We start from the raw sequence: 127,214 nt of genomic DNA, 5'->3' as shown, positions 1-127,214 counted from the left end.
CAGTCAGCTTGTTTGGAATTTAGAATACAGAGAGGAAACACTTACTGTGCAGTGACCTAGGAGGTCCAAGGGGAAAGGAACAGAACAGCATGTACTGTACACTCTGTCTCTTGTCTCGGACAACAAAAGAGGAGCATAGGCTCTCGCCTTCTCTAACTGCTCTTTGTTCTCTTCCTCCACTGCCTATTTGTCTTTGCCCTGCTGCACGTGGATAAGATGCAATAGCAGCTCCAGACAAAGGCACTGATAATCCCATCCTCATTCTCCATTGCTTGGCTGCTGTCGCTCCCATACCTTGCAACCTTGGCAATCAGCACCACAAGTCTCATTCCATACAGACTAGACATGGGCCAGAACAGAAACCTTGAATTTGATCATCTTCTAGGTGTTCAGAATCCAAACCCAGATCTAGATCTGTATTTTGCAAATGGTCACTATCTTTATAATAGGTCAAACCAAACCCCTGAACCCAAAAGCCCAGGAACTTTGGGATGTTTGAAATCCAGGTCTGGGTCCATAGTTTAACAGCTTAAGCCCATCTCTAATCCCAGTATTGCAGTGCTGGCCAATGCCTGACTGTCCGTCCTGTCACTTTTCTAGCTGCATATTTCATTTTCAGGTATTATAAACAACTTTGCATTCCATTGTACTTCAAATGCACCAGGGCCTTGCTTCCTCCCTCTCAGATTATCACACAAAGAACACATTTACCAGCAAGAACACGCAAAGAAGGTGGAAAATCCCTATCTTTAGAACTGAATCTTATTCAGTGGAAGTCTAAACACTTTTTTAGTATTACAAAATTTGAAACAACTCTGGTTGTTTTGCAGAACAACAACAAAATACTCCAAACTTTCATTACATAGCCGCTAAAGTCAAGCGGCTATGGGCAATTGCCTTTATTTGATCACTGCTTGAGCAAGCGGTTGTTTGTTTCAGTGGCATAAAGATTTGGACCCAAGCAAAGGCAGGGCCCCAATTTACGGACATCAGAGCAGCAGAAAGATCAGAGGCTGTGATTTACCTCCCATTTTATCCCACCAACAGAAAAGGACACTGGGTATGGAGTTTGCTTCACTTCCTATCCAAACACAAATGATTAGGTGGTGAGTATGCTCACCCTTTGGTCTTACTGCCACAGGACAACACACAAAACAAAGACACCCCAAGCCGTTAATTTGCCATCACTTCCAATGCTGGAGGGTATTTAGGCTGCTACGTGTCTCATGGGAAAGACACTTAAATGAGCAAAACAATGAGTTAAAGCTTTTAAAAGGTCACCTAGTCACACTTGTTAAATTGCTCATGAGAGATCATTGGCAAGAATTGCAAGTTTTAATGGTGAGACAAAATTAACAATTTAATATAGTCTATACAACATATGGCTTCATGGCTTGAAAGGAGGTGGGTTTTTTTGTTAGTTTTTGTTTGTTTGTTTTTGAGAGCACTGGGAGAGCTCTCTCCCAGCGCTCTGCCGCGACTACATAAGCCACATTAAAGTGTTGCCGCGGCAGCGCTTTAACGTTGCCAGTGTAGACTAGCCCTGAGTTACTCCTGATTTGCACCTGTATAATTTAGAGGGGACTCAAGTTTGTCCAAAAGAAATAGCTGCAACAATTACATAACATTTACCAAAGAATATAAAAACGGTTGGTTTTACAGCTTCTGTTGTTGATTACACACAATGAAAAAGGCCCTTAATAAAATAAAAGCACACCTGCGATTTCAATAGGCTAGTTTCCTTTCTTTTAGAGAATACATACCGTACAACATCTGAGAAATGTTGACCTTTCATCCACTTACATAACCAGACAGTCCTTACCATATTTCAGTGATTTGTTTATAGGAGGGGGAAGTCAAGGAAATTCCCCTCTTGAAACTATCCAGTCTTTGGCTGTAAATGTTCAATAACTTTCCAGCCAAGGAATCTACTTTTCCCCTACCTTCCTTATATATTTAGCGATGGGTTGTGTTATCATTTGCTAAGTATATTTAGACATGCAATTTAACTCCATCCATGGCTTGGAGACATTTACATAACTTAGTCCCCACCTCTAGGAAATTTACAAATAAATCACTGGTCTAGTTATGCTGTTTCAGCCAAGAATATAGGGCCTGATCCAAAGTCAACTGAAGTCACTGGGAGTTGCTTCATTTGGATCTGACCCATAGTTGTGGTCTACAGTTTTCTCTTTACTTTTTTGGGGAGGTTTAGTTTTAATTTATCACACATAACAGACAACTTCAGCCCTCAGCAAATGGGTGCAATTCTCACAGACTTCAGTAGCAATTGCATCCACTTATGCCAGGGCTGAATTTTGTCCACCTCGATTTATATTATATCACTTCTACTGTCACAGAGAAGAGTGGAGGAGACACAGAAATGGAGCTGCAGACTCCATGACACACTTTGTGAGGGACCAGGACTGGGATCCTAAGGTATTGATTGACACTACTAATAATTAAAACAATCATAACAACTGTGACATATTGAAACCATTCTTCACATAGCATATATGGCAGGAGTACTGAAGTACCCTTATTAGTTGGTTGAATAATCTACCAGATAGTGTGCCGTTTGAACTGACTCCAAAGTATGTACAGTAAGTAGCAGAGAGGCTGGTGACATAAGAAAGGAAGTGGCTGAAAATGACCATAAATGTATGATCAGTGGTAATTTATAGCAGTGGGTCAAGATCACAGTATACAGGATTAAAATAGAACTGGCTCAAGCCTACCTACTCTAAGCGTGCTCCAAAGATTAATTGTAACCTGGAATATCCTCCTACCACATGAGGACAAGAATTGCATAACATCAGAGCGGAATCCATAAATGTTCAAGATTTTCAGATTGTAAGGCTAGCAGGGACTCTTCTGTAGTGTGACCTGTATAATACAGGTGATAGACTTTTACCCAGCAATTCCTGTGCCAAGCCTGGGACTTCTGGTTAAGCTAGATATATTTGATAGTTTAGGTTCATAGACAGAGCTGGGTACATATTGCCAGAAGGATTTGGGGACAGTTTTTCAGATGGGAACTGGGAATTTGAACCGAGTATTTGCAATCCTTTTTATTCGTTTTCCACAAACATTCATACCATGATTTTTAAACTGCAAGGATGTTTCTGGAAAGTGAAAGTCTTGCTGATGCTCAGGCAACTACATATTTGGGCAAAACCTGGTGTCAGAGGTGTTTGTCAAGTGCCACTTTGAAATCTCTTTGATTTCCCTTCGTCTGTTAGTAAGAATTTTAATTATCCAATTAAGAACCACCACCAATGACTTAAATAACCAATAACATGCCACGAACAGCAATAGTTGAAAACTCACTTCAGGCAAATAGTTTCCAAATAACCTGTGAGATGTATGTTCACACAGAGCATCCATTTAACTATTTGAAATCCCCCGCCTTTTGTTTTGATGGGGTCCACTTGTTTCTTCTTTTGATAGAACTGATAACTACTTTCAGAGGAGGCTGAAAGTCTTTATTTGCTTTAATTAGAGCCCTGTGGAACACACTAGGCATGCTACAGCTTAAATTTCTTAGTTTTGTCAATAACCCATACACACTTACTAAACAGATCCATAACTTTTAACAATGTCTTCCATCTTTAACCTTTACTACTGTTTTCCCCCCCAATTACTACATGTGGCATTCAGAATGGGCATAGATGTTTTAAATGAGTGCTTCTGCAATGAACCACCAAAAAAACCCATGAACCGAACATCTCAGGAACCATAAGGGAAAAGGTCAGCATGCATTTTTTCTTCCTGATTGTTCATACACTAGTATATATTTTCCATCTATTATGTATTATTAACAAAAATTGAGAAACACCATGGAGACCACATCTTCACAGCTTGCCCTCCTGGCCCCCTCTCCTCCCACCCAAGATCACACATGTGATTGCAAAATATCCCTGCTTACAAAGAAAAGTTGAGTGAAATCCTGGCCTCACTGAAGTCAACAGGAATTTTGCCAGTGACTTCAGTGAGACCAGGTTTCCACCCAAGGTGTTTAGATATTTTAACTTTAACATAATAACCACTGTGTCCTTCTTGAAAGTAATTGATGACTCATACGATCTCCTTTGGTTCTTCATTTAATCTCTCCCTCCCATCTTCTTTGTTCCTCTGTCCTCCCTTATTCCTCTATACAGGCTTCCTGTGCCCCTTCTTTCCCACTCCTCTGTACCTGCTGTCTGGTGCATGTTTTACCTGGCATGTATTACCTTGCCACCTACTCCTCCTCCATATGCAAACTGACTATCTGGCTCCTTTTTCTCATGCTCCCCTTGCACATGCTGTCGGAAGCCTGGTCCCAATTCACCATTGGACACTGCCTCTCCTACAAGAAGTTTGCTCACTAGTAGTTGCTGGCTCCCCTTCCTTTACCACTAGCACTGGTGGTGCTTCTGCTCCCTGAGGCCATGTCTACACTGAAAATACCTGGATACTAACACCAGCCTAGGGGCCAAGAGGGGCTCCTTGCTGTGTCTTCTGCTTTGTACACTACAATAATATGAAGGAACCACACACACAAGTGGGGTCCAAATTGGTATGTTTACTGAATATACACAAGATGTAAGGTTCAGCTACATATGCATACCGCTATTCTGACAGGGCTCTGGAGACTCCTAAAATATAGAACACTGAGTGTCACTAGGGCTCAAACACTATTTCAAGGGATACTACCCTATTCCTATTCACCAACTCCTCTTTTTGACCATAGCAACAGGCTCTAAAACAGGCAGTAGGCTGGCTCCTTCTGGTTTTTCCTCGGATTGATTGCTTACTCACAGTGAAGAGCTTAGAGGAGGGGTTCTCAAACTGGGGATTGGAACCCCTCAGGGGGTCATGAGGTTATTACATGGGGGGTCACGAGCTGTCAGCCTCCACCCCAAACCCTGCTTTGCCTCCAGCATTTATATTGGTTTTAAATATATAAAAACATGTTTTTAATTTATGGGGGGAGGGCACACTCCGAGACTTGCTATGTGAAAGGGGTCACCAGTACAAAAGTTTGAGACCCACTAGCTTAGAGCCTTTAAGAAGAACCTGGAAACAAGAAGCAGGTGCTACCACCGTGTGAGCTGCCTGCTCTCTGCAGATTCCCTGGCAAGTGCTCCTCAGTTTGAGAATCACTGCAAGAGAGCATTTAGCTATTGAAATGCGTGTGTAGAACTTTATCTTTGATCTGAAATAGTTCACTCTACCTTATCTAATGTGGGGTACATGAAGTGGAATGCAGAACAAGATCTGAGAGTACTGCATTGTGGTGAAATGACAGAACATTTCCATTCATCTGTTCCTATTTATAACAATAATGTGCTTTTCACCTGGGTCTATTGTACCAAATTTCTTAAAGAAACTCACACTGCAGGAAATAAGTTTCTTATGGAGGGAGTGTTGCCTAGTGATCAGAAAGTGATCAGAACTGGGAGCCAAGTATTATGTGGCTCTGGGCAAATTGTAGCATTTGTATGCCTCAATTTAATCCTCTGGAATATGGGAACAATAACACTGACCAGCCTCACAGGAGCTGAGGGGGAAGAGCGGGGGCACATAATCCCACATGCCCCTCCACCCCACCCCATTTTTCCACCCCATGGCTTTACACTCTGAGTGGCTGCCCCACTCACCCGCCCTGGTTACAGCCCTGACACCCACGTTACACAGGTGTAGTTGACTATACAAGGTAGCACAGAATCAGGCCTCATGTTTCCAGTTAGTTTCTCTGCTGTTTTGCATTAAGTTAATTGCTGTCTCATATTTCACACATTTACAATTCTCTGAGCTCTGCAGTGCTCATCATCCTACACATACAGAAGAGTCTGAAACTGCTTTGCCAGTTACAGTAGTAAGTCAAGAAAGCTGAATAACATTTTTCTATCTCTTTTTACACTTATTTCACACCATATTCTTGACAGGGAAAAATCACTGCTATAATTTCACTGGTTTAGCAGAACAGACATCTATCAGCCAAGCTTAGTAGAAAAAATACGTTAGCTTCATGGACAGCGTGTACCACAATACTTCTGAATGTGAGAATCACAGAGCTATGACATTTCCATTATAAACACATAAAGAGGGCAGTTTTCTAAGGCAACTGGACAGTGAACTATCCCTGCCAAAAACAGCTTTTACTCAGTTTTCTAGACATATGTTTCTCCTCTTACCCTCTTGATGGCTCTCATGAGAAGGATTCTGAGGAAGGAATATTGTTGATCTCTATAAATGTTTCATCCAGATCATGCACATTTTCTGTGCTGTGGACATTTTCTCTCAGGGCCTAATCCTGTGAGAGGCCAAGTGCACTCAGGGATTCAAAGGTTCCCAGCACCTTGCATGATCAAACCTTTCTCTGATAGCGAGGAAGACCAAAATGAATTTCTTTTCGAAATACTGACTTGAGAAGAAATATTACATTACATGCTCTCAATTACTTGTTTCTTCTCCTGGCTTTGTAACATCAAGGGAGGATCAGCAAGTCATTCTTTTGTGCAATTTTATGAGAGACAGGCAAAGGAAGACCATGGAACATGTTCTCCTCTTGAGCACTTCCTCCTAGGACTGTTCTAAGAGGATAGTCTACCTGTGATTTCATTGTTCACAACTTTGGATTGTGCCAGCACATTTATTTCTACTGAGGTGCAAAATTCCAAATATGAGCAATTTCTACTGATGCACAAATCTGCTTAGATGACATTTATATAGTACACCCCACATACATTGCACATGCCTCCATCTAGCCAAATCAATGGGTGATACATTCATGGTTCTAAATAAAAATCTAACAATGTGATTATTTTGATTGTCATGATTTTTCATACTCCATGCTGAAAGTGTTTAGAATTTAGTTTAATGTATCTAGACTGGGGGAAGGAATCTACAATCCTAAACTGCTGAGTAATATACTCGTAATAGCAGATGTTCTCTATACTCTGCCTCAGGCAGACACAGCAGCCAGTTAAACTATTGCATTTTTTCTTGGAAAGGTACTGAAACTGTCTGTGCAAACAACTATGCTGCTGCTCTCGTGCAAACGATACTTGTACCCAGTAGCATGATACCAGCCTCCATGCCCACACATCAGCAAGCTGATACGCATGGACTGTACTCCAGGTGTACAATGAGGTCTTGGTATCAAAAGACCCAATTATTTTGTTTTTGCACAATCCATTTATAAATATGTCACTGCTGGCAGCCTCATACCGAGATCCAGGTGGGCTAGAGTCCAAACAGCCCTATCACAGCAACTGGACCTATCAAACTGGCTCAGGATTCCAGAGTGAGGAAGTGTTAAACCAATCAGTGCATTCTCTCCTAGGCAGTCAACAGTGAATCATTTTAGCCTTGGCAGGAACCTGGCATGCAACCAGGGACTATTTGCTCTTGGCTATGTTTGGTCTCCATCGCCAAATAACTCTTACCATCTAGGACCACTGCTAAAAGGCAATCAGTAGACGGAAGAATCAGACAACAGCCACAATGGTCAAAGATCATCATCTTTTGGGATTACTGTAGGTTTTCAGCCACTAGCTGAGGTAAAGTTTTGCAGAGGCTAGAAGGGCTGATGCAAGATAGTTACCATAATGTCCACAGGGAAAAAGAGATACAGAGAATAGTTCAGTGCAATATTAAAAGCTGAGTATTATGATCATTGTGTTGCCCCTTTTCGACTAACAGCTACTCAACGTTCAGGGCCTGAGAATGTTCCAGTTGGAAGTGTAAATTGATGGAGTCTGGTATTGGCTTTGATGCAATCTTGTTTATTTACAAGAAATGCACAAAGTTCTGCTTCAGCCAACAAACCCAGAAGCTTTCTCTAACTTTTTTCAGGGTCATTGTGCCCACAGGCTACTGCTTGGCCTTATTCTCTCTCTTCTCAGTTTTTGAGAGTGCTGCCCTTTCTCTCTCCCAACCCCCCTACCCCAATAACCCTTCTATCCACTCAGTCCAAAGCCCCTGCTTTTTGGAGGGGGGGGGTTCTTGACTCATCCTGAAAGTTATGTTACAGAGTCTGTCCTCACCCAGTCTCAAAAATGTTTGTGATCAATGTAGTCACCCATCTCTCTCAGCATGACAATACTATTATTATAATTATTATTTTTATTGCACTAGGACTCCAAATAGTCATTTAAATCTTACATATCACTTTTCAACCATAAATCTCAAAGCACTTTACAAAGGTCAGTAGCGCTATCCCAATATTACAGACAGGGAAATTGAGGCACAGAGTGGTGCTGTGAATTGTCCAAGGTCACCCAGCAAGTCAATGGCAAAACAAGGAACAGAATCCAAGGTCAGCTCTCAGTCAAGCACCTTATCTACTGAGCCACATCACTAGGTGTTTTCCAAACACAGACGTAGACACTCCCACCACCAACAGAGCACACCGTCTAAGGGCATGGCTACACATGCAGATGTAGAGCGCTCTGAGTTAAACCAGCCTTTGGAGAGCGCAGTTGGGAAAGCTCTGCGGTCTGTCCACACTGAGAGCTGCAAGCACACTGGCGTGGCCACGTTTGCAGCACTTGCAGCGGCATTGGGAGTGGTGCACTATGAGCAACTATCCCACAGAGCCCCTCTTCCCATTCTGGTGCTGTGGCTTGTGGAAAGGAGGCGGCAGGGGCCGGGGCATTCTGGGTCCTGTCCCAACACTCCGTAGTACATCGGTTCTCATCCCAGCAATCCCTGTGCTTCCGTCCACATTTGGTGCCATCTTTCAACGGGTTTTGTACTGTGCGCTCTGTCTTCCCTTTTGTTCTGTGGGAATGGAGCCCGAACTGCTGAGGAATATGCTGACGACTCTCACCAGCACATCACGTTTGGCAGTCGAGTTACTCCTTAACATCCAAACTGACAGTGAGGACTCAGACGATGATATTGACGTGAGTAACGCATATGACACGAGACTGCTTGTGCCATTCACGCAGATGCTCACCCCAGTGGAACGCCACTTATGGGCTTGAGCAACAAGCACTGAGTGGTGGGATCTCATAGTCATGCAAGTCTGGGATATCGAGCAGTGGTTGCAGAACTTTTGGATGAGAAAAGCCACTTTCATGGGACTGTGTGAGGAGCTCGCCCCCACTCTGCAGCGCAAGGACATGAGACTGAGAGCTACCCTGACAGTGGAGAAGCAGGTGGCTATTGCAATCTGGAACCTGGCAACTCCAGACAGCTATTTCAATCAGCCGCTAACCAGTTTGGAGTGTGTGACAAAGTTCCTGCTCTACCTTGGTGGGTCTTGCACTTATTGGCGGATTTGCTCGCCTTGGAGCTTCACAGCAGCCCTCAGCTTGGCCGTTTTTCTGAATTCACAGTCCAGGTCTACTCCTCCTGTATCTGACCAGGAGTTCGGAGGATTTGGGGGGAACCCGGGCCCGCCCTCTACTCAGAGTTCCAGCCCAGGGCCCTGTGTAATGCAGCTGTCTAGAGTGCCTCCTGGAACAGCTGTGTGACAGCTACAACTCCCTGGGCTACTTCCCCATGGCTTCCTCTCAACACCTTCTTTATCCTCACCATAGGACCTTCCTCCTAGTGTCTGATAATGCTTGTACACCTCAGTCCTCCAACAGTCCACATTCTCACTCTCAGTTCCTAGTGCCTCTTGCTCCCAGCTCCTCACACGCACAGCACAAACTGAAGTGAGCTCCTTTTTAAAACCCAGGTGCCCTGATGAGCCTGCCTTAATTGATTCTAGCAGCTTCTTGATTGGCTGCAGGTGTTCTAATCATCCTGTCAATTGTCTCCAGAAGGTTCCTGATTGTTCTGGAACCTTCCCTGTTACCTTACCCAGGGAAAAGGGACCTACTTAGTCTGGGGCTAATATATCTGCCTTCTATTACTCTCCTATAGCCATCTGGCCCGACCCTGTCACAAGTGGGAAACTTGACTGTTGGAATCGTGTTGATGCAAGTGTGCAGGGCCATTAACTGCATTCTGCTCAGAAGAACCGTGACTCTGGGTAACATGCATGACATTGTGGCTGACTTTGCACAAATGGGTTTCCCTAACTGCGGAGGGCCGATAGATGGGATGCATATTCCAATTCTGGCACCAGCCCACCTCGCCTCCGAGGACATTAATCGGCAGGGATATTTCTCTATGGTTCTCCAGGCACTTGTGGATCACCGTGGGCGTTTAATTGACATTAACAGAGGCTGGCCTAGAAAAGTGCATGACGCATATATCTTTCAGAACACTGGCCTGTTCAGGAAGCTGCAAGCCGAAACTTTTTTTCCCAGACCAGAAGATCACTGTAGGGCAAATTGAAATGCCCATTGTGATCCTTGGAGACCCCTCTTACCCTTTAATGCCGTGGCTCGTGAAACCCTACTCAGGGAGCCTTGACAGCAGCAAGGAGCAGTTCAAAGGGCCGCTGGCGCTCTCTGTATGGGAAGCTGGACCTGGCCGATGACAGCATCCCCACAGTTATATCTGCATGCTGTACCCTCCATAACATTTGTGAAGGGAAGGGTGAAAGATTCACTCAGGCATGGAACTCGGAGGTTCAACACCTGGAGGCTGAATTTGAACAGCACAGTGGGGCAGACATGTTAGCCTCACTGGGACAAGGACCACAGTGGCTCTCCCAAACAATCTGCGCAAGCACATTGCCCAAGTTCTGGATGAGATCTTTCAGGAGATCACTGAGGCTGATTACCACGATGTGAGAGAGCATATCAATGCCCTATTTCGCATCTAGGCATGCATGCAACCCTAACCCTCCTTGCCCCAAGAGCCCACATCGAGTAACTTCCTTCCCAAAACAAAACCTGCTTACAGGGAACCTCCTCCGGTGTTTGTCCTCCCCCAAGCACCTGCCGCCGTGACTGGCTACCTTCCTCCTGGCTTGAGATCAGCTCCTGGATGCATGCATCTAGGGATTCTGGGGTATCTTCCTCCTCCTCAGTACCCTCGCTCCCGCTTTCCTCCTCTTCCTCCTGTCTTGTTGAACTGGCCTCTGAAGTGTCCATGGTGGTCCTCGGAGTGGAGGTGGGGTCATGCCCAAGTATCATGTCCAGCTCTTTGTAGAAACAGCAGGTCGCTGGGGCAGCACTGGAGCGGCCATTTGCCTGGCAGGTTTTGTGGTAGGTATTCCCCAGCTCCTTCACTTTAACCCTGCACTGCACCCCAGTCGTGGCCCCTTTCCATCATGTCCCTTGATATCTGCCCGAAGGTATCAGAATTCCTACAGCTGGGACTGGACAACTTCCTCCCCACAAACACTGATGAAGTCCAGGACCTCGTCATTGCTCCATATTGGGGATTGCCTGGCGTGTGGAGGCGTGGTCACCTGGAAAGATGCACTGAGAGCACTCCATGCCTGGCTGAGCAAACAAGAAGGGGATTTTCAAAATTCCCAGAGAATTTAAAGGGCAGGTCTGACAGTTGGTCACCTGAGGGCAGGGCAGTAGAGTTCAAAAAATGATGACCAGAGTGCTAGAATACGCATTGTGGGACACTTCTGGAGGCTGATCAGAGCACATTAACAGACCAGGGCATCCACACTAGCGCTGCATCAAGCATTATTCCACTTGCCGAGGTGGATTACCAGGAGCGCTCTAGCCACGGAGTCTGGGCACTCTCCATGCCTTGCTAGTGTGGATGTGTCGTGAGTTAGGGCGCCCAGGGCTGCTTTAATGCGCTCTAACTCACAAGTGTAGCCAAGCCCTAAGAAACAAACAGGAGAAGACTAAGACACACAGGCAGGAGGAGCAGGGTGAAGGTGCAGACAGTATTTGTTAGCTCCAGATTTGTTTTTTTTTAAATAAAAAATTGATGCTGGAAGTGATGGTGTCAGTATTTCTCTGGTTTGTTTATGGGTGGGGGAGGGGGGAGGGAAAGAGGCAGCACGGGGACAGGAGGGACGGACAGGCATTGAGACTGGACCAAAGTTTATAGTAAAATAGAATGCATCGATGTTCAAATATCTAGAGTGATACTCCTACACTAGATGTCACTGCTACTAAATGGGGGCTATTAAGGGCTGGAACCTTTCAATGACTGCCATGTTGCACGCAGGGGAAGGTGGAAGCCTGTTGGAGGAATGGTGCAATTTCTGGTGCCAGGAGAATGGGAATGGCAGAGGCTGTGATGGTGGCTGCTGCCTGTCTAGATGCCCATGGAACTTGGAAGGGGTGGGTGTCCAGGAGGAGGAGACTGGAAAGGCCCTGTACTCACGCCTACACACTGCTCCTGTAGCTGCCATGATTTCTCTGGCCACCAAGGAAGACAGGAGTAATAACTTATCTTGCAGCCACCTCATTGTTTCTAAGTGCATGTAACAGGGTAAAAGTATTCAGACCCTTGACACAGCACAGCACTATTAGTACCAGTTTTAGAGTAAACTGCATAACTGTGACATTACAACAGACCCTCCCCTCACACTCACAATAACTGGCCTTCCTGGCTACTGAAAACGTGGTGCAGGATTTGGAGATCATTAGAGGGTACAAACTCCAAAGCAGAGAGGCCCTCCCATAGCAATGCCTTGCTGTCCCTCCCTGTCCCCTGGGAACAGTCAACCAGTGCAGTCCAATGGATTGCAGCTGCCACCAGCGGGGATAGCGAGAGGTGGTTTCAAAGGTAACTAGACCCTAAATCAGGGATCAGCAACCTTTGGCACACAAGGCCGGTTTGTTTACCTGCCGCGTCCGCAGGTCCAGCCAATCGTGGCTCCCACTGGCTGCGGTTTGCCACTCCAGGCCACTGGGGGCTTCAGGAAGCGGCGCGGGCCAAGGGATGTACTGGCTGCCGCTTCCCGCTGCCCCGTTGGCCTGGAGTGGTGAATTGCAGCCAGTGGGCGCCGCGATTGGCTAAACCTGCGGACGCAGCAAGTAAACAATCCAGCCCGGCCCGCTAGGAGGCTTACCCTGGCAGGCAACATGCCAAAGGTTGCCGATCCCTGCCCTAAATCATTTAGGTCAGTGGTTCTCAAACTTTTTTTCGCAGACCACTTGAAAATTGCTGAGGGTCTTGGCAAACCACTTAATGATCTTTCCAAACGTTGTTTGTACAGTTAGCTATCGCAAAGTGCTTTGGATAAAAGTGCTGTATAAAAAAAACTTTTTTTTGTTCTACAAATAAAGCCACACAACTCATATTTCTAATGCAATGGATGTGCCCTCTTCCCCCGCTGCGGCAGCTCCCGAGCCGGGGCTGGGAAGGAAAGGGGGCCTCTCCCCCGCCACAGCAGACAGAGCGGAGGCTGGGAAGGAGGGCCATCTCTCCCTGGCAGCCCCTATCCTGGAGCTGGGGAAAGTCACCTGACCGCTGCAGCCCTGCACATCCCAAATTCCCCCTACCCCATCTTCTCACCCCACTGCCCCCTCCCACTTGCCTCCTATTCCACCCAAGGGCACCACCTCACCTTACATGTTCATCTTCTCCAGGGTCCAGCACCTTTGCAGCTCCACTAATTAGGTGGGTGGCCCTTCATTCTCTCATGTGCAGCCACCCTGGTACGCACCTTAGAGGGAACTATCTGCGGACCACCTGAATGGAGCTCACAGACCACAGTTTGAGAACCTCTGGTTTTAGGTCTTTATAGATAATTATCAGCATCCTGAATTGCATCTGGAAGTGAACTGGAAACAAATGAAAGGCAGCAGGGCATGGAGCATCAATGTGATGTGCTCATGCCACCCTGCACCACTTAGAGGCGGGCAGCTATGATCTTCACTCAGACTTCTGACTGGTGTCCAACGGTTGTGGCAAGCAGAATGCCTTGTGATAGTCTAGCATGAAAGTGACAAAGCCATGCAGAACTGTGGCAAAATCTTCATCAGGAGAGAAAGGGTTACACATTCCAGGCCAGCTGAAGATGATTAAATCCTTTCAGACACTCCCCCCCACCCCAACCCAAAAATTACGAATCCAGGAGCACCGAGGGCTCTCATAAGAGCTCAAGACTGTACCTCCCCAAGAAAAAACACCCGACCACAGATCCTCGTGCTCTCCCCCTAACACAAGCCGAGCAGAGCTGCCTGCTGCTACTAGGGGCACAGTGTAGCTGTGACTATGGCGCCATGCTGCAGAATTGCCTCCTACTAGCCCAGGCACAGCCAAGCAGTTTGCAGCTGCAAATGCTGAGTCATGGCAGTCTGGAAATTAAGGGTATTACGATCTGGGAGTTGGGGTGTGTCACAACCTGAACATGAATCAACAATGCAATGCTGTTGCAAAAAAAAAAAAAGCAAATGAAATTTTGGGTTGCATTAACAGAGGCATGCAAATCACTGGTGGGAGAGGGGATAGTGCCACTCTCCTTGGTGCTGGTTAGGCCTCAGCTGGTGTACTGTGTCCAGGTTTGGTCACCAATGTATAGAAAGGATGTAGAGAAACTGGAAAGGATCCAGAGGTGAGCGACAAAGATGATCAAAAGGGATGAAATGCAAGCCATATGAGCAAAGGCTGAAGGAACTGGGTATGGTTAGTTTTGAAAAGAGGAGATTGAGGGGGAACACGATAGCGGTCTTCAAATACTTGAAAAGCTGCCATAAAAAAAGATGGAGAAACATTGTTCTCTCAACACAGAGGGCAGGACAAGAGGCAGTGGGTTCAAAACTACAGCATAGCAGATTTAGAGTAGATCTCAGGAAAACATTCTTAACTGTCCATTGTCCTGCTATTCTTACAGAATGCCTGTGCAAGTCACGGAATTTCCTTCAATGGAGGTTTCCAAAAGGAGGCTGGATAACCATCTATCTTGGATGGTTTAGACACAACAAACCCTGCCTCTTGGCAGGGGTTAGAGTAGATGACCCTTGCAGTCCCTTCTAAGCCTTTGGTTCTATGATCTAATCGGGACAAGAGCAAAATTCACGTCCAGGTCGTGAGTGAGCATTATTATATTTATGCAAGTTACTCTCTTGACCTACATCATCATTGATATTCTGTTCCTAGGCAGTTACAGAGCAAAAAATGGCCTACCATAGAATCCTAGAATATCAGGGTTGGAAGGGACCTCAGGAGGTCATCTAGTCCAACCCCCTGCTCAAAGCAGGACCAATCCCCAAATAAATCATCCCAGCCAGGACTTTGTCAAGCCTGATCTTAAAAACCTCAAAGGAAGGAGATTCCACCACCTCCCTAGGTAACTCATTCCAGTGCTTCACCAACCTCCTAGTGAAAAAGTTTTTCCTAATATCCAACCTAAACCTCCCCCACTGCAACTTGAGACCATTACTCCTCATTTTGTCATCTGCTACCACTGAGAACAGTCTAGATCCATCCTCTTTGGAACCCCCTTTCAGGTAGCTGAAAGCAGCTATCAAATCCCCCCTCATTCTTCTCTCCTGCACACTAAATAATTCCAGTTCCCTCAGCCTCTCCTTAAAATCATGTGCTCCAGCCCCTAATCATTTTTGTTGCCATCCGCTGGACACTCTCCAATTTTTCCACATCCTTCTTGTGGTGTGGGGCCCAAAACTGGACACAGTACTCCAGACGAGGCCTCACCAATGCCGAACAGAGGGGAATGATCACATTCCTCAATCTGTTGGCAATGCTCCTACTAATACAGCCCAAACTGCCGTTAGCCTTCTTGGCAACAAGGGCACACTGTTGACTCATATCCAGCTTCTCGTCCACTGTAACCCCTAGATCCTTTTCTGCAGAACTGCTGCCAAGCCACTCGGTCCCTAGTCTGTAGCAGTGCATGGGATTCTTCCTTCTTAAGTGCAGGACTCTGCACTTGTCCTTGTTGAACCTCATCAGATTTCTTTTGACCCAGTCCTCTAATTTGTCTAGGTCCCTCTGTATCCTATTTGTCACGGAGTGTGGGGGAGTCCAGGCCCTGCACCCCTCTTCCTGGGATTCACTGAGACTCTCAGCCAGCCAGTAAAACAGAAGGTTTATTGGACAACAGGAACACAGTCCAAAACAGAGCTTGTGGATACACCCAGGACCCCTCAGTCAAGTCCTTCTGGGGGAGCAGGGAGCTTAGACCCCAGCCCTGGGGTTCCCTGTGTTTCTCCACCCAGCACCAAACTGAAAACTAAACCCACCCAGCTGGTTCCCTGCTGCATCCTCCGTCCACATTCCTGGGCAGAGGTGTTACCTCCCCTTCCTGGCTCAGGTGACAGGCTCTCAGGTCTCCCATCCCCAGGGTACATTCCCAGGTCAACACTCCCCTCTCCCTGCTGAGTCACATCATCACATCTCTCCCCCCTTCGAGACTGAACCGAGCGGGGTCACTGTGACCAGTGACCTGGGGAAGTTCGGGGCCCCCTCTCCGGGACAGCGCATCCCCTATCAGGTTGGCACTTCCCTTCACGTGGACCACGTCCATGTCATAATCCTGTAGGAGCAGGCTCCACCTCAGGAGTTTGGTGTTGGCTCCTTTCATCTGGTGCAGCCAGGTCAGGGGAGAGCGGTCAGTGTACACGGTGAAGTGTCGCCCGAAGAGATAGGGCTCTAGTTTCTTGAGGGCCCACACCATGACCAGGCACTCCTTCTCGATGGCCGCGTAGTGTTGCTCCCGGGGTAGCAACTTCTTGCTCAGGTACACGATGGGGTGTCTCTCCCCCTTTTCATCCTCCTGCGTTAACACCACCCCCAGTCCCGTGTCCGAGGCATTGGTGAACACCACAAAAGGCTTGTCAAAGTCTGGGTTTGCCAGAACTGGGCCACTGACCAGAGCCTCCTTCAGTGCCCGGAAAGCCTCCTGGCACTGCTCGGTCCAGACCACCTTGCCTGGCTTCCCCTTCTTGCATAGCTCTGTGATGGGGGTGGCTATGGCGCTAAAGTGGGGCACAAATCTTCGGTAGTATCCTGCCATCCCAATAAAGGCTTGGACCTGCTTTTTGGTGTGGGGAGCGGGCCAGTCTCTGATCACCTCCACCTTGGCTGGTTCCGGCTTTAGGCGGCTGCTCCCCACCCGATGGCCCAGGTAAGATACTTCAGCCATCCCCACCTTGCACTTCTCTGCTTTTACAGTCAGCCCAGCCCCCTGGAGTCAGTCCAGCACTTATCTGACCTGGGACACGTGGTCCTCCCAGGTCTGGCTAAAGACACAGATGTCATCAATATACGCCACGGCAAAACTCTCCATCCCCCTCAGGAGCTGGTCCACTAGGCTCTGGAAGGTGGCCGGCGCTCTCTTGAAGCCAAAAGGCAGGGTCAGGAACTCATAGAGCCCCAGAGGGGTGATAAAGGCCGATTTCAGCCGGGCATCTGCATCCAGCGGCACTTGCCAGTAGCCCTTTGTAAGGTCCATGGTGGTAAGGTACCGAGCTCCTCCCAGCTTGTCTAGGAGCTCGTCAGGCCTGGGCATGGGGTAGGCATCAGATACAGTGATGGCATTGAGCTTCCAATAGTCCACACAGAACCGGACCGACCCATCCTTTTTGGGGACCAGCACCACCGGCGAGGCCCAAGGGCTGGCCGATGGTCAGATCGCCCCCAAAGCCAGCATGTCCCGGACCTCTCTTTCCAGGTCCTGAGCAGTTTTCCCTGTGACTCGGAAGGGGGAGCATCTTATCGGCGGGTGTGACCCTGTCTGCACCCGGTGGACAGTCAGATTAGTGCGTCCAGGCTGGCTGGAAAACAGCTGTCGGTACGGATGCAGCATCCCCCTGACCTCAGCTTGCTGGGCAGGGGTTAGCTGATCCGAGAGGGGAATTGTTTCCAGGGGAGAACCAGCTTTGGTCCCAGGGAATAGATCTACTAAAGGGTCATCTCCCTGCTCCTCCCACTGTCTACACACGGCCAACACCACATTCCCCCGGCATAATATGGCTTCATCATATTCACATGGTACACCCGGCGGTGGTGCGCCCGGTTCGACAGCTCCACCACATAGTTTACCTCATTGAGCTGCTTGACAACCTTGAAAGGGCCCTCCCAGGCAGCCTGTAGTTTGTTCTTTCTCACGAGGATTAGAACCATCACCTGATCCCCGGTGGCGTAGGCACGGGCCCGCGCCGTGCGGTCATACCAGACCTTCTGCTTCCTCTGGGCTCTGGCCAGATTCTCCCTGGCCAGGCCCATGAGTTCAGCTAGTCTCTCTCGGAAGATCAGGACATACTCCACCACTGACTCTCCATCGGGAGTGGCCTTCCCTTCCCACTCGTCTCTCATCAGGTCCAGGAGGCCCCTCACCCTCCTGCCATATAACAGTTCGAAAGGCAAAAATCCGGTAGACTCCTGGGGCACCTCCCTGTACGCGAACAGCAGGTGACGTAAGTACTTGTCCCAATCCTGCAGGTGCTGGTTCATAAAGGTTTTCAGCACCATCTTTAGCGTCCCGTTAAAGTTCTCCACCAGCCCATTGGACTGAGGGTGATAAGCTGAGGCCCAGTCGTGCCGGACCCCACATTTCTCCCACAAGCACCGGAGCAGGGCCGACATGAAGTTGGAGCCTTGGTCTGTCAAGACTTCCTTGGGGAACCCCACTCGGCTGAAAATGGTCAGGAGCGCATTGGCCACGGTGTCTGCTTCAATGGAAGCTGAGGGCACTGCCTCGGGGTAGCGGGTGGCAAAATCTACCACCACCAGAATGTATTTCTTCCCCGACCGGGTCGTCTTGCTGAGAGGCCCCACGATGTCCATGGCCACCTTCTGGAAAGGCTCCTCTATGATGGGCAAAGGTCTCAAAGCCGCTTTCCCCTTGTCCCGGGCCTTCCCCAACCTCCGACAAAGGTCACAGGATCGGCAATACTGCCGGACCGTGGTAAAGACCCCGAGCCAGTAAAAGTTCTGTAGCAACTTCTGCCGGGTGCGCTGGATTCCCTGGTGCCCTGCGAGGGGGATGTCATGGGCCAGGTACAATAGCTTGCGGCGATACTTCTGGGGGACCACCAGCTGCCTCCTGATCCCACAGGACTCTACTTCCCTTGTGGGAGTCCATTCTCCGTACAGGAACCCCTTCTCCCACAGGAACCTCTCCTGGCAGCCTCTCCTCATGTCCGTACCACACCGAGGTCAGCCAGGTCCCTGAGCTTCCGCAAGGAGGGATCTTTCCTCAACTCAGCCTGGAACTCAGCGGCTGGGGAAGGGATGGGGCCCGGTTCCCCCTCAGTGGCCAGGTCTGAGGCCTCCGCCTCTCTGAGCCGTGCCCCTCGGCCCTCCCTCCCCACCAGGGAAGGGTCCTGCGCCTCCGGTGTGGTACCCTGCCCGAGGTCAGGGTGCAGTGCCCCTCGCCGGCTCTGGCTATGGGTCACAACCAGGGCGGTGTGGGGCTTGCTTGGCCAGTCCTCTAGGTCTCCCCCCATCAAAACTTCCGTGGGCAAATGGTGGTGTACCCCCACATCCTTGCAGCCCTCCTTGGCCCCCCATTTCAGGTATACCCTTGCCACGGGCACCTTAAATGGGGTCCCGCCCACCCCTGTCAGGGTCAGGTAGGTGTTGGGCACCACCCGATCTGGGGCCATCACCTCAGGCCGAGCCAGCGTCACCTCCGCGCCCGTATCCCAGTATCCACTGACCTTCCTCCCATCCACCTCCAGAGGAACAAGGCACTCTCTCCGGAGGGACAGCCCTGCGCCCACCCTGTAAACCGAGCACCCTGAGTCCAGAGCCTCCAGCCCTCTGGCGGAGCTGGCCTGGGGTACTCTTCCCTCCTGAGCAGGTGGTAAACTGGTAGCCCCCCTTGCCTGGGTCGTCTGCCCCTCGTCCAGCTGAGTCCCTACCCAGTTAACCCTGGGTAGGTTGGGTCTGCTCAGTTTGTCCCTGAGCCCGGGGCACTGGGACCATACGTGGCCTCTCTGGCCACAGTGATAGCAGCTCAGGTCACGTTGGTCCCCTCAAGTGGGTCGGAGGGGCCCGACGCCAGGCGTTCCCCTTTGGAGGGGATTCTCCCTATTTCCCCGCTGGGAGGCCCCATGGTGACTCTCTCTGCATCGGGGGGGGCCTGTTCTTTTGGGACTCCTCCCGGCTACCCCCTGACCGACGGTTCACAAACTCGTCGGCCAGCTGCCCTGCGTGCTGGGGGTTCTCTAGCTTTTTGTCCACCAACCACAGCCTCAGGTCGGAAGGGCACTGTTCATACAGTTGCTCCAGTACGATTAGGTCAAGCAGGTCCTCTTTAGCTTGGGCCCCAGCTGTCCACTTGCGGGCATATCCCTGCATCCGGTTGACCAGTTGTAGGTAGGTGACCTCAGGCGTTTTACACTGACTCTGGAACCTTCTCTGGTACATCTCGGGGGTCAGCCCAAACTCACGGAGCAGGGCCTGTTTGAACAGTTCATAGTCCCCTGCCTCCAGCCCTGTCATCTGGCTGTACACCTCCACGGCTTTGGGGTCCAGTAAGGGGGTGAGGAACTGGAGCCTGTCTGCAGGGTCAACCCTGTGCATCTTGCAGGCATTCTCAAAGGTCGTCAGGAAGCTATCTATGTCCTCCCCTTCCTTACGCTGTGCCAGGAAGCACTTATCAAAGTTCCTTGCAGTCTTGGGTCCCCGCTCACTCACCACAGCCGGGGCCCCACTGCTCCTCAGCCTGGCCAGCTCCAGTTCATGCCGTCTTTGTTTCTCCTTCTCCTGACACTCCCTCTCCTTCTCCTCCTCCTCCTCATGTTGACGTTTTTCATGATCCTCCAGCTCCCTCATTTTCATCTCCCTCTCCCATTCCTGCCGCCTCCACTTCAGGGATGGGGAGCTCCGCCAGGAGGATCCCCTGCTGGCTGCTGGGGTCAGGGTGCCCTCGGTATTCGCTGGGCTTCCCCCAACCCCTCCCCCAGGCATAGGTAGGAAGGGTCTCGGGATGTCCTCGGCAGCAGTCTGACCCCTCCCAGCCCGGTCAGGCCCCAGGGCCCACGCTGTGTCTGCCGGGCGGCTTCCCTCAGGGACAGGGATCGGGTCATCCAAGCGATCCCTCTCCTCCAACTGGGCAATCAGCTGTTCCTTGGTGGACCTCCCAATGCGCATCCCCCTCTGCCTGCACAGCTCCACCAGGTCGCTCTTCAGACGTTTAGCATACATCTCCCTGCTGGCCACTCGCAGGCCAGGCAGCTTTCCACGGTTTACAGGAAAAGCCCTTAGTGTGCCAGTCCTTCTTGAGGTCACCACCTCTTTGCCAGGGTCGAGCTGCAGACTCCTCCGCCCCTGGGACCGCTCGCTGCAATCCCCCGGGGGACCCTGTTACTGCAAAAGTCCTTCTCTCTGGTCACACACTCCCAGGGGTTAACCGCCCCCTGAAACCGTCTCTCTCTGAATCTTCAGCACGCCTGGTCCCCGTCAATTCTCCTTCGTTTTACTGTTCCCCAGTCACTTACTGCAGGAAGCACCGTTCACGGGGTGCAGTACATCCCACCGCTGCCACCAGTTGTCACGGAGTGTGGGAGAGTCCAGGCCCTGCACCCCTCTTCCTGGGATTCACTGAGACTCTCAGCCAGCCAGTAAAACAGAAGGTTTATTGGACAACAGGAACACAGTCCAAAACAGAGCTTGTGGATACACCCAGGACCCCTCAGTCAAGTCCTTCTGGGGGAGCAGGGAGCTTAGACCCCAGCCCTGGGGTTCCCTGTGTTCCTCCACCCAGCACCAAACTGAAAACTAAACCCACCCAGCCAGTTCCCTGCTGCAGCCTCCGTCCACATTCCTGGGCAGAGGTGTTACCTCCCCCTCCCCCTCCCGGCTCAGGTGATAGGCTCTCAGGTCTCCCATCCCCAGGTCAACACTCCCCTCTCCCTGCTGAGTCACATCATCACACTATTCCTACCCTCCAGTGTATCTACCACTCCTCCCAGTTTAGTGTCATTTGCAAACCACGCCACCCTCCAGATCATTAATGAAGATATTGAACAAAACCAGCCCTAGAACCAACCCTTGGGGCACTCCGCTTGATACCAGCTGCCAACTAAACATGTAGCCATTGATCACTACCCATTGAGCCCGATGATCTAGCCAGCTTTCCACCCACCTTCTAGTCCATTCATCCAGCCCATACTACTTTAATTAGCTGGCAAGAATACTGTGGGAGACCATATCAAAAGCTTTACTAAAGTCAAGGAATTAACACATCCACTGCTTTCCCCTCATCCACAGAGCCAGTTATCTCATCATAGAAGGCAATTAGATTAGTCAGGCATGTCTTGCCCTTGGTGAATCTATGCTGACTGTTCCTGATCACTTTCCTCTCCTTGAAGTGCTTCAAAATTGATTCCTTGAGGACCTGCTCCATGATTTTTCCAGGGACTGAGGTGAGGCTGACTGGCCTGTAGTTTCCCAGATCCTCCTCCTTCCCTTTTTAAAAGATGGGCACTACATTAGTCTTTTTCCAGTCATCCGGGACCTCGCCCTATCATCATGAGTTTTCAAAGATAATGGCTAATGGCTCTGCAATCACATCCACCAACTCCTTTAGCACCCTCGGATGCAGCGCATCCGGCCCCATGGACTTGGGCTTATCTAGCTTTTCTAAACAGTCCTGAACCACTTCTTTCTCCACAGAGGGCTTGTCACCTTCTCCCCATACTGTGCTGCCCAGTGCAGTAGTCAGGGAGCTGACCTTGTTCGTGAAGACAAAGGTGAAAAAAGTATTTAGAACATCAGCTTTTTCCACATCCTCTGTTACTAGATTTCCTCCCCCATTCAGTAAGGGGCCCACACTTTCCTTGACCTTCTTCTTGTTGCTAACATACCTGTAGAAACGCTTCTTGTTAATCTTAACATCCCTTGCTAGCTGCAACTCCAGGTGTGATTTGGCGTTCCTGATTTCACTCCTGCATGCCTGAGCAATATCTTTATACTCCTCCCTGGTCATTTGTCCAATCTTCCACTTCTTGTAAGCTTCTTTTTTGTGTTTAAGATCAGCAAGGATTTCCACTGTTAAGCCAAGCTGGTCGCCTGCCATTTTTACTATTCTTTCTACACATCGGGATGGTTTGTTCCTGCAACCTCAATAAGGATTCTTTAAAATACAGCCAGCTCTCCTGGACTCCTTTCCCCCTCATGTTATTCTCCCAGGGGATCTTGCCCATCAGTTCCCTGAGGGAGTCAAAGTCTGCTTTTCTGAAGTCCAGAGTCCGTATTGTGCTGCTCTCCTTTCTTCCCTGTGTCAGGATCCTGAATTCTACCATCTCATGGTCACTGCCTCCCAGGTTCCCATCCACTTTTGCTTCCCCTACTAATTCTTCCCTGTTTGTGAGCAGCAGGTCGAGAAGAGCTCTGCCCCTAGCTGGTTCCTCCAGCACTTGCACCATGCCAAATTGTAACTGGGATGAGATCTTCAGACTCCAATCCAGTTGTGACTCATGCTTGAACAGGAATCTCCATCTCCAATTGTGAAAGAAAATTGCATTGTTTCAGCTGCCACCAAGACCCTACTGGCAAACTACATGCCCACTCCTGCATTACTTGTGCACCTACACACCCACTAACTTCAGTGGGCATTTTTGATACTCATGGAATAGAGAATCAGACTCTGTATGGGCATGTGACCCAATGGGAATTGTGGGTTCTCCCTACTTCAAAAGGGAGTGGTTGAACAATATCATAAACTCCAAATTCACTTCCAACTATGCTGAGGTATATCTGAGTACACAATTTAGCCTGACATAGTTATTCATCCAGCTGCCCTGTTAATATAATCAGACTTAGTAATTTTCCATTACATCGGTGTTAGGTGGTAACTAAAGTGTCTTCATCCTTCTACATGTTTGCTCTGTTTTAAGTTCTGCCATGAGATGGCAGTGCAATACCACGGTGATCGATGAAGATGTCAGATATAGATCACAGACTGCCAAAGACGGGGAGGTGAACTAGTTAAAATAAATGTTTGCAGCACAATGCTCCTCTCCCTGCCAAATCGACTGCAGATCACTCTCCAGTCAACCCCTGTACTCTACACCCCTCCCCGCCCATATTTAATAAGTTCTTTAAAATAGCCCCTGAACTTCCTTACTCTACTGCCTTTGATTAGGGTAGCTGGGAGATACCATTCAAACCAAACGAGATATCTGAAATCATTGCAGGCAGAGTATGAAAATCTAGTTCATAACCCTCTTAATAGATTTTTCAGATTACTCCTTTTTTCACAGTCTCATGTCCTATTAAAGGACTATTGCCTTCAAAATTTCCCTGCTCATTTTTTTGCCCACTGTGTGGATACAAAGTTTTTAATAGATTTTTAGGAGAAATTTTAAACTGTTTTCATAACTGCAGAGAGGACCATGGGAGAGACCAGACGATTTGTGATGATATAATGTAACCATAAAGCACGTTAACATTTCATAATGAATAACAGTAGCAACAGTTTATTGTACATTTCTTACTGTATGAACCCATGTGAATTTATAGACGAATTGATTCAGATCCCCAGGCAGAAGGGAATGCAATTTGCAAACTCTTTCACTCACATATGGAAACTGAGCGGGAGGAGGGAACTGAACTGGGTTTTCCCACAGCTTGAAGTTCTACAGTGTTCCATACACCCGGGGAGGCTACCATGGAAATGTACTCTGCCCATTGCCTGACTTTGCCAGCCAGCTCTCAATCTCCTGGAGAAAAGGGGTTTGTAGTCTGCTTGCACAAATGCAATGCACTCCAGGAGCACATTGCTTAAGTTCTGCTGGCAGCCAATGAATCAAGCTCTGTACAGTTTCCCCCATCAGTGAAATGCAGGCCTTATGCTTCAGTATATACTACATGACAGGTTTCAAGACAGGAAGGGAAGAACAGCTTCCTAATTGAAACTGAGAGGTATTTAAGAACAGGTGGAATATAATTACTGGGGCTGGTCAGAAAACGAAAATTCAGTTTTGCAAAAAATTTTGAGGTTTCACAATTTATTTTTCATTTCTGTTTTTCTTTTGTTCTAATGACTTTTGAATTTTTTTTGGGGGGGGGAAGGGCGGGGAGGGGAAAACACAGAGAGAGACAGTCGTAGACACACTCCACAACAGCCAATAGCCCAATGGTTAGAGCATTTGCCTGGGATGTGGGAGACCCAGGTTGAAGTCTTGGCAGACCCAACCACCAGACTACTGGCTATACTAGGATTTTCTGGATCCAAAAAAAGATTAAGTCAAACCCATATATTTCTGCAAAAAGATTCATTTTTGACAAATCGGAATTTTCCATTTAAAAAAATTCCCAACCAGCTCTAGTAGTTATTCAGACTGGAACTCAGACAGACTCCCACATTAACTTGCAAGTAGACCTTCCCATAGGATCTTTCATGAGTGCAAATGGCCAGGACTGTGGTTTTATGGCTCCTCCAGCAGCCTAATAGCTCCCTGGCACTGAGGTCAGCATTGGTTTAGTACTGAATCAGAGGAATGATTAGCATCAAATGAATTGCCAGCACCGCCTCTTGTAATAACTGGATTTTACTGGGAGGTCCCCCATTCAAGTTCTGAATAGGTCTGTGCCTGCTTAGCACATATTTTATTCATGTTTGTATGGATCCAGGTTTGAAACAAAATGCCAAGACATCTAAAAGAAATCTGTATAGGTGAAAGATCTTGCAGTAAGAGGGACATAGGATAATTTGTGAATATTAATCTATGGGACTTTGTTGGCACATGAAACAGACATTTTTACTGAGCACAGCATTATGCTGATAGCACAATATCTGCTGCCAGTTCTACAAGAAAGTAACCAACAGATATCAACTTCCTTCAGAGAAACTAGCTAGAACTGCCAAACAACAGTATCTCTTACATTGAGGTCACACAATGCACCCCTTTTCCTTTAGGAAAGTGCAATAGCAATCCTCCAGAACACTGCAGCTCACAATTACTGCAGAATATCCTAGAGTTGTTTGCCACTCCGTACCAGATCATAGCTCCAGAATATCACTAGCTACACGGGTCCTTGCCCTAATGGAATATGCATCAGGTGCATCACTAATTGAAAGGATTGCACAGCTTGCTTGCTTTTTCCTCCCCTCTGTTCTAGAGGGAAGCCATCAAAGGCAAAGCACTTAGTTTTCCCTCAGTAATATTGTCACAACTGCTTACACAAATATAAATGATCTGGCAAACTTCTACATTGCTCAAACTACTTCTCTTGGAAGGATGACAAGGAGGAAAAAAAGACTGCTATAGTTATTTCTCTTTTTAAATACTTGGGAAGTGCTGAAATATTACAGTGATGCAATAGGCTAGACAAACAGGAGAGTGCCTTTGCATCCCCTGAATAGTAACTTTCAGTGAGGCCCATATTAGCCCAATACCGCTCCCCAGTACCCAGCCCAAGTAATTTCTAGACACCGAGGAAGTCCATGTGCTGTGGGGGACAGAAGGGACAGGAGCCATCTCCCCGGGCTGTGGAGTAGGAGCTTGATCCTGCACCACTGAAGTTGACGACTTCAGTGGAAGCAGAGCACATCTTAGAAGCAAAGCTGTTCTTTTGTCCTCTGTAGCTTTTGTACCCTCTGCATTCCCTACTCTCGCCCCCTCCCCTGTGCCACCCCAAAAAGATGCTGCATGCCCCATGGTCCAGAGCCCTACCCTGGCCTTTGGGATCCTGCCCTGCTCCCAAGCAGCAGAACCATCTGTGGTGTCAGACCCTCCTAATCTAAAAGTCCAAATCCTGTCCCTCCTCCACAGTAGGAAATAGTTCAAGTAATCTCTAGTATTTTAAATAGCATGATTATGACCAGGAAAGCAACCGTGCAAAAAACTGCACGATCTTCCTCAACAAATTTGTTGCTTGTGTGTTTAAGTTATAGATGATTAAACTGACTAATCTATTTTCATTATTCAAATGGGATGAAATGTAAAAAAGCACAGAATAAATAATTTTATTAAGATGTTAAAATAAAAAGAAAACAGTACCGAGTTTAAACACAGAAGTTTCTGGTTATCAGGGAATAAGGTACAGATTATCAAGGGGTGCGAAGTTCAGTTTAGGATCGGGTGGCATAAGGAATACATAATCTGCAATATCCCCGACTGGGGGTAAAAGGTTAATGGGTCAAAGTACAGACATTGAGATATGGGGGTATGTTGTTCATATAATGGCTATGTTCAGGTGTGGAGTATAATGAGTGGATACGATGATGAGGATGGATTTACCCTCATTTGGAGTAAGTAGTAAATTAGATTCTTCAAATTACTCCATTTTTCACAATCTCATGTCCTGTTAAAGGGCTATTACCCTCAAATTTCCCCCTCTCATTTAAATTGCCCACTGTGTGGGTACAATGTTTTTACACTTTTTGAGTCCCTGGCTGACCTCTCCCATAAAGAATAAGACTTACACTGTTTGGGGGCCACCAGAAAGGGAGCACCTTGGAATTCATGGGAACAATAGGGGAGAGGGAGTGAACTGGCAGCTGCAAGGGGCTGCTAAGAGTAAAGGGCCAGTTTCTGATACTATAGGTAGCACAAAGGAAAAAAGAAGAGGGGAAGGATGCTCCAGTGATGAGGGCACAAACCTGGGACTTAATAGGCCTGGTTTCCATTTGCTGTTCTGCCACAGACATCCTACTGACACAGTCTCTTTCTACTTCGGTTCCTCATGTGTCCAGTGAGGATAATAGAACCTCCTAACCTCACAGGGGTCTTGTGAAGATAACATTAAAGACTGTGAGACTCTCAATAGCTAGGAAAAACAGCACCAAGGCTCCATGTAGTCAGCAGGGCTGGGGGACTGAATCAAGCAACCCCTCCTGCATTAGAACAGCACAGACCTTTGGGGTTTGATAACCTTTCTACAAGTTTGAGCTTTTGAAACCTGCCGTAGTGAACCCTACATCATTAACTGTCCAGCCCACTATCCCACAGAATTTCAGAGAAAAATCATCTCTGCTATAAATCCTATAGGATAGCACAACAAACATAGAAAGGATTTCACTCATTTGCTCTTAAATTGTGTTTTTAAGAACAGTTTTTATGGAACCCTATTCAATTTCTACAGAAGCCTCTTGGTTTTGTTGTTTTTTGTTTCTGTAATATCATTTCATAAGTCTAGAAACCAACAAATCCCATTAGTCCCACCAATACTTAGGGAGGAAAGGCATAAGCAGATAATCTACAGAGGGAGGGAGGCAGGGGATCCCTCCCTCACCCCCAAGAATCTGGGATAAAATGCTGCTCTCACCTCTGATAAGTTGTCAAAATGACAAACCCCCTACAGACATGGCTACTCCAACTTCTTTGCTCCCTGCAGCAGGGGGGCCTCTGAAGTATCACAGAGGGAGAGAAGCCAAGGCTGTGTGCATCTGGAGCGACAGAATGACTCCCCCATGCTGAAGCAGGCTGGGAGAGGGGCAAAGGGGCTTAGGCATACTCTATGGAAACAGCATATATGCTCCTGGATCAAGAAGTTGAGTGAAGGGTAGTGGGAGAAGTAAGGGAGAAACCTGGAAACCTATGACTGACTTAACAGGCAAAAGTCTTGACAATAGCATACTTCTTTATTGGCAATGTTCAGCCTTGCCGACAGCTGTCTTTCTCCCTATTTTGCCAGTTGTTTAGCCCAGTGGCGCCTGAACCGGGGGTGAGAAGGGTCATAGCCCTCCCACTTTTTGAAAGTGGATGGGCCAGGCATGCCACTTGCCGCTGAGGCGGACCCTGCCCTCTTCCCCTCCACTTCCCCCTAAGGCCCCACCCCACAGCCAGGCCAGTGTGGAACCCGGGCAGTTGTGGGAGCTGCGCAGACCCTCCACCTGCCCTCAGTGTGTGTGGGTGGGTGGGGGCTGAGAGCGGCCCCCGGCCCATGTCCCCACCCGCCCCAGGGCAAGTGGAGGTGGAGGATCTGCAACAGCTCAACACAGCTGCCCATGCGGCTCTTCACGAACCAGCTCTGGCTGGGGAGGGGTGGGCCCCGGAGCCACAGCCTGGCCATTGTAAGAGCCACGCGGGCAACTTCGGAGAGTCGCGGACCCAGCAGTTTCTCTCTCTGACCAACAGAAGTTGGTCCAATAAAAGATACTACCTCACCCACCTTGTCTTACTGACAGCTACGGCAGTTTCCAAGTGCACTGAAATAGTAAGTAGTCCTATAGCATCCATACTCCTAATACCAGGCCAACCCCGACACTACTATGAAAAAAAGTGTCAGATCTTCCGTGTCCATGAACAGACAGGACCTTCATTTGTAAGGGTTTCATCTGTAATAAATTACAGGCAATTCAGCTTGTCTAACTCAGATGGTTGACAGGCCGATTAAATCCAGATAAATTTAAATCTGTGGCTGTACAGAGGCTAAGCATTTCAGACCTGTTGCTGAGAAGGCCAATGCCACCCCCACTATAAACTGAATGGCTCAAGACTTCTCTTTTCTCACTACATTATTTTTAGGATAACAACATTAAATACCTTGAAATACAACATTTAAACGCATGACAGTGTTACTCAAGGTTGTAATTCCTTCTGAGGGTGTTATTTGCCATGCAATGACCTAACAAGCCTTGAGTGGCTCAGCCCTGGCACCATGCTAGGGATGAGCTGCATACTCTTTCACTCCTAGGCCAGTGCACTGGGGACCATTGGGGCTGGGATCACATGATCCCCAACTGTGACCCAGTAGCACTAAACGCCACACAGATGGTGTGAAGAGGCTCCAGCCCTCAAGGCTGACGTAGCAGTCACAGCAGGGAGTAGAGAAGCAGGCACAGTCAAAGGGGAGCATATCTTCTCCTCACCCCACCCCCGTAGCTTCACCTACAGATTACTACTTATTTGTATTTCAGTAGTGTCTTGAGGCCATATCCAAGCTAGGCACTGTACAGCTGCATATTGAGAGCCAGCCCCTTCTTTAAAGAACTACAGTCTAAAGAGACAAGACAGACAACAGGTCGGAGGGAAAAGAGGTAAAGTGACTGGCCCAAAAAATCACACAGCAAGTTAGTGGAAAAGCAGGGAATAGAATCCAGGTCTCCTGACTCCAAAGCTAGTGCCCTGTCCACTACCAGACCACACAGCTCTTCCTGAACAATTATATCAAGCCCAGCATTGCCAACGCTCATGATTTTAAAATCACCAGTCTCATGATATTCAGTGTTTAAGTCCCAGCTGCTAGAGTCAAGAGATTAAATTAAAGCTGATGTTCACGTGCAAAAAGAAAACCACACAGTTACAGAGAAAAGCTTGAAAACATGAATCAAGTGCTCTGAAACCAGAAAACAAAGAATCCAAAATCCATATTTTTTTAAAAATTAATAATTTTGGGGAGAGGGGAGGCCAGGAAAGCTGACTCAACTTTGTAACTCTTGTGGTTGGCAATACTGGTGAAGTGAATTTCACCTTAATGAATGGGGGAAAAAAAAAGTGTTCAGAAGAATTTTTAAACTTCAATAAAATTTTTTAAACATTCTATTGGCTCAACTTGTGACCTTGGGCAACTCACTAAGGCCCTACCTAGCAAAAGTACTTAAGCATAAGTAGCAGCATTTGAGTCAATAACGGTACTCATATACTTAAAGATAGCCACATTCTTAAATCTTTTATTGTACTGGGGCTCCAAGGCCTAATCCAATGCCTAATCCAATGCCTGCTGATGACAATGAAGATACTTTGACTCCAGTGGGCATTTGGACTGGTTCCTTCCCCTGTCTGGTTGTTTTCCAATCTATAAAATGGCTGTAATTATATTTCCTCACCCCGAAGGGGGGTTGTGAAGCTTTAGTTAAGTAACATTTTGTAAAGCACTTTGAGATCCTTGGATGAAATGAGCTACAGCAATGCAAAATATCACTGGCATAATATTAGTTCCCCAAAACTCGCTTCCCAGTGTAGGCCCAGATTCTGTACCATTAGCCTCAACAGGAGCAGGGTCACGTCCAGAGTGTTTGCTAACTTCCATCCTAAAATGAACTCTGGCCACAGACTCCAAAGTTTGCCATGAAAATACTGACAGTTTCTTAACCACAAGGGTTGCAAGTGATGTTGCAGGTATATAAGTCACTTGGTACTAAGCATCAGAATTGCTCTGCCTAGGGCAGGAGAAAAAGCAGGACCAGTGCCAAGAGTTGGGTGTGCACAGTATTACTTTACAGTACGTAAAGGAGATAAGTAGGTGTGTAGAACATGACTACACACAGAAGCTGTCACAAATGAAATTAACAGTCCTGAAAGAACTGCCCAGCAGTGACGGATCAGTGTCTGGAATTGTAATTTGCCAGAACATAGTAACAACAGTATTTTCTTTTCAAAAAGCAAAGTGTACAATAACTATCAGGCCTCACCATCCAAACTGTTAGATAGGAACAGCAAAGTTCTAAGAGCAAGTCATTTGCACAATTCCTGTTTTTTAACCTTTCCCTTTGGTCCCCTATTCTCTTTCTGTTCAGAACATGAATTCATCAGCCCACAAGTTCAATTAAGCAGCAGCAGCAGCATCTCTAATGTTGTAATTAAAGCTGTATCAGCACTTTCACTCTGAATCACCACTTTGCTGTGCTTTCAACTCTGCTATAAAAATTAACTCCAGAACAAAGCTCAATACAAACAAATCTCAGTTGGGCAGACAAATAAAAAATAAAATAGCTTTCCCACCAACATGCACAATTTGTCAGCTCTCATGTCTGTGTTCAGCTGAGTAATGAGATCAAAGTCCCATATATGGGATGTAAGTGACCCTATTGTTTTCCTCATCACTACCACCTCCCTCCTCCTTAATCTCTTCTTGTTCATCTCTCATTCACAGTCACCCCTTCAGCACATGGTATATAAAGTTTTCTGTCTCTGTTAAAGCTTTCCAGCTGAAAGTCCATTTACCATCTGTCAGCCATTCAAAACACTGGTGATACAAATGATGGTCCTGATCCTCCAATGTGCTCTGTGTTGTCAACTCCCACTTGTTGCTGAGGAGCAGAGGCTTCAAACCCGAATCATAGAATATCAGGGTTGGAAGGGACCTCAGGAGATCATCTAGTCCAACCCCCTGCTCAAAGCAGGGCCAATCCCCAAATAAATCATCCCAGCCAGGACTTTGTCAAGCCTGACCTTAAAAACCTCAAAGGAAGGAGATTTCATAGGTAACCCATTCCAGTGCTTCACCAGCCTCCTAGTGAAAAAGTTTTTCCTAATATCCAACCTAAACCTCCCCCACTGCAACTTGAGACCATTACTCCTCGTTTTGTCATCTGCTACCACTGAGAACAGTCTAGATCCATCCTCTTCGGAACCCCCTTTTAGGTAGCTGAAAGCAGCTATCAAATCCCCCCTCATTCTTCTCTCCTGCACACTAAATAATCCCAGTTCCTCAGCCTCTCCTTAAAATCATGTGCTCCAGCCCCCTAATCATTTTTCTTGCCCTCCGCTGGACACTCTCCAATTTTTCCACATCCTTCTTGTAGCGTGGGGCCCAAAACTGGACACAGTACTCCAGACAAGACCTCACCAATGCCGAACAGAGGGGAATGATCACATTCCTCAATCTGTTGGCAATGCTCCTACTAATACAGCCCAAAATGCCGTTAGCCTTCTTGGCAACAAGGGCACACGGTTGACTCATATCCAGCTTCTCGTCCACTGTAACCCCTAGGTCCTTTTCTGCAGAACTGCTGCCGAGCCACTTGATCCCTAGTCTGTAGCAGTGCATGGGATTCTTCCTTCTTAAGTGCAGGACTCTGCACTTGTCCTTGTTGAACCTCATCAGATTTCTTTTGACCCAGTCCTCTAAATTGTCTAGGTCCCTCTGTATCCTATTCCTACCCTCCAGTGTATCTACCACTCCTCCCAGTTTAGTGTCATCTGCAAACCACGCCATCCTCCAGATCATTAATGAAGATATTGAACAAAACCAGCCCTAGAACCGACTCTTGGGGCACTCCGCTTGATACCAGCTCCCAACTAAACATGGAGCCATTGATCACTACCCATTGAGCCTGATGATCTAGCCAGCTTTCTACCCACCTTACAGTCCATAATATGATTGCTCATGTGCATAAGTAAGTCAATTGGGCTGCTCTCAGAACTATTTGTATGAGTAACCATTTGACAGATTAGGCCCTCAAGGCATATTCCTTTCTCAAGAAAGCTTAGTAGTGGCTTGGACAAAACGTACGTCTGCTAAAATACTCTAATTTATCAGAACCAGAGAATTTTTATGCAGGTGCAGTAATTAACTCAGTGGTGGCAAACCTGAGCTTGAGAAGGAGCCAGAATTTACCAATGAACATTGCCAAAGAGCCACAGTAATACATCAGCAGCCCCACCCCCCTGCTCCCAGTGCCTCCCGCCCACCAGCAGCCCCGCCAGTCAGTGTCTCCTCCTCCCTTACCACACCTCCCAATCAGCTGTTTCGTGGCATACAGGAGGCTCTGGGGGATAGGGGGACAAGCCAGGGCATGGCAGACTCAGGTGTGGGAAGGGGTGGAGTGGGGGCAGGACCTATGGCAGAGCCAGGGGTTGAGCAGTGAACACCCCCCGGCACACTGGAAAGTTGGCACCTGTAGCTCCAGCCCCAGAGTCGCTGCCTATACAAGGAGCCGCATATTAACTTCTGAAGAGCCGCATGCGCCACAGGTTGGCCACCCCTGAATTAACATAACCCTTAAGTAAAAGGGAATCACTATCTTGGAGACCATAAATCAGCGTACAGTCCTGTGTATTTCATTTCTAGCATATCTGTAATGCTAAGGTATTAGTTCTTTAGTTCTCCAAAAAGGTATAGGAAACATACTTTCCCATTGCATATTTTTCATCTGCTCACCTTTGGCTGTTTACTTTTTTCTCCATAGTGAAGTTCTAATTGTTGTGAACCTGAAAAACTACACATGTATTTTGAAAGTCTGCAGGCAAACTACAGGAAATCCCAAAGATTAATTGCAATTAGAGATGCTAATTTTTACATTGCAATGCTTGTCTATATCACTGATAGCCATAATGTAGTGTTCACTGTTGACAAAGAAATGCAGCTTTAAATCAGCCATACTTTGCCCTCAAAGACCTACATGGCTACATCACACTACAAAAAATGCCATCAATTGTGTGGTAATTAATGTGAAAGAAATGGGTGGTTACATACAGCAGCTATTTGTTTGTTTGTTTTAATTGTTTGCCTTCGAACTCCACAGTAGTGGATTATATATGAGTGGTATGTGTCTCCTGGGGCCACAGGACTGCAAGTCTCTGTTACTATAGAACATGCTAATTGCCAAGTAGTACAGATCTGGGCTTTGTGTTTATTATGATTTCCAATAAACAGCTTCAACCTTTACAGACATTTTCTTTTAGTCATTCATATAGTAAAGACAAGACAGGGAAGCCTTACAGTTTGATTGGCTAAGGCATGAATAATTATGCATCATTCCTTCAAAATACTGCACATTTTTTCGCTAGTAATTTTACTATTTTTTTAGCCCCTATTGCTATGGTAGCCCCTTATAGGTTAACATTAAATATAGGCATGGCTACCTAGTATCTTAATATTTGTATTGTTGTAGCGCCCTGGGGTCCCAGTCCTGGAACAGGAACCCACTGTGGTAGGTGCTGTACAAACAGAGAATAAAAGATGGACCCAGCCCCAAAATGTTTCTAATCTAATATTACAGCATGTGAGGTAGTCAAGGATGAAAAGCAGTTCCAATTATAACTGTCCGCACATGTCCACCCCTTTCAGCTGAAACCTTGCAAGCTGTTCAGTGTTGACAAATCCCTGCACAGAACCCCACTGGCTTCACTGGGGCTCTACATAAGTGCAGCTGTCCACCCAAGCAGAACAGATTACCTGGTCAGGGCCTAAATGCACACCTACGAGAGTTACGTACATGGCTCACATCATCAGCCACCAAAGCGCAAAACACCAGTCTCATACCTTTCACTCCTTTGTCACACTCTTAAATGGCAAGTTTTCATTTGTCACTTCTGGGCAGGTTTGAAGGTAGAGATTTGCAGACATGAATTCAAGAAAAGTAATTTGAAGTGGTTATGGTGAGAATTTCAGAAATGAGGTTGGTTTTTTAATTATCTGAGTGTTCAGTTGCCTCTCACATTCAGCTCAGAGGACATTGTTTTTACTGTCTGTGGACAGGCCCATTTTAGTCAACCTATCCTATCATGCCACTGCATATCTAGCTCATCCTCAGGGGTGCCTGACATGAAAAGATTACTCATTAAACCTGGATGCCAAGCACCTGTGACGCTACTCTGAGTGAAGGGAGCATCTGTGTTCAGATTCCCCCATTCTGAGTTATATGCCAACTGTACAGATCATTGCTGGCACTATGGGGACTAATTTCTTGCATTTCAACAGAAGTCCAACAAGCAAGAAATGGGATTTTTCCTACTTCCAAAATAAGTTAAAGAAATCAAGTGCAATCTTGCCATTTTAAACAAAAACTAAATGTGGATATTTGTCAGTATTGCCTTAGTGCTCTGACATTGACTGGTTTTAATAATACTTGTCCTGTAGTCCCAATACTTTTATGGTAAAGGTTAAAGGAAGGATATAATTAGAAGCAGGGTTATTTGACAAGAGTTTCCACTACCTAAAAATAAACAAACAGAATAAATAAATAAATAAATAAATAGTGGAAGATGCCTTTATATGCTACAGCTCTGTGTTTCAGTATTTCTGCTCTGTGTATAAAGTCTGGCATCTGCCCACTTAAAACGTATTTTTAGTTTACAAATTTATAGAATTTCATTTAAATCACAATACTTCTTTCACATTCGCTCCAGACTAATACTGGAGATCAGTTTCTAAAAATGATAGCTTAACTACGCTTTTTTAAAAAAAGAATAATTCCTTTTCAGTATATATCTAACCCAAATTCGGATCATTACCAGAGTAGCTTTTAGAGAACTCGATTGCACAAAATACATTCCGTCACAAATACTCTCAGCGACCTGATTCTCTTTATAATTCCAAGTCACAGTCTCTGCTACTTAAGCCCATTGTACTCCCAGGCACAGGCTGCTTAGCATCCAGTATTTGCTCTGGAGCCTAGAAGCCAGCATGAAAGCGTAACTAACGCATCCGGAAACTGACTTATTAAGCTAAGTGCAGCACATTCCTATTAAAAATGAATGGGCTTGGTTTTAAATGAGAGTCACAAACAGTAAAAGTTACCTTACAGGCTTCTTTTTCCAAATGAAATATTTAACAGAGGAAAACCACAGGTGTCAGTGTCACAGAGAGATTCATTGTAGTTTAAAAACTGCAACTGTGTATCAAGAACAAGCTAGATTCATTCTGCTTGCTACTAAATCTGTGCACTTTAGGTAAGTACATACTTGAGAACGATATTTGTTGTAGCCACGTAGGAAGGAGGAATCCTTCATTTGTTTCCAAGAACATTATTAGTCATATTCCTGCTCAACAAGAAAGCCTAAATCATGTTTTATTTAGTTACCAATGTATCTCAGTCACTAAAATATTTACAACGAAAAATGTACTACCTTTTCAGCACAAAATGCCCAATGCTTGGCTCCCCATCCCAGCACAAAAGCCCCAATCCTTAACGTTAACTGAGACAACAAGATTTCAAAAGCTGGCTGAAACAAAGTGCTCCAAAAGAATGCCAAACAGATTCTGGTGGAGCAAGAGAGAGTAGCTCCAGAAATCTGGACCATCCACTGAGAAAGGGTCTTATTGCTGAGAAATGATTAAACCAGAAACAGTGTAGAAGCATCCTGCAGAATGATGTGGGGGAGAACGGTGATCTCTCAGGTATCTGGGTCACAGATTATATAAAGGCTTAAAGTTGAGCGAAGAGCAGAGGCTGCCTTGGCATAAAGACAGAAGATTACAGTCTGAAATCTCTCCATGGGTCCTCTACTACTGGATTATTTAGAGGCACTGGTATTCAAGTTTCCAGCTCAGAAGAGGTTACCTATAAAGCTTGAGACCCTGCGCAAGGGGGAATTTTTGACATAGTGTGCCCACTTTTTATCAATTACACTGGTGAAACTCATGGACTTCAGTGGGGTTGCACGGTTTTAACCAACAGCAGAATGTGCATCACTGTACCGTAGTTATTTATTAGCTAGAAAGCACTACAGGTGCATATTGGTGCTTTACACAACACAAAAAGAGCAACTCCCTTAGCTAAATTGCTTAATGCCTATGCTAAATAAACAGGAGACAAAATAGGGGGTGTTGGGGCAAGAGAGGTTTGAAAGACAAAGTCATACAAAATGATGGGATTATTTGGAAGGTTCACACACACCCACACGATCCCAGGAAAGTTACACAGCATTGTTGTTTTTAATATACTTAAAACTATAGTCTAAGCACGTCCTTAAATAACTGGGTTTGTGAAGGGACTTGAAAAAGGTGGAGGCATAGCAAATGGGTCAGAAAGTGTCACACCCCTCCATCTAATCACAATAGGTGTTAAGTCCCCATGTACTAATATAGCTAAAAACTTTATGGGAATCAGGAAATAGCCCCTTACTGTACACGTACAAGAAAAGAAATTATTTGTGATTGCTTTAAATCATCTATCTGACCTAGTCCCTCCCATACAAGAGTTGGCTCTGCTGTGTATATTTCCCACCCCATTCTTGTATCACCCTCAAATACCATAGCCAGCCAGCCAAGCAGCCTCCCTTCAGGAAGCCCTCCAACTGGCAAGTTTCAAAGAGAATCTCCTAGAGGGGTAGGGGAACAGCAGCTGGAGTTGCCAGCAAGGACTGCAGTGCCCTATCATTAACACTTTAATACAGGCAAGGCACCATCTGTTTGACTGCTCCTCTTCCTCCCCCCAGTCCTGAAGCTGAAAGTATTTCTGTGGGATGGGCAAAGTGGAAGAAGGGCCCATTGGGTTAGCAATGTTGGAGCACCTTTGCTGATGCACCCGGACAGGGTAGGTGAGGGAACAGTTTTGAGGAAAATTAAAAATATACAAGAAATATACCTATCACATTTTTCTTATGGTGTCATTACTATTTCCTCTATTTAGATAAACTATATAGGGCAGGAACAACATCTTCCTGTGTATTTGTATAGCTCTCAGCACAATGAAGCTTTTAGGTGCTTCTATAAAATACATGCAATAATAAAAGGAACACTGTCAAGACGGATAAGCTTACCCTCATAACTTATCCAGTATCCACCTCACATGCCCAAGATCTAACTCACCATTTGTCCCACCTAGAATGCGATCACCACACAATCCAGTCTTTGGGTTTTCATTTTTTTCTTTAACTTTCAAACTCAGAATGGGATTTAGAATCTTTCATTGGTTTGAATCTGGATCACGGCTGAAGATATGTAAATTGTTACATGCCGCTGTTTTACTCATGTGAAATTAACTGTAGTCTCAGTGTAAGTCCTATGCACAAATGTAAACACAAGCCACCACTGACAGGATCAGCAGAGAAGCTAAGGCACAAGTGAGCATGAAGACTGAAATACTGCACCCTCTTGTTTCTTGGTCGGAGAGGAGACATACTGGCAAGGCGGTGAAGGGAAGTTTGTGCAGTTGTCTATGATGTACTTGTTCTGTGCAAAAATATTTATCTCTAGTTCTAGTACATTTCACGGAAGCTAAATTTACTTGAGAACCTGGAGAGCAATTCCGCTACATTCCTGTCTGAAACTGAGTTGTCTAGCTGTAGCCAGTCAAGATGATGTTCAATTCCCCTTCTACTGGCTAGACATACCTGGGTCCTGTCTTCACTGAAGACTTTTCAAGTATCCACATGTGATTGTATATTAATGATCTTAAACATAAAAACGGCCATACTGGGTCAGACCAAAGACCAATGCCAGGTGCCCCAGAGGGAATGAACAGAACAGGTAATCAAGTGATCCATTCCCTGTCACGCATTCCCAGCTTCTGGCAAACAGAGGCTAGGGACACCATCCCTGCCCATCCTGGCTAATAGCCACTGATGGACCTATCCTCCATGAACTTATCTAGTTCTTTTTTTAATCCTATTATAGTCCTGGCTTTGACAACAACATCTTCTGACAAGGCGTTCCACAGGTTGGCTGTGCATTGTATGAAAAAATACGTCTTTTTGTTTGTTTTAAACCTGCTGCCTATGAATATCATTTGGAGACTCTTTGTTCTTGTGTTATGAGTAAACAACACTTATTTACTTTCTCCACACCAGTCATGATTTTATAGACCTCTATCATAACCCCCCCACCCTTAGCAGTCTTCTCCAAGCTGAAAAGTCCCAGTCTTATTAATCTTTCCTGATATGGAAGCCATTCCATACCACCTAATCATTTTTGTTGCCCTTTTCTGAATGTTTTGCAATTCTAATATTCTTTTTTGAGATAGGGCGATCACATCTGCACACAGTATTCAAGATGTGTACATATTATGGATTTATATAGAGGCAATATGGATATTTTATGTCTTATTATCTATCCCTTAATGAGTCCCAAAAGTGTTTGCTTTTTTGACTGCTGCTGCACATTGAATGGGTGTTTTCAGAGAACTACCCCCAGGCTCCAAGATTTCTTTCTTGAGTGGCAACAGCTAATTTAGACTCCATCATTTTATATGTATAGTTGGGATGTTGTTTTCCAATGTGCGTTACTTTGCATTTATCAACATTAAATTTCATCTGCCATTTTCTTGCCCAGTCACCCAGTTTTGTGAGATCCTTTTGTAGCTTTTCGCAGTCTGCTTGGGACTTAACTATCTTGAGCAGTTTTATATTATCTGCAAATTTTGCCACCTCACTGTTTACCCCTTTTTCCAGACCATTTATGTATATGTTCAATAGGACTGGTCCCAGTACAGACCCCTGGGGGATACCACTCCATTCTGAAAACTGACCATTTGTTTCCTATCTTTTAACCAGTTACCAATCCAAAGGAGGACTGTCTTATCCTCTTATCCCAGGACAGCTTACTTTGCTTAAGAGCCTTTGCTGAGGGACCTTGTCAAAGGATTTCTGAAAGACCAAGTATACTATATCCACTGGATTTCCCCTTGTCCACATCCTTGTTTACCCCTTCAAAAGTTCTAGTATATTGGTGAGGCATAATTTCCCGTTACAATAACCATGCTGACTCTTCCCCAAATTATGTATATCTATTTGTCTGAGAATTTTGTTCTTTACTATAGTTTTAATCAGTTTGCCTGGTACTGAAGTCTGGCTTACTGGCATGCAATTGTCAGGATCACATCTGGAGCCCTTTTTAAAAACTGGCATCACATTAGCTATCCTCCAGTCATTTGGTACAGAAGCTGATTGAAATAATAGGTTAAAAACTACAGTAAGTAGTTCTGCAATTTCACATTTGAGTTCCTTCAGAACTCTTGGGTGAATACAATCTGGTCCTGGTGACTTATTAGTGTTTAGTTTATCAATTTGTTCCAAAGCCTCCTCTAATGACACCACAATCTTGGTGGTTCCTCAGATTTGTCATCTAAACAGAATGGCTCAGGTTTGGGAATCTCACTCACATCTTCAGCTGTGAAGACCAATGCAAAGAATCCATTTAATTTCCCTGCAATGGCCTTATTGTCCTTGAGTGCTCCTTTAGCATCTTGAACGTCCAGTGGCCCCATTGGTTGATTAGCAGGCTTCCTGCTTCAGATGTACTTACATTTTTTGCTATTATTTTTTGAGTCTTTGCTGGCTATTCTTCAAAATTCTTTTTGGCCTTCCTAATTATATTTTTACACTTTATTTGCCAGAGAGTTTATGCTCCTCCCTATTTTCCTCATTAGAATTTAACTTGCACTTTTTAAAGGATGTCCTTTTTGTGTCTCACTGCTTCTTTTACTTTATTGTTTAGCCATGGCGGCAGTTTTTTCGTTCTGTTTTTTAATTTGAGGTGTACATTTAAGTTGAGCCTCTATTACGGTGTCTTTAAAAAGTTTCCATGCAGCTTTCAGGGATTTCATTTTTGGCACTGTACCTTTTAATTTCAGTTTAACTTACTTCCTCATTTTTGTGTAGTCCCCCTTTCTGAAATTAAATGCTACAGTGCTAGGCTGCTGTGGTGTTTTCCCTACCACAGGGATGTTAAATTTAACTATTTTATGGTCACTATTACCAAGCGGTGCTGCTATAGTCACCTCTTGGACCAGATCCTGCACTCCATTTAGGACTAAATCAAAAATTGCCTTTCCTCTTGTGGGTTCCACGACTAGCTGCTCCAAGAAGGTGTCATTTAAGGGGTCAAGAAACTTAATCTCTGTATCCCATCCTGAGGTGACATGTTCCCAGTCAATACGGCAATAGTTGAAATCCTCCATTATTAATTATTATTATTTATAGCCTTTCTAATCTCCCTAAAAAAACAAGGAGTACTTGTGGCACCTTAGAGACTAACGTTTATTTGGGCATAAGCTTTCGTGGACCAGCTTTCCATTTCATTGGATGCATGCAGTGAAAAATACAGTAGAAAGATATATATACACAGAGAACATGAAAAAATGGGTGTTGCCTTACCAACTTAATGAGACCAATCAATTAAGGTGGGCTATTATCAAGCGGAGGGGGGGAGGGGGGAACAAACTTTTGAAGTGATAATCAGGATGGCGCATTTCAAACAGTTGACAAGAAGGTGTGAGTAATGGTAGGGGAAAAAAATTAGCATGGGGAAATAGTTTCTACTTTGCGTAATGACCCATCTACTCCCAGTCTTTATTCAAGCCTAATTTAATGGTGTCCAGTTTGCAAATTAATTCCAATTCTGCAGTTTCTTGTTGGAGTCTGTTTTTGAAGGTTTTTTGCTGGAGAATTGCGACTTTTAGGTCTGTAATTGAGTGTGCAGGGAAGTTGAAGTGTTCTCTGAATGTTATAATTCTTGATATCTGATTTGTGTCCATTTATTCTTTTCCAGACTGTCTGGTTTGGCCAATATACATGGCAGAGGGCCATTGTTGGCACATAATGGCATATATCACATTGGTAGATGTGCAAGTGAATGAGCCTCTTATAGCGTGGCTGATGTGATTAGGTCCTATGATGAAACTTACTAACCACTACACTTACCTACATGCCCCCAGCTTTCATCCAGACCACATCACATGATCCATTATCTACATTATATACAACCGCATTTGCTCCAATCCCTCAGACAGAGCCAAACATCTACAAGATCTCTATCAAGCATTCTTAAAACTACAGTACCCACCTGCTGAAGTGAAGAAACAGATTGACAGAGCCAGAAGAGTACCCAGAAGTCACCTACTACAGGACAGGCCCAACAAAGAAAGTTACAGAACGCCACTAGCCATCATCTTCAGCCCCCAACTAAAACCTCTCCAACACATCATCAAGGATCTACAATATATCCTGAAGGACGATCCCTCACAGATCTTGGGAGACAGGCCAGTCCTCGCTTACAGACAGCCCCCCCAACCTGAAGCAAATACGCACCAGCAACCACACAACAAAAACAAGAACCTATTCTTGCAACAAAGCCCGTTGCCAACTCTGTCCACATATCTATTCAAGGGACACCATCATAGGACCTAATCATATCAGCAACACCGTAAGAGGCTCGTTCACTTGCACATCTACCAATGTGATATATGCCATCATGTGCCAGCAATGCCCCTCTGCCATGTACATTGGCCAAACCAGACAGACAATCTCTACGCAAAAGAATAAATGGACACAAATCAGATATCAAGAACAACAACATTCAAAAACCAGTTGGAGAACACTTCAACCGCCCTGCTCACTCAATTTCAGACCTAGAAGTGGCAATTCTCCAATAAAAAAAACTTCAGAAACAGACTCCAACAAGAAACTGCAGAATTGGAATTAATTTGCAAACTGGACACCATTAAATTAGGCCTGAATAAAGACTGGGAGTGGATGGGTCATTACACAAAGTAAAAACTATTTCCCCATGCTAATTTTTCCCCCGCTGCTGTTACTCACACCTTCTTGTCAACTGCTTAAAATGGGCCATCCTGATTATCACTATAAAAGTTTTTTTTTCCTCTTGCTGCTAATAGTCCACCTTAGTTGATTGGTCTCGTTACAGTTGGTTTGGCAACAACCATTTTTCATGTTCTCTGTGTGTGTATATATATATATACACACACACACACACACACACACACACACCTCCCTACTGTATTTTCCACTGCATGCATCCGATGAAGTGGGGTTTAGCCCACGAAAGCTTATGCCCAAATAAATGTTAGTCTCTAAGGTGCCACAGGTACTCCTCGTTTTTTTTGCGGATACAGACTAACATGACTACCACTCTGAAATCTAATCTCCCTGAGCATTTCAGAGTCACTATCACTATCCTGGTCAGGTGATCGGTAATATCTCTCATCTGTTATAGTCTTCTTATTAGAGCATGAAATTACTATCCATAGAGATTCTGTGGTATAGTTTGGTTCATTTAAGATTTTTACTTCATTTGATTCTTTCACACATAGGACCATCCCCCACCAGCACGCCTTGTTCTGTCCTTCAGATATATTTTTGCCCTGGTATTACTGTGTCCCACTGATTATCCTCATTCCACCAAGTTTCTGATGCTTGTTATATCAATAGCCCCATTTAATACGAGGCACTCTAGTTCACCCATCTTATTATTTAGACTTCTAGCATTTGTATATAAGCATTTTAAGAACTTGTCACTTTTTGGCTGTCTGCCATTACATGATGTAATTGAATGGGACTCTTTCATTTGACTCTCTCATCAGATCCTATCCATATTTTTATCATCTTCCATTCTCTCCTCTTTACTAGGACATAGAGAATCTCAGTTAATAGATTGTCCCCTAAGGGATGCCTCTGTTCGAATTACATGCTCCTCCGCACCTCTCAGTTTTCCCGCAGTCCTTAGTTTAAAAACTGCTCTATGGCCTTTTAAATTTTAAGTGCCAGCAATCTGGTTCTATTTTGGTTTAGTTTAGTTTAGCATTTCAGAGAATGCTACCTTGGAGGTCCTGGACTTCAAGTTATCTGGTCCACCCCTCTACCAATACAGTATGGTTCCTTCTATGCATTCTCTTTTGCTTCAAACAGTTATTTAATAGTTCCCAAGCAATAAAGCTTTCACTACTTTCCACAAGAGGCTTTACATGTAATATTCTGCCTACCAGTAAGATGTTCCTAATATTTACCTGAATTGATCCATTTTATAATATCATCCATTACTGCCCTTATACCAATCTAAATATTTCCATCTTTCATATGCTTGTAGAGGACTGTTATACTCTGCCCCCTTCTCATCATTGCTTAGCTGGATGTTTAGCTTTTAATCTTTCCTTATAAAATCAGCCCTGCCCCACACTCCAACTTTTGTTGCATATTGGAAAACTGAATGCAAGAGAGAGCATTCAGTAAACTGTGAGCCCAGAACTAAACATTATATTCCAGGTGTAATCTCACTAGAGGCATACAGAAAGGGATTGTCTTAACCAATTACAAATTCATATAAGTTGCTGTCCAAAGATCTCTTGACATTGCTACTTTCCAGGTTTATCACTCCAATTGATTACCTGGGTGTAGAGGAAGTTTTGACTACATTTATTAGCTTGTATTTTAGCAAAATGAATCATTATTTCTTACTTGCATTCTTTCTCCTTTCACTAATGCTCCGAACTAGGATCAAGGGGTCCCCTAGAGATTAAACAAGGATACTGGAGGGTTTTTTGTTTAATGCCTTACTTGCATCGTAACATCAACAAGTTTTGTATATTACCGCAACCTTTTAGCTATTTCACATATTTTGCATATGAAGTCCAGTGTACAGTGCCACTGAAGTACTATTAGAAAGATTTATACAGGTCAAGTCCAAACAAGTCAACAATGCATGTGGATGGGAAGAAGCAGAGTAGATAGTTTATATGTCTGTCATCCTTTCCCAGGGAGACCAAGCACTCACCTAGCAAGTCTAGAATATTACAATTCTAGATTTTGTCATCTTCTGTTTCACCTTCCTAAAGGGAGAGAGAGACTAGATTACCCTCAACAATGTTGGGGTTTTAGTTTTTGCTCACTAGACTGCTATAGAACATTGGTTATGATGGTCACAGAAATGCCACATACTGCACTTTTTTTTAAAATGTAGGTTTTTACTATCTGTATCTATACAATGCCTACCATAATGAAACCCAGCTACTACAATACAAATAAAAATGTATTCATTTTGGGGAAAATCAGAGTGTCCTAATTATTTCCCTGAGAGGAACAACCATTCAATTAGTAAGTGAAATTAAAGGCCACTGTTAGCAGCCACCATACTAGAAGTTGATAGGATGCAACAGAATTGAGAAAAATCCCACACTTTGCATTCAAATCACCATTCTTAATGCTTTAAATTTTACTTCAGTACATTTCTAAACTAATCAGAACTTTTAAACTCACCAATTAGTCATTATTTTAATCTCCCACAATAATGCACAGAGTTAAAATAGCTCAAAGCTGTCATTGTTTCAGTCCCTCCATATCGTGAAAAGACAAGATGGTAGTATAATTACTAATTATCTATCAATATGAGTCACAGATCTGTTGAAGGGTAGAGAAAGCCAAAGAGACTGCGGGCCACATACCACAAAAAGTAACAAGATAGTGTTGGAGGAAAAATGGGTTTGAACTTATAAATAAATCCTGAAAGTGGAAGCACAGTTAAAATTTACATTCATGGGACAGCAAAATAGGACTGGTGGTCAAGTTAACTAACCTTTTATTTATCCAGTCATCTGAAACAGACAAAAGAAAAAGCCAGCTTCTTCAAACAGACAAAGCCAAAGCAGATGCATTGCAAGAGGCACTACAATAAATTTAAGAAAAGCTTGAAGTTAAAAAGGAAAAAATGAGGCCCTATGAACTCATTTCACCCTCTTCCCATACAGACCACTACACTGCAGATTTGAAGCAGGAGTGGGTGATTCACACTTACACTGTTCACTGAGCTACTGTATAGCTTCTAGCAAGTCACAAGTATTGTGAACACTTACTTGAATCTTTTCCATATTGAGCAAGCGTTTTTTTTTTAAAAGGACAGCATAAATAGAATATAGTTTAAGCACTTGCTGACATTTTTCTACAGCAGCGTCCTAGCTTCATTTCTGTATTAAATAAATCAATTTGTCCCCCAGTATCATATGAAGTATGCAAATTTAGTGCCAGGTCATATTTTATCTACACCTCTCATCTCTCCTATATAAAAAGATACGTGTTTCCTTAGATCCGACATTTACTTCTGTCCCACACAACCACCCCTGTACATTACTGTTAATACCAGATCAGGAATTTATGAAAAAAGGTCATCAAATTTGGTATATTTTTTATAGTTTCCTGCAGTACCAATATTTCCTTTTGCATCTTTGTTCCAATATCTGAGTCTTAGACATTAGAAGTGTGTGTGTGTCAAAAATTAATTAACAAATCCAACCTATCATGCTTATCAGCGTAGTCTTTCAAAGGGCAAGTGAAAACAGGCATGAATGTTGTGCCTTAGCCCTGGTGAGTTATGAATACTGTTTTTGTACAAAGCTAACGGCACTTCCTCCTGCATTCTCCTCAAAAGTTCCAGGCTTTCTGACTCTGTGGTACAGTGATTGCAATTCACTCATGCAAACTTAAAGCCTGCAGCTTACTGCAAAGCCACAATGTACTGCACATTTGGTTGGGATAAACTGGTGGTGTTAACTAGTATTTCCTTAGGTTTCATCTTTAAGTACATTTTCCTCCTAACCTTCACCCCTTTTACCTGAAAAAGGAAATATTCATGCACTCAGATATACAGAAATTGACATTACCAACAAAGAGATGGTTATAATGAGTAACAAACTTCAATATAACCAAATATTCCTAGCTATGCACTTTAGCAATACCTCATAAAAATCTTAGTCTGTGCTTGGTCCTCTTAAATAAGAAGAACAGTACGAGAGATACAGAAAGTCTAGCTGGTAAGGGTAAGAAAACACAAAAATGCACATGTAACTACAAAGAGCTTATCAAGATAGTATAACCTTGAATTCTGTAAATACTATTTTCAATTAAGTATTCCACACAATTTAACTCAAAACTTGAGAAATTCAGTATATATAAAGATGCAATAAATATTATAAACAGCATATTCAAGGGATTTGTTTATTTTTGGTTTACAAACAAAGGCACCCAATGTTTCTATTTACGTCTTATAAAAGCTTACAGATTTAACATTTCTTTTAGAGTATCTGTTCCTATGGCAGAAAATCCCATTATAGGAAAAAGCACTTTTCCCTTGGTCCCATATTTTAAATACCGGTATACCTGTTTAATGACCATCGGTTTTCAGACTGCTCTTCCTCCTACTTAACATGTCAGATTTCACTGTTATTTAGTGAGTTACAGAACACATTAACCTTACAGTATCAAAATATAGATTCAGTATGTTCTCATTAATATTTATAGTTCTGGAAACAGAAAACTGCAAACATTAATATGAAAAAAAAACAAAAAAAACCCAAGTGTCCTGTATGGAAAAAAAGGGCCTTCAGATACAATTTTAATGGCTGAGTCATGTGGAATGACAAAATAAATGTACTTAATGTGATAAGTCACTATCATGAATTAAACAGGGTGACTGATGAGTTTGTGTATGAAACAAAAATAGTAATCCACAACTAACATTAGTCTCAATTGTAAAGAAAAGCTTGGGGTTTTTAAATGGTTAAGTTTACATGGGAAAGATTAGAGATCCTTATGCTCAAAATGATGCAGTTACTTCAGTAATTTATTCATTCAATAGCAGAGATTCCTTTAAAGAGTGTTATGGACAAGAAAATCAGCTCAGTGGCTTCACAGTTCTCAGTTGCTCAGTTTAAAGGAATCATCATTAAAGGAACTATGTAAAAAACAAGTTATGGTTACAGAGAGAAAAAGCTGTTTAACTATTAATTTCATAATCTTGATACATTTGGGCCTCTTTCCAAGTTCACCCACATACCAAGAATGGAAAAAGTGGGTCATCGGATTCCAGACACCTTCTGCAGAAAATCTACATTTCATTAACAGTATATTTTCAAGTCCAATAACAGAAGATGTACAGGGAGGCAGCTATGACAAATACATCAGGGATATTACAGTTAAGTGTAACACTTCGAATCACAAAAGCCACAATTTATTGTACTTTCAACCACTGTCGGAGGTCTCTCACACGTCATGGTGTGGTCCGAAACCATTATAGTTTTGTATCACTGTAAAGAATATTCACACAATATTCTTTAAGAGGAAGCAAGGTTTTCAGTACTTATTACAGAGTATTTAGCTTCAACAAAGGAAGCTGTTCTTTCCAAAACTGGATATACACTCACATGAAATAAAGTGTTTTCCTTTAAAGTTAGCTTTTCACAAGAACAGCAAAATAAGCTCATTGCACACTTACTTCAAATGGGACAAGAAAACAAATATGTATACATGTTTTATGTAATTTTTGTATGATTAATTTAAAATTTACCTTTCCAGGCATATTCAAAAACACATACTGGATTTAAGTACAGCACAAACTGATCATTTTAATGAGAACATACCATGTAGGTGTGTAGGTGTGTCAAATAAAAGCAATGTTAAAAATGTTTCAAAATAGAATTGTAGGCAATTGAGATATAAAGGGAAATTCATTAAGTGTTACATTAAAATAGAATTCAGCTGTTTCTTGCAGTTATTCAATATGTATTTATCCTGCTAAATCAAAATAGACATGCAGAAAAATAGATATCTTCAATTTTAGCCAAGAGTTTGCTACAAAATATTGTAAACTTAAAAAATTCTTAATTTATTTAAGACGTGCAGGATTCCTCTTCTCCCTACCTCCCCAGTGAAATGCAAGTTTGTGTTGGATCATTTTTGATGTGTTTTTTGCAAGTACATTAACTTCAATCCTTCACATAGTAAGAGAATTTTGTTGAGATCATGATTCTTGAAGATAGATAAAAATGGTTTAGCAAGGTATGTGACAGAGAATATACAATTTGTCTTAGCCAACCAGAGCTTAAAAAATATTCTACGAATGATATAAATAGTAGCAAAGGATATGGAAATTCCTCTGAAGAGGTTAATCTTGAACTAGGTGTGTAATTATTAATGCATTGCCTGTGTGTTCCTGATCTAGCCATCATCTAGTGCAAAGAAATTCAACAACTTGCATCTGTTCTTTTTACTGTCATATTTCCTTTCCTTTTATTTCTTTGTTCAATAAAAGGATTGATTCTGCTTTCCGACATGCAAATGGTTCTCACTGACTTTAATGGGAGTTTCATGCCAGCATCTAAGGGCAGAATTAATGTGTGTACACATTTTGAAGACTAGATCAGACAACTAGTCTTTCAATTAAGAGTGATGCAATTCTTTTACTGAAGGAGTCTTCATCATAGCCTTACAATCTTTGAGGAAGGAAGTGAGGGAAAGGTGCTAAAAGTCAAGAACAGAACAACATAAGAAGCTATCAGTAATTTACAAAGATCCACAGTCACTCATATGGGCTTGTAACGGGACAAAACTCACTAATCTAGGAGTCTCAAATAAATAGGTCTACAAACTGAGTCAATATTTTGTTCTTCTTACTGAATGTGCCTATTTACAGTAAAAATTAAAATCAGAAGTTACTTGTTAAGGCAGATTTCAATCAAATGCATTCCAGAATTGCACAGTTATATTGGTCAATGATCCAAACGTTTCTCCCCAGGCCAAAGAGTTAAACTTGCTGTGGATAGATTTTTGTTTGTAATGCTAACACATTTGTCTAATGCCAATTTGATCCAGTATTCAACTGTTTTATTCTCTAAGTTTTCATGGAATACACAATTAAACATTACATATACTGTACTGTATATTTCACACTCCAGGTCTAAGATGATTTCATGTTTTTACAAAAGATGAGATGACTAAGTACATTTTACAGGCTTTGTGCAGTTAGACCACCATATGCATAGATGTCCTAATGCTAAAAATTCTTCTCTTCAGTATCTCATAGTACTGGATGCTCTAAAGTAGGAGAGGAACTTGTAACACAGACTAACCACGAAGTACCAGATGTTTCTCGCCATTTGTGATCTTGCAATAAAGATACGCCAGATCAGGATCACAAGGACTGTATTGAAGCCATAACGTATGTTCCTTAACCTAGGAAAGAATTAAAGAAATGTAAAGGTTTTAAGTGTTGAGAAAACACTGAGCTCTGCAGATGAAAGATGCTATAGAAGTGCAACCTCTAATTTATTATGGAATTTAAGGCATTCCACATTTCTCACACCCCAAGTTGCACTGTGGGCCAAATTAACTGAACGAAGGGGCAGCAGCTCATCTGCAGTCACCCCAGGGGACTGGGACCAGATTAATCATTGAGAAAGGGGCTTGGCAGGAATGGAAAGGAAAGCTATATAACTGGGTTAGAAACTGTACTACAGAATAAACAGAAATGTAATATGCCAACAGTGAAGGGTATTTATCAAGCAAATTCAAGGCTAACACATGGTCATTTTCCAATATATTTTTAGAAAGGACACTAATTCTTAGTTTCCAGAACATGCAGCATTCGTTTCTTTAACAGGTTTAAGATACACAGTACTGACTGACTGGCTGGGGGGGCGGGGGGGGGGAGTGCGTTTTTCAGCTATGGGAACCCTAGAACTCACCTACAACTTTAGACTTACTCTTTTTGAAGACAGGATCTCAGACTATTTTAAAACTTAAAAACATTTAATTTACTTTGTAATGCATCTCTGAAGATAGGTAGTCTTCAGAGGTGTGAATCCAAGATCGTGTCCCTGAACCATGTAACAGGACTTTGTAGCTTCTCTAATCTGCCGTCATTCAGTTTTTTTCTTTTTTATTTAAAATAAGCACAATTAGTATGACTATTGCAGACATAGCTCAAAAACAAAATGCAGCCAAATAGACACAATAGTACTTCACTCTCTAGATCAGCTGAATCGTTTGCCTGTTTGCAGCCTCTATAAAAAAAAAGTTATAACACTATTTGTATCACACAAAAAGTATTCTCTTGCTCCCTGACTGGAGCGAGATCTGTTCTTACAGTAGACACAAGTAATTAAATTGATTCTCCTCTTTACAAAGCTAGATAAACTGCTTGGTGAATTTTAAAACTACTCTGTTGGCCAAACAGATCCTTCTTCACACCAAACATAATAATAAAAGAAGACATTGTGATTATTACAACTTCTAAGCACTGTAAACATTGCACTGAAATCTATATATCAAGAAGACTAAGTTTATGAATTTCCAGAGCTCATATCACTGTCGCATCAGGTCAAAAATATTTAAATGTTCTCATAATCAGCTGTGTAGGATTTACATATAAAAAGCAGTGGGGATTATAACACAACTTTATACATGTAGATACTATGGGACCTCTATAATAACACAGAAGAAAAGTTACTGACAAAGGAAGCCATTCACAGTTTGTGATAAACAAGTGTTGCTCAGTATCTGAATATGAGAGATTCTGAAGACAGTCAAAGCTGCCTTAATGCAAGTTATTTAGTGGCTTTTTGTTTATTTTCATGTAGTGTCCAATTCATCTAAGCACCATAACTGTAGCTACTATATTACTGTGCTTCCAGGCACTAGATGACACCAAGTTCTCTTCTCACTCTTCCTTCGTAACTGGCAGCAGAACTCCCCAATAGACAAAACTCTGGTGATCTTTAACTGGCTCTTCTTGCTGTGCAGCTCAGTCTTTTCTTTATCTTACTGGAGATAAGACAAAGCAGCACATTGCTCCTCCCCTTCTCTGCCTGAATGGCCACAAATGCTTCCAGAAAAGGTAAAAATGTTTTTACTGATTACAACCTGTGTAGAACTGGTATGTTCTGCATGCAGATTGGTCAGACCACTCAGAAAGAAAGTAAGCCAACCTCTCTCATTCACGAAGTCCTAACAAATTTACATATTGAAAGGGGTAGAATTCACGGACTACCGAATTTGGACAGTAACCCAGTTGGCATTGTGAAAGCAGATGGAAGAAAGGATCCCAGCCAAGGTTCAGGTACTCAGGAAACAGAAACGAAATTGCTTTGCATGCCATTTTTTCCAAAGCTGGTATTTGCCCACCTTCCGCAGTGCAGTTACTGTTTCATGTCATAGCCAAATGTCTCTCTCCCCATTGATACTAAATCCAGGCCATTCTCTTACTCCCACACTGTGAAAGCCTATCCGTCTTCCATCCGGGGAAACAGTTCTATGCAGTAGTAGTTTATCTGAAGGGCCAATCCTCTGCTAAGCCCCCCCACATCAGTCCTAGATTCAAGAAGTAGATTCCTTCAAACTCTAGGCAGCTGGTGGCTGTATATGGCTAAACAGGCTCCCAGTCCAGACTGAACACCAGACCTGAACTCCAGAGCCCAAAACTCTTTCAGCTCAGAAAGAAAGTTTAATTTAGAAAAGTCTACCTCAGACTGAAGCATTCCTAATACTGAACTGGACAGAACAGTTTCATGGCAACAATGCATTGCCCATTGTATAGGGCGGTTGGGGGCGATGTCAGGAGAGTTAGGAGGGAGAGAAGAGGAGCTACACCAGAAGGACTCAGCAGACAGCAGAACCAACTGAGAGAGTGGCTCCTCTATTCCAAAGCGAGGGAACACAAGACAGACCCTTTCATTTCCACACAGAACCAGTCTTTCAAAGCGTTACAACGAACTCTGATAAGAATGGATTGATCACTTTGTCAGTCAGAGGAGAAATAGTTTACTCCATTAACATTATATTAATAAAGCATGATTAAGCCATAGGGCAAGAAGGGACTGAGGTAGACAAGGAAAGGAAAAACAATACGCAGAAAGGGAAATATATTAAGAAACAACTGAAATGCAAACCTACTTCTTCAAATGTTTCCTAGCTGCAGGGAGACCTGACATTTCCTCATTCAATACATATTTCTTAGTTCCCATACAGTAGTTCTCCATGTATTCTGCCCAGTGTAACTGTCGAACATCAAAATTAAACACCTACATAAAAAGAGAACCTAATGGTTAGAACTTTTAAGAAAAAAAATCATTACATTAACTTTACCCATCAGTCTCATAACGCAAGAACAAAAATGGACATGTCACGGTCAGATACCTCCATCACAGAATAATTACAAGGAAATAAGTGTCCTATGCTTTCACAAAAAAAAAGAAAAAAAAAGAAAAGAAACACACACCCCAAAGTCCAAAGATCTAGATTTTCTTTTCTGGCCTCACCACAGGCTTAACGTGTGACCTTCAGTGAGATAGCTAATGACTGACTCATTTTCCCCATCTGGAAAATTTCTTAGAAGTATGTTGCTTTGCCTTACAGAGTTGGTGGGTATGTCTGTATTGCAAATAAAAACCCATGGCTGGCCCATGCCAGCTGACTTGGGCTCAGGCTAAAGGGTTGTTTAATTGTGATGCAGGCGTTCAGGCTGCAGCCTGGGCTCTAGGACCCTGCACATCTACACCACTGTAAGCCCGAGTGTAGACAAACCATCTAAAGAGGCCTAGGCATTTATACTATGGTTTTCCATGTATTCAATGTATGTATTCAAATTGATGGCATTTACGTTATTCTTTAGTATTATTTAATGCCGCAATAGACTGAATGGTCTAAGATTTTGTTATTTTAGTCCTTCAGCCATTTTCTATGTCACCTGTGCAGTTCTTTTAAAACATACTTGACTTGTAGGACTTTACATTCTGTATGTATTCTATGTGGTTACCACCTAAGAGAGTTTCTTCATCACTGTGGTAGCTTTAGGAACTTAATTTTTCAGTGTGGATTTCTGGATTCCCTAATATCAGAACAGTCTGTGATGGCAGTCATGGCAAGTCTTATAACACACTACAATTTTCTAGAGGTTTTTACTTACAAATACTACAGATTTCCGATAACAGAACTAGTGAGGTCATGACAAGGGCAAAAATCAAGTAAACAGTTCTGTAAGCTGGAAAAAAAAAAGTGTCCTTGATAATTTATCCAGATTCATAAAGTTGATATTACTTATGCTAACTCAGAGGTGGGCAAACTATGGCCTGCGGGCAACATCCAGCCCACAGAACTGTCCTGCCTGGCCTCTGAGCTCCCTGCCGGGGAGACTAACCCCCGGCCCCTCCCCTGTTTTCCCCCCTCTCCCACAGCCACGCCGGCAGCGCTCTGGGCAGCGGGCCTGTGCGCTCCTGCAGGGCAGCGTGGCAGTGTGTCTGGCTCAGCCAGGCGGCGCAGCTCCCAGACATGCTGCTCTGAGTGGGATCCAGGGAGTTGTATAAGGGGCAGGGGGTCCCGGGGGGGGGGGCAGTCAGGGAGCGGGGGAGGGTTAGATAGCGGGTGGCATCCTGGGGGGCAGTTAGGGGCAGGGGTTCGGATGGGTCAGAGGTTCTGAGGGGGGCAGTCAGGGGGCAGGAAGTGGGAAGGAACGGATAGGGCGCAGGGGCCAGGCTGTTTGGGGATGCACAGCCTTCCCTACCTGGCCCTCCATACAGTTTCACACCCTGATGTGGCCCTCGGGCCAACAATTTGCCCACCCCTGTGCTAACTCCTGAGCATCCATGCTGCCAATTCACAAAATAAGCAGCTTCACAGTTCACTTGGATCACTGGGAAATATCAGGAAAAATAAACTCACTACAACTGAGGAGACAGTCTCCTCTTTCCTCCTCCTTCCTCCAGCAATTTATCTTAACTCAAATATTCAAAATATAGAGAAGATTAACATACATTTCAAGACATGCATATAAAATGCAAATATACTGTCAAACAATCTAGAAATAAAACTTTCTAGTGCCAATATGAATTATGCTCGAAAGCACTCAAAATTCAAGTTTAATATCTTAAAACATTTTAAATCCTATTTTCATTTCACATCAAGAAAGAAATTCCATTATTTAACTTTCAAATTGTTCAACAATTACTTTGTGCACATTCTTCAATTTTAGGACACCTCTCTGTAGGGCAAAGGCTATTTGGTGGCTTTGCACAGTCCAAAGTATATTCTTATTCCCCTGAAGGTCAGAACAAGAGACCAGCAACCCAGAATTGCTTATTTAAGGAAGATGATCTGGGATTAAGTTTGAAAACACAGATACCAACTGGCTGTTCTGTTTTATCAAAAAGTATAAAGTGCAGTGTGTCCACTCTCCCATTAAAATCTGCACAGCCTTCAAACTTAAAATCAGAACACCACAACATCTCTAGTTTAATGGAAGAGAAGTAGCTGCACTAGGTTTTGCTCGTTATTTCAGACAGACACTTTACCCCGACTTTTGGGATGATTTTAACTTTTAAAATAGGTTTTGGGAACATTAGTCTTTATCATTTGCTTTTTCTAGGTTACTTTCATTTAGTGTCACTCAATTATTCACAGGATATTTTATATAACATCAATGTTAATTTAATACTGTTTTTATTTTACATTGCTTTACCCACTGCATGTTTATCTTGCTCTTTACTAATTGTTTTCATTAACTTTCAGGTTTTGCACCTCACCATTCATTTATGATTGCATGCACACGCTCTAGGGCACCTTCATCCAGAATGAGCATGGGTGGGAGGAGGGAATAGAAGAACAGAGAGCTCGATTTTTAGTTGAAAAAAGAAATGGGGGAGGAAATCATCAGTTCAAAGCCTCCAAACCAAAATAAAACATTTTTGACCAATGAAAGTGCTTCCACCTAGGTACATATATTAGTTGTGCTGATGCCTAGGTACTATGGATATGAACCTATAAGATTCTTGTTCAGATGTGATGGTCTTCTAGTGAAGAACTGTATTAGCATCCACAATGCTGGCCACAACTGACCAGGATAAATAGTTTTCAGCGTCCTGTCTGCAAACTCAACTCTTTATAATACCATTCAAACATTATGAAATCATCTAGTGAAGACCAGCCCAAGGTGAGTTGTAGGTGCTCAGCACCAACCAGTATAAAATAATTCTACTTCTGTTGATGGTAAATGAGGTTTAGATACCATTTAATAAAAATGTTTGGAGTTCCTCAGATAAACTCAATATAAAAAGTGCAAATTATTATAATTACTTTTATCGCCTCTCCGGCTTAGAGGTGCTTTTTCAGAGTGAATCTTACCAAGTTTACAAAGTGCTACATCACGTACTTAAGATACATGTACTCCACAAATGTATCCTTGCTGTAGAAGACATTCTACGGGTAAAAACCATATATTTCTGCTTTAGCAACATCTTTCACACTATCTGAAAACCACTTGGTAGCTCTGGAAGAAGACAAGAAACTTTGCATAACTTTTTCCATCAGTGCTGAAGACTGAGTTAGGTTATGACATAACTTAGAGAAAAAACATGGAAACTGGTTGTTTCTTCTGCTGCAGTCTGAGTGTATGTAATCACATTAGTGAGAACAAAAAGGCCCAGACACGTACTAAACAAAGACAACCGTGTCAGAAGAGACACGGGGCAATTAAAGTTATTTAGTTTTAACTGCACTTTCCAAATTTTGGTTCAAGAGCCTTATTACTGCTATATAATACAGCCCTTGAAAGAGACCAACCAAGGACTGATAAACATGGAGCTTGTTCTCTTTGTTCCTGGATTTATGTACTTTGTACGAAATGAGTAAACAAGCATATGTCTGCTGTCTCAAATATTGCTCTGAGCTGCTTCTCAGACATTTTCTTGTTTTGGAAAAAGACTGGGATTGTAATAGAAGAGTGACGCCTGATCTTTTTCCAGGCTCCTTCCCTAGAAGCAAGACTGTACTTTAAATATTATTGTTGCTAGCAGATTTCAGGATGGTTTTCCCTAAATAATGTGGTTGTGGATTTATTTTTGTCTGAAAACTATATTAAAGCTCACCTGAGGCATTCACCCACATCACTTATTTAATCCATGTTAGAAAACAGTTTTTAGACTCAGATTTAATTTTTTTATTTGTTTGGACTAGACTGAACAGGCATGTATTGAGCCAAGTCATTTATACAGGCCAATGATAGTGGCACTCACAGTGGGGGTTGTGGGTGTGGATTGTAGGGTGACCTTACGTTTTGGGCTATTTGATTTTACATGTCTGGGAGCCCCAAAATGATAGACTACCGACCTTCCCTTAGGGTAAGGGGATTTAAAACTTGGGCTCCCTTTGGTCTTTTTTTAAAATCAAAATTGGGGTTAAGTTTATTCCCACACCCCTTCTCCCTCTTAACATGGGGGACAGGAGAATTTCCCTTCCCCTGGTATTTTCACCCCCCATGAGCCCTTGATTGAACATATTCATCAGCAATTTCTGCAGCCTCCAAAACCGTGCAAGGCTTTTTGTCACAGATGGCTGCCTTCACCTCACGTATAACCGCCCATAACAATTGCTTCTGGGCCATCAGTTCAAAGAGTTTTTCATAATCGCCTTCAGTCTCTGCCCCCATTATCCATTTTCTTGTAAAATTTACACATTTTATGCAGATATTCAACAAGTGATATTGTCAAACATCTTAATATTTCTATATTTCAACTGACAGGAATCAGATGTAATCAAACCTTTTCAAAAGATTTTCTTATACATCTTAGCATCACCCTCCTCCATATCATTAAAAACTTCTCTGGCTTTCCTGATTAATCTGGTCAAGAGAACAGGCATTCACTTATCCTCTGTGATCTTGTGGATACCATAACATCTCTCAAAAGGTAGACAGGAACTCTTCCACACAGTCCATCTCTTTGTAAGTCAGGCAGATTCTCTCCTACTCCCTGGTGCCGGAGGGGAGGAGGGGGAAGCTATTCATTGGCTGAGAATGCACCAGTATTTTCAGTTGCAATGTGTGAGCTCTCTTGTTGTTCCATGAGTCTCCGGTAGGCTCTCTTCAATCTGTTCGTTGGCTTTGACTGCTGCCATGTTCCATGTGTCTTCAGTGTGATCTCTCCTCAGCCTCCTCGGCTTCTCTGGTATCCCTGATCAGCAGCTCTGCCATCATTCTCTCTTGCTCGTGTTACTTCCTGGGCTGCCAGGTACTGCAATTGGGCCTGTTCCCCTGCAGCGTCTGGGGAAGCAGGGCCCTCGGACCCCGGTCAAAGCTTATGAGCCAAGCTCTCAGTTCCTAATCTGAGGCTTTAATGGGCTATTCCCCTATTTTTACATAACTTTCCAAGGCCTTTTGTGTCAAGGCTATGATATGACTGAGATTCACTTATTGTGACTAATCTTTAACTCTTAAAAACTCTCAATATTAAATTTAAACTTTTAACAGCGCTGGCGTTATGATCTAAAAGCCCAGATGACCTGAGGCATGTGAATCCTGCAAACACTACACCAATTGTCACACTGTCTGGAGTGATTCATGATTATGCGTGCCAACCTCAGGGTGGTGTATTAAAAAGCAGGGCAGACACCCCAAATTGGTGGTATGTTCTATAATGAGAATTCACTAACCCAGTAACAAATGTGACCTCCTAAAGCACTTATCATGGAGTCACAGACAGTCGCCTTGGGCATTCCAGTCTATCTTGCCACCCAGACATACTGGACTTAGTGACAGTTGGTTGCAATACACCACAGATCACAAAAGATTCAGGGGTCTTCCAGTCCCAACAGACCAGTCATTTACCCCGGGTTAATTTGTATCTCAGACCCCACACCAAAGACAATGCTTGTAGCCAATCCTACAGTAAAACTAACTATGGATTTGTTAACTTGGAAAAAAAATGAGAGCGTTATTTACAAGTTAAAGCAGACAAACATATATACACAAATGAGTTACAGTCTATGGTTCCAAAAGCTTGAGAGTTGTAGCAATCTGTCAGCACTGAATGTCTTTTAGGGCTAACCGATGCCAAGAAGCAGGGGATCTCTTGCTTATGTTTAGGAATCTTTGCCACTCCCAGAGTCCAGAGAGCATAAAAATCCAGTTGCTCCTTATCAGGAATTTTTATGTGCCCTCACCCGCAAATAAAAGCTTATGGACAAGTTCATGTGCAGACCTCTCCTTCCTGGAGGGAGTTAGGAATGCAGTCAGTCAAAGTCTCTGTTCTTTAATGCTCCACAATGTATCATTTGCCTTCAAAGGGCCATCCTGTCTACAGGACGAGCATTTTACCTTAATCAATGCTGCTTCTACTGTTTGGTGAGCTACACAATTACATAGGTTTACAATGCAAACATGCAATATAACTTTATACCATGGACTAGAGATAAGTGAGATTAATACATGCAGCTTCCTACAAGCATTTCATGAAGTCTAAATACAAAACACAGTTATAAATCCCGTACTCATCTTAACTATGCTAACACATAGGGGAACTACGTTGTTTTTCATCGTGAATTTGTCAGTCTTCAGCTGAGGCCTCAAGCTTGGGCAAAGACTGGTACCTGGTCTGCCAGCATCACAATAATCACGCATTGTCCTACTCTCACAGATCACAGTATGGAGCCATTTTTTACTATCAAAATGGGGGAAAGCCATTTTCATACATTGTTTCAGCAAGCATAGCTTCTCCCCCCTCATATGAAAAGGACATCGTTATTTTTAAAAAAAATTATGAAGTTATGCTGCTGCCTAATATTTTAAAAACTGCTTTATCCATATTACACCTTACCACACCAGGGGCAAAAAATCTGATAGGTGAAGTGGTCTTTAAAAACACACACACCTACCTTATTCATGGTGTACACAAAAATCTTAGACAGTTATAGTGAAGCTACCAGTTCGATTTTTTTTTTTAAATAGGTGGTCCAACTGGATCACAAAGAAACATTACTTATTTTAATTAAACTTCCATTACCCAGTCTTAAGTAAATAGATTCAGTTCTTTTAAATCCTTAAATGACTGATAGGAGGCAAGTTACACAAAGACTACTTGCCTTTTTGTCTTCAGGGCTTAGTTGGTTCATTAGCATATTGACATTCTCAGTGTTCCAAATCCAAGAATTACTTGTAAAGTATTCTATTAACATCATGGCCTTGTGAAGACGGGTTATAGTTTTCATCATCCTATTGCCCAAGGAAAGGGATTTACAGGTTACAATAGCAAAAAAACATGTCCAAAACCAACATACCCATGCCATCCAAACCACCAATCTCAATTTCCCCATAACACAATGCATTAATACCAACACAGCAACTCCCGAATCACCCAGCACACCAAGCATGACTACCTTTAACAGATAAATAGAATATTCCTGCACATTTTATATTTTTATTTTAAAACGTACCGGAGAGCCAATCTTTGCCAGCTGTTGCAATCCGAAATTTTGCTTCAGCAACCTAAAATAGTGTTCTAATGGTTCTACCTTTCAAAGTATTTAGAAAAGAAATATAACAAAAGACGACAGATATTAGAAGAGCATCTTCCTACTAGCTTTTCTTGAAATTCTAAAACACTAACAGGTTGAAAAGACTTATTATTCATAATAAAAATATCTATTCTTATGCATAATAATTTAACTCGATGGAAAGTATTTACAGCCAAATTCTATGGTGTGGCTGATGGGGGGCTAGAAGGGAAAGAGAAGAGAGAAGAGAAGGAATGTGTATGCAAAGAAGGTATAAAAGATCATATTTGCACTTCCCTAAGTCTACTGGTAGTTCGAGTTCAGGGGAACTGGCTCAAGTTAGAGCAGCCCTACTACGGCTAGAAATAGCCTCAAGTAGCAGAGGATTGACATAGCAAATGGATGGCCTGGCCCTGCTGCCATTCTTTGTCTCCACTTTGTTGGCCACAGGATAGGGAGTGGTTCAAGGTCTCTATGGCATGGAGCATCCCCCTTGCAGAGGGGCGATCCCTTCCTAGGTGGCAATGCCTACAGAGCAGTGCAAAGCAGCCACTCCGGAGAATATCGCCCCAAATATGCAGAAATATTCCATCATCCTTTATTGCCCAACTTAAGCCACTCTGTAAAATATAACATTAGGAGTACAGTGGGATTCAATTATAAGAATCAATCTGGGCAAATTCCTTGTTGACCAGAACATCTGAACATGGATCCATGAAACAGTGAGTTTTCCCCAGAATGGAAGTGTGCATAATAAGCAAGTTCTCCATCTTGCCAGGACGGCGAATTCTGCTTGGTATTGTAATGCCAAGGCTAGTCAGTCAAGTTATATAAGGTTCCAAATGACACTTGTACAACCCAACATCCTTTACCTTACTAGCCCACAAAAGGACCCATTTCTTTCCTGCTTTTGCAGACTCCAAATAAATCATTTCCAGTCCGGTCCTTATAACTGAATACACTGATCAGTGTAAACAAGGGGATGGAGAGGAACAAGAAACAAAACCCACCACCAATATGAAACTGCTTTTGGACCGTAACATTTGCTTCAGAAAGTTGAATGATCATTCACAGTGAGCAACAAAGGTCACTTACAGATAACTCTTCTTTGAGAGTTGCCTCTGAGCATTCATACTTGTAGGTGGGATATGGCGCTCCTTGATGTTGAGTCAGGGAATCTCAACCAAAGCAAACTCCATTGAACTATGTGAATGCACCCTTTAGTGAGGTCAATGGCCAACATCAATGTATAAGGGAGTTCAGCCATTACCCCCCTACCCCTACCCCCACCCTCAGTTCTTTCTCCTGGACCATGGAGCCCCAAAATGTGAAGAGAATTCTGAGACAGGAGGGAATGTGGGCAAGAAGCATGAATGCACAGAAGAGATTTAAAGAACAGTTACTCGTCAGTAACTTTCCTCAAGGACCTCTGTGCATTCCCACTTGTGGGAAAATCATGAACTTCCTTGTCTACAGGAGCTAAGATCTTTGTGCTCCGATTTTTTTTTCATGCCCTCGGAATGAAGTGCTAGGAGAAAAAGGAAAAATCCTCCATTGGAACTGGATACATCTGTAGTCTCTGCAGGAGACTACTGGCAACGAGAAGTGTGTCAGCAAGCTATCTACCTGAACTGAGTAGGCACTTTCAGATAGCGAGAAAAAAAATCCACCCTTAGGTTTTGGCTGAAAGATATCAAACAGGTAATCCAGGTTTTGCACAGGAACCTCAGCACGTCCTGCTCAGTGGCTTGTGGAACTGGTGGGGAAACCATTGAAGGGCAAGTGTTTGCATCTGCTGATGTCCCATTAATAGGGAAGTCATTGTCATCATCCTGTCTGAAGCTGAAGTGGCAATTCCAGGAAGGATAACTAAGCAGGTACTGGAACTGGTGGATTTATCAGCGAGGCTGGAGTTCAAGGTGAAGCTACTGGTTGCACAGGTGCCACTGCCAGTAGAAGTGAAAGTTGTGGTGGTGGAAGCATAGTCATTGGGACCAGGTACAGAGACCATGCTGATGCCATGTTTGTACGGTGAGACAGTCTGACAAGCCATATCAAACTAAACTCTTAGGGCTCCCTAAGGCACCCCACAGGGAATTCCCCCAGCTGGAGGAACTCACAGTTATTCAGACGAGGTGGTGTGGTGTGGAGATCCTGATAAAGTTCCTCTTCTGGCTCATTGTCAAAGGGAGTGGCCTCGCCCAGACCAATCAAATAGTGTACCATGTCCGATTCTCAGTGAATGAATGAGCAAGCAGAACTTGGCTTAATGCCTTAGGCTGCTCTGAGCATTCCACAACTGCAAATGGGAAAGGGCTCTTCTTTCTTCTGACAAGAGACCATCTAATTTTAGTTTAAGATAAACTAAACAGGGAGTTAATATCTGCCAAGCAGAGGTAGCAAGGTTCCTAATGCTCCTTGTTGCAGAAGAGAAGGAACTGAGGTAGATAGGGAATACCCTTCCTTATGTACAATAAGATGTCAGCAGATGACATCACCAGGAGACACTAGTGCAGCTCCAATGGACAAGGCTTTGGTAGAGAATGTAATTCAACTTCAGGGGGTACCATCCCCCACCCCCAAGTGGGAATTCTGAGGAGACTCAAAGAGCATCAGTTCCACTGTGAAGACATTAACCTGAAGTTTTCTTTAAAATACATATTTTAGATTGTTGCAAAGACAATTGTTAGACATATGTAAATAAACACATACAAATAACAAGGCAATAGAACAATACGATCAGATAATACTGCATCACACTTTCTCCCAGCAACCATAAAATGATCAGAGGTTTTCAATATATTTCTTTATCTTAAAGAACTAAATGCCAGCCATGGTTAATGAGGCGCACAGAGAATGTGCCAATAATTTGTAGTGGTTAGCCAGTGCTACTCATCCCACACTTTCATGAGCATAAAATTAAGTAAAAGAAAAAAGAGAGAATATATTAAATATGAACAAGGATTTTAAAACAGTTAACTAAGCAATTCAAATATGTACGTCATCAAAAGTACAACTTTAATTCAAAGCTCCCTTGCTTTATTAAAGTTTTGCAAAAAAAAATTTCTAGGAAACGTCTCCACATTACAAATAGTTCTATTGAAAAATAAGAGCTGGTGCCTTCATTAACTCACAGCTCTGCTGATGTATAAGCCTTTCGATAATCTTTTATTGCTATTGCTCTTAACTCTGTGGGTGTTTGCACATGTATTCTACGTACAGAATGAGTTACTGAGAAAAATCTGCCACCTTAAATAGGACATAATTTTTGCAGTTTCTTCATATAAGGCATGGAATGAAAGTGCAGGAGAGAATTTGTAATAAAATAAACATTTATATCCCCCAAACAGAATAATCTCAAGCAATTTTTTAAAGCCATTATCTGGCTGCTTTTCTTCTAGATACTTAATTCACTGCTTCTATGGGTTTCATTAAGCAGAATGCTGGTAGGTCCTTGGCCACAAACACCGCTATGTAGTTCATCAAACACCTGGAATGTTATGATCATGACCGGAGAACATATCTGTAAGGTTTTAGTGTGCTGTGGAAGGTAGTCATATAGAGGGGCATATATTCATGCCTAAGTACACAAAGAGTTGCATCAAAGGAACCCATAGAAACCTCATACAAAGGAAAGGCAGATACATGGCACATTCCAGCACCACATATATCTGTCTCTTCTTTCCTTCATGGGTGCTCAGTATCTGAGTAGTAGGGAATGGTGCAGCTGGGCAATATGCTATGTTTTATGCTATTTAAGAAATTGGGATTGTGTACAAGCTAAATATGCTATACTTCACTGGAACTCCAGTGAAGATAAGATAAGTTGTGGATGCTAGAAGTGGCAATAATTCCCTCTTAGTGGCTTTTATACAATACAGAATGTGTATGCATGCACAGATGGGATGGATGTCAAAAGGTAGACAGCTAAGACATCACTTTAGGTCAAAAGCATGCAGATGGAGATTGGGATTCAATACTCTGGTCACACGAAGGCTTGAGCATCACAAAATGCCTTTTAAAAAACAAACACAGACACAAACACACAAAAACCAAAGGAGACAAGTACCAGGGACATGCAATAACAGAGTTTTAAATGCAAAGCAGTAAGGCCAGCTACAGTGGAGGAGCTGGAATACATCTTACAACCTTCCAGGTCATAGATATTGTGCTCTCTCCTTTAAACCAGTTGGTATACAATAATGATTTCACCAGGACTCTTGTAACATTAGCTGTAATGCTAACTGTTGTGCCATTTGACAGCATGTTTTAAGGTTCAGTTAGGAAGATGACACCAAGAGAACAGACCTGGAGGTGACTGAGGACAGACCTGAATAATCATAGCATTAGTTTCTTTAAAATTGTTTTCTTAAAGCATCCAGTAAGCTTTTAAATGTCTTCTTAAATTATGTCCATATGGCTAAAAATTCCAATACAAGTGTACAACATTTATGCATCAGCTGAAATCCTACACATCTTTCCAACAACTTTGCAGTCTTCACAGATGCATCAGGCTTGAAAGGGAAAGTTTTCATGCCCAATAGAAAAATACACTTCCATTTTCTGAGTAAATGTACCCTTCATTCACTCATGGTTTATAATAAATCAACAACGTGCGGGGTGTTTTACAGGCAAATTGAAATAATCTCTACTCTAGATAACCTGGATTTGAAATAAGATCACATAAAATAATATTTTTACCCCTGGCTACACATTTATCACTTCATTTTTTTTATCACAACTACTTCAAACAGCTTTTGGATAGATCTCTAAATTCATGACTGCATATCTTCCATCTTTCCACAGGGGTACTGAGATGCTTTAATGAATTAGTGTTTCTAAGTGTAAGTTTGAAATCCTCAGATAAAAGGTGCTGAATTATTATTTGTAAGGCAGTAATGCCTAGAGGACAGGGCATTATTGTGCACTGTACAAACATACAAGTAAGGTAAGTGCAAAGCATTGTTCAGGGTTGGGTTTAAATACAAGTGGTCAGATTTCTTCACACATAGCCCATTTGAGCTAAGGATGTGCTGCCAATAGCACTGCCAAGGACTATTATTATACCATTTATCAAAAAGGACAGCATTCGTATAATTATAAAAATCAGATCAGTCTCACATCAATTTCTAAAAGAAAAGAAGAACATAAGAACAGCCATATTGGATCAGTCCATCAAGCCCAGTATCCTGTTTTCCAACAGTGGCCAATGCCAGGTAATCAAGAACAGGTAATCAAGTGATCCATCCCCTATTGCCCATTCCCAGCTTCAGACAAACAAAGGCTAGGGACACCATCCTTGCCCATCCTGGCTAACAGCCATTGATGGACCTATCCTCCATTAACTTATCTAGTTCTTTTTTGAACCCTGTCATAGTCTTGGCCTTCACAACATCCTCTGACAAGGAGTTCCACAGGTTCACTGTGTGTTGTGTGGAAAAAATACTTCCTTTTGTTTGTTTTAAACCTGCTGCCTATTAATTTCATTTGGTGACCCCTAGTTCTTGTATTATGTGGAGTAAACACTTATTTACTTTCTCAAACCAGTCATGATTTTATAGACCTATAGATACAAGCCCTACAGTAATACTGTTTGCAAGTATTAAACCCCCCATCCCTACTTCTTCCTGAAGTTTTTGTAGGACACTGTAACCTAGGTTAACCTAAGAGTTTTAAATTGCTTCTTTTAATTTTTCTAACGTTTCCCCCAAGTGCAGAAATTCTGATAAACAAAAAAAGACACCTCAAGAATAAAAATGTAAATGAAGCATGTCAGAAAACATGATTTGATCATGTAAATCAAGTCTAAGAATTTGGAAAGAATTCTGTGAACACACAGCTCCTCCTGTTACTTTGATGAACAGTCTATAGGGAATTTCATACAACTTGTCTGAACTGTAGAAGTAACCTCAAAAAAGTTCTTCTACTTCCGTTAAGATTTCCCTTCTCCTTTGGCAGTATCATACATCAATTACATGAGAAAGCATTGTGGAATAAAAGTTATAGTGGATTTCTCATTTACCGTATGTCATTATTTCCATATTAGATACCGCAGTTGAACACACACTTCTGAAAATCATTTTAAGTGTGTTAATACTCCAAGACACAGCAGAGAAATAGCACGCAAAGGACAATGAGAAACAACACACTATTGGGAAGTATTTACAGGGAGAACAATATTGATGTCAGTTTCACTGTACACATTTCACTGTACAGATTTCACCATGTTTGGAAGACTCTGGGCTACTCTAACTTGTGTCATCTAGTAATGGAAGCCAAAGGCTAGCCAGATGGAGTGGAAAGTTATTAAATGTATACATCATTAATTACTATAAGAAATTATTATGTCTTTTGGTAGCACGTAGGAGGCTAGAGCCCCACTGTGTTATGCTTTGTACAAGCAAAAAAAAAAAAAAAGATGGTTCGTGCCCTGAACATATTACAATCTAAGAAATGTCATTGCATGTTGATATGTGCAAACGGGAGTGTTCTCTTCACCTTTTGCCGATACCTTTTATTGAGACAATTTAAAGGTCAAGCAGATCTGGCACATGTGAAATAAATCTTAAAATATTCCTACTGGCCCATTAAGAGTTTTTTTTTTATGTACTGATGACAAATCTGTTTTTCCCCGTAATAAGACCTAGATTCTGGGATAGTGAATGACTGTCATTTATTATATACGCTATTTCAACTCTGCACTATGATGGCAAGGTAGTTGGAAAATAATTATTTCCAAAAACAGGCTTACCATATAAATGCAGCAGAGAAGTCTAGAGGATTGTACTGCTTTTGAAGTTTGGAACAATGGAAAGGAAGTAGTACTTAGACCTCACTCTGTGTAATTTAGTTTTATTATTTAGCTAACAATTATACCATTTTCCCACTTCAAAAAAGTTAGCCCGATAAAGAAATTAAATATTATAAACTGAATGGAATGTTGAGATAATACAAGTAATTAATTAACTGGAAAAGTCCTGCATATAGGAAACAAAACTGCATCATCCACAACAAAAATATAAAAATTGTGTGGCATGTTTGTAGAATTTCTTTTCTCCATATTCAGCTTATAATAGCAATAACGACCTCAGAGCAGGACATTTCTTAGGGCTTAGTGACTGACTAGCGTTACCAACCTGAGGCACAGCTCAAAGTCAACTCTTCCCAGACAGTCATTAATCCCCTCGGAACACCCAGCCAGTTGATTGCTATTGCTTATATTAGTAGATCTAAGGTAAAGCTCATGCGATTATCATCTCCACCACCTTTTAGCACTGTCCTCCTTACCACGGTTTCTGACCTGTCAACCTGAGAACAACATCGTGCAATAATGCAGGTAGTATATGGCTGACCGCAGTCCAATACTGATGCAAAAGGGGGTTGGAACGGATATTAACATTGGGGCGCCTTAGTGCTTGTTCTAAAGGATTCATCTTGAAACTCAAATTTAGGTAATACTCTGTAGGAAAAATAAGGATCAAAATATTTTGAATATTTATTATTCCGAGACAGCCTGTAGTTAGGTCTTGAATTCAAGTTATCCTGACATCACAATGATTATTCAGATCCCAGAACAAAATAAAAGTACACAAACAATGCATTCTCATTACTGGTAGGGGGTGAAAAAGTCTTGAATTCAAGGATCTCCTCTTATTTAGAGAGATGACTCAACCTTAATAAGCAAGCAAAATCTGGAAAATAATTCAATATTAATATGCATTTTCATGTAAACATGTGTTTGTTTAAACATCAGAGGAACAGGTAAGACAGAGCTAGCCACCATTACCTTGGGCTTCTTCCAGTAATCCTGAGGTAGATATCATACAGGAATGCTGGGGCCTTATGGCTTACAGCAATCCAGTAATGATATAAAAGGTGATTGGAGGTTAGATTTACATTGGGCCGTCTGAAGGCCTGTTCGAGAGGATTCCTCTTGAAAGTGGAAATTACATGGTATTCTGAGGAAGAAAAGTTGTGTAATAGGTTTGATAATAACCATGTAAAATGTAATGGTTTTCAAAGTACATTACAGTACAGTACTTACTTTTATTAATGTTATTTCAAATACAAAACTTTCCTAACATCTGACACCCCCCATTAGCTAAGAGAAAATTATGGAACTGTTCAACTTGAATTGCTATTGGACTGCCACTCTTTGTCACAAGAGGTACTTCATATACCCACAACTCTATTGTTTGTTTTTAATAATGTATGTCACTGTAGCTTCTCTCTTTCTGTTCCTCTTTCCTACTTAAGAAAAAAAACTATTCAATCTTCTGGTTGTAAATAAATAGCTTTGCATGCTATATATTTAGCAATAATCCTAATCCTAAACTGTTATAATACAAATTATTTTAACTTTCCTTTTAATCAGATCATAGGCATTTCTCAACATTTGATCTGCATTTCAAAAAGACATTTTACCATATGATTCACTTCTTAAACATTTAAAGAAAAAACTTGTTTTAGGGTTTTATTCTGCATTTCTTGCACATCCAACACTCACTGAGGTCAACAGAACTTTAGCTGTGAAAGACATGCAGGACTGGGCCCTTAAGTAGTTACATGCACATTTACTGCAGCTTTCTAAACATCTCCCATATTTTTCACATTGGTTTCTTGGAGACAATGTGTTCTTACCACAAAGTAAGTTGTGATTTAAGTAAAAACCAGTAGTTCGCCAACCAATTTGCTTGCAAGATTAAATGGTTGAAATGTTTTTATTTATTTATATATGCACACTCAGTTTCGTCTGTGTGTGTGTGTAAGTAACTGCATAAATAAGAAAAAACCTAGTACAAAGAAAATCCTTAGAACTACTTTTAAACTAGCTACAGGGCAGTCTGTGAAATGAAATATATAAATATTTGGAATAAACATATTCCAAACCTATTAAAACTTCTGATCAAAGATAAGAGAACATATGCATTAAAATGTTAGAAATCTTACATTTTCATATGTAACATCATATGTCTGCAATATTTTAACATTAGAAACAGATTAGACTAATTCAAAATAGCTTAAGAGTTGAAAATAGGTGGCCAAATTTAAGGATTATTTTTCTGTATTTGATACCTCATGTAACTACTTAAAGGTAAAAACAACAACTAAATCAATCTGACTACTCTAACGCAAAGTTGCCATCATACCTCTCAAATGTGCTGCTCTGTACAAAATCGATCTCACTTTTGGGCTATTGTTCTATTATTTGTTACTTGTATTACCGTAGTGCTTATGAGTCATGGACCAGGAACCCACTGTGGTAGGCGCTGTACAAACACAGAACAAGAAGTTCTAGATGCGTTTAGCATAACTGCCACTAAACGCAGCAGTGAATATCATGTCAACATCACAGAGTCTCTACTGCTCCCTGTGATCAGTGCTTTACTCGCTCTACCCATGAACTGCAGGCAGATTAGGTTGTGGGAACTATTAGGAAAGCTGTAGGACTCCCACATTTTAGGTTAAGGGGGGACTGGGAAGAGCTACTACCAGAAAAATAACAGTGAATGGAGGGGGAAGAAACAGGGAACAGAGGATAAAATTAAAAAGTGATGGCACACATTGCAAAGTTGAGAGGTATGACAGCTGAATTTCTGATTATAAAAATCCTAACATTTTAAAATCAGTGCTCTCAAGTCCTTACGGAGAAGTTACTAAAGTTGATACAAGCGCTTTATAGAAATACACATTATCTAGTGGCCATATTTTGGACCTTTTATTATTCAATAAAAAATTTTCTATTAAAGTTTACAGAGAACATGTATAGCAAGAACACAGCATACCAACTTCACCCCAGTGGAAAGGATTGGTGCCACCTGTTGTGCAATTGTACACCATGATGTTTCTTGGTCTGAAAAAAGCATCACATATAATTAATTAAAAATAAATTAAAATTTGGTACACAATAGCCCAAACCAGAACCATTTATCCAAATCACTCTTGTCCCCTGAATTCCGGAGTTTGGATAAAGTTGGGGACCAATCTAACTACCTTAATTTTATCTCCATACTTCAAGCATTTTTCTTCCCAACAGCTGTAGTAATAATTCCTCTCTCTCTCACGAAACAAATATTTAAGCTTCAACTCTATATTTTATCATTTAAACTGACAACCATAAGGATCAGGAAGGAATTTCCCCCTCATTTGCCAGTATTGCACAACTGACTAACCACACTATCAGACACTGGCCATTTGCCTGATGGGCTAATATGAGGAATACTAAATTCCATAATAGTGTGGGAAAAGCAAACTATAGACTAGCAGTTAAACAGATGGTTAGCTTTATAGAAACATCTAACAACCACTTTTGGGGCTAATTAAAAATGAACTGCATTGTCACCTGCTATACCTATTAACTCCAGAATACCAAGCTGCAGCCAGTGTTGTGTTGACAACTACATCTACTGGAACCAGATCTGCAACTGCACTGTTGGAGGCTCTCATTGTTCGAAGAATTCCTTTTCCTGCCTTAAATAACAAAAACAGAAGACACACCAATAAAACATTTCAAGTAATGTGTTTCCTTTCAAAGACAGTTGTATTAAAATGTTTACTTACCGCAATAAAAAGACCACTTGGCCCATTAAAGTTATCAATCCATCCCTATTGTGTAAAAAAAACCAAAAGCAATTTCAGCAGAAGTTTACTGAGTCTAACATATAGTTCGCATTTGACAAAAATATACTGTTACAATTTAAGGAGACAACATTTTACTTCCCCACTCCTACTTTTGTTTCAAATATAAAAGGTGCTTTCAGTTTGCCTACCTGTGACAGAGCATTCAATTAACAGCTACTACAACTCCAGCAGAAGAGCCACACAATTTAACTAGCTCCTCAAAATGAGCTCCTGTGTATTCATTTCTTACCAAATAAATGGTGGGACTGAGAAGTAGATAAACAATTTTGCTGTCCCTTATTAGATTTCCCGCCATTTTCTCTCAATTTTTAATGCCTACATTCAGTACCAAAAGGAAGGACAATTCTGATTTTGGTGATCTGTAAAGCAACTCATCTTGACACAGATTTGCTCCTGTTTAGGAAAACTGCCCCAAAATTAGTCAAAAGAGGACTATCCCAGATTGGGAGAAACTTCAGATAGCATTCAGCTGCTAAAGCAACCCCTAAAACACTCCCTTTCCTATGGCTGTCATGTAGGGGGGCTACAAACAAGGGGTGCCCCAGGGCATCTCTGTGCCCTGTTAATCTCCAGTTTCCGTTGCGAGTTGAAGAGGAAATGGGTCCATAAAAGCATCTCCAGGATCAGGAAGCACAAATGTGGCAAAGAAAAAAAAATAAAAAATCCAGGTTTTAGTCTTGCATGTTTTAGTCTCTTAGAAGACATAGGAACTAACTGATGAGAGAAACTGTAGATTTTTATAGATACACACAAGGTCACTGAAGTCAAAACTACTTTCCTCAAGGCTACACCATTTAGTTTCCTAAAAGTTTCGGATGAACAGTTAAGTGTGTAAAATATACGTGTATTAGTGAAAAATATCACTTTAGGAGAGCATTATATTCACTCCAGTAGCTCTAACTAAACATACTCTTCCTGTGTTTTAACAAAAATACTTCTTAAATCACTTGATAGGCCCATACAAATCCAGAAGTAAGAGTAATTTATCCTTTAAATCTATGGCTTTCTTACACAAAAACTACACACAAAAGCTGTCAACCATATGAGGCAGGTTTATAACTCAGTTTGCTATCCACAAGTGACTAAGTTTCAACTCTGATTTCTATGGACTTCTGAACTAGATCCCTAGCAATATAGGCTATCAAGGATGCATGCATAGGTTACAGGTCAAGAAACATATGGATTGTAGAATATTGAATGGGAGGCTAAAAAAGACTTACAGGGAAAGGCTCCTTCCAGCTGGCACCAACAATTGACGGCCGTATAATGGCTATATTTAATTTTGCACCTTCCTGCTGCACAACATATTCTGCTAAGGCTTTTGTATATGTGTAAGTATTGGGCCTGTCTCCTATCAGTTTTGGAGTAATGTCCTTCACTAGACCATCATCCATCCACCTAAAGAATCAAAACAACAAAGACTTAATTACTGTACAATTCACTTAAAGGAGTACATAAGTCTGAAAGAAAGCAGAGAAATTAAAAACAAGCTTATCAAGAAAAATGCTTATGACTGCCTCATTAATTTCAAAGCAACAATCATAAGAAATTGAAGCTGTATAGTTCCACCAGAAGCAATGTAGACAAAGAATGGCATAAACACAGTAAGGCAAGGAATTCTGCTGTAGTGTTTATTGGTAAGTTTTACAAGTTGTATTAGGCAAAGCTTTGGAAGTAATTAAATACTACCACTTCAAAGCTCTGTAACAGCCCTAGTGACCAATACCAGATCATCAATGAATTTTAAAACCCAATAGCCTGATTTTCAGAAAGGCTTAGCACCAACTTCCACTAAAGCTAACAAGTGTAGCACTTCAGAAAAATCAGTCCTCAGATAAATCAGAACTTTTGACACTGGTATGCAAGCACCTATATGTAGGTTGTACAATAGTAACGTTCTGCAGATAATTTACACCAAGCTCAGTTCTGCAATCTGTACAACTCCCTCAGATTTCACTTATGAGAAACAGTTTCCTTTATTAAGAAGCCAAAGCCTGATCTCATTAGAAGCAAAAATTAACAGAGTTGAACAATACCAGTACTTAGCCCTTAATGCTCACTCTGTTTAATAAACAGCTCTCTCAGATTGGAGGTAAGTAAAGTGTGGAAGAACTGTACTGAAAGAAGAGTTTGATGTCAATTTCAGGAGACTAAGGGCTGGTATATATTAGAAATCTTGTACCAATAAGGCTAAATTGATTTAAAACCCACTACACTTAGATTTTTAAAAAAAAAAATCACTTATCCCAAAGCAACATGGGTACAAGCATAATTTAAACCTGCAAGTGTATCTAAAAATAAGGGCTTGCACTGGTGTAAGTTATTTAGTTATTCTGGTTAAAGTTTTCATTTACAGACCAACCCCATTATATTTAGAAACATAGCAATGTGCTCTAGAAATTAAAGTTTATTTTATGAATTGAGCTAAAAATCTGAAGGATTATTTTTGAAGGAGGAAGAATTTACAGGAATTTTTATTAAATGGCACTATAAAGAGAAGAAAATGGATACAAATTGAACTCAGATCAATAAAAGACTTCTCAAAAGCAACCGATCACTGCACAAAAAAACCCACAACTGAATGTACTGCATACCACCACATTTCCAGAAGTTTATAATTCAACTGCAACACAAAGATTGATAGGCCAAAATAAAGTAATATCCAGTAAAACCCCAGAACTGCTTGAAAATTTGGTTTAAACTAAAAGCAAAACATACTTTTTAATACGTATCAATTTACAATTCACTCTCCCCCATTTTTCTGTAGTGCTTTAATTCATACCATATTTAAAAGAAGTAGTAAGTGGAGTAGAGTGCATATTTGATACACTATTAGAGGACTTGGTCCATTAGTTATGGCTAATGATGAGACTGCCATCTTCAAGATTTTATATTGCCACTTATTTTTCTGCCTACCCCCTTTCTCATTTACGTTTTGTGCTACATGCCAGCTATATATGTTAAGTCATTTCCCAATTTTCTTGGCTCTTCCAAGATGATGTTAAACATATTTGGAAAAACTAACAGTGAGCAAGGTGAAAAACCCTCCTATAGGTATAGGGTCAAACTGGGAAAGGTCACGTTAGGTGGTGTGTAATGAAGGCTTGTCTGCACACAGAAGTATTAGCAGTTTAACTTAAATCAATTTTTTTTTAAAAGTAAAAATTTTAAGAAGTCACACCTTTATTTAAACCAGTGAAATTGTGTGCGTGTAGACCAGGCTGACAGCTTGCTTACACCTACTTAGATCACCTTACAAGGGAGCCTAAAATGGTGTAAGTTACATACTAAACATCTAGAAGGTGAAAACTGAAAGAGACCACTTCTTACACCTTGTCTAGACTTGCTGCATACATTAGTATCTATTAAAAACAAGTTTTAACACCTTTAAAAATCAGCTAGTATTGGAAAAACCAGGGGAGACCATAACCAGCTAACATGTTTTTAAAAAGGTATTAAACTGTTTATACCAGGTTTTTCATAGATTTTGAGCCAGAGAAGGGACCACTGTATAAAAAAAGCCACAACACATTTTAAACAGCACTTAAAACATTGAACACTCTCTTTACATTAGGAAAATAGGTGTTTAAGGCTTTGTCTGTACACACTCCTCTTGCTTTACCCTTCTCTTCTGGCTCCTTAGTATTAGTTACAATTTAGGTCCCCTTACATTTAGTGAACCAAATCCAGATATGATGTGCAAGGGTGTATGTAATTCACACTTTGGTAGGTTGGCCTGGATCTACAGAGGGTTAAAAAAAGTAAAGCAATCTAAAGGGAACCTAATTTGAAGCATTTTACATGTTTTTCAAGGTGCGGGTCAGAAAGTTATAGTGACTACAACTTAGTTTAGCCCATAAAGAGCCCTTCCCATGCTTTCATATCGCAGTCCTCTCCAGCTCTTGTCTTTGCAGAGAGCACTGAAAAGGTAGCAATCCTGCCACACTTGAGCCCAAATTCTGCCTTGCCACGTACACATGCAAACCCCCAATATATTTAATGAGAGCTGCACACACTTCAGGTGAATTTCATCCTTATTTTCTAACCCTTTACTTCATCCGAATGCCTCCTGTTTTTTAAACTTAACCTAGTCCTGAAGATTCTTGCACTTTTAACAGCATCCTGCAAAAATGTAAAACCACCCTTCCTTCATGGGAGGGACCTGGAGAGAAAACCACAAGTAACACTTCTAAGGGAAATTATGGTAGCACAGGCTTGATAACAGGTAGTTCACAGCCCCATCCCCTGCTTACAGATGTTTTGGATGGATGTTTCTAGGTACCATGTCACAGAACAATGGCTGCCAATGTTTTTTGGTCCATTTTCTGTCCATCTTATTTGTTTAGCACCTATTTAGGATTTTTGGTTTTTTGTTTTTTTAAAGACCCAACCTTTATACCATTTCCTATGTTGTTTTGTGGCCCCACTTCTGTTTCCCACTCACTAGTAGGCCACACACTGTTTGAACCAGGACTGCCTCAGTGAGGCTGTTGTGTTCTTGTAGTCACTGAGTGCTGCAGGTTCCCTGGTTGCTGCCTTCACTTGCAGCCCAATTTACATGAACTACTCCTGTACCTACATTAGCACCTGCTGTAGATTCAAGCAGCCACCCACACCCACTAGAGCACATTTGCAGTGTGCATGCACAGGAGAGCATGTTGCACTGTCAGTCAAATGACCCCATATCCTTTTCTCTTTTTCAACGCCCCCCAGTGCTTTTCTCCACATCCCCAAGTGTTTGTCCTTCAGCTGAATTCTGCAGACAATTAGCCAAGTTTTCAGATAGTGTTTATATGCAGAAGCAGACCAGCAGAAATTACACCGAGTCATCCTCTTCCAACAATACCCAAGTAATCAGTAAAGGAATTGGTTTCTGGATCTGCATTTCTGAAAAACATGATCCATTTTCAACCAATATATAACTCCCATAACTAGTTATAGATTTATAAGTGTGCTGTTAACTAAGTATCTTGTTCTGGGTGCCAAACAAAGAAAGGAATAAATTATTCTCTGACATACCTATCTATAGTTCCTGTTGATTGTGTTCTAACATTATCTGAGGATCACATATGAATGTGCTATAAAGCCCAAATGGTAATCTGATCTAATCCATTTGATGTGAGTATTCCAGATATTTTCCAGAAGAGTCACACATCAAAAAAGGCCAGAGATTGTGGGACACTTGTGCTGGCTTATTATCATCAAGTTGTTAGGTTCCAACAAAACCAGGGGTTGTGGCAGTTGGTGGAATGTAACACACTTCATTGTAACATACATTTCTATTGTATTTCACACAAAGTTTTTATTTACATAGTCCCAATATCTAAAACATCAAGAGGATGCTGAATTACTTCCACACTTAAATAGCTGTCATGCTGAGAGGTACTTATCTCTAAGCTTCTGAGTACCAGTCTGAGGAACATTGGAATAACTCCCCTTTATACAGAGTGACACATGGCAGCAGGATTACCTAACACTAACATTAAAAATGAAGAAAGTTATTTATTAGAACATGTACCAAATGCACACAGTATTCATTTTGATATGCATTTCTACACAGGGTGAAAGAATTTAAAACTAAAGTGATGTAAGTCACCAATTTTAATTATCATTTAAATCAGGAAGTAGAAAACCTTGATTTAAATTGATTTTAATCTGGTTTTGCATTTGAATTTTTAGTTATTTACCCTAAAAGAAAGTTTAGTCTCCCGGTTGGTAACCATTAAAATGGTATTTGCAATTAACTATCGTCTTTAAAAAAAAATTGTTTCTTTTCAAATACGAGGAGGACACACTATATTTAACTGCACGTTTTAAGCAATTATATAGGCTAACATATAGTTAATTTTTACTTTATTTTATTATATTAAGAAATGCATCATTCACCATTTTCTAATTACTCAATTTCTTTAAATAAACTCCTGACTTGTGCCAAACTCCATTTGGATAGAAAGTGAAATTAAATTAAAATGCACAAACATTTTTAAATTGTTTATTAAATAAACTACATCAAATTCAATTCAGGCCTTAATTCTTTAAGATAGATAATGGAGTATCATTAAAATGTGTTTTACAGAGGACTTTTCCATGATAACTTAACACTGAGGTCTTACCTATTCTACCGGAACATTAAAGACCCATAGTTTGGGTCTTAAGGATAAAAGATTTATACAACATCTTGACAACTGTTGTTAATACTAATTATGCAACCACTTGTGATGCCACGACATATGTTGCTTTACACAAGACCCTTCTTATCAGTTATCCAAAAAAAAAAAAAAAAAAAGTCTTTCCCCCACCTCAACCAGCTTTTAGTTTTGCCAAGTTTTTCACACTTTAAATTAGTTACATGCTAGATTCCCACCAGCCACCACCCACCATAACTGAGTTATGGATAACTCAGTTATCCATATCCTGTCTGTCCTTAAGTTATTGGATTAATAAATAGTACTTTTATCTGTAGCTTCAGATTAGCCCAATAATGCATGCAAACAACTTACTTCACAAAGGATTCACAATCTTTCATTACCCAGGCTTCTAGTTACTTGGACAAAATCCAGCAAAGCTGCAGTAGAAAGCAGTATCTTATTTCTTTATTTAAGTGCATGCTTGTCTGAACTCTGATCCAATGGCCTTTCAATCATGTGCTAAACAGACTACCAAACCCCTAACTTTCTTTGTCTATGAAGTATTCCCAGCACAGTTAATCCATGACTTCAGATTAATAAAAAAAATCTGAGAATTTCTACAAGTGTTTCTTGATGCTCCAAAATAAGAAAAATTGCAAATGCCTTCCTGTGAAAAAAGTTTCTTCCTACACTATAGTATTTATTTCTATTATCTCTGACATAACAAAGACAGCCTTTTTTAAAGGCTCATATTCTACCCAGAATCATCCACCACCTTACATTTAAGAGATCAAGTTGAGATCCAATTAATTAAAACCTAACCAGAAATAAATTTGGACAGTCACCTTAATGAGAAAAATTGCCACAAAAATTGTTAGGGGAATCAAGGGCAGTTATAGTACTTGAAATTACTTTGAGGAAAGATATCAACTTGAAGTCTTTTTGGACCTACATTTATTGTAGAAGTAAACAGTGAAAATGGTCAAGAAAAACCTCACATTTATCTTCAATATTTGTTACAGTAATCCGAGGTTAATTACTGCAAAAATTACACCATTGTGAAATTTATTACACTGATGTCCCTTTAATTACTATCCACGGGTATTCTTTATTCTCTTTACTAGAATCAGATTCTTTTCTTCCCTACTGAAATGAAGGCTACTAAAACTTACGTTTTATTCCAACTCACTCATGCTTTTTGCTTATCCTCTGCAGCAGCATCAGAAGATTAACCCACCAGAACCTAGGACTAGTTACAGTTGGCCAAATGAGATCTTTTGTGCATCTTACAAAGATGGGCAGCTAATTTTGGCTTGTTTATTGCTTTTCCCACTTGATGCTAGGACTCAAACATTACTGTATTTGTCACAACTATACCACACATCTTAGTCAGAGGGAATTTACCCTTCATATAGTTTTGTTTTATTCATTGAAGTTTGTTGGGCAGGAAGTGTACTGTATTTTCCACAGTCGGAAGGGGGCTCTGTCTGTCTGCTCTGGAGATATCCCCTCAGAGGAGTCAGAAAAACAGCAAGTTTAGTTCTGGTTATTTCTGACATCAAGAGGTTCTAATGCAAGGATCAAGAGGTTACCCTTCTTTTGCAATCTCCATTGGCCATCACCACCACCATTCATGGCCAGGCAGCCTGCAAACAAAAAGTTTTCCTCTACAGACTATTCTTACTGTAATGCAGTGTTTTGAATCCAGGTTCAATTCTTGAGTCCAAATTTGATTTTTTTCTTAACTACTCCTATTTCAAACAAAAAAATAAAACCATTACTCTTCAATTTCTTTTAAAGAGATTATGCTTCAGTGAATCGAAAACTGAAGTTTAAAACCATGCAACTTTAGAATACTTTAGGAAAACAAAGATTTGTTTGGTTTGAACTTTAAGTTTTGCTATATTTTATTTTTATATGCTACAGTATAAACATTTAACTTCATATTGAATTGCTAAATAATAGACACTATCTTTTTATTAGAGTTGCTTGAGGAAGTTTTATAGGGTTGCCAGTGCTTGAGGGGGTTTTTAACTTTTGGCATCTAATTATAGGTTTAGTTTGATATATTGAGTATTTATCATTTGGCTTCAATAAGGTAGTACTCTGTATGGAAAAACAGAGTAGACATTTATCCTTATTCTTAAGTGACCTAAAATAAGTCACGACCTTCCTATACCTTAGTTTCCTCATCTGTAAAATGGAGAAAATTGCATCACCCATGTGTGTAGTTTTTTTATATTATGCTTTTCAAAGCCTTTTATCAATGTGTAATAGTACTGGAGAGGAGTACATCAAGTGGGTGTGGATTAGTCAAGAAAAGCTATAAAGATTCAAAACATACTCTAAAGAACCTATCAGTTTCTTGGGGTCAACAGGGGGTGGATATATGATTTCTTCAATGTGCTTTCGATTGCAATAAGCGTATGCTGTTGAAACATGCATGAACACCTCCAAATTCTTCATTCGCTGGGCCAAGATGACAAGCTGTTGTGTGGCAATCACATTTAACTGAACAGCATCTCTGTTAAAGAAAATAAACAAATGAAGATGAGTAAGAGTAAGCATGTCAGAGAATCATAAATTGAGGTGAAAAGTCCCATGTGGTCCTCTATTCACATCCCCCTACAAATGCAGACTTATAACATTTTCCCCACATTTTGTCCAGTCCATTTTTAGGTGTCCCTAGTAATGGCTTGCACCACTTTCTTTGTAAGACTGTTCCACAGTCTAAGAAACCATAATATGGAAGTTTCTTAATACTCAGTCTAGTTTTCACTAATTTCATGCCACTGTTTCTAGTTCTATCCCTGTGTACCATCTAAAAAACATTCCTCTGCTTACATGGCATGCACCCTAGTCAAATTACAAAACATCTTTATTTTCCTAAAATAAAATCTCTCAACTAAAAACAAGGGAGTGAAAAATGTTTAAATGACAATCTATAATTGCTAGGCTCTCTTGCTTTCTGCACCTCTGACCCTACACAAAGTGTCTAACCCAGTATCAAAAGATATTCATGTATAAACCTGCAGAGCCATCAACATCAGGCAATCAACACATCAAGCTGAGCAAGATCTGCCCTGGTCAATACTTCAGTGGGAGGTCTCCAAAGACTTCGTGTTGGCAAGTCAACAGGTAATATTCTCCCTTCTGAGTCAGTGCTCAGGTAATAATCAGATATTGGGGGGGAGGGGGAAGGAAGGATGGGCATTATGTTAGTTAACGGGGTCTTGTATAGAAGGAAGACAACCAAAGATACCAACATCTTGATTGCTTCTTGTCATTAAAATTTCCATGGCACTTTCTGAAAGGCTAGGGATGAATCCAACTTTAATTTAGCTTGTATCTGGCCTGAGACTTTCTGGACACACAAATTTCACCTATAAAATTTCACATAAGTAAGGTATTCTTTCCAGTTTTATTATATTACTATGTGCTGTTGCCTTCTTCCCCTAAGCTAGTGGCATTTCAGTAATACTGGCGGACTATTTATAAGGTTATCAAAATTTTGTTGGGATAAAGTGCTATATTAACATCGAATACAAGTTTTTGCAGGTTTTTTTTTTTTTGCTTTAACGTAAGTAGAGTTACACAGAGATGACAGTTTTTCAATAATCTCATCTCAATTTTTCAAACAAGCCCCACCCCATTGCAGCAAAAGCACAATCATTTTACAAAATTTTATCTAGTATTAAAAAAGTATTAAATTTTTTCATAACCTATTTTGGCTTCAATCTTCAGCTCTTTCAAAAGACCAAAAGAATTGGCCCATGAAAAATACTCTGCATTTCTAACTTAGGAAATGGAAGAAGTTCTGAAACAAAGTCCAAATATGTTCTGTGCCTGTTTAAGTTCAGAAGTTGAATATTTTGAGCTTGAGTCAACTCTCTGGGTGCAGGAGAGAGATGAGGCAGAGATTCAACAGCAGGGAATTAAGTTCTGACCAAGGGCTTCTTAGGGGGATTGTCAGTGAAGACTGCCCAAGAGAAATGCCAGTTCAGCACATTTCCAGTTGCCCTTCCCAGCCAGCCCCATCCACTTGTGTCCTGCTTCAGGGGATTCCAGACCTGCCAGCAGAGTGGAAATTACAGGAGGCTTGAGGCATTATGTCCCCACTTTAGAAGGATTTTTCACTACTAAAGGCCTCTGTAAACCTAGCTCTTTAGCGAATTCCAACATTGGAGACAGAAGGGAATGGCCTAATTACAAGAATTTGTGAGAAGCATTAAAAAAGGGGGTTTGCTCATTTTCATCATGTAGTATTCCCAGAGGGCCACGATCAGTATTTGCAGGGACTCAGAAATTAGGGTTTCTTGACCCTGCCTTTCACTCTTATACAGCCAAGTTTCTTTCCCTCCTCCTTCCTAAAAAGAGATCTCATAGCAATCTTTTCCTAACAAAGTCAAAAATGTACTGTAACATTTCAACATTAAAAACAAATTCTGCTAAAAATGGATATACCAAAGCTTACTTTATCTCCTTTGCTTTTGTTAGTCCTTTTCTTCAACAAAAGTCTTTTCCTTAGGCTTTCAGTAGTTTTCCCTCAATCTAATCTCTTTAGAAACTTTCCTAATAGTTTTCTCCTCACTCTTCCCCTTTTTATTTCTCTTATTTCTCCCCACACTTCCTCAATCTGTATTGCTACCCCTTTGCTATTACTTTCTCCTTCCACCTCATCACACATCTTCTCTTCCCCTGAACCCACCCTTAGCATCTATTTGATTCTCTGACCCCACTGTCAGGTGAAGAAGCAAAAGCTAGAATTTTATACCCACACCCTGAGTAGGAGAGCATTTTTGTTCTCAATACACTCTTACCTTCCAAAACAGCTGACCATGAAATTACATATACACACGCACTCTTTTCATGACCTAGTTCTTAAAATGGGTAGTGGTTCAGCTCAACTGCTGAGCCAGCTGCATCTTGCTATAACATCCACATCCATTTATCACCCACCAGCTACACTCATATTACGGGCCATCACAGCAGGAGCTCACAAGACACATGAAGGTGCCAAGACCAGTAGAAGCAACATTACTTAACTGTCTTATCCCTGTACCAAGCCTGGGGCCTGACACAATCTTCATATTGGTCTTTCCCCAACAATGGTCTTTTATACTCATCCTTGAAATTCTAAGGGTTAAAAAAACTTTCTTGGGGAGTTTCCTTATACACAGGAAAAAATGAAATTGACCCCATATGCAGTGATGCCAAACACACAAAATAAAACTCAGGAAAAAAACAAGTTTTCTTGGTATCAAGCTTTATACTCACCTCAGTGTTTCATTGAATCTGACTGTAGCAGCACAATGGAATACAATATTAATGCAGTCTATGAGCTTTTCTTTGTCCTCCTCACTAAGGTCCAGTTCAGACTGTGTAAGTTCACTAGTAACTGCTATTATTTTCTCTTTAAATTCAGGCTGTTCATCTCTTAACCTGTCAAAGAGCTGTCAAAAGAAAATCAGGACTAAAAATAAAAATTCACACAATGATTTCAGAAGTGAGCACTTTAATTTTTTTTTATTGTAGCAGAAGGGGAAATTAACTAAACAATATTTTCTGCCTATAACATGGAGTTATACTTCTCAAACATAATGGATATTAAAAAAATATAATTGTAAAATTTCATATCACGTATCAGCATGAATAACTTTCCCATCCCAACTCAACTGGCAAAGCAGCCAGTGAATTATGCAGGTCATTCCAAGTTAATGATAAAGCTGAACATGCATGATGCTTTTTTTTCTTAAAAACTTTATTTATTGGAACTACTTTTCCTGTCCGTAAAGCTAAATTCCTTAAGCTCCCACAAGTCCAAATGCTCAGGACTCCAACAGAGCCACAGAAAGCATTTAAAAATTAACTAAAGTAGCTGTAATCAACTTACAGTCTATCATCTCTGGCCCATTGAGGGCTAAAAAGCAAAATATTTTACCCTATCTTCCACTGTAGAATACTCATTTCTAGACCTGCAAGACTCCAGATATCAGTCTTTAATTCCATTACATTTAGGTCTAGAAGATGTGTTGCTGACCCAAGAATGAACACACGCCATGAGCTTAAACCAGGTGTCATTCTGGGGAAAGTTTCACAATTGAGAATGAATGAATAAAACCCCCACTTCTCTTGCAGGTAGTTTCAAAAGAGACGGGAGGATTTAAGATTGCTCAGTGGGTTGGAATGTCAGAGTAAATCCCAGGAAAAACAATTTAGTAGGCAGATGAAAAATGAGGCTGTTAGAGAGGCACAATAAATGTGTTCATCACATCTGTATTTTATCACATGGATTACCACCATATAGTTGGTGTATTACATACAAATACAAAATCCTTGTCTTTTTTCCCCCCCCACCACTAAATGCCCAGAAAATTTACAGGGATAACGAACTAACAGTAATGGAAGTTCCACATGCTATGTTTTAATGTATCAGTACAACAGAACCTTAGAGTTTATGTCAATATCCCAGTCAGACCGGAAATTCAGTTTAGATTAACAGCGGTTTGAACAGAACACCATATCAAAATGTTTTAGTCCAACATCAGATTAACAAAAATGCAAGAAGCCTCCAGTTAGGTAGCAGCTACTACTACTGAAACTGTTATTCAAAAGACTGAGCTTTCAAGGTTGTGCTTCCCATGAAAAAGGGGCATAACTTTGCTAAAACACCTAATTTTGCAAAACAAGTAATGGTGAAGTCTATGCTGTTCAAATACTACTTTTTGAGCATATAAAAAGTGCTACTGGAAATCAGAGTTAAAGATGCCAGATGCTGTGTAGCAAAGAACTTCTCTAGAACAGTGGTGATCAACCTGTGTCCCATCATGGTAATCTGATGTAGGCCAAGAGAGATTTTGCAGACGTTGAACGTCCACAGGTATGACCGTCCGCAGCTCCCAGTGGCCGCTGTTCCCGGCCAATAGGAACTGCGGGAAGCAAGATCCAGCACGTCCCTGTGGCCCACCGCTTCCCACAGCTCCCATTAGCCAGGAACAAAGGCCACTGGGAGCTGCAGGGGGCCATTCCTGTGGACGGTCAACGTCAGCAAAATGTCTCGCGGCCCGCAATCAGATTACCCTGGTGGGCTGCATGGTTGCCCACCGCTGCTCTAGACATAGCTGTATGCAGAGTTCTTCACATTTACACAGACACATCAGAAGTTATTTGGTCATTCAGACTTCTCTGAGCTTAAAACACAACTGCTATTTTTATCTATACCACTATAAAGGTCAGTGCATGGTAGTAACATAAAGCTGAAAAGAACGATAAAAAAAAAAGAAAGACTCCTTAGTTTCTGTAACCAAACGGCAATTGAAACAGTAAATGAAATCCAATGAAGTGGCTAAGCGTCTGGCTAGGATTTAAATGCTCCTGAACTCTTGATTCCTGTATCCCCAGAAGGAACTGAGAACAGCAATGCTTCTGGATTTAACAGAGGTTCTTCTTTCCTCAAAGTTACTGCAATGGGAGTAAGAAGTTCGCTGAAGGCCAATATTGTTACATTGAAGGCATGAACTGATAGTTAATCAGTTTTCTTTAACCAGTTAAAATGGTTGAGAATCTGAAAGCGGAAGGCAGCCAAGGTGAAAGTGATCATGAAATGGTAGCACTCATGATTCTAAGGAATGGTAGGAGGGAAAACAGCACAATAAAGACAATGGATTTCAAAAAGGCAGACGTTAGCAAACTCAGGGAGTTGGTAGGTAAGATCTACTTGGGAAGCAAGTTTAAGGGGAAAAACAGTTCTAGAGAGTTGGCAGTTTTTTAACTAGACATTATTAAGGGCACAAGAGCAAACTACCCCACTGAGTAGGAAAGATAGGCAGTATGGAAAAAGACCACCCTGGCTTAACCAGGAGATCTTCAATTTTCTGAAACTCAAAAGAGTCCCACAAAAAGTGGAAACTAGATCAAATTACAAAGGATGAATGTAAACAACCAACAAGTATGTCGGGACAAAATTAGAAAGACCAAGGCACAAAATGAGATTAAACTAGCTAAAGACATAAAGGGTAACAAGAAAACATTCTACAAATTCTACATTAGAAGGATGATGATGACAATGGGGTAAGCCCATTACTCAATGTGGGGCAGGGGACAACAGAAAATGTGGAATCAGGAGAAAGATCTTGGAGTCATCGTGGATAGTTCTCTGAAGACATCCACGCAGTGTGTAACGGCAGTCAAAAAAGCAAACGAGATGTTAAGAATCATTCAAAAAGGGATAGAGAATAAGATGGAGAATATCTTATTGCCCTTATATAAATCCATGGTACGCCCACATCTTGAATACGGCATACAGATGTGGTCCCCTCATCTCAAAAGAGATATACTGGCATTAGAAAAGGTTCGGAAAAGGGCAACTAAAATGATTAGGGATTTGGAACAGGTCCTGTCATAACCATAAGGCCTAAAATTCCTCCTTACCTTTAAGGGGTTAAGAAGCTCAAATAACCTGGTTGGCATCTGACCAAAGGAACCAATGGGGACAAAGATACTTTCAAATCTGGGGCCAGAAGGGAAGAGAGGTTTTGTTTTGGTTCTTTGTTTCTGTGTTCGTTCACTCTTGGGATTAAGAGGGACCAGATATCAATCCATGTCCTCCAAACCATTCTGAACCAGTCTCTCATATTACAGAAATTGTAAGTACAGCCAGGCAAGGTGTATTAGTTTCATCTTTGTTTTCTCAACTTGTAAATTTTCCCTTTGCTGGAGGGAGGTTTATCCCTGTTTTGTTGTAACTTTGAAACTAAGGCAAGAGGGGGTTCCTCTGTGTTTTGTGCACCTTTTGTTTCCCTGTAAAGTTATCTTCCAACCTGATTTTACAGAGGGGATTTTTACCTTTTTTTTTTAATACATAAAATTCTTCTTTTAAGAACGGATTGATTTTTTTTCAGTGTCCAAAGATTTCAGTGTCCAGGGATTTGGGTCTGTGTTCACTTTGTAACCAATTGGTTAGGATATTATTCTCAAGCCTCCCCAGGAAAGGGGGTGTAAGGGCTTGGAGGGATATTTTGAGGGAACAGGAACTCCTAGTGGTCCTTTCCCTGATTCTGTGGTGGTGGCAGCATACTGTTCAAGGACAAGGTGGAATTTGTGCCTTGGGAAAGTTTTTAACCTAACCTGGTAAAAATAAGCGTAGGGGGTCTTGCATGCAGGTCCCCACATCTGTACCCCAGAGTTCAGAGTGGGGAAGGAACCCTGACAGGTCCTATATGAGGAGAGATTAAAGAGGCTAGGACTTTTCAGCTTGGAGGAGACTAAGGGGGGATATGATAGAGGTATATAAAATCATAAGTGGTATGAAGAAAGTGAATAAGGAAAAGTTATTTACTTGTTCCCATAATAGAAGAACTAGGGGCCACCAAATGAAATTATTGGGTGGCAGGTTTAAAACAAATAAAAGGAAGTAGTTCTTCACTCTGCACACAGTCAACCTGTGGAACTCCTTGCCTGAGGAGGTTGTGAAGGCTAGGTCTATAACAGGGTTTAAAAGAGAAATGGGTAAATTCATGGAGATTAAGGCCATTAATGGCTATTAGCCAGGGTGGGTAAGGAATGGTGTCCCTAGCCTCTGTTTACCTGAGGATGGAGATGGATGGCAGGAGAGAGATCACTTGATCATTACCTGTTAGGTTCACTGTCTCTTGGGCACCTGGCATTGGCCACTGTCGGTAGACAGGATACTGTGCTGGATGGACCTTTGGTCTGACCCAGTATGGCCATTCTTATGTTCTTATGTGGAAATGGCCATTTTTGTTTCAGTTTTCACCAAAACGGTTAGCAGCAATTGGACATCTAACAGTGAATGCCAGTGAAAATGAGGTAGGATCAAAGGCTAAAATAGGGAAAGTATAGGTTAAAAATTACTTAGACAAGTTAGAGGTCTTCAAGTCACAAGGGCCTGATGAAATACATCCTAGAATATTCAAGGAGCTGACTGAGGAGATATCTGAGCCATTGGTGATTATCTTTGGAAGATGGGAGAGAACCCAGAGGACCGCAAAAAGGCAAATACAGTGCCAATCTAAAGACATAAGGACAACCCGGGGAATTACAGACCAGCCAGCTTAACTTCAGTACCTGAAGCAAATAATTAACCAATCAATTTGCAAATACTTAGAAGATAATGAGGTGATCAGCAATAATTAGCATGCACTGTCAAGAACAAATTGTGTGAAACCAACCTAACAACTTTCTTTGACAGGGTAATAAGCCTTGTGGATGGGGCGGGGGGGGAGGGGAGGAGGAGCGGTAGATGTGGCATATCTTGACTTTAGTAAGGCTTTTGATGCTGTCTCTCATGACCACCTCATAAACAAACTAGGAAACACAACCTAGATGGAGCTACTGTAAGGTGGCTGCATAACTGGATCGAAAACCATTCCCAGAGAGTAGTTATCAGTGGCATATCGAGTGGGGTCCCACAGAGATCAGTCCGGTTCTGTTCAACATCTTAAACAATGATTTAGATTATCGCATACAGATTATACTTATAAAGTTTGCAGGCCATACCAAGCTGGAAGGAGTTGCAAGTGCTTGGGAGGATAGGATTAAAATTCAAAATGATCTGATCTGGACAAACTGGAGAAATGGTCTGAAGTAAATAGGATGAAATTCAATAAGGACAAATGCAAAGTACTCCACTTAGGAAGGAACAATCAGTTGCACACATACAAAATGGGAAATGACTGCCTACAAAGGAGTACTGCAGAAAGAGATCTGGGGGTCTTAATGGATCACAATCTAAATATGAGTCAGTGTAAAGCAAACATCATTCCGGGATGTATTAACAGGAGTGTCGTAAGCAAGACATGAGAAGTAATTCTTCCTCCATACTCTGTGCTGATTAGGCCTCAACTGGAGTATTGTGTCCAGTTCTAGGCACCATATTTAAGGAAAGATGTGGACAAACTGGAGGAAGTCCAGAGAAGACCAACGAAAATTATTAAAGGTCTAGAAAACACAATTTATGAGGGAAGATTGAAAAAATTGGGCTTGTTTAGTCTGGAGAAGAGAAGATATGACAACAGTTTTCAGGTACATAAAAGGCTGTTACAAGGAGGAGGGGAAAAAATGTTCTCTGTAGGACAGAAAAGAGTATATGGGACTCTGCTGGCCATTAATTACATTTTGGAAAGTCAGAAAACTAGAAAATGCAGAGTTAGTACTGTGTTTGAGCGCACTTCCAAGATCTCAAATTTCTGTGCCAGCTTCCACATTCCGTAAGGCACTGTTAAGCACAAGACGACTTATCTCCCATGTAACAAAGCTGTTTGTTAATGAATTAAGATTTAAGGTCCCCATCCTTTCTCCCCCTTGGGAATGTAATTCTTTGTATCTCTAGCAAAGTCCGTCTCCAATACTCAGCCAGTATGCTCCTGGATTCCTCACAGTCCATCAACGTTGTTCTAGTCAGATAGAAAGACTGGAAAAACAATACACTCCCTTCTCAAGAGGGGACTACACTTTCTGAGGGGAGAAGTGCCTCTCCAGCATTATTTACTCTCATTAGCCCACAACACCGGGTACCCAGGGTAGCAAAATATTAACAGTTACTTTGTCAAAGAGAAATCGCTGAAATTCCAAATTGAAGAGATTTCATAGTAGGCTCACATTGTAATGTAGATTACTACTAACCAAAATTCATGGGAAATGGGGGGTGCTAGATCTCCACAATCCTATTTAAAAAAAATCACCTGAGAATATTCTGAAATATTGGTATAGCTTATTTTGGTATATGTAAAGAAATAAGCTATGTTGATAAGCACCTCCTCTATACAGTATAACTTCATGCACACTAAGGGGTTGCACCAACTTGACTATATCTCTAAACTACAATAGTTAAGTGGTACAGAAACTGTAGACAAGGGTAATTTAATTTCATTGTAAACCACACATTTAATTTTACATCTTCTGCAACATTTTAACACTGTCTTCCAGCTAATTCACCTTGCGGCAGCCCTAATAATAAATAATAATAAATACTACCTAGCTCTTAGAGTGCTTTCCATCCGTAGACCTCAAAGCACTTTATATAAAGAAGGGAAGCGTTTTCCCTATTTTACAGATAGGATAACAGGCACAGGGAGCCAAAGTGACAAGCCCAAGGGCATACAGCAGGCCAGAGGCTGAACTGGGACTCGTACACAGGTCTCCTGAGTCAGAGTTCAATGCTTTATCCATAAGGCCACACTACCTCCCTACAGGTGACTACACATTTTATTAGCAGGCTGTAAAACAAGTCATTTACATGACAACCATTTGACATTTCAACATTGCTTTGCACTTTAACACACAAGATAGCTGAATTAAAAACAAGACCTTTTAACAAAGCTGAAAGTGGGTAAGGCGCTCTACTTGAAGCGTACATCCTTTTACCCTCCATGTAAAACCTGTCACTGGGCTTTTCATTTGGATGAAAAGCACACAAAGAAAGTCATCAGCAGAACTTAAAAAACAAGCATATAATATGGTATATGACATTCAAAGAATGCATATCTGTCTGCAAGTTTAAATGGCAGAAAACAAGCTTCATTATGCTCATCTGCTGTATGTGTCCTCTGACTCCAGGAGGGAGATGTTTACTTTCCTTTAATCTGTTAAAAGTCAATGCAACCCTGATATTTAGTCATCAATACCACAGCAGTCAGTTACTTGGAAATTTGTATTGCAAAAAACCTGTTCCAACATGTTCACTGTTGATCACCATTTCAGAAGTTTCTTTACAATGGGGAAAGGAGGTTTGTATCACTTCTTTAGTCACTTAACACAAAGATCTTCCAGAGACATACCTTACAGCTGATCATTTCTTCCATTCGTTCTTGAGGGGTCTGTCCTGCTTTATGTCTCACCAATATATAAACTGCTTTCACTTTAGGGCAGGACCTCAATAGCTTTTCCAGAAGCACCTTTCCCATGAAGCCAGTAGCTCCTGTGAGGAGGACATTCTTTCCTTCATAGTATTCAGGGATGGATACCATTATGACCTTAAAGGTTAATAAGAATAGATTAGAAAAAATGTCACTTTATGCAGGCCTATAGATCTGTACCTCTTTCATTATAATGCAAAGATATGAACATTCAGTCCTGTGGTTGAAAGTAGAAGCTCACTGACCACATTCTTTATCTATCGGTATCCCCTTCCTTCTTACACAAGTAGGTCTTAAGTTTAAGCAAATGCCATACATTTTAGAAGCAATTCACAGAATACCTTTTAAATCTTTTACATGATCTGGATCTATGCTACCGGCACAGCTCAAGATTTCTCCCTCTGCCCCATCCCAATTTCTCCCGTAGCTTTTGGTTATTCAGAACTGGCTCTAAGTATTTAGCCAACAATATTTTCTTTTTCATTAAGTGAAATAAGCCACCTGCTTTGCACAGCTAGATAGACCGAGTTTTAAAGAGACTGTACAATATACACAAACTAGATATACCCACTTTAAGTAACCATGGGACCAATAAAAACTGGGTGGCTGCTACAAAAACTGTAAAGGTAAGTTTGTTGTCTGTAGTGTGCATACTTGTGGTACGCTTGCTGCTTGACTGAAATATACTGCGTGGTCTGTTTGTTTGGGGGACTGTGTGCTGAGCCTAGCAGCCTGCTAGGCAAGGCTGATAGCTTCTTAATGAAGCTTTGATCCCAAAGCCCTTTAGCACCCATCAACCCTTAACCGGGTGGCGGGGCTAGTCAGGAAGACCAGGGCTTTAAAAAGCCAGCTCCTAACCAGACAGAGGAGCTAGCGAACAGGAGCAGCTAACAGGCGAGCTTTGCGAGGGATTTTTCCAGGTGAAGGAGGAGCAATTATGTGACCCTTGGGGTAAGTTTCTTGGGGGGGGAGGGAGGGGGGGGGGAGAGAGAAGAAGAGAGCTAGATATACTTAACTTTCTTTAAACTTAAAGCAAAAAACCACCCCCTGATAAAAACTATACATTAACAAAGGAATGAGCTACAGGAGTAAAAAGAGAATGCAGGTAGAAGTCCAGCAACAGAGTGGGGGGTATCCAGTTTATTGCACCCAATGGAGCATGTATGATATGGGCAGGTGGCGTATATGTGCATTCGGTGCATGGAGCTCCTGGCCCTCAGAGACTGTTTATGGGCTTTGGAGACCAGAATGGCTGAACTGGAGGAGCTAAGGGAGACAGAGAGGTATGTATGAGACTTTCCAGGACACAGTAGAATGGTCCCACCCCCGCGGTCTGACAGCCTCTGTACTGTTGAGGAGGATGAAAGTCTCAGAGAAGGAGAACATCCAACTGGAGCAGAAAGAAACAATCCCATAGTTCAGATCCTCCTTTCAGATAATGTCGTAGTATCCTCTTGCACTGAGGATACCTCCCCGGGGGTGGGAACTCCAGTTGTTATGAAGATACAGGTAATAGTTATGGGGGATTTGATCATTAGAAACACAGATAGCTCAGTTTGTGATGATGCCTTGCCTGCCTGGTGTGAAGGCTGCAGAGCTCTCGAGACATCAAGATAGATTTATGTGTAGTGCTGGTAAGAAACTTGTGGTCGTGGTACACGTAGGTACCAATGAAATATAGAAGCATAGGAGAGAGGTCCTGGAGGCCAAATTTAGGCTGCTAGGTAAGAGACTGAAGTCCAGGACCTCCATGGTAGCATTCTCTGAAATGCTTTCGGTTCCATGTGCAGGGCCAGACAGACAGACAGAACTGCAGGGTCTAAATGCATGGATGAGATGATAGCATAGGGAGGAGTTTAAATTTATTAGGAACTGGGGAAACTTTTGTGAAAGGAGGAATCCTATACATAAGGAATGGGCACCACCTACGCCAAAATGGAACCAGATTGCATGCACTTAAAATTAAAGAGGTCTTAGAGCAGTTTTTAAACTAAGGGCTGCGGGGAAAGCCGACAGGCGTGGAGCAGCATGTGGTTCGGACAGAGACATCCCTTAGGGGAGGATCTATTAATGGAGATCCTCTATGTCCTAGTAAGGAGGAGAGGAAGGAAGATGATAAAATATGCATAGGATCTGATAACAGTCAAATGAAAAAAAAGTCCAACTCAATTACATCATGTAATGGCAGACAGCTAAAAAGTGACAAGTTTTTAAAGTGCTTATATACAAATGCTAGAAGATAATAATAAGATGGGTGAATTAGAGTGCCTCATATTAAATGAGGATATTGATATAATAGGCATCACAGAAACTTGGTGGAATGAGGATAATCAAAGGGACACGGTAATACCAGGGTTCAAAATATATGAAGGACAGAACCCGTTATGCTGGTGAGAGAGTGGCACTATATGTGAAAAAAAGGTGTAGAATCAAATGAAGTAAAAATCTTAAATGAACCAAACTGTACCACAGAATCTCTATGGATAGTAATTCCACACTCTAATAAGAATATAGCAGTAGGGATATTACACCGACCATCTGACCAGGATGGTGATAGTCACTGAAAGGGAGATTAGAGAGGCTACAAAAATAAAAAACTCAATAATAATGGGGGATTTCAACTATCCCTATATTGACTGTGTACCTGTCACCTCAGGATGCAAAGATGAAGTTTCCTGACACCTTAAATGACTGATTCTTGGAGCAGCTAGCCCTAGAACGCACAAGAGGAAAGGCAATTCTTGATTTAGTCCTAAGTGGAGTGCAGGATGTGGTCCAAGAGGTGACTATAGCTGCACCGCTTGGTAATAGTGACCATAATATAATTAACTTTAACATCCCCGTGGCAGGGAAACCACTACAGCAGCCTAGCACTGTAGCATTTAATTTCAGAAAGGGGGACTACACAAAAATGAGGAGGTTAGTTAAACAGAAATTTAAAAGGTACAGTGCCAAAAGTGAAATCCCTGCAAGCTGCATGGAAACTTTATAAAGACACCATAATAGAGGCTCCACTTAAATGTACACCTCAAATTAAAAAACAGTCAGAACCAAGAAAGTGCCACCATGGCTAAACAACAAAGTAAAAGAAGCAGTGAGATACAAAAAGGCATCCTTTAAAAAGTGGAAGTTAAAATCCTCATGAGGAAAATAGAAAGGAGCATAAACTCTGGCAAATCAAGTGTAAAAATATAATTAGGAAGGCCAAAAAGAATTTGAAGAACAACTAGCCAAAGACTCAACAAGTAATAGCAAAGTACATCAGAAGCAGGAAGCCTGCTAAACAACCAGTGGTGCCACTGGACAATCAAGATGCTAAAGGAGCACTCAAGGACGATAAGGCCATTGCGGAGAAACTAAATGAATTCTTTGCATTGGTCTTCACATCTGAGGGAGATTCCCAAACCTAAGCCATTCTTTTCATGTGACAAATCTGAGGAACTGTCCAAGACTGAGGAGTGTCATTGGAGGAGGTTTTGGAACAAGTTGATAAACTAAACAGTAATAAGACACCAGGACCAGATGGTATTCACCTCTGAGTGACAAAACTTTTAATGAAAGTGCAGTGTAGACATGGCCTTAGTCTTACTTAGGGGTGAAGGTCTCAAATTTATGCTACATAAATAAGTACATGTAACAAAACAGGAATTAGTACTTACACCTCAAAGATGATGTAATAATTCCTTACAGTAATCACACTTGTGTATTGGAACATGCATACAAACCAAAGATTTGGAAAACTCAAAGAATTGCACTAAAGAATTCACAAAGAAAACAACAAAACCTGGGACCTGCTGTGAAAAGTCAAGTGTTACTCCAAGCTGCATAGCACTCACAGGATAGCGTGCAAGTGCTTTGCTTCAGTTTTAAGAGATACACGAACCTTTTCAACGATCAAATAAAATTCTTGTTTCTGCCTACATATGCACTATCACAATATTTCTCAGTTTTTGTTTACAACAGTTGTAGTCCAATCTTGCATCTGTTGGGAGTCAATAGGTGTCCTACTCATCTGGCAAACATTTGGTTGAATCCTTTAATATATTTAAGGAAGACAACAGAATTACAGCTTCAGATAACAAACATCTCCCCACCCCAGCCCTTCTCACACAAAAATTGAGGACTTGAAAATAGAGGTGGGTGAATTTTGGTCAAAAAAACTGTTTTTGCCAAAAGCAGATTTGTACTGACCAAAACATTGTTAACGTGTCTAAAATTTTGCCAGGTCGTTTCATCTGGAAAAGATAAGCTTAAAAAGTTTTTTAAAAGAGTTTGGTTTTGACATAGTCTACTGAAAATGTTTCGATCTTTTATTCAGATTTTACTTCAGGTTTATCAAAAACAGAAAAGTGTTTTTAAAAGCTCAAAGTTAAGCAGTTCATTTGACCCGAAACTAAATTTTGATTTTTCAGAAGGGCCAGCAAAAAATAAAATAAAGTCAGTTATTCATACTGTTAACTAGCACTTGCAAATAGAACTGTATTAGTTTTGGTATGGCTCTTTATTACTTGCAATAATTTAAAGCCAAACAGAGCCAACTCTAGCCAATTCTTCAAATTTTTAACAGCAAACAGAAACAAGCGAGCTGTATCAATATGTTGACAGCATCAGCAGTTTTATGGACAACATTAACCTTTTGTTATAGCCAGGTACTGACTAGCTAGAGATACTTAACGTAGTACTTACCTCATAAATTCACTCTTTTTTTTAAAATAAAAAGATTCTTACAATCAAATATAGTTGCTTGGATTCAAACAGAGCACAACTAGACAAATGTCTAAATTAATTACTTGTAAATTTTTCAGCCATTCATTTACAAGCAAAGTTGGAAAATATTGCAATTTTTGCAGGAAATGCATGCAACTTTTAAGAGTATCTTAAAACTCTAACAAAAAGCAAGATTTTTTTCTGCTTTGGGTTTACAGAAGCTAAACCAAGACAAGAAAGTAAAAGTGAACAAAAGGAACAAAGTCAGTGACAGGAGGAATTAAAATTACAATTAAAAACACAGATATCTGGATGTACACACACCTGAACTTGGAAAATTCACATAAAAATCCAAACACTCAGGTTTGGGCCCATATTCAGATTATGGTACTTAGCAGTTAATTAGTACATTATTTTTTCAACATCCTGTACAGACATCTATCCTTACCACTATACTCAGACAAAATTAAGTAGTATCCCTCTTTTACAGAGGAAACCAAACAAAGATTCTTCCCTAGTGCTAGCATAGTAGTCAGGACAGAACCAGATTTAGGATTTAAGAGTTCCCTCCTTCCAGATGAAAGTTAGAGGCATCCTTGTTGCAGACGAAGTTTAAGTGAGTCAGAAATGGACACAGGGACAGTAGGATGAGGCAAAAAAATAAGCCATCCACTTTATGTGCATTCTAATGTCTGATCATAATGCACTCCAAAGCACAATCTCACCATGATGTGACAAGTATGCTGCACCTAGTAGCAGACGGATGTACTATTCTTTATCCCTGGCTTATGTGTTATGGGGGACTTGCTGTACACTATACAAGGTGCAATACCAAAAGGCTAGCAAGGCCAAGAGACCTAGGGTATTCTTTGGTTTCCTGCAATAAGCTGTTTAGCAGCATATGTTTTAGAAGCCACACAGACAGATTTTACAAGGAAGCACTTTAGCATACGCATCACATAATACTCACACCCCCTTGTTTTGAGTTTCAGCATTCTCAAGGTGTGGCCGAAGTAAAGACCTTGTCATAACCATACAGCTAAGGGTAGCCTAGAATTCCTCCCTACCTTTAAGAGGTTAAGAAGCTCAAACAACCTGGTTGGCACCTGACCAAAAGGACCAATGGGGAAAGAAGATACTTTCAAATCGGGGGGTGGGTGGGCGGGGGGCTTTGTTGGTGTGTTCTCTGGGGAAAGCAGAGAAGCATCAGGGCAAAAAAACTCCTCCTATAAACCATCCTGTACAAGTCTCTAATATTACAAAAAAAAGTAAATAAGGCAAGGCGCGTTAGATTACCTTTTGTTTTCAACTTGTGAATTTTCCCTTTGCTAGAGGAAGATTTATCCCGGTTTTTTGTAACTTTAAAGTTTTGCCTAGAGGGGAATCTTCTGTTTTGAATCCGATTACCCTGTAAAGTATTTACCATCCTGATTTTACAGAGGTGTTTCTTTTACCTTTTCTTTAAATAAAATTCTTCTTCTAAGAACCTGATTGATTTTTCATTGTTCTTAAGATCCAAGGTTTTGGGTCTGTGTTCACCTGTACCAATTTGTGAGGATATTATTCTCAAGCCTTCCTCAGGAAGGGGGGTGTAGGTCTTGGGGGAATATTTTGGGGGAATAGGACTCCAGGTGGTCCTTTCCCTGGTTCTTTGTCTAAATCACTTGGTGGTGGCAGCATACTGTTCAAGGACAAGGTAGAATTTGTGCCTTGGGAAAGTTTTTAACTTAAGATGGTAAAAATGAGATTACAGGGGTCTTTCATGCAGGTCCCCACATCTGTACCCGAGTTCAGAGTGGGGAAGGAACCCTGACAGACCTCAAAAGACTATTTCACTTTCTTAACGAGCATTTATCTAAGGGTATGTCTACAGTATGAAATTAGGTTGAATGTACAGAAGTCCATTTTTAGGAAGCGATTTTATACAGTCGATTGTGTGTGTCCCCACTAAGCGCATTAAGTCGGTGGAGTGCATCCACAGTACCATGGCTAGCCTCGACTTTCAGAGTGTTGCACTATGAGTAGCTATCCCACAGTTCCCCAAGTCTCCGCCATCCATCAGAATTCTGGGTTAAGCTCCCAGTGCCTGATGGGGCAAAAACATTGTCGCAGGTGGTTTAGGGTACATGTCATCAATTGCCCCCCTCCCCCATGAAAGCAACGGCAGACAATCGTTTTGTGCCTTTTTTCCGTGCGGACACCATACTGCTTTCAGCAGACGGTGCAGTAGGACTGCTAACCATTGTCATCAAACCACCACTTCTGCTGCAGCTCTGCTCTCCTACTCTTGTCTCAATAGCGGATTTCTCCATGTTGGCTGTCATGGGTTCCCACTTCTGCTGCAACTCTGCTCTTATGAATCCACCTCGCAGGTCCTCTCATCGTTCTCTATAAACATCTATTCTTGTGGCATCCATTGTCATCCACCGCTTCCACTGCAACTCTGCTCACGCCATATCACGGCAAGCATGTAGCCCACTCAGATCACCGCAGAAGTTATGAACATTGTAAACACCTCATGTATTATCCTGCAGTATGTTCAGAACCAGAACCTGCAAAAGCAGGCGAGGAGGCGACAGCAGCTTGGTGAGGAGAGCGATGAGGGAATAGACACAGACTTCTCTCAAAGTAAGGGCCCCGCCAATTTGGACATCCTGTTGACAATGGGGCAGGCTCATGCCGTGGAATGCCGATTCTGGGCCTGGGAAACAAGCACAGACTGGTGGGACCACAGAGTGTTGCGGGTCTGGGATGATTCCCAGTGGCTGCAAAACTTTCACATGTGTAAGGGCACTTTCATGGAACTTTGTGACTTGCTTTCCCCTGCCCTGAAGCACAGGAATACCAAGATGAGAGCAGCCCTCAAAGTTCACAAGCAAGTGGCAATAGCCCTGTGGAAGCTTGCAATGCCAGACAGCTACCGGTCAGTCAGGAATCAATTTGGAGTAGGCAAATCTAGTGCGGGGGCTGCTGTGATCCAAATAGCCAATGTAATCACTGAGCTGCTGCTATCAAGGGTAGCGACTCTGGGAAATGTGCAGGTCATAGTGGATGGCTTTGCTGCAGTGGGATTCCCTAACTGTGGAGGGGCCATAGATGCAACGCATATCCCTATCTTGGGACCAGATCACCAAGGCAACCAGTACATAAACCAAAAGGGGTACTTTTCAATGGTGCTGCAAGCACTGGTGGATCACAAGGGACGTTTCACCAACATCAACGTGGGATGGCTGGGAAAGGTACATGACGCTCACATCTTCAGGAACTCCGGTCTGTTTCAAAAGCTGCAGGAAGGGACTTTATTCCCAGACCAGAAAATAACTGTTGGGGATGTTGAAATGCCTATAGTTAACCTTGGGGACCCAGCCTACCCCTTAATGCCATGGCTCCTGAAGCCATACACAGGCAGCCTGGACAGTAGTCAGGAGCCGTTCAACTACAGGCTGAGCAAGTGCAGAATGGTGGTAGAATGTGCATTTGGACGTTTAAAAGCACGCTGGTGCAGTTTACTGACTAGGTTAGACCTCAACAAAACCAATATTCCCATTGTTATTACTGCTTGCTGTGTGCTCCACAACATCTGTGAGAGTAAGGGGGAGACGTCTATGGTGGGGTGAGAGGTTAAGGCAAATTGCCTGCCCGCTGATTACGCGCAGCCAGACACCAGGGCGGTTAGAAGAGCACAGCAGAGCGCGCTACGCATGAGAGAAGCTTTGAAAACCAGTTTCATGACTGGCCAAGCTATGGTATGATAGTTCTGTTTGTTTCTCCTTGATGAAAACCCGCCCCCTGGATTCACTCTACTTCCTGTAAGGCAGCTGACCTCCCCGCTTTGATCACTGCTTGCAGAAGGAATAAAGTCATTGTTGTTTCAAATTCATGCAATCTTTATTAATTCAATCACACAAATAGGGGGATAACTGCCAAGGTAGCCCAGGAAGGGAGGAAGGAAGGACAAGACCACACTGCACTTCAGAACTTATTGAATGCCAGCCTTCTGTCGCTTACACAGTCCTCTGGGCACACACACTCCCCCATCCCCCTCCACGTCCTTCGGCATCTGGGTGTGGCGGCTATGGAACTTGGAGAGAAGGGTGGTTGGTTACACAGGGGTTACAACGGCGGTCTGTGCTCCTGCTGCCTTTCCTACAGCTCAACCATACCCCGGAGCATATCAGTTTGATCCTCCAGTAGCCTCAGCATGGCATCCTGCCTCCTCATCACACTGCCGCCACCTATCATCTTGATCCCGCCACCTCTCCTCTCACATGTCCCTCCTGTCCTCATTTTCATTTTGTGCTTTCCTGGACTCTGACACTGCTTGCCTCCATGCATTCTGCTGAGTTCTTTCAGTGTGGGAGGACTGCATGAGCTCAGAGAACATTTCATCGTGAGTGCGTTTTTTTCACCTTCTTATCTGCGCTAGCCTCTGGGACAGAGATGATAGGGGGAACGTTGAAACATTTGCAGCTGCAGGAGGAAAAAAGGGAGAGTAGTATTTAAAAAGACATGTTAGAAAACAAAGGGTAGACTCTTTCATGATGAACCAAGCTGTTGGCACATGTGCTATGCAATGTTTTCGGTACAAGGTCGCCCCTCCCGCCCACACCCTCAATTCTCTGGGATGATCGCTTCACCCCTTCCCCCACTGTTAGCACTGTTAGCACCCCTTCCCCCACTGATGATTTCTTTTCAGCCACAGGCAAACAGCCCAGCAGGAACGGCCACCTCTGAATGTCCCCTTAATTAAATTCCCTTATTTCAACCCGGTGACCATGAATGATATCACTCTCCTGAGGATAACGCAGAGAGATAAAGAACGTATGTTGCTTGAATGCCAGCAAACACTGGGACCATACACTACCATGCTTTGTTATGCAATGATTCCAGACTATGTGCTACTGGCCTGGCGTGGTAAAGTGTCCTACCGTGGAGGACAGAATAAGGCTGCCCTCCCCAGAAACCTTTTGCAAAGGCTTTGGGAGTACCTCCAGGAGAGCTTCATTGAGATGGCCCTGGAGGATTTCAGCTCCATCCCCAAACACGTTAAGAGATTTTTCCAGTATCTGTACTGGCCGCAAATGCATCCCAAGTCTTCAGGGCAAATCAATCATTAAACATGTTTGCTTTTAAACCCTGTATTATATTTACAAAGGTACACTCACCAGAGGTGCCTTCTCTGCCTTCAAGGTCCAGGAGCCCGCCTTGGGAGGGTATTGGCTCCAGGGTGATAAATAGTTCCTGGCTGTCGGGGAGAATGGTTTCATCCTCCTCATCTTCCTCGTCCCCAAAATCCTCATCCCTGTTGCTGAGACTCCCCCCTTGCAGAAATCCACATACAGGGGTGGGGTAGTATTAGGGGCACCACCTAGAATTGCATGCAGCTCGTCATAGAAGCGGCATGTCTGGCTTTACTACAACACGTGGCTTTATATTTTGTTACGATGAAACAACCCATGAATACAGAGATATCTACCTTAACAGGAAGGTTACTTATTAGTATCTGGATTTTGTACACACAGTTGCCTGTGAAGATCTGCGCTACAGAAGTTGCGTATCAAGCCATTACAACCAGAAAGTCACTGGTGGGGGGAGGAGGGGTGTTAGTACAGATCTACACAAAGAGTATATTCAAATAATTAGTTATTCTCCTTGCTGACCCACACTTCTTACCAACTAATGATTACATTACTAGAACAGCTAAGGAAAAGAGGAGGGTTTTAGAGTAGGTGGAAGAGGAGGAACTGAGAAAGCCAAGAGGTAGACTTTTATAACTATAATTTGAAGCATTGATCTGCAGTTCCATGACTCATCTGAACCACTGCAAGCAGTAAACTATTTAACAAGATATGCATGAGACATGACACTGCCTACTCCAATAGTGAGGAACTGCAGCATAATTTTCACGCAGGAGAAGATCTAGCACTATAGTAATAATTATGCCTGTTTTTCAACTTCAAGATTCTTTACAAACAATCCTCACAATACCCCTGTGAGGTAGGTGACTAAATAATATTCCTAAATCAGTATCAGGCTGTGTAGCAACAGCAGCAATATCTTTGATACTGAAGTCATTGTCCAACAATATTCTACAGTGCTTTTCTGCCCATGCTTCCTCAGAGACTCCTCTTGTACTGAATTATGTGGTAAGTCATTTCTAGCAAGCAATCCAGCTACCTGAGTAGGCTAAGTTTCAATCCTAGAAGTTTCAGGCAGCAAGGCATATAGCTTAGTAATTATTTACTAAAGACTCTTATCCAAGAGCAGAGAATGAGAATATAAATTCCTGCACTGCACACATTAAAGGACTATATGAAGCACCTAAAGCCACAACCATACACCCATGGCAGTCCCTAAACAGAATAAGCGCTTAAATCCCCAATTGGACAAGTATTTTGACCAAATTATCCTCTGATAGAATTCATACTGGAAAGAACTTGGAGCAAGTAAACTTTTGAAATAAGTTCACTTGGAAAGGCAGATGGCAATACTGTCTCATGGTAACTTGAGGCTACACAGTTATCCTTAATTACTATAAACTTAACTCTTAAACCATACCACCTCTGATAAGGTAGCAGAAAAGAGAAATGACTAGCCCAGGGGTCTCAAAGTCCTGGCCCGAGAACCTCCCCACTGCGGCCCGCGGAGGAGACACACATGCAGACACGCCGCCAGCAATGTCTGCTGCAGGCACCCCCCTCCCCACGGCTCTCATTGGCTGGGGGAGAGGGACAGAGATACCATCACTAGTCACCGGGCAGAGTCAGCCATGGAGGCAGCGTCACTTTTTTCCACAATGAAGTCTAAAAACCAAACAACTACCTGATGCACACCTTGCTGCAATCCTGAAGGTTTCAACTGCTCAGTCACTGAGGCCAAACATCAACAAACTGACAGAACTGAAGAATTGCCAGGTGTCTGGCAAACACTAAGAACTCTCTGGCAGGCGAAGAATTGTATAAAGTTGTATGACAGTTTTATTATTTCTAAGAAATTCGAAATAAAAAATAAATGTTTTCTTTTCTGAATACCATATTCAGTGACATTATTGGCCTGCTGGGAGGATTTGAGGACTGGCACTGGCCCTAAGGTAAATTGAGTTTGAGACCCCTGGACTAGCCCATTGACTTTATTAGTCATTTCCCCTTTCAGCTTTGCATTAAAGCACAAGCTTCTCGTCAAGTGACTCATGATGTCCAACACTACTGCTTTCACTCCAACATTCCCCATCTTTACTACATACCAGTCATCTTCTCCCATAGGGTACTTCTACACTGCAATAAAAAAAGACCTACAGCTGGCCCAGGTCAGCTGACCTGGGCTCCTGGGGCTCAGGCTGCAGGGCTATGAAACTGCATTGTAGATGTTTGGGTTCAGCTATAGCCTGAGCTCTGGGACCCTCCCCATTCACAAGAAACACTACAAGGTGGGAGGGCCCCCAATTACATAATTTTATAGCCCTGCACCATGAGTTCAAGTCAGCTCACCCAAGCCAGCCACAGGTCTTTTATTGCAGTGTGGATATACCCTCAAGCACCTCTATAATTTCTCTTATGTTCCCCTTATGCAGGAGTGTGGGCAAAACACTTAAAAAGACAGCCATTATCTTTTTTCAATAATCTCTCCTCAAAACTCCCTTTTGTTGTTGAGCCTATAAAATCCTGCCTACTAATGATTGCTAGGAAGGTGAAGAACTGTAACCATTTATCTTTCTCCTACTCTCAAGTTCTATCTCTGCCATTTCATTATCCTACCTCCATCACAACATAAAACTGTACTAATCCACCAACATCTTCAGATGCTTTAATGCTATATCCTCATCCCCAAACCTTTGTACTCTTGTGTTTTAGATTCTAAATTATATGGGGAAAAGGATGGTCTTTGTTGCTATTATTTATTTCTAATGTAGTATCCCAAGGTCTCAAACAGTATTTCAGCCTGTTTGTACAGCACCCAGTACAAACAAGATTAACCAATTTTAGTCTCTCAAAAGCAGTGTTTTGTAAAGATACATATTTTAGTAAACAAGAGATATAGCTTATGGCAGAGTCTGATACTAGAACAGAAAAAAAGAAAAGAAAAAGTACAGGTCAGGAAGTTCCCAGGCGTGATTGTTTTAGCCTGTGGCCATCCAAGCCTCTATTTTGTTTTATGAGATGTTAGCTATAGTGATTTATCAAGTCTAAAATAACTCAACTGCAATACTAAAACTTGCACCAGCGCCACTGAGCCAGTACAAGCCGTAACAGTGCAGCAAATCCACACAAACAGGTTCTGTTTTGGTTGCACACAGTATGCCATGTCAGCAGAGTGCTCCTTGCGAACATTAAACCAGTGCTTGCAGCCTACTCAGACACTGAACCAAAGCCAAGCAAGCAACACTAATAGATGACATGATGCTTAGGGTTTGCACTAGCTCTGAGCAAGGCTAAGGATGGGTCAATACCAATGCACTGTACGCAGCAACTTTTGCACTGACTGTGTTACAGGAATACTTACGGTTGCAACCATGCTTGCAAAATCATATCCTATTGCATAGGCAGGGACTGAAAGCCAGCTCATGAATAAATTGAGGTTATCTGAAGATGCACGCTACTTGTATTAAAGATGTGAATTCCATTGGCTAACCATATGACATTTTTGACATTAATTAAAATTTTAAGGAAAAAACTAAGATTGCCTAACACAGTAGTTCTCAAACTTTTTTCTTCGCAGACCACTTGAAAATTGCTGGGGGTCTCTGCGGACCACTTAATGATCTTTCCAAATGTTGTTTACACTATTAGCTAACTATTGTAAAGTGCTTTGGATAAAAGCGCTACATAAAAAAAGCTTAATAATTAATGTTTTTTGTTCTATAAATAAAAGCACAACACTCATATTTTAATATCAGTAGTCTTGCCTTACTAATGTGATGGATGTGCCCTCTTTCCCCTAAGCTGGGGCTGGGAAGGAGGGGGGCGTCTCTCCCACACCACAGCAGCCACAGACCTGAGGCTGGGAAGGAGGGAGGGGGTCTCTCCCCGGCAGCTGCAGTCCTGGAGATGGGGAAAGTCATCTTTCTCTGGCTGCCACAGCCCTTTATGTCCCAAATTCCCAGCCCCCCCTTCTCATCCCACTGCCCCTTATTCTCCCCAGGCCACCACCTCACCTTACATGTGCATCTTCTCCAGGGTCCAGGCACCTAATTAGTGGAGCCACGCCTGCGTGTTGCCACTAATTAGGTGGGTGGCCCTTCATTCTCTCGTCTGCAGCTGCCCTGGCGCAGACCTTAGAGGGAACTATTCACGGACCACCTGAATAGAGCTTGTGAACCATAGGTGGTCCGCGGACCAGTTTGAGAACCTCTGGCCCCACACTTTCAAGAGATTGTTACCTTTTCTTTTAGAAGCTCTCACTATCATTGTTTGCAGCAGGTCATTTTTGTCTGAAAAATTCCTTTCAGATTTGGATGAGATACAGAGTGCTAAAAATCACCATTAAGCCAGAAAGAAGTGCTTTTTTTTTCTTGGTTTCAGAGTAGCAGCCGTGTTAGTCTGTATTTGCAAAAAGAAAAAGGAGTACTTGTGGCACCTTAGAGACTAACCAATTTATTTGAGCATAAGCTTTCGTGAGCTACAGCTCACTTCATCGGATGCATACTGTGGAAACTGCAGAAGACATTATATACACAGAGATCATGAAACAATACCTCCTCCCACCCCACTCTCCTGCTGGTAATAGCTTATCTAAAGTGATCACTCTCCTTACAATGTGTATGATAATCAAGTTGGGCCATTTCCAGCACAAATCCAGGTTTTCTCACCCTCCGCCCCCCCCACAAACTCACTCTCCTGCTGGTAAAAGAGAGTGGGCACTTTGGATGAACTATTACCAGCAGGAGAGTGAGTTTGGGGGGGGGGGGGGGGGAGAGGGGGGCGGAGGGTGAGAAAACCTGCATTTGTGCTGGAAATGGCCCAACTTGATTATCATACACATTGTAAGGAGAGTGATCACTTTAGATAAGCTATTACCAGCACGAGAGTGGGGTGGGAGGAGGTATTGTTTCATGGTCTCTGTGTATATAATGTCTTCTGCAGTTTCCACAGTATGCATCCGATGAAGTGAGCTGTAGCTCACGAAAGCTCATGCTCAAATAAATTGGTTAGTCTCTAAGGTGCCACAAGTACTCCTTTTCTTTTTACTGTTGGAGAAGAATCTATGTCAGTATTTTTTAGCCCACAATTCAGGGCCTGCATTCCTTGTTGAAAAGGGAGCTGGATGCTTTGAATAAAATGTTCAATAAAAGGTTCCTTCAGCCCATCTCCGATAGACGTTAAAACTCCCCAGGCACTTTAAAAAGACAAACAGGGAACAATAAGTCCAACTTCTTGGCCAACATTTCCTCTTTCAGTAAAAAGTTCTAGTGTCTCAGGCTGAGCAAGTACTACTGTAGGGCATACAATGGCTGCTCTGTTTTTCTTCAGTCAGTGCAGCAGATATTTAACTCATTGCTTTGTAACACACATTAAGATCTATGAATCTCTAGATAAGAGATGCTTCAGAAATCCACATTGCTATTTTATAGCAAGTGTTTTGTTGAATCAGAAGGATATTTCCAGATTTGTCTGGACATAGGATTTGGCTGCCTTCGTAACAAAATTTCAAAGGGAGGATCAGCCCTCTATTGTCTCTGAGGCTTTCTTGAAATTCTGTATTAAGTTTAGTTCCAACAGATGTTCAAGTTTTAGTTTAAGCCCAATAAAAAAGGAGACAAGAGTGGGTATAAGAAAGATGAGAGGGGAGATAAAGGTACATAATGCTAACAAGTGGACCATTAAAGTCTAGAAGCTTACCTAAAATCTGAGCTGTGGCAAGTACAAGTACCAGGTGTGACGTTCCGCTGTTATCTGGACTGGTGATCTGCTAGGTCACTCCAATCCTCAACTCTGGGAGCCAGCGTTACCCTGCTCTGCTGTGAGAACCACCACTCCTGGGCTGTTCACGCATAGCCTCTAGCATGTAAGCTGCTCCCAGCTACATGAGTGAGTGCTTTTGGCCAGCCGCTGCTTGGATTGTGCAACCGAATGACATTAGCCAATATCTCTGGTTCCAGGCACAACCCTAGGAACCTCCATCTTGCAGTGTCCAGTTATGCCCGCTAGACGCTGCAAGCTGATGAGTCTGTCAATTTAACAAAGAAATTGATATGTACCAGGCTTGTTATCCCAAGGGGAATCTCTGACACTCTTCAAACCAAATGCATTGCTTCAGGTAGAACAAAAACAAATGTATTAACTACAAAAGATATAATCACTTAAAATCTAAGTCAAAGCACAACAGGTAAGATTTGGTCAAATGAAATAAAAAAAAATGCATTCTAAGCTGATCTTAACACCTTCAATGCCCTTACAAACTTAGATGCTTCTCACCACAGGATGGCCCCACATAATAACCTCGTGACCCCCTGAGGGGTCATGACCCCCAGTTTGAGAACCCCTGCCCAAACCATCAATGCACTGATCCAGTAGCTGGACAGTATTTATATCTCCAGCCTTAGAATTCAAATGGATGTTTGGGTTTGGATAACCATCAAAACATGATCTAGGAAGGTCTTGACGTGAGGCTGATAAAAGCGTTTGCCAGACCATGACAATGTTATCACTACACTCCTACCTAAAATTCAGCGTATTCCCACCTAAAAGTAGTCAGAAGCCACCAGAGAATTCCCACAGTCGTCAAAGAGGCCATGACATCCCAAGACAACTCAGTCAGTATTGTCAAGAGCAATAATGGGTTGATCTGTACATCACCAGAATCCCTGAATTAATCTAATCCTGAACACCACATCAGAAACAATCCCATTAAATCAGTTTGACTGGGATACATCCAAATGGCTACACCAGCAAGGTGAAGACCTTCCAACAGACTACGTGAAGATGTATGCACGGCAGGGCAAGTACGTTCCCAGGATTTCTTTCAATTACAACAGGATAACTAGAGGAAAGTAACTGTGTATTCCCACAATCTGATATGATCAACTAACCTAATATACAACTACTAATGGAAAGAAACCCCATTTTGTATATTAGTCCAGATCTGTAAATCAGTTTAAGCCAAATTAAAAATATATATGCTCAGCTAGAAGCTGACATGGCTAGATGAACTGTAGTCTAATGATCAAGAGGCATAACGGTAGTAAGCAAAGTCACTTCCTCAAACCCTTTTCAATTCCTCCTAAATCCTTGCTCTTCCTCCCCACCCCCATTTTGACTTGTCTTTAAGAGCTTATCACATACTGACAATTTTTTTCATGGTTTGTACATGACACGTAGGTCATGAATTTTCTAGATACAGCATTATCCATTTTCGTAAAACACCTATCTGAGTGAGGCTGCGAGCACTAGGTTTACAATTTTGAAGCAGCACTGCTACTAACCCTGCTTGCTACATATATACTTTATTCCTGGGGTAATTCCGCACCAAAAATTTTAAAATTCTGCAAACATTTTAAAATTCAGCAAAATTCTGCATATTTTATTTGTCAAAATAACACAATATAATCATGCTGGTTTCAATTATTTTGTTAATTTATTTAAAATACAATACAATGGATGGAAAATGGCAGTGGAGAGCATTAAAGGAAATCCCCAAACCTCATTTGTCTAATAATGTAGCTAGGTTTGAACCTTTATTTCTAGTTATTAGTCAACAAATATATGAAGCCATATGCTCAGTGTTACATCATAAGCAACCGAAGAGCAAGTGAGGGCTGGTGAATCAAACTCACAGTTTATACTGGCTACTGCTCTTCTCCAGAAAGGTCAGTAGCAAACTGTTCATGGAGCATATTTTGATAGAAAATGTGTTCAGTACAAAACTTTAGACCAGTTCTAATCACTAAAGCACCATAAGCATTTATAAGCCATATTGTCCTTACAATAAGATGCCTTTACACCACTTTGGCAATGTAAAGGAGCGTTAAAACTTTTACACCTGTTTTATACTCCGGGGGATTCACAAAGACAATAGGAACAATTCATTAAACAATTCACTAAGCAGGCAGGCTGCTACATTCTGCTCTGCCTGAGTAATCAGAGCCTGCGCAACCCCAAAGCCCTGCCCCTCCATGCTGAGCACACTGCAACAGCATGCAAGAGGAACAGAATGTCTCTCTCACACACAACTGCCCAGCCCCACATGCCCGGTGCCCAAATCAACCTGCCAGAGCTTCCACGAAGGGGTGCGTGACCACTAGAGGTTTCTCTTTGCTTCCCCATCAGAAGTCATTTTTCTGCGGGGAAGCAAAGAAATCTGCAGGGGAAGTGAATTCTGCACATGCACAGTGATGCAGAATCCCCCCAGGAGCAGTACTTGTAATCCTTTTGGCATCATAACACTGCAGATCTAGGTCTGAAGATCAGGGGAATAATCCTTTAACTTCCTTAAAGGTTCATCATGACAGACAAACCACACAATAATTCATTAGCTGAGATGGGGTCAGAACTCCTTGCTCAATGTTCAATTATAAACCTCATGTTTACTTTTATGTGAAATTTGGAAGTGCCTGTGGCACTCTGTACCTCAAGGCAGCACCCTGGAACCCCCATATTCACCACTATCATATAATCATGATATGCTTTGTACAAAGTATGCCTTGTGAGGTATTTTAAAAAGTCTTGATCTGTCGAACACTAATGTCCTGTTGGATTGTATGTGCTATCATTGTATGTGAAGTTATGCTGTACGTGTGTTACTGAACTATGTTGGAAGGTTGGGAACACCCACAATCAGCCTTTCAGGTACAATAATTGAATACCCAGACGTGCTAATGGCCCATTAAAAGGAATCCGTTTTCCCAATAGCCATCCCAAAAGACTTCTCAGAGAGAGCATGTAGACAATGGAGAATGCTTAACCAATGGGGGAGGACACCTATGCCACAAGCATAGATCTCTCCAGCAAGCTGGAAGAAACTATAAAGAGGGGAAGTGACATCATGACTTGGCCTCATTCCCCTCCCCCAATAACTCAACATATGGAAGAAACATCTGGAGGATAAAGACTTTGAACTGGGGAGCATGGTTCCGGGCTGGAAGGCAATTTCAACCTGTATATTGAGGAACTATACCAATAGTGGGCAACCTGTGGGCCCATCACGATAATCTGATTGCAGCTGTGAGACATTTTGCTGACGTTGACCGTCCACAGGCACGGCCCCCTGCAGCTCCCAGTAGCCACAGTTTGCTGTTCCTGGCCAATAGGAGCTGGCAAACCGTGGCCACTGGGAGCTGCAGGAGGACTGTGTCCGCGGACAGTCAACGACAGCGAAGTGTCTCACGGCCCGCAATCAGATTACCCTGATAGGCCGCAGGTTGCTTACCACTGAACTATACCATCAGTCAGGGTGAGACACTGCTTGATTCAAATCCTGTTTAGTTTATAGAACTTAGACTGAATTTATTTTATTTCTTAGGTAACCAACTTTGATCTCTATGCTTACTACTTATAATCACTTAAAACCTATATATCTTTCTGTAGTTAATAAATCAGTTTCAAATTTTACCTAAAACAGTGAGTATCGGTTGAAGTGCTAAGGAAATCTCAGCTCAGTTTACAAAGGCAAGTGTGTGTCCCCTCCACATTGAGAAGGAACAGACTAGATAATGAACTGACACTGGTCAGGTTTCTGACCAGTACAAGATGGAACAGTTCTGGGATGCAAGACTGGGGAGCTGGAGAGAACTGACTGGAGCCTCACTACTGTTGGTTCATGAGTGGCTGGGAGAAGCATTCACGTCATTCAGTGGGTGTGTCTCTGCCTGTGGGTGTCTCTATAAGTGCAGTACTTGCCCCAAGTTTGTAACCTGTCAACAGCGTCAGTGTGAGAGGCAGCCCAGGTTGGTGGGACAGAGGGCTCAGTGGTCCCACAATCCAGGCTGCATCCCAGGAACCCCGTCACAGATTTCATTTGCAGCAAGGGCACTAACTGAAAGTTATGGCTGTGCCATTAAGGTCACATTGTCGTCAGTTTTCATACCTTCTTTTCTTGCCTATCCATCTTTTCCCCCATACTTTGCCCAATAATAAAATTTGCATCTTGCAAACGCACTGACCTCAAAAACTTGGGCCACTGTTGAGTTGGTCTGGATGAGACTGCTTTTGTCACTGGCACTTTTGGATAAGTATAGCCCTGCTGGTGGTACTTGTGTGTGTGTTCAAGTGCAGTTTGGTAGCCAACGAAGAGCCTGAACCAGCTGTACTACAAACTCACATTCACATTATCCTTTTGACAAACATGTGGCCACATACTGTACTAGCTAAAGCTTCCGAGAACCTTTGTAGGGTAGCACCATGTAAAATAAACTACAGGAACCTAATCAGAAGGTGAAAAGTGTTGGAATAATTATGACAAAGTCTTCCTCTGAAAATGATGCAGCCTTGGGACCATTTGAATATGGTAAAAGGTATTAAGTTTGATTTTTTAAATCCATTGAGTTAAACTGGGGAAAACCCCCTTTGTGGACACACTTAAAGTCAGTTTACAACCAAATTATGCTAATTCAATATAGGTCAGTTGTAAATTGATCTCAGCGTGTCCTCAAAGCAGTTTGCCTTCATTCAACTACATTAATATTTAAGTGATTTTAGTTAAACTGGCACAAGGAGTGTGTAGACCAGCCCTGACATTTCAAGCCACTGAGACAGAGAGAAAACATACCCTCACAACAAAGTGATCAGTCACATTCGGGCTATGCTTTCACATGTCCCTTGCTGCTGTCCTTTAATCCCTCTACAGTCAGTCCATCAGCTTCTCCATCTTGTCTGAATTTAATTCCAGATAGTTTTCAGCCAGGTGGGACTTTAAGAGCACCCCAGTGTCAGATGGCAAAGGACTGCCTAGTATGTAGAAGTGAGTTTCAGCTGGCCTGACCAGCCCAATATGTCCCAACTCACTGCTGTCCTAATCTGTACCTAAAGCAGGCATATGAAAATGGGTGACACTAGTGATTAATATCATTGTAAAAAATATGTATTAACATTATATAAGGAATCATGGATGCTCACCAATTTTACACTTTAATGTCTGACCAAACAAAGGGAGAAATGCATGCATGTTCCCCCCAGACAGGAGGGAAGACCACTGTCTCCTCTGTAAGTTAAGCATGATGGAATCCAAACAATGAAAGCCCCATTTACATATGAAGTAGCAGTGGGAAGGGAAGTCCTCAGGAAGAGAACAGAAGCATGAGGTCATCCAAAGATATAAGGAGAGACAAAAACATCATGGCACCTATCACTGCACCGACACATGGGGCCAGAGCTCTTGCAAGCTGAGAAAGATAGGTCCTTCAACCAACAGTGTTGAAATCTCTGGGGAATGCATATAGGTGAGAAACCCACATACACACAGATCTTTCACCAACAAAGTCAAGGGAAACCAGCACATGACAGAGAAACTCAGCCATGGCAGGAAAGAAAGATTGGTATAACATCTACCTTGATTCAAGTGTCGCTTGTTGAGTTAAGCCTAAGGGTTTGTCAACACATAAAATGCTACAGTGGCATATTTGCACCACTGTAGAGCTTCAGTATGGACATTACCTTGGCCAACCTGAGGGATTCACCCATCATCATAGGTAATCCATCTCTCCAAGAGGTGGCAACTAGGTCGACAGAAGAATCCTTCCACCAACGTAGAGCTAACTACACTGGGATTTAGGTCAGCTTACCTACGCTGCTCAGAGATGTGAATTTTTCATCCCCGACCAACATAGTAGACTAACCTAATTTTCTAGCTTAGACCAGACCTTAGCCACTAGAAAGCATATTTTACTTTTATTTGCTTGTAACTATTTTTTCTTTATCCCTTGTACCTCAAGTCATTTAAAACCTCTCTTTTTATTAATACACTTGTTTTACTTTCAATCTGAGCCAACCAACCCAATGGTGTGACTGAACTGAAGTGATTGTTAACTCCAGTTAAAGCAACAAGCTGCTGTTCTTTTGTCTCTTTAAAAGGAGCAACAAACCTTAGTCTTCCCTGAGTGTCCCAGGAGAGGGCTGGACACCAAAGGGCAAACGATTTTTGGGAAATTCAGGACTAAGGGTGTCTTGGGGTCACCCTGCAAATAGTAACCAAGGCTGGTGGAGACCAGGGCAAGGCTACTGTGTCGTAGGCAAGCTGTTGGGGTCAGAGTGCTGAATCAGGGTTGCAAGGCACACAGACATTCAGGCTGTCTAGCCTGTGAGCCACAGCAGCAGAGCATCTAAAGTACCCAGGCTTACAGCACAGGTGGTGACAACCTCTCACAAGTCTGGAATGCACTCAAGAACATGAAACCAGCCATTGGGGAGCAGTTTCTCCCCAAGAGAGTCATGGAAAGCATGAGCAATAGCCAATCTCTGCTCTTTCAGAAGCCGTCCGAGGAACTTACAGAATCAAAATATAGTAATCTTGTCAACCCATGTTGTACATAGCAACAACCACTCACTATTGTCCGATATAGATAGATATTGTATATTGATTATATTACTGATTTTGTTTTCCTAATTAAGCATTCTGAAATTTGGTAGGTTCTTGTCCCAAGATCAGACCTAACATTATCAGAATTACTGTTCAGTGGGGAGCCCCAATGTGCACACCAATGACAACACTCACATCTAGGAAAAACCTTCTGTAATTGTAATAGTTTTATTAACACACTTAGCAAAGTTAAAAACATTCCAACCTAGTAAGGTAGGTAAACATAGTACAGAATGATCTGAGCAGCCACATACTTACAGAGCAGCCTGAAGTTTTAGATATCTTCCTCATCTGCCCCCCTCACCATCAGTCATCATCCTGGGTAGCCAGGATACAGCTTTAATGGTGTGTTATACTGTTGTTACTATGCCTAATGTATATTCAGTAGGGATTTCAGCCCCTCTACCTTATTTGTAGTTCCTCACCTGTCTCCCATAGGTTATTAATCCTTTTACCACAAGCTTATTAATATGGACATCCATTAGTTACTAATGCATTCTTGTAGTCAGACGTCTGCTAATGTCCCCAACTTAAAATATTCCAAGATGGTATAAAGTAACATCTTGTAGTTACCCGTCAGCAGTTAAGTCATTATAGAATTCTATCTTGTGATATCTTAAGATCTAGGGTTACTCTTGGTTAGCTTATGCTTTTGGGGCCTTATGCCTTGATTAGTTTAACTAAGCTACTATCTTACAGGCCTTGAGGCTAGTAAGCTTGTTGCATTATTGCCTTAACTTATACCTATGCCTCACCTATCAAATATCTATACTATAGGCTACACTGTCAACAGTATCAGAAACTGCTGAAAAATCTAATAATCCCAATGTAATCATCTGACCATTGTTCAATCCATAAATGAGATAAGACGACAGAAGCATCTATGCAATCTCCATACCAATATGAAATAGTTTGATTACGCTAAATACTTAGAATGGATATTGGCATTTGTCAAGGCTGAATCCCAACTCTGTCACTCCAAGTGCAGAAGTGGGGCCTGCAAGGATTTTAAAAATTAATACTTGCCACTCCAGGCTTGTATTAAACTCCCAAGGTTACAGCTTTTCTCTGACCTTGGCTTGGTAAATGCTGCCACCACCCAAATGCAACAAAACCCCCTTTGAACCCAGGAAGGAACACTTGGGAATTCCTCCCTGTGGGCTGCCCTCAAGCCCTTTCATTCCTCCTCCGGGGAAGAGCTGAAAAAGGAAACAAAGGAAATTAGCTGTGGCTACCAGCTAATCAACGAACATGCACAAACTTCTTAAGACACCAAAAATCCAATCCTGTTCTTAAAAAAGGTAAATTTTATTAAAAACAAAAAGAAAGAATACATATCTAGAACTTGCTCTTTTAAAATTAAGCAAAAGCCTAATTCCAAAAATCAAGCACCCAAAATAGCTTTCTTGGGCGTTCAGCTTAAAGCCGGGGCGGGCAAACTTTTTGGCCTGAGGGCCACATCAGGTTTCCAAAATTGTACAGAGGGCCGGGTAGTGTAGGCTGTGTCTCCCCAAAGAGCCAGGCATGGCCCAGCCCCTGCCTCCTATCTGACCCCCCAGCTTCTCAGCCTCTTACAGCTCCCCCAGGACTCCTTCCCCATCCAATGCCCCCTGTTCCCTGACTGGAATGGAACCTCCACCCCCGACTGCCTCCTGCTGCCCCATTCAATCCTCCCTCTCATTCCTGACACCCCCCCCCCGGACCTCCTGCCCCATCCAACCCCCCTCCCCATTCCCCGCCCTCTGATCATCCCAAACCCTATCCACACCCCCACCCCAACTCCCCTGCCCTCTATCCAACCGCCACTGCTCCCTGCCCCCTTACCGCGCTGCCTGGAACACCAGTGGCTGGTGGCGCTACAGCCCCGCTGCCCAGAGCACCGGGTCAGGCCGCAGCTCTGCAGCCCCGCCACCCGGAGTATTATGCCGGCAGCGCAGCGCGCTGAGGCTGCGGGAGAGGGAGAACAGCGCAGGAGTGGCTGGGGGCTAGCCTCCTGGGCCAGGAGCTCAGGGGCCGGGCAGGAGGGTCCTGTGGGCCATAGTTTGCCCACCTCTTGCTTAAAGGTTACAAGCAAACAAAAGCATCTGGGGTTAGCACAGAGGAATCCGCAAGCCAATAAGAAATAAAAGAAATAACCCTAATCGCATCTAGTTAAACATTCTCATCTACTTACACACTGGAGTTCAGATAAGCGGGGGATTGGTCCTGCTTTGAGCAGGGGGTTGGACTAGATGACCTCCTGAGGTCCCTTCCAAGCCTGATGTTCTATGATTCTAAGTAGTTCTAGGCATGATCTGATGACTTATAATCATACCTGGTGTAGCTGCTTAAAGCATGGCTACTCTAACCCTTCAGCTCAGAGAGAACAGACAAAGGGAAAGTTTCTTTTCCGATTTTAAAAAGTTCTATCTTCTCATTTGCTCTTTTGGTCAGGTGCCCACTTTTTTCTTTTGTTTACCTGGGGGACTTTTTAATCCTTTACAGGTAAAGCAAGTAAAGAACAGCTACCAAGAGGGATTTTACAGCTAGCTGGCTGGGTGTCCATCAAAGGGAGCTCCCCGCCACCTCACCCCTCATTTATTACAGCATTTAAAACTAAAAGCACCAGGCTTTCAAACTTTTAGTTTGTCATTTGTGTGGCGGCATTTTCCCCTGGTAATTTTTGGGATTGCTTCCTCAAGAAATGTCAAAACAGTGTACACATGAAGAAAGCATTTGATGACTGGTGTCCTTCACGTGCTAAAACTTACTACAGATAAGTGGTATGCTTGTTGTAAACCTAACAAAAAATAAACAAGTTATGGATTAAACAAGGACCACATAGCCAGGGATTAAGAGAGCAATTCTAATCTAAAAAGTGACTGAAGATGGCACCTTTTTACTCAACAGAGTTGATCCCTGTGTTCAGAGTCAAACATGCTTACCTTGGCAATTAATGTAAGGTTTTTTTTTGTTTGTTTTTTTACACCACACACCTTAGTGGACAGTAAAATTTGATTTCTACATGTGAATGGATGGATTATTTACTGACTTCCAAATTGTTACACTTGTGAAAACACAAAGTAAATAGTAGATTAGCGTAGATCAGCGGTTCTCAAACTTTTGTACTGGTGACCCCTTTCACACAGCAAGCCTCTGAGTGTGACCCCCCCTTATAAATTAAAAACACTTTTTAATATATTTAACACAATTATAAATGCTGGAGGTAAAGCGGGGTTTGGGGTGGAGGCTGACAGCTTCCAACCCCCCAAGTAATAACCTCATGACCCCCTGAGGGCTCCCAACCCCCAGTTTGAGAACCTCTGGCATAGATGTAAGTGAACCCCTAATTAAGTCTACATATTACTGTTGCTTCATGAAAACAAACATAGCCTGATTCTTAGATTAAAAAAAAAAGTCTACCAGCCTATGATCTTTCTACTTGTAAACTGAGGATACTTGAGATAGAGTAGACAAGCTTAGAACCACATAAGCCACTTTTAGAGAGTTATATTTCACAGTTAAATCACACTTGAATTCATTGTGCAGTCTCCAGAATCATACAGTTCTCAGACTTCCACCATACTTCACTCAGTCAGGGAGAAACAAACTTCAGGCCAAACAACCAAGTCCCTGATGAACAAGGCAGAGATTTATCACAAGTAAAATTAATTAAGATCTGGAGGAGGAACATGACACCTCAGTATCCCCAGTGGCATTAGGTGGGTGGGGACAGATTGGCCTACAAAAGCCACTACTTTATCATGAAAGGGAACTGGTGGTAGAAGGTTTAGCACCTATCTCCACCTCCTAAGTCAGCAGCTGATGTCTTCTGCAGTTTCCACAGTACGCATACGATGAAGTGAGCTGTAGCTCACAAAAGCTTATGCTCAAATAAATTGGTTAGTCTCTAAGGTGCCACAAGTACTCCTTTTCTTTTTGCGAATACAGACTAACACAGCTGTTACTCTGATACCTCCTCCTAGTGCTGCAGACAGAGGCAAGAACAGCAGTCCCAGGAAGGAGAGGGAATCTATTTGAACAGCAGTTGCAACAGGGGAGAACTTACTTTTCAAGTGCAGGTCTGCCTTCGTCCACCAATAAAAGGAAATGGAGTGGGGGAAATTGTTGGTGATGAACTGGTGGGGAAGAATTGCAACAAAAAACTGTAGGAGAAACAGAATGGGGAAGTGGAAGGAGGAGAGGGTAAGATTTTTGAATCCCCCTTATTCAAAATTGCGGAGGAGAATCCTCCCTCCACAAAGGTAGATTCTTGATTACATCCAGAGGCAACAAAATAAATTATGTTGAAGTTCACCATGCAATCAGCCCAATTAAGCAGCAAGCCATGTTTAGCAGGGTGCGATTAGGTACAGTAGTATTTCCAAGCAAGCTACAGAACATGTGTCTCCCCCCCTTCCCGCCCCAAATCCTGTTGGGAATGCAGACAGTTCAAGAACTTCTGCCATTACTCTCAGATAACTTCTTTATTCATTCTGAACAGCCACTATTGGTCTATTAATTTGTATTTGAAATTCATGTGAGGGGGTATACAAACCACACACCAGGGTGGTTTAAGAATCTGCTTTGGGCTACCGTTGCCCAACCCCACCACATCTGCAAATTATGCAAGAACTGGAGGAATTAAAAGGAGGGACTTCCACACAGAAGGGGGGATCCCTGGGCAGAAAGTAGGAGGTTGAGCTCCCCAGAGCGAGGTTTGTCAGGCAACACAGCCCCTACCCCTGAAGAAAGGAGAACACTGACCCTCTGGGCTAAGAGGGAGAAAGACAGTTTGCTGGAGACCCAGAGAACTCTGGAGTGGACTGTGATACTTCCAAGGCTCTCTTAAGTCAGAGACCAATATCCTTACTGAAGCTGCCTACAGGTTCTCCCGTTTTTCTTTTATTTAGCCTCATTTGCTGACCCTGGACTGCTTTGTTTCACCCGAGACCCTGAGAGGGGAAGAAATATTCAGAAAACCTTGAGCAGAGGGTAGTATGACGGCCCCTCTAGATTGACATATTCTACTGCACCCACAGGGGTGAGGATCCATTTGTACTCCCTATGTAACCCCTAAAGGGGAGCTATGCCAAGGTCAGATTCATAACAATGCAGTTATCACATTTAATGCAATCTTTGCTTACACACAAAAACCGTCCCTACCGTTTCCATTAAATTTACTTATATTCATAGTTTTGAAGCTGGTAAGACCACACCATCCTTTTAAAGCATATATTCACCTTTTCAGTAAGAACGTGATGGTTCATTTAATTGTCCCACAAAAAGGTACAGCATAAAGATATTCAGGTGGCAAGTGAACAAGTTATATAAAATATATGAACCCCTTCTCTGCCGCACCATCCTCCCAAAAATATTGGATTCCTTTCCCCTTTGACAGAGTCATGCAAGCACGTTGCTCGGGTATCCAACCCAAAGACCCACCTCTAACAATTGGATCAATTACTTAGAAAATGATGCCCTTTCCCAAAAAAAAGAACTAATGTGCAAACACCACATTAATAAGAGTGGTATCACACCTGAATTGAACAGCTACAACTTTTACAGTGGCACTGGATTTTTTGGAACCTTGCCTTCAGATATTGTTTGCCTGAGATAATATTTCCTCAAAACTTGCTTCTAAAGTGTTAGAGATGACACTAGAGCAAAAATTGACAAACTGTGCTCCTTAAACAGTATCTGCATGTCTTGGTGGCATACGAAACAGGACACTAATCACTAAAAAGTCTACTAACCACTAGAAAGTAGGAAACATTCACTAGTAAGTGTGGTTCCCCCTAAGGCATCTTTCTGCATAATTTGGACTATGTTAAATATAAAACGTATAGCTTTTGTAATTGTGAAGATAGCCTTCCAAATGTGAATGCAGTGTAAGAGCCTGGCTACACTTGCAGATGTACAGCGCTTTGAGTTAAACCAGCCTTCAGAGAGCGCAGTAGGGAAAGCGCTGCAGTCTGTCCACACTGACAGCTTTAAGCACACTGGCATGGCCACATTTGCAGCAGCACTGGGAGCAGTGCATTATGGGCAGCTATCCCAGCATGCAAGTGACTGCAACATGCTTTTCAAATGGGGGGGTGGAGTGTGACAGGGAGTGCGTATGTGGGGGGGAGAGAGGGTTTGGGGGGGCTGAGAGCATGTCAGCATGCTGTCTTGTAAGTTCAGGCAGCAGCAGACCGCTCTCCCCACCCCCCCAACCCCCTCTCACGCACACACAGCATTCCACACTAATGGCTTGCTTTGTCTCGGAGCAGATAAGCAGCCAGCTGTCAGAAACAGAGTTTTCAAAGGGCATATCCGCATTCCTGCAGCAATTCAAAAACAATGACAAGAGTTGCCACTTGACTTAAGGGGATTATTGGACGTTTCCGGAGGCGGATCAGAGCGCAGTAATGCAACACCTCATTCACACTGGTGCTGCAGCGCTCCAGCGGGGGGACAGCAAACGTTATTCCACTTGCCAAGGTGGAGTACCAGCAGCGCTGTAACCATGGAGTCAGAGCGCTCTACGTGCCTTGCCAGTGTGGACGGGTAGTGAGTTAGTGCGCCCAGGGCTCCTTTATTGCACTGTAACTCGCAAGCCCTAAGTGATGCAGTACTGCTTTTCTTTGCCCACAGACAAGTCCTGTTCTGCTGCTGCTACTCAGGTAGCTTTTCCAAGCAGCTTCAGAGTCAAACTAACAATGCTAGTAAACTTCACAGCTGTTACCCAGAGCCAGGGAAAAGCTGTGAAACTTACAGTGTCAGTTTCACACTTCAGATGCTCAGAAAGGCTATTAAACTGCAGCAGAATCAAGAACTAGAATTATTCACATAGAGAAGCCTAAAAAACAGAGCCTGAAAAGCAGCAAATGAAAGAGTGCCCTCTGCTTACAGCAGCCAAGAGATGGGATAGACATGCCCTCTCTACAGCTAGGAAGCTCTGCAGTGGGAGAGCAACAGAGAGCTCCTTTGCCTTTTCAGAAGACAGAGGTAAATGGTGGTACCTCAAGTTTACAAGACATGTATCAGCCTCTGCTTACCAAAGATAACGGGTCTTACCATCTTAGGGCTTGAAAAATTTACGAATACATCCAGAAAACCAAATCCATTACTGTCCCCCAACATTCATGTCTCCCCATCACTCCCCAATACTAAATGACTAGCATTGGGACAGGAAGGTTTTTCATCTTTAGAGAAAATAGTTTTAAATTTAAACAGCTACAATGTGTTCCAATATCACAGTTATGTTTATACTTCAAGGTAAGTATCAATCACTTATGACAATTAAGTATTAGAATAATAAAAATCAATTTTTTGACATCTGTTCCTTTCAAAGTAACGCTAAAAATATATAAATTTTCTCCCTACTGCCTCAATCTGGCTCTACAATCACTGGAAAACCAGTTTCTCCTATGTGTACATAAGCTTTTTGAGGGGAAAAAAGTGGCATATGTTAAAGCCCCATTAAAGACCAAACAAACATAAGGAGGAATTTTAACAAGGTTTCTCACTCTTAAAGCTCATGACCAGGTATTGCAGTACACAGAGTAACACTGCATGTTACTTCAGCCCTCTGAATTCATAGTTCAGACACAATATTGATAGCAGAGATTAATGAAATAAAGCACTGATTAAGATGACATTTTATGCCAGAATCTCTTATTTTAATCGTTACTATTAATATGCTTAAGCATGCATACGTACATGAACCTTTCACCAAAGCATTTCATGCTGCTCAGGTTTCAGAAAGATTCTGTTTCACCAGTTTCATGCTAGCTTACTATGACTATGAGTTCACCATTAACTTCTAATGTATTAGGGGATTCACATGAAGTGCAATTAAAAAAACCCAAAAGATACCAATTGCACAAAGGCAACTAGGTTTTAAAATGTTGTACATAATAGGTGCCAGCACCTACTTCAAGCCTCCGGCCACATCTACACCATGGGCACTACAGCAGCATAGCTATGGCACCATAGCTATGCCATTGTACTCTGGAACGTAGACACAGACTACAGCAGGGGTCAGCAACCTATGGCACACGAGCCAATTTTTAATGGCATGCTGCATGCCATTAAAAATCCTGCCCAGCCTGGCCCACTCTTCTCCACCCCCCACCCTCTCCTAGTAGGGCAGGCAAGCTTTCCCCTCCCCCCACCTCTTCCCCCAGCATGCTGGGTTCCTGCCCCTCCTTCTCTCCCTCCCTCCAGCCAATCAGCTGACGGCCCTTGCTATGGAGCGGGAGAGGGAATATCAGAGCCGCAGCACCCTCTCTGCTCAGGGGACCTTGGGGAAGGGGGTGGAATTGGCATATCCCCTCCAGCCTCCTGCCATGAGCTGCTCAGGGCAGGGGGCTGGGAGCACCCCCACGACCCCAGCCCACTGCCCTGACCCCTGCACCCCCCCACACCCCAGCCCTCTACTCTGACCCCTGCACCCCCCCCACCCTGACTCTTGCATCCGCTGCATCCCCACCCCCACCCTGAGCACCAAATGGGAGCTCCTGCACACACACTTCCACATTCCCACCTGCACCCCTCACACCAAATGGGAGCTGTCCAGGTAAGTGCTCCACACTCGAACCTCCTGCCCCCTCCCTCATTCTAGCTCCTGGCCAGATCCTTCACCCCAACCTCCAGCCTGCTCCTTCACCCCCAGCCCTGTTCTCAGCACACTCCCACCCTCATCTCAGTGCAGAGAGAGGAAGAGAATGGCTAGAACCAGGGAGAAAGTAGGTACTTACTCTATGTGGACAGGGCCAGGACCCCAGAGCAGTAGCGGGCTGAGCGGCAGTGGGCTGAGCCGCTCAGCCCACTGCCGGTCTGGGGTCCCGGCCACCAGCCCCACTCAGCGCACTGCCGGTCTGGGGTTTTGGCTGCCAGCCCCTTGCCAGCCAGGGTCCTACGAGCAGGCCCCGCTCAGCCTGCTGCCAGCCTAGGTGAACGGAACCCCAGGTCAGCAGCGGGCTGGCAGCGTAAGATCAGCATTTTAATTTAATTTTAAATGAAGCTTCTTAAACATTTTGAAAACCTTGTTTACATACAATAGTTTAGTTATACAGTATATAGACTTATAGAGAGAGACCTTCTAAAAAACATTAAAATGTATTATTGGCACATGAAACCTTAAATTAAAGCGAATAAATGAAGACTCGGAACACCACTTCTAAAAGGTTGCCGACCCCTGGACTACAGCAATAGAAATGGATTTTCTGTCACTGCCAAAACTCCACCTCCTTGAGTTGCAACAGCTATGTCAACAAATATTCTTCTGTCAAACTAACTAAGTTTATGCTGAGGGTTAAATGGCATAACTACAGCACTCGGGTGTGGAATTCTCACACCCCTGATTGCAATAGCTATGTTGACCTAAGTTTTAATTTGCCCAAAGACAGCTAGACAAATTAATGAGTGCAACTGTATGGGAGGGCTGCTTGTAATGGAAGGAGGCAATGCTCAACAGCCCTGAGGGTCACTTCTGATTTATGCCTTATGTTCCTAGAAGCTCATGTCCCCCAAAACATCCTACGGGGTAGGTTTGATCCTCTTCCTCTAATGCATCAGCGATAGCCACGGCTGAAGATGGGACACTGAACAAGGACGGCCAGCCTGAAGTAACACCAAGCATTCGCTGTCTCAGGTGCTTGGCTGGCTGGGTCTTACTCACATGTTCATGGTCTAACTCACCACAATATGTAGGATCAGGAAGGAATTTTTCCCCAGGTCAAACTGGCAGCGACTTTGGGGTTTTTTGCCTTCCTCTGCAGTGCTACTTGCCAGTATTATCTGGGTACATCTCATTTAATTATTTCCCTACCATTGTGGGATGTTGAGCACCAATGCAACTTGGTCCCTCCTATTCTCTGCCTGTGGCATGTAATAGTTGAGTCCCCTGTGGGCCGTAATACCTTGATTTAATTTCAATCTTTGGAATTAGCATGTGGGTGCTGGTAGCTATGATATCTAGGTGGTCAGCCTGAGTATCTGGCCTTAAACTCTACGACCAGACCTCAGGCAAGAAAGTCCCCCTTTGTTCCCACTCAGTGCTAGCTGTCAATACAGCACGTCAGAGTTCCGCCTCCATCAGCTGTTGATCTATGGCAACCTAAAGCCCTGGGGCATCGGAGGGATTATAACCCCATCTACACCTTTCCCCACTCTGTGGAACCACTGGACAGAAAAGTCTTCAGATGAGGAAGTGGTCAGTTTTAATCCCTATCCTCTCAGACTCTTGTATTGCAGGAAGAGAGACTGTAGTCCCTTCCTGTAATGCTACTCTCTGCTTCCCATCCAGTAGCCGCTACTTCTAGCCGCTTCCCTTCCCTCATAGCTGTTTTAATGCTGCTATGAGAAGAGCAGCAAGCTACACTAGGAGGGGGAGACAGAATGCCTCTGAGAAGTGGTTGCCAGGCAGGGAGCAGAGAGCTGCTTTGTAGGGAAGAAAGGTATTTTACTCCATGCAAGGAGGCCCAACCAATAAGAAGGCACGAGTAGGGGAAAAAGTAGGAAGTACATGATGATGAACTAACGGCAGAGTGGGTGTTGCTCTTTGCAATACCCCTTTTCATATACAAGACTACTGGGAGGAGGTATGGAGGGGGGCGAAATCCCCCTTCCAAAAGAGACTGAAGTCCAAGAAATGCACAAGCTAGGAGAAATCATTTAACATCAGGCAAGAGTTCCACGGCTATCAGGGCATGTAGTCCTACATATGCAAATGCAGCAACATTACAGCGTCACAGTATACGGAATAGAGCCATCAATCCACACAGCACAAGAAAGTTTATACCTAAAACAAGGTAGTTAAAGGTCTAGGACGAACACATCCACAGCATTATGGTGAATGCAACTACAAAACTCACATAATTTGAGGAGGAACCTGTGTTGATCCCCTTCCTCTCAGACAGAAAACCCCAGTACCGCCCCTATACCGGAGACAGCCTCAGCCCCTGTTACTCCTTGGGGATGCTGCCCCCTGTACTCCCCCAGCGCCAGCAGCGGCCCCCACGCGCAAAACACCCACCCGAGCAGTCCCCGCACCTCTTCCCTTCCTCTCCCCCCCGCCCGGGCACGGCACCCAGCCCCCAACACGCCCCTCCCCCGGGCACTCCTGACACCGCGCCCAACTACCCTGCCCGGAGACAGCCCCCCCGGCAGCGGGGGGGAGGGGGTGGGGCTCAGCGCTTCCCCCCAGGGAAGGCACCAGGGGTCCCGCCCGCTCACGGCGCCGCCCCGTACCGTTGTGCTGCCGCGGGCCCCGCTGAGCCTGGACGTCCTCCGCGTCGGATGCGCCCAGCGGCAGCTAGCTACTTCCAGCCCCGCCCGTCCCTTCTCCCCCTGCCGCCCCGGGCCGCCTACTTCCCAGAAACCCAGCCGGATCTGAAAGAGCCGCTATCATTGGCCGCTGTGCGGCACGTGCTATCCACCTTCCTATTGGCTCCCGCTCACGCCACTCTCCGAGCGAAATGCGCCGCTGATTGGTAGATTCTCGGATCCGTCCGGCCCCACCCGGTAGCAAGACACGGGCTCGCGGGCTGAGACGCCAGTAGAGGGCGGGCGGGGGAGCGAGCGACGGGCCGCGGGGTGGGGGAGGGGCGCCGTGGGTCGCCCAGCGGACGCGTGACCTGCCTTTGCGGGGCAGCGGTCACAGCCTGGGCCGAAGCCCATCCCCCTCGCTTCTCCCCCCGGTGCTTTGCTGCTGCGTGGGACGGGCGCCCGCACTCTGTGCCACAGCGCCCCTGCCCGCCCGCCGGTGACCCAGCCGTTACCGCTCCCCCGGCGCCGCCGCCGTTCCGCATTGCGCCCCGTCCCCCCAACCGCCCCCCTGCTGCCACAGAGCCACAACGTGCCGCAAAACCTCCCGGTCCAGCCACACACGCTGCTGCCCAACCCAGCCTCGCACCATGGCCCTGCCATCTCTCCCCACCGCCCCAGGCGCCTCCTTTCCCCAGCTCGTACCCCACCCGTCACCCTGCCGTTGCACGCAGCCCTCCCGCCTGCACCGGGTCCTCAAACGCCCCCCAGCCACTCCCACCATCCTGCCCCAGCGATATAACGTCCCACCGCCACTTCATGGCCTGGCCGCTCACACCACAGACCCAGCTAGGGTTGCCCGGGTGTTGGGTTTTTGACCGGGACGCCTGATCGAAAAGGGACTCCGGCGGCTCAGGTCAGCACTGCTGACTGGGCTGTTAAAAGTCCAGGTGCCGTCACAGCGGGACAAGACAGGCTCCCGGCCTCCCAGGGCTCCACACGACTCCCGGAATCAGCAGCGTGTTCCTAGTCTGGCTCCTATGCGGAGGCACAGCCAGGGGGCTCCACACGCTGCCATCACCCCAAGTGCCGGCTCTGCAGCTCCCATTGGCTTGGAATCGCGGCCAATGGGAGCGGTGGGGGCGGCGCCTGCAGAAGGTCAGCGCACAGAGCCACCTGGCCACGCCTCCATGTAGGAGCCAGAGGGGGGGACATGCTGCTGCTTCTGGGAGCTGCTTGAGGTGCCGGAACCTGCACCCCTGATCCTCTCCCAAGCCCCAACCTCTTGCCCCAGCCCTGCTCCCCCTCCTGCATCCCAAGTCCTCATCCCTGGCCCCACACCAAAGCCTGTACCCCCAGTCCAGAGCCGCCTCCCACACCCTGATCCCCTCATTTCTGGCCCCATCCCGGAACCCGCACCCCCGTCACACACACCAACCCCCTGCCTCAGCCCGGAGCCCCCTTACATACTCTGAACCCCTTGGCTACACCCCCCAGCCCAGAGCCCCCTCCTACACCCCAAACCCCTCATCCCTGGCCCCACCCCTGAGCCCGCACCACCAGCCGGAGCCCTCACCCCTTCTCGCATCCCAACCCACTGCCTCAACCCGGAGCCCCATCCTGCACCCTGAACCCCTAATTTCTGGCTCCACCCCAGATCCCACACTCCCAGTCAGAGACCTCACCCCCTCCCGCACCCCAAGCCCCTGAGCCAGCCCGGTAAAAATGAGCGAGTAAGTGAGGGTGAGGAGAATGAGTGACAGAGGGAGGGGGGTATGGAGTGAGTGGGGGATGGGGCCTCAGAGAAGGGGTGGGGCAGGGTGAAGGTGTTTGGTTTTGTGCAAGTAGAAAGTTGGCAACCCTAATCCCAGCCCGCCTGCCACCTCACCATAACCCTGCCATTATGTCATAGCCCTGCATGATGGAGCCACTGTTCTGGTAAACTCCAAGGGTCCACCACCTCCTCTTGTACCATTATTCCATTTTACAGAACTATGGTCTTGCCATCATGTCACACAACATACCATTGGCCATTAAAACACTTCTCTCTACTGCAACGTGGCCCTGTGGATCACATCATGGACCCACATCCAAACACCACCAGACCGTCCATTCTGTACACCCTTAGTTTGGTCCTCTAGCACATTTGCAATGTAATACAAACTTTAATTACATGATCAGATTACAATTTTTGTCCAACAGGACCCTGCTTCCTTCAAGGTTTACCTAATTATTATCAATTAAAAATTTTGTTTTCTTCTCATTGTTCAGTGTGTCATCTTGGGCCTTATTTACTGCACACTATACAAACTCTGCTCTAAAGAGAGTATTATTAAATTTCCTCATGGGCCTTTCTATAATGCTTAGCACTAGGGAATTTTTCAACAGAACATATTTCCATATGAAAATGCCAATTTGTTGAAACCAAATAAGTTCAAGTCTTTGCTCTGCCTCAACAGCCCTGTTAACTGACATAATCACTGGGCTGTTGGCTATTCTGGGGTGGTTTCTCTCCTTCTCAGTTTTGTTCTGATGCAGAATCAGAACAAATTTTGAACTCTCTAAATATTTTGCTAAATGGAATTCTTCTTTTCTAACCAGCTGTACTCATCACTACAGTGTCCGTGTACTTTTCAGACTCCATTTTACACACACGGATCTGAGGCACAAAAATATTAAGATCAAAAATGTTCACTAATTTTGGGTCCCCAATAAGGCTAATTCTGCTCTGTTACACCAGAATAACTCAGTGTTTACACTGGTGTAACTGAGAGACTAATTTGGCTCATTGTGTATGAGAGCGTCAAATTATTTTTGCAGTTTTTATATTAGTTTCCCTTTAATGCCTTATTTCTCTCCCTCTTGAGATAGGCAAACAGTGTAGGATTCATTTAGTGTGGGTCACAAACTGAAGCCTTCATTGTCCCTTTGCAGAGATTAGCACCTACAGACTTCTGAGATCCTGTGGCACTTGTCAAAAATCTAGACAAGAGTACTTTTTTGGGAAGGAGGGAGGCTTTCTAGAAACAGTATCCTCTTCTATACTTCTCATGAGACAGCGTTCATGTTGGATTGCTCTATTTTGATCTTTAAGGTCCAAATGAGATTTCAACATGAATGCTCACCCATGAGAAATATTGAGGTGGATGCTGTTTCCAGAAAATTCTACACCAAAAAACTTCTGTCTCCTAGGAATTAAGTTAAAACAAACTACCAAACTGGGATGGAAGAAATCACATCTATGGGGCACATACTCAGTGATCACAGTTTTCAGGACAACCCAAAAAGGCAGAAGCTATTTTTCAGATGAAAACCCCATAAGACAAAGTAGCACTTGAGCAATCCATTGACATGATCACATATATGTGTATATTCACCCAAACGTGCCAGACTCTACTCCTACTACTTCCTGACAGTCAATTGATATTGGATTTAGTGCAACCGCAACATTTCCAGGAATTAAAACATCGATTGCCACAAGAGCCTCTCCTGAAGTATTTTGATATAAACAACCCTGTTACTCTCACCATGGATGCAAGGTCATAGACTTACACACACACAGTCTCGACAGACTCTTGACTTTCCTCCGTCCCAGCCCTACCCAGTCTGAACAACCTGGTTCTTGTCCTTCATTCTTTCCGTAGGCCTCTTTCTTTTCTGGCCAGCCATCCTCAAACAACATGTTTACACCTCTACTTTTTGCTGCTGGCATTCTTGTCTCTAGTATGACCTTCTGAGTTGGGGGGAGGGATAGCTCAGTGGTTTGAGCTTTGGCCTGTTAAACCCAGGGTTGTGAGTTCAATCTTTGAGGGGGCCATTTAGGGATCTGGGGCAAAAATTGGGGATTGGTCCTGCTTTGAGCAGGGGTTGGACTAGATGGCCTCCTGAGGTCCCTTCCAACCCTGATGTTCTATGGTTCTATGGAGTGCTACTTACCCACCTGGTCCAGAGTCCTCCACAAGGCAGCCTGGTATTGTGTTCAGTACACCTGACAAGCACACTGGCCGATTTACTTTGGTTAGTTCTGGAGAACGTGCTGCAGTGCATACAGAAAATATACATTTTCTTTCTAAGCACCAGCTTGGGGCAGGGTGCTTTCAGCCCCAAATGGGTTCTCCCCCAAACCCTAAACAGCCAGTATACCTCATCACACCTCCTCTTCACATATTCTTTAAACCAAACCCAGA

At 42.9% G+C, this 127,214-nt stretch overlaps 1 protein-coding gene across 5 annotated transcripts; it reads right to left on the bottom strand.

The window, feature by feature from the left end:
• Positions 1-46,822: 46,822 nt before the first annotated feature.
• FAR1 (fatty acyl-CoA reductase 1) lies at positions 46,823-123,097 on the bottom strand. 5 transcript variants are annotated; one of them, XM_077818444.1, is made up of 13 exons: positions 123,013-123,097; positions 115,841-115,937; positions 89,503-89,697; positions 81,983-82,158; positions 79,050-79,229; positions 71,798-71,975; positions 70,497-70,541; positions 70,279-70,406; positions 69,722-69,789; positions 67,723-67,894; positions 59,526-59,655; positions 52,572-52,699; positions 46,823-49,853 (listed from the first exon to the last, which is right to left on the bottom strand). In XM_077818444.1, the coding sequence occupies exons 3-13, from the start codon at positions 89,689-89,691 to the stop codon at positions 49,691-49,693; spliced, it is 1,557 nt and encodes a 518-aa protein (XP_077674570.1). In that variant the 5' UTR covers positions 89,692-89,697; positions 115,841-115,937; positions 123,013-123,097; the 3' UTR covers positions 46,823-49,690. The 5 variants fall into 5 exon arrangements, with proteins under 5 accessions (XP_077674570.1, XP_077674569.1, XP_077674571.1 ...); XM_077818443.1 differs by lacking the exon at positions 115,841-115,937 and having other exon boundaries at positions 123,013-123,093; XM_077818445.1 differs by lacking the exon at positions 115,841-115,937 and having other exon boundaries at positions 70,288-70,406; positions 123,013-123,093.
• Positions 123,098-127,214: the final 4,117 nt, after the last annotated feature.

This window comes from Eretmochelys imbricata, chromosome 6, assembly GCF_965152235.1.
Source record: "Eretmochelys imbricata isolate rEreImb1 chromosome 6, rEreImb1.hap1, whole genome shotgun sequence".
Taxonomy (NCBI): Eukaryota; Metazoa; Chordata; order Testudines; family Cheloniidae; genus Eretmochelys; species Eretmochelys imbricata.
Note: the sequence above shows the minus strand (reverse complement) of the source record. Positions and strands in the feature narration are given on the sequence as shown.

Excerpts from the sequence above, each read along its gene's own strand:
- FAR1 (XM_077818444.1), bottom strand. The coding sequence starts at position 89,691 with ATGGTATCCATCCCTGAATACTATGAAGGAAAGAATGTCCTCCTCACA. Across the intron at positions 70,542-71,797 it reads GCTGGAAGGAGCCTTTCCCT|GGATGGATTGATAACTTTAA; the intron begins GTAAGTCTTTTT and ends TTTACACAATAG. Across the intron at positions 69,790-70,278 it reads GGAGTTAATAGGTATAGCAG|ACCAAGAAACATCATGGTGT; the intron begins GTGACAATGCAG and ends TGCTTTTTTCAG.